The sequence below is a fragment of the Ochotona curzoniae genome, unplaced genomic scaffold, assembly GCF_017591425.1.
Source record: "Ochotona curzoniae isolate NIBS_2020 unplaced genomic scaffold, NIBS_Ocur_1.0 contig_3819, whole genome shotgun sequence".
Taxonomy (NCBI): Eukaryota; Metazoa; Chordata; class Mammalia; order Lagomorpha; family Ochotonidae; genus Ochotona; species Ochotona curzoniae.
The window spans coordinates 8017444-8122250 of record NW_024466004.1 but is presented as its reverse complement, the minus strand read 5'-3'; the positions used below and the strand labels follow the sequence as shown (position 1 = coordinate 8122250).

Genomic DNA, 104807 nt, shown 5'->3' with positions numbered 1-104807 from the left:
TTATTGGAAAGTCAGATATACAGAGAGGAGGAAAGACAGAGAGGAAGATCTTCCGTCCGATGATTCACTCCCCAAGTGAGCACAACGGCCGATGCTGTGCCAATCCGAAGCCCGGATCCAGGAACTTCTTCTGGGCATCCCACACGCGGGTGCAGGGTCCCAAGGCTTTGGGCCATCCTCGACTGCTTTCCCAGGCCACAAGCAGGGAGCTGGATGGGAAGTGGAGCTGCCAGGATTAGAACCGGCACCCATATGGGATCCCGGGGTGTTCAAGGCGAGGACTTGAACCACTAGGCCACGCTGCTGGGCCCCAGGCATGACTTCTTTCTGCAGTGTCAGAAAGTTCGGATTGTGGGGCTACTCATACACACTCTTCTGAATATGCTCAAAACAAATGGGTTGGGCCCAGTGTGACAGTGTAATGGTTAAGGTCCTCACCTTGAATGTGCCAGGATCCCATATGGGTGCCGGTTCTAATCTCAGCAGCACCACTTCCCATCCAGCTCCCTGCTTGTGGCTTGGGAAAGCAGTCGAGGACAGCCCAAAGCCTTGGGACCCTGCACCCGAGTGGGAGACCTAGAGGAGGTTCCTGGCTCCTGGCTTCAGATCGGCACAGCACCAGCCGTTGTGGCCACTTGAATCATCAGATGGAAGATGTTCCTCTCTGTCTCTCCTCTCTGTACATCTGCCTTTCAAATAAAATAAATAAATCTTAAAAAAAAAAAAAAGTAAATGGGTAAATTACATGGAATGTGAGTCATATCACAACAGAACCCTCAGAACAAAAAGTATACAGCTGAGGAACTAAGCTTTTTCCTGCATTGCCTGTGGATCCGTGCTAGAGCAGCAGCTGCTTGAAGACCTGGGGCAGCTAATACTTTTTATTATTGCTTTTATTTGAGATAGAGACAGGGAAACAGAGACCTTTCACCCACCAGTTTATTTCCCAAATGAGCATAAACAGCCAGGGTAGTCAGGCTGCATCCAGGTTTCCCCTATTGGTGGCATGGACCCAAACACTTGTGCCATCTTCCACTGCTTTTCTGGGTGTATTAGCAGGGAGTAGCCAAGTCTCTCAACTGCACTTACACAGGCTGCCAGTGACTCCACACACTGGCCCTGGCCAGCGCCATCTCAAGGTGGACATTGATGATTTATTGTAGCCACCATCATTGGAACCCCTTTGCATGCTTGGGAAACTTCACACCACAAATTCGGAGGGAAGAAATGGTCCCCCTCCCACAATGCACAGAACAAGTGCTTGCTCCCCCAGCACACCCTTGCAGTGACCAAGGCAAAGCAGGGAGGACCCCTCCCGGGTCCACACTGCGATGTTTCTCCCTGCTCGGGCTTTGCCCTCCACTCCTTCAGCGCTTCCTCAGCCTTGTCAGCGGCGCTGAGGGCAATAGCTGGGAACTGCTTCTTCTGGCCAGCACTTGTTGACCCTGAGGATCCTGTGGCAAAAGGTACCTACCTCTCCCAGCCATATACATCCCCAAGTTTCATAAAAAAAAAAAAAGCGCAGTGATTAGGGAAAATATATATATATATACATATAAATGGTCACAAAACTTAATGAAGTGGCTCCTACATGAAGTCTCAGTCCTGGGAGCCCTGAACAGACTCCACTACATCTCTTCTGAACTGGAACCATTGGCAAAGACAGGGCCCAGGCTGAAGGAGTGGACCCAAGCTGGCGGACAGCTGTAGTGCCACGTCCTGGGGGCAGCCCTGGGGCAGACCGAGCATCCTCAGGACTTCTCTGTGTAGTTCTTTCAAGGGCAGCACTGGCCCTTGCTGGGAGCTTTGGCCATGCCTGTAGGACAGCTCCGGGCTACTCCTTGCTCACAGGGAGACGCCTCCTGTCCTTGCCCGCGTTCCGCCGCCGCTTGCGACTCAAGAAGCTGTCTAGTTTCTTGCTGCGCTTCAGCTCCTGGAATTTCTCAGCCAGGGCCAACTGGCGCTGCTCAGCTATGGACAGAGAGGGTGCGAGTGAGCTGGTGAGTCACGGGTGCCCCCTCTCACCCTTCGCCCTGGCCATCAGGCTAGCATTCAGTAGCTGCTGGGGCTCAGCAGTAACTGTGGCCAAGAGTCCAAGCGAATTTTTAGATGATCCCAGTCACACTCAACCCAATCACGCAGCAAGGGGAAAGCAGAGAGGTGGGGGTGGGGAAGGGTGATGTGTGACAGAGATAAAGCCATAACTCTTTGCCACAATCTAAGGGAACCACCCAGCTTTCAAATAACGCCTCCCTGTTATTTGTCCTGGAGTAGGAGGCACCTGCTGCACCTCCTGTGGAAGCTGAGGGCCTACTCACATCTCTTCAGGAAGTAGGGCCGGTGGCCCTGCTGGGCCTGCACCCGCCGCTCCTGCTTCTGGGCCAGGCGCAGCTCCTGTTGCCGCTTCCGCTCCTGCTGAGCCATTTCCTGCTGTTCCTGAGAACCCCAGGAGCCAACAGGTGACCAGGTGATCCCAACACACACACCCTCACCCGCCCCCAAGCCGGCTTTCACTGGCGGCCCTGCTTCACTGTAGGCCGCTTACCATCCGCTGAAGCAGCTGCCGCAGCTTCTCATGCTCCTCCCCAGAACGGTGCTTCTTCAACTGCTTTCTCACGAGCTGCACATGGGAAGAGCAACACAACAGAGAGCATGCTGGGGTGCCAGCCAGGACCTCACGCCCAGCAGAACTGCAAGAGACTCCAAGTCACTCAGAGACGACTACCACCCTTTCTGTGATCAGGAAACTACCGCAAGGAGAAAGCATCGTTTGCTGGGGGGCATGCAGTTAGTGAACTGCTGGGCCAGGATCTGAGTAGTCATACAAACCAAGTTAAAGAGAGCTCAATCTGCCCATGACCTTGCTTCCTGCTCCACTGTGCCTTGCGCTCTAAGCTGCACCCCACCACCCCATCCCTAGAAGCCCAGGGATCAGCATCCCAATACACACCTCTTTCTCCTTAGTTCGGATGTCATTCAAGAACTCATACGTCTTGTCAAACACCTCGGGATTATATTCTCCTGAGAGATCATCAAAGCGAGGATCCCGGGCAACCTTTGGGGAGCAGAGTGACAATTTCAACCAGGCAGTTGAGTTTCTCTTCCCTGAGCAATGACTTTCTGCCCCTACCTCACCTTTTTGCTGACCGGTACAACTTGACGTAGAAACGGCACCCGGACCTTGGCCGACATTTCCAGGGGTCTACAGAGAAAAGTAAAGGATAGTTCAAGGGAATTCCAGACTTGGGCCAAGGATGTGCAGCTGTCCCTCCCCTCAAAGGAAGCAGCCACCTACTCAAGGCCCCAGGTCTCCCGCCAGCTGCTAGGACGGCCCCAATGCTCACTTGTGCTTATCAGCAACACACGCATTTTGGACACGTGGTCTGGAGTCCTGCTTCTTAGTGCCAGCTGTAGCAACCAACTGCTTGTATGCCTTGGTCCCCACTTGGCTCTGTAATTCCAACAGCTCCTCGAATGACATGTTAGACATATCTGTGGGATGTGACAGGGGAGGACACAGCCTGGCTCAGCAACTTGTGCTACAGGAAAGATGCCAGAGGACCGTTCACTACTTGAAGGCCCCAGCAGTGAGACTGTGTGGGTGCTACACTGCCACCTGATGCCCTAACTGTTCTGCTCCCCGGAGCTTCAGCTGGCCAAGAAAGCAATACACTTGAGCTCAGAAGCACCTCAAGCCATCGTCTCTTTTTCTCACCTCTTGATGTCTTTATTTGAAAGGCAGACAGGGAAAGAGAGATCATCCATCTGCTGGTTGGCATCCAGTCCTAACAGCTGGGGGGGCTAGGCCAGGCAGAAGCCAGGTGGCAAGAAGTCCATCCAGGCTTTCCACTAAGGTAGCAGGGACCAAAAGACCTGAGCCACCATCTGTTGCTTCTAACAGGAAGCTGGATCCGAAATTGGGTCAGCCAGGCACCTGGATGAGGCTGTCCCAAGCAGTAGCCTAAGCTGTTTTGCCACAATGCTTGTCCCTTTTATTGGCATTTGGCGAGCGAACCAGTCAGAGACCTCTCTTGATCTATTTTTTTTTAATACAGATTTAATTTCATTGGAAAGGAAGATTTATGTGCTCGCTTCGGCAGCACATATACTAAAATTGGAAAGGAAGATTTACAGAGAGAATGAGAAACAGAAAGATCTTCTGTCTGTTGGCTCACTCCCCCAATGGCTGCAATGGCTGAAGCTGAGCTGATCTGAAAACAGGAGCCAGGAGCTTCTTCCAATTCTCCCACATGGGTACAGGAAACCAAGGACCCAGGCCATCCTCTGCTGCTTTCCCAGGTTATAAGCAGGGAGCTGGAGGGGAAGTGGAGCTGCCAAGACATGAACTGGAACTCATACGAGGTTTTGTCACTAAAAGGTGGAAGATCAGCCTATGGAGCCACCACGCCATAAACCTTAAGATTTATTTATTTGAAAGGCAGAGTTATCGAAAAAGAAGACCCAGAAAGATCTGTTGGTTCACTCCTCAGAAGTAAATGGCCACAACAGAGCCAGGTGACACCAGGCTCTTCATCTGGGTCTCACATGTGTGGTAGGAACCCAAACACTTAACTCATCTTCTACTGTTTTTCTCAGGTCATTAGCAGAGAGCTGGATTAGAAATAGGAGCAGCTAGGACACAAACAGCTGTTCTTAGTATATGCCAGTGTTGCAGGCAGCAGCTTTATCCACTATACCACAATGCCAACAACTCCCCCCCACCCCCCGCTTAAGATTTAGTTATTTGGATTAGAAAGATCAGATTTACAGAGAAGGAGAGACAGAAAGATCTTCCATCTGCTGCTGTACTCCCCAGATGGCTAGGACAGCTAGAGCTGAGCTGAGCTGAAGTCATGAGCTTCTTCTGTGTCCCCCACATAGGTGCAGGGTCCTTGACTGCTTTCCCAGGCCACAAGCAGGAAGGCAGATGGGAAGTGGAACAGCTGGGACATGAACCAGCACCCATGTGGAATCCTGGCACTCGTAAAGTGAAGATTTAACCACTAAACCATCACACCAGCCCCAACCCCCCTTTTTAAACAACAACAACAACAGCAACAACATTTACTTATTTATATAAAAGGCAGAGTTACAGATCTCCCATTTGCTGTTTACTCCACGAGTAAGCCAAAGCCAAGAGCCTGGGATTTCATTAGGCTCTCCTATATGGGTGGCAGGGCCCAAGCACGAGAACCATCCTCCACTGCTTTCCAGGTGCACTGACAAGGAAGTGGATCCAAAGTGTCTGGTATATCAGCACAATAGTGATTTAACCCTCCATGCCAACACTCTGGCCTCAGTAAACATTATTATTATTACTCAAACTTATTTTACTTGTAAGAGTTACAGAGGGAAGGCCCAGTGTGATGGCTCAATTAGGTAATCCGCGCCTTGCAAAGCACCAGGGTCCCATATGGGTGCTGATTCGTATCCTGGCTGCTCTACCTCCATTCCAGCTCCCCAGCTTACGACCTGGGAAAACAGCAGAGGATGGCCCTATGCCCCCACATGGGAGACTTGGAAGCTCCAGGTTCCTGGTTTCGGATTGATTCAGCGCCAGCTGCTGTGGCCACCTGGGGAGTGAACCAGTAGTTGGAAGACCTTTCTCTGTAGATCTGCCTTTCCAATAAAAAATAAATAAATCTTACAAAAAAAAAAAAAAGAGAGAGAGATCTTGCATCCACTGGTTTTTCCCCAAACGGCTGCAAAAGCCAGAGCTAGATGGGAAGTGGAGTAGCAGGGATTGGATCCAGTGTCTACATGGGATGTCTGCGCAGCAGGTGGACAATTAGAGTGCTATGCCATTGCGCTAGCCCTAGTAGGTAGCTCTTAAAACTTTAAAAAGAAAAAATCCCAGCAATTCCACTTGGGATCCAGCTGCCTGCAAATGAAGGAAAGGCAACATATGACAGATCAAGAGCTTGTGTGAGAGATCCAGATCAAAGTCCTGGCTCCTGGCTTTAGCCTGGCCCAGTCCCAGCTGCTGAAGGTACTGGGGGAAATCAGTGCATGGAAGATTTCTCGTATTCTGCCTTTCCAGGAGATGAGAAGAATTACTTTTTATTCATTTTTCTAAAAAAATATTTGAGAGATGAAAAGAGACAATTCCTATTGGCTGGTTCATTCCCCCAAATGTTGCCAACAGGAGCCAGTGTCATGGCACAGCGTGTTAGGCAATCACATACCGAGTGGGCACAGGCCAAAGCCAGGAGATGGGAACTCAATTCAGATCTCCCTTGTGGTGGCAAGTACCTGAGGACCTGAGCCTCCGTGTGGGGCAGCCAGCTGGACTGCCCCAGGTGTTGACCACCAGGACCAACGCCCACCGCTAACCTGCTTTAAAGCAGATCTCCAGGGATACTCCACCTCAGTCTCTCCTGGGCTCACCCCTCTCAAAGGTTTCCTCCTCATTCCAGCCTAAGGTAAGTAAAAGCAAATTTGATCTTACCACTCCCACAAATCAGCTGTCCATTGTGCCAACCCCACAACGGATTCCAGAAGCCAACCATCCAAGCAGATGCCTTCCAGCCTGCAGACGACCCAGGCCGCTGGGACGTTTCTCATCGACTAACTAAGCCTCCTCTGCAGGCGGTCCCGCCTCGGTTCCCGGCGTCTGCCGCTCGCGGCTCGCCTTCCTCGGCCCCCTGCTACCCCTGCTCTTCACAGCGCTGACACCTTCAAACACCACCAAGTCCCGACTGAGTACTCAGCACTCGGCTGAACGTGAGCTCCCTCCCCCTACACCACCACCGCTGCCTCCCCAGGATTCCGGCAGCAATCCCCGGCCCTCACCCCTCGGCAGGTTGGGAGTCGCGGCCCCAGACTCCCCGTCATCCCGGGAACGACGAGGACGCCGGGCGCCAGGACCAGATTCCGCCATCCTTTCCGTGTTCTCCCGGAAGGAACTGCGTCATTTCCGCTCGGGGCGGCTCCCGCCCCTCCGCTTCCGGTGACGGCTTCCAGCAGGTGACAAGCAAAAAAAAAAAGCTGGCGCAGCGGGGCGCCGGGAGCGCGTCCCAAGGAGAACCTACTCCGGGGACAGCTCTGCGACCTTCTACCCGAGTCGCTCGGCGCTGGACTCCGCGCCCAGAAGCAGGGGCCAGGTCTTGTGGCCTTTGGTTTCGTGATGGTTCTTCGCTGCGAAGCCAGATCCTCAGGGCGCCTCCCCCCAACACAAACACCACACCGCACCCACGTTTGGAGACTTTAATTCCTTCTTATAAAATCTGAGCAGGCTTGGCTTCTGGGGATGGCGACAGCTCAGAAAGGGTGGGATTATCTTCTGGTCCCCGCCTCCCGGGTCAGGGAGAAGGAGGTTTCATGCCAACAGCTGCGACTCCTCTCAGTTCCCAGCCAATGCTCATGGCTCAAGCAGGGGGACAAGAGGGGACATGAGGCTGGGAGCAAGGGACGGGGAGCTCCTGTGGCTGCCGCTGCTCACTTCTCCCTATGTGCCTGTTCCCTTCCTTTCCCAGCAGATCCTGGCTGGCCGGGGGTGGGGGCAGAGCTGGAGCCCAGGAGCCATCAGAGGTGGACGGGGACAGAGCACCAAGGGGAAGGGGCCCTTGGCCCAAGAGGGTCGGACGGCAGACCTGACCCTCCCCCTACAACTCCCCACTAAATTCACAGCACAGAATACACCTCTAGTCCAACGACTCCAGGTGGAGTTATACTGAGTCCAGGGTCTGAAGGGGCAGGCAGGTGCAAGACAAGGGGGGCAGGGTAGACGAAAGACGACAACAGCAGGCTCGGGAGGCGCGGGGGGGGGGGGGGGGGGGGGGGGGGGGTGGCAGAAACTTGCTCCTAGCCGTGGGAGGAGACGATGGGGCGGCTGATATTGCTGTTGGTGGTCATGGCATTCAGCTCCCACCTGGAAGGCCAACAATGACAAACAGAAGGTACAGAAGGGGGAGCCCTTGCCCCCAAGCTACAAACACACCAGTCCCTCCAACTTCCTAAAGCTGAAGCACCTCTTCATTTGGCCCTAATAGGTTGAACAATCAGACCCCACCCACCACCAAATCCAATAGCAGCCACCTCAGCACCTTTCAGCTCGTGCACATTTGTTTGTATCCATTGCACTATCCATTGAGTACAAGCACGTGCGACCCGTGGTCCCAGATTACCCTCAACACGAATACCTATTTGGGCTGTCAGATCTCCTCTTTTGAAAGCCAGGCCCTCCTGTTCCCATGCCTTTCCCTCACCCACCCCACCCTACAAAATCTCAAGACTGACCAAGGTCCTCTTTGTGCTAAGACCCTAGGCAGTCTCCTTGGCATCAAGGGCTTGCACAGTACCACACTGGACAGCCGGGGGTCCCCCAGTTCATCCTTGTACTCTCCCCACTAGGTAGACAGACTCTTCAGCAACTTGAAAGCTACAGAGCACTTGATACAATGAGAGGGAAGTGTCTTAGAGTGACTTCTATATAAGGTAACTTTGGGTGATTGACTTGAATCTGGGAGCGGAATTCAGAGTAGTCAGGACCCTCCTGAACTCTGGAGCTAATGTTAGCTAGGGGTTCCCAAACTTGGTGGTTTGGCAGCTGGTTCTCCCCGTGCCAACAAAACAACTGTGTAGTTGAGATCTGAGTGGGCATTTCACCTGCTTCCACTGTCACCAGCACAACAGTGTCCATGCCTGTGATGCTCCCTCCCCCTCAGCCAAGCCCTTTCCCAACACTTCCTATACCTGATATCATGGGGCAAACAGGACTGGTCCAGGTTATACTGAATCACGGCCAGTTTACACAGGGTCTTCAGACTCGGGCCTTTAGGAGAAGAATGGGAAGACAGAGATGGTCGGAAGTGGACAGAGGAATCCAGTCCTGGGTAGCGTCACCACCCGATAACAGGAGCATTTCAAAACCAACTGTACTTACTAAAGTCCAAAATGTGTAGGTCCGAATGATCTATGAGGTCAAATTCATCCCCCAGGCCTTCCTCAGGAGATGGACTGTGGGGGATCGAGACAGACAATGGTAGGAGGACCCTCCTGCTTACATTCTTCCTGCTTGGCATTAGTTCAACTTGGGCCCTGCCCTGAGCCCTCCCCTTTCTCATCCTAACCTGGTACCCCCAAAGAGGACAATCTTGTCACCAACGATGCAGCAGCATTGGCGTCGGCGGGGACATGGACCTTTCCCCTTCGGCTCGATCTTTTTCCAAGTAAAGGACACTGAAGAGAAATTTATATCCAGATTCAACACCTGCCCAACCTAGATACCCTCTCCGGTCCCCAACCTCTCACCCCTCACCTCTTCAGGGCTGTCCTCTTCGACCCCTCCCCAGAGGGAGTGCCAAAAGTCTTACCAGGGTTGAATTTCCAGAGGTCATGGAAGTGCCGGTTCAGCCTCGCATTATAGCCACCAAAGATGTACAACTCCCCGTTGTAGCCAACTGGAAGTAGGAAGGAGGTGAGTGGGAGGAGGGCAGGTTAGGGCAGGGCAGGACAGGGCAGCTCCCTGGAGAAGGAACTGGAGACACTCACAGGCTGAGTGGCTCCGGCGGCCCTCGGGCAGCACTGGGGTGGGAGGACAGTCCAGCCAGGCCTCGGTTCTGGTATCAAAGACGCGTATACGGTTGCAGTAAATCTCATTGTTAGAATGGAATGGCCCGAAACGGTCGGCCCGGCCACCGAAGACATACATGTTCTTGTCCAGCATCGTGGCTGAGTGGAAGTCCCTCCAGCGTGCGGGGTTGCCCTGGCAAGAACACAGGAATGGGACAGGGGTTAACACAGGGAGCACGAAGGACCTGTTGGCAGCTTTCAACCACGTATCTGACAGGGGAGAGGGTAGCGAGGGGCAGACCTTCGTACAGATGAGCGTCCATGTCATGGTGCTGGTATCCAGCTTGTGAATGTCATTGGAAAAGCAATCTGCCTGTGTGGGAAGAGAAAGGGGCCGATGGTCCCACTTGGGTTTTCCATCCCACTCCTCTGGACCCCCAGTCAAACCTGCAAACCAGCCAAAGCCTCCCATTCCACCACACACCCTAAATTTCCCCATCCCATTTCTCACTCAGATCCCCTCTGCTTTCTTCCCAGACATACCAGCTGCTCGTAGCCTCCAAAGATATACATGATCTTGTCCAAGACACAAGCCGAATGTCCATCTCGAGCCCCGGGGACTGTGCCCGACACACGGGGTGTGGACCACTTGTGAGTATCTGAAAGAGGCAAGAGAAGGGCAGCAGCCCCTCCAATGTGTCCCCCTCAAGCCCCAGAGGACCCCAGCCACCAGTCCCACCCTGCCACGCATACTCACTGACGTCAAAGGCGTAGAGAACATTGCAGGCCCCTTCGGTGTCATTCCGCCCGCCCCAAAGGAAGACTGTGTCATCGATGAGGACGGTAGAGTGTCCATATCGCATGTAGGGGACCACGGGAGCCTGCCCACGGACAGCAGGCCTCACAGGTGGCAGCTTTGTCCAACGCAAGGATACTGTTGGGCACAGCTATGCTTAGACATGGGCATCCCCCTCACATTGTCCATTTTGTCCTCCGCCAAAAAAAAAAAAAAAAGCCAGCTACGCCTCCCTAAAATCCCCTTGGTCACAGAGACCACGTATCCAAGCCTTGTCCAGCCATCCAATGCCCTCCCAGAGGTGGGCACCAGGGGAGGTGCGAGCCTCGGGCTTACCTGCATTGAAAATGTGCACGTCTATCTGCCGCAGCGTCTCGTAGTCCTCGCCAGAACAGTAACCCCCGAAGGAGTACACGCGGTGCCCGACAGCCACTGCGGCATGGTTCACCCTGCGGGGCCCGCCCTCCAGGTGCACTGTCCACCGTAACATCCCCTGGGCCACTGCTCACAGCAACATGCCCCCCCGGCACGGCCTGTCGCCTCTGCTACCTGCACACAAAAGCGGGACAAGCGACCCTCAGGGGAGGCCTCTTCTCCCTGGCTCACTGTGGCTCTGCCCAGGACTAGCCCTTGCCTCCCAAGGGTCACCTCAGGGGGAGGGGAAGAAAAAGGAGGGGCAGGGGACCTCCCACACCACCCACCGCTCCGCAGGGGACACTGCTCACACAGCTCAGGTGGCTGGCCTAGGGCCCAGAGGAGCTGCTGAGGCCAGGGAACCAGGCCTAGTTCACTGTTCTTCAACAGCCAACTTCAACCTAACTGTGGGCTTGGCATCTGCTCCTCCCGCTGGCTGCCCCCCAACTCCTGTAGGCGCTGCCTGGTACCCTGGCTTGGCACGAGCTCTGAGCCCCTTTCCCAGGCAGGGCGTGTTGCCCCCCGGCTCCGCTCTGCTTACGGTAGCCACCTCTCTAAGAATTCCTGTGTTATTCAAGATGGGGAAAGGGAGATCTCAAAAAATACTCCCAGCTATTAATAGCTCAGCTGGCCCCAGACGGGTTCATTGAAAGCTGGCACTGACACTTTAAAGCAGAAAAGCTTTTAGGCTTTTCGAGTGCAACAGTGCCCTGACCAACCCAGGACAGCTACCCCCCAAAACCTCCAGAGCTCTTATGAGACAGGCTGAGCTGCTGTCCCTGGGGTCGCTCAGGACACCCCCCTCAACCTCAGGCATGCAGAGTTCCTCTGACAGTTTGGGCCTGGGATGCTGCCAAGACTGGGAACTTAAGCCAGGATGGTATTATGTTTGCTGAGGATTGGGGGCTGAGAGCAGGGAGGAGGCTTTTTTTTTTTCTTGCCACGTCCCCAAACCCATGATCGTGTGGTTCAGAATACCCCATTTCCAGCAGCTGGCCCCTCACATGGCTCCTTGAAAGGAGGTTGGGCTTGGGGATTGGGGTGGGGAGAGAAAGCCCCATAGCTTTCCAACCTAGTTGATCACGGGTGCATTGGAGGGCTCTTTTCGGGCAAGTCCCTTGCTGGCAGGCACCTGCTGAAGTTTGGGTGGATCATCTGCTCCCTGTTCAAGAATTCCTGGCAGAGGGAAGAGCCAGGCCAAAGCTCAGGCACAAAAAAAGCTACCATAAGGGAGGCTCCTTGCAGGGTAGGGAAATAACTTCCAGCTGGCGTAACAATCATCTCCCCCACCGCACCCCCTGGCCCCCTTCCCACCACCTCCCCCAATCCCACATCCCACACTTTCAATCAACAGCCCCATCCATTGGAGAGCTACCCTCAATTCATGACTCCACTCTCCCACCAAAATATCTTGGAGTTGGGCTGGTATGGATGAAAAGCATTCTCCTACCCTTGTGGCCTCCACTCCCCTCTTTCGGTAGATAAAACACCGCACAGAAGAAGCCAGCAGCTCCAGCCAGAGGAGCACTCAGGCCCTAGGGTGAGCAAGCCCGGGTCTTGGGGGGGCGGTGGGGTGGAGAGCGCTCCTTCCAGCTCAGGGCTGCCATGCTTCCATGGTGGAGCTCATCTGACCACCTCGATGCGGCCACGTCCTCATCTCGGGGTTTTGGTCAATTTTCACTCCCCGTTTCTGGCTCTGCTTCATCTCCGGAAGGCTTGGCCATTTTCTCCTTTTTCCTTCTCCCACAATTCCACGCTGTTCCCGACCGCCCTCCCCTCTATCCATCTCCATTCAAGGAAGACAAGCGAATATTCCTTGAGCCCTCTAAGCTAGCTGCGGATGCTCCTCTCTGCACAGCACTGCCTCGCTCTCCCGACCTGCATCCCCCGGCCCCCAAGCCCAATTATGTTCAGCTACCCCTATGTTCTTTTCACGTCCCAGTCTTCCTTCCAAGGTTTCTCCAGCCACCAGGTCTCTCCCACGTCTCTTCCCCACCATCCTCCCCGAGGCCTTCTTCCTCCCCCCATTAACTCTCTCCTTTCCCATCATCCCCCTAAATCCCTCCCCACCCCCATCTTATCACTTTCAGACCCCTCCCCCACGACAACCAGCCCCAGACATGAGCGTCCTCAGCCCCCCTAATTCTTCTCTGTGCCTCAATCCATCTCAGGCTACCTGCCAGGCCGGGCCGGGGCGGGGCCGCGGGTCCTCGCGCTGCCTGCAGCCTAGAACCCGTTGCGCGCCAACCGACGCCTCAGTCTCCAACGAGATAAACACACAGTCAGGCTCGGTCCTTCCGGCGGCCAGCTGGGCGCGCACGTGCAGTTGGAGCCAAGCTCCCGAGGCCTTCCGGGACTCGTAGTCCACACGTTCCTGGAGGGATCCGGGAGAGTTGAGGAGCGGGCAGGAGCCCGAGAAGAGATCTTGCGCATGTGCCGGAGTGTGTCAAGCCGTAGGGGCTACCTGGGAAATGCAGTCCTTTGTTGTCTGGTCAAGGGCTGGCGGAGGCGGGGCGAGGGGGTGGACTCCTGTCCGTCACGAGCGCAGGGCGGGGCTCGAGGGCCAGGCGCTCTCCCCACGGTCCTGCCCGGCCGGAAGTGAAGGCGCGGGTTTGGCCGAGGGCTCCTGAGAGGGTGAGGCGCGCGGAAACACCTGCGCCGAGAGTTGGTGGGGCGGGTGGGGGACGCCGCGGTTTGGGTGGTTCGAGGGAAGCCCCTTGGGGCTGAACAGGCTTTTAGCCGAGCGGTACACAGGGGAACACCTGGGAAACGGGAGAAGGGGGCGGGTACGTGTTGCGGGGTGGTGGTGGTGGGAAGCCCGACGTCCCAAGGTTTCCAGGGAGCGAGATGGGCGGGTGGCGGGTATGTCAGGACGCTGTGTATTTTGAGAGCGGGCAGGGCAGGTGGTGGAGCGCAGTTTGTGATGAGAGCTGGGGCAACTGAGAGGCCGCAGGCAGAGAGGGAGGATATGAGGGAGGGAGAGAGGTGACGTGGGGGAGAGATAGATATGGTGGACGCGAAAGGAAACCCCAGGTAGCTGCGTGGGAGCGAGGAGCGAGGGTGGGCCTGGTTTTATGCAGTCCCTCCTATCCGGCTTCCCTGTTGTTCGCAGCCCCTGCCCGTATGGCAGCAGTAGTCCTAGGGGCAGACACCATGGGCCCCGAGCGTATCTTCCCCAATCAGACTGAGGACCTGGGACCGCATCAGGGCCCCACAGAAGGCACCGGGGACTGGAGCAGTGAGCCCGAGGAAGAGCAGGAGGAGGCTGGGGCAGGCCCAGCCGACTACTCCTACCAGCCCCTGAACCAAGATCCAGAACAAGAGGAGGTGGAGCTGGCGCCGGTGGGAGACACCGAGGACACAGTTGCTGACATCCAGGACCGCATCCAGGTATGGCTGGCCAGGGACTGTTCCCGAGGCCGCCAAGGCTGGAACCCCCGAAAGGTTGGGGGCACAGCTGGTTTTTCCTCTCTCCTGACTGTGCAGGCTCTGGGCCTTCATTTGCCAGACCCCCCATTAGAGAGTGAGGATGAAGAGGAGGAGGGAGCCACAGCGCTGGGCAACCATAGCTCCATTCCCATGGACCCAGGTAAGATATCCTTTCATCCTTGAAGCATGATAAAGCAGACTGGTCCAATCTAGGGTAGGGAGGTTCCAGAGGAACACTTATTTCTAAAAGAGGAGACTTCATCTGGAAGATCCGTGCAGATTTCAGAATGCAGGTGAGATGTTGGCCTGATAGACCCAAGTGTGTGGGCAGGCGTACTGGGCAGTAACCACAACGAAGAGCAGAGCCCATCTGCCCGAGGGAGCTCTGGGTTAATTTTAGGAATGGGAAGGGGTGCTGCCCCCTAATTGGCCCCTGGCTGTCCTCTCAGAACACGTGGAGCTGGTGAAGAGGACAATGGCTGCCGTGAGCCTGCCTGCGCCCGGGGTTCCTGCGTGGGCTCAGGAGATCTCTGATGCCCAGTGGGAAGACATGGTCCAAAAAGCTCTCCAGGCCCGGCAGGCATCCCCTGCCTGGAAGTGAAGGCCGCCGCGAGAGGCACATATTCCACGTTCCAAGCTGGAGCCAGTGATGGGACTGAACACATCCTCTTTCTCCTTCGCCTCCCTCTCCACATCAGCGCAGATGAGACTTCTCAGAGACCCACTTTATTCAATGCTGTACATATGGGGATGTTGGCCCAAGCCCCACCGACCTTGGCCTGTAGTACTCTGTGGAGAATAAAGCACCCTATGTACACAGCCAGAACCCACACTGCCTTGGCCCTGGAGCCTGGGCCCGGCCCTCCTCTGGCCCCAGCCCCTCCGAGAGCACCTGCCCTGCATCAGCACGAACAAGGAAATAAATAGGTGTTGGGGAGCCTTGCGGGGGGCACTGCTCCCTGCTTCTTCCTGTCTAGCTTTGGGAACCTGGTGCACAGGAGAGCAGTCAGTCCCAGGGTGGTCCCTTCCATGTTTGTGATCCCTGGGCTGCTGCTCACCCGGAGGGTGCAGGGTAGGATGTTGGTCCATCCGGGCTCTCAAATTCATTTTCTCTTGGCCTCCCTTGTCAGGGTCAGGCAGGGGATGAGAGGACATAATAACACCACCTCATTAGCCTGTGTACTGGTGGGGCTGGGGGCTTCTTTGTGCTGCTGCTGCTGCTGAGGGTTAGCTCCCCCCCAGCTACTCCAGGGGCTGACGGAGTTGGACATGACTTTGGTGAGAATCATCTCCTGCAGCTCCCTAGAAGCCTCTGTAGTTGGGAGTGGGGAAGAGATAGCTGGAGTTCCAGTGGGGATGGAGGGATGAGGAGGAGCATATGTGTTCCTAGATATGTCTCAGAGCAGCTTGGATAGCTGTGGGGTAGGAGCAGGAGGGGGCACGGCATCCCCAGTTGTCTGAGCGACAGCGGCAGCGCTCAGCCAGTCTGAACTAGCCACGGGGAGACGCAGACACATTCTGGGGACAGGAGGGAGTACGCTGCATGTCCCTGCTTCAAGTGCCTACTTCCTTCTCTCAGATAGCTAGAGAGGTGCTGCCGGGCCCCAGGTCAGCCAGTGGGGAGTGAAAGGTGGAGGGCCAAAGCAGCGTCCCAGGGCTGGGTGGCATGATGAGGGGGGTCAGAGTGCCTCCTGGCTGGCAGTTAGGAACTCCTCTGCCCGCTTGTGTGCCTCCAGCGCCTTGATGGTATACACATCCTGCGGCAGCTCCGACTTCCTCCGGAGCAGCACTTTGTCCTTCTTGATGTCCTTGAGCATCTGTGTGTGGGCAGGGAGGAGGCAGGGCATGGTGACCAGTCCCACTGCTTCCGTTTCGTCAGCCCCCTCCCCAACCACTTATTTGGGAAGCAGAGTAACAGTAAGGGGAGGACATCTTCCATCCAGATGGCTGCACTGGCTGGGGCTGGACTAGGCTGAAGCCAGGAGCTCTGAATTCTCTAGGACTTTCCCATGTGTGTGGGTGGTTTAACCTGGTACCCACTGCGCCCGCCCTGCCTCCCCAAATTGCCCAACGCCAGTCCAGGGTCTTCTACCTGCACGGCCTCGGTCTCCACCGTCCTCTTGAGAAGCTGGATGTCCTCTGCCGTGGGGGTCTCCGTCTCCATGGAGTACACAGGGGGCAGTGGCGGAGGAGCTCGGAACATGGGATACTGCGAGGGAGAGGAGGCAGACAGGCAGTGAGAGGTGCCCCTCAGGTGCCTGCTTCTCCAGCTGCAGTTGGGGCCCTCACTGCTCCATGGGTGGAAAGGCCTCACCTGGGGATTAAGCCGGGCTAGTTCCTCGATCTTCTGCCACATTTCCTCTCTTTCCTTCATTCGGAACCGACCCCTGAAGGAGCACAAGAAGGTTGGAGTTGGACTTGAAAGCGGCAGAGGAGTGGCGGTGGAAGGGGAAAACAAATGCCAGGGCAGGGGGCACTCACTTCTGCTTTTCTGCCTTGTATTGTTGTGTGCAGTCATCAAACAGCTTCTGATTCATTTCCATAAACAACTTCAGGGCATTGTAGATGAGGCCATGGATTGTCCTGCCACCAGGGACAAAGATGGGATACAGGAACCACAGCCTGTCCTTGGTCTCCACCCAAATGGCTGTCTCCTAAGTGTTTCTGCTCTTTTTTTTTTTTTTTCCATTTAGTAAATGTTGCCACTTCACAAACCCCTGACCAATGGAAGCAGCTAGCTCTGGTTTACCCTGTGACTTGAAACACCTGTCTACCCTACACAACAACTTGGCCTCACAGGGTGAAGTCAGAGAACCCCCATTCTGCCGTTTGGTGTCCTGGCCACAGCTCATTTCAAGTACCATCAGTAATGCAGTGGACATCAGTCCTGCTTGCTGGGTCCCCAGGAGGGACACATGCCACGCTAGTTTGTTTTTTTTTGGTTTTTTTTTGTTTGTTTGTTTTTATCTTTAGAGGTTTCAAAACCAGCCCACTGCCCCCTACCCTGTCCCATGCCAGTGTCTTACTTGTTCCAATGGCTCTTGGAATTCCTGTAGAGTGCAGGGAACATGATGGGGAGGACTCGGGCAGCATTATCACTGATGAGGCTCATGATGTACTCATTGTTCCAGTAATAGAGGGCACGCTCTGCCACCTGGTGGGCAGAAGTGGAACTCAAGTGTGGCTGCTGTGGGCCGTGCCTTGCCACGTTCTGGGAAGCAGTGCTTGGGCCAGGATGGGTTGGGAGGGCTTACCTGGAAGTGGGGGCTAGAGACACATTTGGCAAGCTGGCGGAAAAGAGGCTCCATCACTTTACTGAATTCCGAAGGCTCGATGACATCCAGGATCTCCTCTAGCTCATTCAGGAACATCACTTCCTTGGGGCTGTGAGTCTTGGGCCAAAACTTGAGGAGTCCCACAATCACCTGTGAGAAGAGGTGCTCAGCCATGTCAACATCCTGGCCAGCCAGCCCTTCTGCCTTCCCTTCACTTCTGCTGGTGGACACAGCAAGGGTGACTTGAGCTAACTGCTCCTGTGGCTCTGCCTTAGAGTTATTTCCTGGGGGTACACAGGGCCCCCCCCGCACCCCCCCCCGGCCCTTTATGACACCTGTCAGGTTGGAGGCCTGCTGTGAGCAGACTAGCAAGGAATGCTTAGGACCCCCGGGGCCTAGACAAGGAGTTACCGGCTCAGTCAGACTGCTCTCCTTCTCCAAGAATTGTACCACACAGTATGCCAGCTGCAAAAGGCATAAGGAAAGAGGTCAGGTGCAAGCCTCAGAGGGGTCAATGACAGAAACAAGATCCCAGCCCAGAAAGGGAGCAGGCTAAAGAGAATTAGCCCCTTGCTCGCTGTGCCACCCTGCACCACCACCACCGTCTTTTTTTTCCCCCTAATGTCCCAGGTGAGGAGCTCACCTGAGGGTGGTAGACACTCAGGGACTTGACCTTGTGGAGGGGCAGCAGGACACGGATGAGGAACATCTTGTGCTCTTCCTTCAGGGGCAGGGCAAAGCCATTGATGATGCTGCAAGACAGGAGATTGGTAAGGCCCCTAGTTCAGGGTGCCGTCTGCATCTCCCCTAGGCTGCCCTGCCATTTACCTGCCCAGGATCTCCAAGAGCTCAGCAATCCCGTTGTGATGCTCCGTCTCATAGATGAACCTGAAGAAAGAGCTCCCTTGAGAGGTGCCCCATGTCGGGCTGCTGGCCCTCCATCCCCGGGTCCTGCAATATCACCCCACTACAGCACGGGCAAGCTCTTCTCCCGAGTTGAACACCTGTGCTCACCTGTAGAAGATGTGGTTGATCTGTCTACGGATGTAAGCCCGGAGACCCAAAAACTTGCCGTAGATGCGATGCAAGATGGTCTTGAGGAAGTCCCGCTCTCGAGGATCCTCACTGTCAAACAGGTCTAGGAGCTGAGAGGGAGAGGGCAAAAGGACAGCAATGGAGGCAGTAGCCAGGGAGGCTGGCTGCTGGGATGACGGGGTTCTTGGGGAAAGGAAATGGGAACATGTCCCTGGAAAACAGGATGTTTACTATCCAGTGGTAGTGAGGTCCATATACTCACTCCACTGGGAAGACTGGTGCTTTTTGTTCAATCTCTTAAAGAGCAGGTTTCTTAAGCCTCCCCACTGCCACCCCTCCTAGTGGTATTGCATCAACATAGCATGGGCATTGGGGCCTGAAGCAGCTGTGACTCAGGGCTGGGCTCCAGCAAGGTGTGAGGGTAAGAGAATGGGGCAGCGGGGCGGGGCGGACTTCCAGGGACTCACAGCAAGGACAAACTTCTGGTCGATGTACTTCTTGGCTATATTTGGCTGGAAATCAGGTGATTCGAGGAAGCGAAGGAAGAATTCATACACAAGCTGCAGAGACAGAACAGCAACCCCCTGAGCAGGAGTTCCCCCAGGGGGGTACTGCCCTTGCTGCAGGGCTTCGGGGTGCCCCGTGCCCCAAGCTGGGCCCCTCACTCCCATATGGTACCTGGAGGTGTGGCCAGGCAGCTTCCAGAGTGGGCTCATCTTCCTCCGGGTCGAATTCGGCCCCTGTGGGATTCGAGGAAGGTGGCAGCGTCCTGAAGAGGTTCACTGAAAACTGAAGCCGGGAAGGGGGGCAGGAGGAAGCCAGGTGAGAGCTCCACCCTCCATCAGGGTCTCAGGGGTACGCTCCCCACCTCTGGGCTATTCCCTGGCACCCACCATGGTGACAGCCTCAGGGTAGATGGCCTCAGTGACCACGTCACGGCTGTGAGTGATGTATTCCACCATCTCATTGAGACCTGCCCGCTTCACCTCCTTGAACTTGAGGTCGCTGAGTGGGTCTGACACGAAGTCGAAGAGGACACAGCACTGGCGTAGCTTCTGGATAAACAGCTCCTCCCGCTCCTGGGTGGGCGAATCTGAGGGACCAACCCCCAGTCAGCTTCTGCTCCCTGGAACTTCCCTACCATGCCCAACTAACCTCCCAGGCCTTTCCTTTACTCCAGCATGCTACCTGGCAGCCATGGGCCCACTTTCTCTAGCACTATCTCCCCCATGTATCTCCAGGACCTCTGTGCCACTGATGCCCAGCCGCCCTGTAGGCCCAGGCCACCCTCCGGTACCTTTGAGGGCTGGAAGCTTCTGCAGCTCCCGGTTCTTGCTGAGGTTGAAGCGGGAGGAGCTCTGCCGTCGCTCCTTCTTCACAATCTGGGGTCCCCCTGAGTACTTGATCTTGCTGAGTTGTGTCGGGGGTGGTGTGCTGTTGCTGGGGCGCTTGTTGGAGGATGGCGGCTGCGACTGAGGTTGGGGCTGTGGCTGTGGCTGCGCCTGGGCCTAGTCACAGAGGGACTCTGTCTGAGTGCACTCCCCAGAACATGCCTCCCACCAAGGAGGAGGGGGTCTGGGCCACCCCAGCCTCTCTACATCCGCCTCCTGTGCTGAAGGAGGTAAGGCCAAGGTCATCCTAGGAAGGAGGTAGTCTGCCACTGCCTGAGAATAGGCAGTCCTGAGCAGGCCAGGCTGACCAATGGGTCAACAGCAGCAGAAGTTAGGGAAGTGAGAGCCTTCCCAGGGCAGTGGTGGGGTTACAGGCACAGATGGAGAAGAAGTCAAGGAACCTTCTGAGTTAGTGACACATTGGCATCCGACTGGATCTGGGAGGCTGCAGGGTACACGAGGCATACACAGCTCAAAGTTCATTAAGCCCTGTCCCTGAGACAGCAGAAGCTGGGACCTCCTTCAACCACATTGCAAAATAAGAAACACCCATGTGTCTCAATAATTTGCCAGAAATTCAGTGGAGTCAAAATTCCATATCTTAAAATAGGTTTGTGCACAAATAAGTTATTCTTTATTAAAAAAAAAAAAAAGTTGAAAAGCACAGAGAAACAAAGAGAAAGAATCTTCCATCTGTTGGTTTGTTCTCCAAATACTACAATAGCCAGAGCTGGGCCAGGTTGTGAAGCCAGGAACCTGGAACTCCAGCCAAGTCTCCTACATGGGTGGCTGGACCATCTTCCCCTGCTTTCCCAAGTGCATCAGCAGGAAGTCAGATTGGAACTGAAGCAACTGGAACACCCCCAGTGGTGCGCATATGGGAGTGAACCAATGGATGGGAGCTCTTGGTCCCTCTTTCTACTTCTATTTTTTGTTAGTTTTTTCTTTCTACTTCCCAAATAAATAAATGTATATTAATGAACATTTTGTAATATAAGTGATCACAAATGGTTCAACTGTGAAAAAATGTTTATATTGTTATAGTAACTTACCCAAAGTTGAGAAGATGAGGAAATACCTATATGAAGATATAAGAATGCTGAGACTATAATTTTCCACAGTAGAAAGTCAAAAGCATCTAAATTTAAAAAAAAGAGAGAAAAGAAAAGGCCCAAGACCCGGTGTGATAGCATAGCGGCTCAAGTCCTTGCTTCTCATGCACTGGGATCCCATACGGATACCGGTTGTAGTCCTGGTGGCCCCACTTCCCATCCAGCTCCCTGCTTGTGGCCTGGGAAAGCAGTCAAGGATGGCCCAAGGCCTTGGGACCCTGCACCCGTGTGGGAGACCTGGAAGAGGCTCCGGGTTCCTGGCTTCAGATCAGCTTCAGCCATTGAGGCCACTTGGGGACTATATTATCGCACAGAGGATCTTCTTCTCTGTATAGCTGCCTTTCCAATAAAAATAAAATTTAAAAAAAAAAAAAGTGTATTTTAAAGAAAGAAGCAGTGGGAGACTCTGGATAAGTCCAAGGTGGCCCTGGGAGGAGCGAGCTCAGAGTTGGGATGCTAAGAGAGCAGGCTGGGCCAGGGGCTGCACCCAGGGCCCTCACAAGCCCTTTTGACTTTCTGACTGATAAACACAGCAGCATGTTGAAAAAAAAATTAAAGCAAAACCACATGTTGATGGAAAACTGCTTCCTATGCTAAGTCACAAAAGGACAATACCAAACTATATGCAAAACAAGTTCACCCACAGCAAAACACAGGCACAAACCACAAGACCTGGGTTCAGAAAAGGCACATGAGCAAGCCACCTTGGAGCTCCCTGCAGTGAAACTGCAAATGCCTCCTCACCCCCACCCAAATATCTAAATTTCCTACCAGCTGACATTTCTTTTATAATGGGAGAAATAAATACACTCAACTTTTTTCTTCTTTTCAATAACTGCTTGAATGCCAGAGTGACAGAGAGACAGATCCTCCACCCACTGGTCCACTCCCCAGTTGTCTACAACAGCTATGGCTGGGAAAGGGTGAAAACAGGAGCTAGCATGTTGGGCAGCAGCTCCAACCAGCACAAGCTGGAATGGGGGCAGACCAGACCAGGCAAGGCTACAGCACCCAGCAGCAAATGCCAAGGATGAGATGGGCCATGCCAGACTGGGCCACCAGCACATGAGAGACCAGGGCAGGGGGACGAGACTGGTAGTGGAGATGTGGAGACTCCACTGCTAGGCCACCACTAACGCTGGCAAGCATGAGAGCTGGAATTGGGGGCAGACCAGGTTAGGCAAGGCTATAACACCTGTTGGCCCACGTGTGAAACGGGTTAGGGAGAGAGCCAGGCTGGGGTAGTTGATTGTATCCACAGGTTCAGGCATGAGCCAGAATAAGAGCAGGTGGGTTGGACTTTGCCACAGCATCAGCTGGCAAGTGCTAGGACTGGGGGCAAGTCCTGTCAAGCTAGACTGCAGAATCACCTGGAGAGTGTAAGATTGGGGGAGGGGACTAAATCCAGTGGGGAGGTTGTAGTTCCTCTATGATGGGCTGCAGCTCCAACTGGTGAGCAAGGGAACTGGGATTGGAGGTGGGCCTGACTGGACAGGTGGTGGCACCTGTAAGCATGAGCGTGTGCTGGAGGATGGAGTCGGTTGGGTTGAGTCAGGCTACAATGCCTAATGATGTATATGAGACCTGAATGGGATGCGAGGCAGACCAGTCTACTGTACATGCTGGCAGGCACAGGAACCAGAGCTGGGGACCAGTATAGTGCAGATTATTGGGGGTCGCACTGACTGGGCTGCAGCTCCAGCTGTGGTACGTGAAGGCCAAGCATGTGTTGAGCAGGGGTGGGCTGGGCCGCAGCACCCATTGGTTTGCTGAGGATGGAAGGCACAACAAATTGATCAACTACCCTAATAAGGATTGAGAGCAAATTTCTGGGCCAATGGAGACTCGGAGGTGAACTATGACAACCAATCAACATCGAAAGGATTTCCCCATCCTTGGAGCAGCGGTATCAGCATCCTCTCAGAACTATGGAAAACACATGAACAAAACCTTCAGAGAATGCTCCATAATGGGGAACCTGGGATGACACCGGAGAGCAGTTCCCCACCCCCAGTAATATGGCAGTTGGGAGGCTGGGTGTGGTTTCTCTTTTTGTATTGCTCCCCCTCACCCATATGCGGGAAGAAGAAAATGTGTAAACAAAAAGTCTCACCCACTATCTCCTGATCCTTGACCCTTCCCACCCCGATCAACTATGTAAATATCATCAATTATAAAATTTAAAAAAATTTTTTTTAAAAAAGGAGCCAGGAATTCCATCCTGGTGTCCCACTTCTGGTAGCTGTCACTTGCTGCGTTTTCAGGTGCGTTACCAAGAAAATGGATCAGAGGCCAGGTAGCTGGCACTCTGAATGGGCACTCGGGGAGGAGTGCAGCTGTCTCAGGCAGTGGTTTCACTTGCTGTACACAATGCCCACCCCAAAGCAGCTAATTTTAAAAAGTTATTTCTGGATGTCAGAGCTCCCTACTGGGAGAGAGGACAGAGACTGTGCCACAGCCCAGCTCTTGCCCAAATCACAGACTGCCACAGGACCAGGAGAGTGAGGCTAGGTCCTCTAGTGGGAACCCCAACATCACAGGACAAGCCGACCCTCCTGTCTGCCTAACTGCTGCCAAGCCCCCTTCAGCTTTTTTTTTTAAGATTTATTTATTTATTGCAAAGTCAGATATACAGAGAGGAGGAGAGACAGAGAGAAATATCTTCTGTCCGATGATTCACCAAGTGACCACAATGGCCAGTGCTATGCCGATCCAAAGCCAGGAGCCAGGAACTTCCTCCAGATCTCCCACGAGGGTGCAGGGTCCCAAGGCTTTGGGCTGTCCCCGACTGCTTTCCCAGGCCACAAGCAGGAAGCTGGATGGGAAGTGGGGCTGTTGGGATTAGAACCAGTGCCCATATGGGATCCCAGCATGTTCAAGGCAAGAACTTTAGCTGCTAGGCCACTGCGCTGGGTCCCCTCCAACTCTTAACAGAAGAATGGGAGTTTGAAATCCTCTGGCTGGGGGGAAGGAAGGACAGATATGTCCTGCTTTGCATACACTGAACTTTTCAAAGAAACAGTTCTGTGGAGCCCATGGCCCACCTAGGGCTGAGAGACTGGGACAAGAACATGGGGTCCAGCCCACACAGGCGCCTGTGGATTTAGCATGGCTCGTTGTCACCAGGGCCTTCTTGCTGCCTGAAATCACTGACCCCATACATGGACATGACAGGCAGAATGCAAGAGAGAGAGCGAGAGCAATGTCACACACCACCAAGGGGATCTTAGTACTAAGCACCCTAGGCGCTGACATCTCTCTTCCTACACACAGGTGAGTCCCACCTCGGGACTGAGGAGAAAGGGGTGCATGCAAGCTCAACACCCCATCTGCAGTACCTTCCTCCCACCCCCGAGTCTGTTACCCTGCCTTAGAAACAACCATGGAGCTTAGGGCTCCTGTGTCAGGCTGCTTGGGCTCAGAGCTGGCCTGGCCATTTAGTAACTGAGCAACCTACAAAACCTCTGCTAGCTCATCTGTAAAATGGGATGTCAACAATACCAAACTGCCAGAACAGTAATAAGGACTGAACTGACTGATACATAACACAAGACAAGCATTTAAGGGGCCAGCATTGCGACAGGTTAAGCCGCTATATGTGGCACTAGCATTACATATCAGAGCATGGTTCAAATCCCAGCTGATCCACTTCAAATCTCGCTCCCTGTTACTTGTGCCTGGGAAGGCAGCGGAAGATGGCCAAAGACTTGGGCCCCTAATGCTAATGTAGGAGACACCTGGATGGAGTTTCAGGCTTCTGGCTTTGGTCTTGTCCTGTCAGGCCATCATCTGGCAAATGAACAGCAGAATATTCTCTCTCTGTTTCGCAGCCTTTTCTGCCTTTTAAATAAAAGTCTTGGACTGGCAAGGTGGCTTAAGCCTCTGCCTGTGGCACCAGCATCCCATATGGACTCTGGTTTGAGTCCTGGCAGTTTCTGATCCAGTTTCATAATAATAGCTTGGGAAAGGGCCCAGCGCCATGGCATAGTGATTAAGGTCCTTGCCTTGCCCGCACCGGGATCCCATACGAGTGCCGGTTCTAATCTCGGCAGCCCCACTTTCCATCCAGTTCCCTGCCTGTGGCCTGGGGAAGAAGTTGAGGATGGCCCAAAGCTTTGGGACCCTGCACCCGCGTGGGAGACCCGGAAGAGGCTCCTGGCTTCGGATTGGCTCAGCTCCAGCTGTTGCGGCCACGTGGGGAGTGAATCATCGGAAGGAAGATCTTCATCTATGTCTCTCCTCTCTGTATATATGCCTTTCCAATAGAAATAAAATGATGGCTCAAGTGTTTGGTCCCCTGTACCTGTGTGGGAGACCTAAAAGAAGCTCCTGGCTCCCGACTATGGATCAGCCCCGCCCTGGCCTTTGCAGCCACTTGGGGAATGAGCCAAAGGATGGAAGAGGTCTTGTTGCTCTCTGTTTTTTCTTCTATCTCTGTAACTCTGACTTTCAAATAAAAATACATAAATCTTTTTTTTAAATAAACAAGTCTTAATGAAAAAATTTTATGAGATCTAATATTTCTATACCTTGATTTTAGGAATACAGTCTAGAAATTCTATGCTATCACATCTCAAGTGTTTCCTTTTTAACTTTTTTGTTTAAGATTTATTTATTCTGAAAGAGTTACAGAGAAGAAAAGGAGAAAGAGATCGTCCATCTGCTGGTTCACTCACCAGATGGTCACACTGGCCAACCATGGGCTAGGCTGAAGTAAGCAGCCAAGAGCTTTATCCAGGTCTTCCATGTGGGTGGCAGGGGTTAAAACACTTGGGCTCTCCTCCACTGGTTTTCCCACCCCATTAGCAGGTGTTGAATTGAAAGTGGAACAGCTGGATACAAACCAGTGCCCATAGGGGTTACCAGGGTTACCGCAGATAGTTTTACTCATGTGCCAAACCTCTTTTACTTTTTTTAAAATATTGTTTTTAATATATTCACCTGAGTCACATATAGACAGGTAGAGATGTCTTACACTGGCTGATTTACTTTCCAAACACCTGCCTCATCCTGAGGGGCATCCACAGGAAGGAGCATTCTCCTCAGAAAGGGAAGAGCATGGGCTCAATATTCTCTGCTAGCAAGGAAGGGGTTGGACTAACGTAGTGGTTTCCGAATCATTCTCCAAGCAAGGTACTGGGGTACACACAGTTGCATGGCTTTAAAAACCACACTAGGGCCCCGCGCGGTGGCTTAGCAGCTAAAGTCCTCTCCTTGAACACACCAGGATCCCATATAGGTGCCGGTACTAATCCCAGTGGCCCCGCTTCCCATCCAGCTCCTTGCTTGTGGTCTGGGGAAGAAGTTGAGGATGGCCAAAGCCTTGAGACCCTACACCCATATGAGAGACTCGGAAGAAGTCCCTGGCTCCTGGCTTCAGATCAATGCAGCTCTGACCGTTGTGGCCACCTGAGGAGTGAATCATCAGACAGAAGATCTCTCTCTCTCTCTCTTTCCTCCTATCTGTATATCTGCCTTTCCAATAAAAAAAAATTAATAAATCTTTTAAACAACACCGGATCTTAGCCAAACGGCTGAGAAGTGATGTGGCTTTAAAAACTAACCAACTGGGCTCAGCGCCATGGCCTAGCATCTAAAGTCCTCACCTTCAACACGCCGGGATCCCATATGGGCGCTGGTTCTAATCCCTGCAGCTCTACTTCCCATCCACTTCCCTGCTTGTGGCCTGGGAAAGCAGTCAAGGATGGCCCCAAGCCTTGGGACCCTGCACCCGTATGGGAGACCCAGAAAGAAGTTCCTGGCTCCTGCCTTCGGACTGGCACAGCACCAGCTGTTGTGGCCACATGGGGAGTGAATCATCAGACAGAAGGTCTTCTCTATCTCTCCTCCTCTCTATATATCTGACTTTGTAATAAAAAAATAAATAAAATCTTTTTTAAAAAAAGAACTAACCAACCAATGTTCAAAAAGCCATGTAACAGGGTCTAGTGCTGTGCAGTAGGTTAAGTTCAAGTCCTGGCTGCTGTTTCTGACCTAGCTCCCTGCTCATGCACCTAGGAAGGCAGCAGAAGACGGCCCACGTGCTTGTGCCCCTGCACTCACATGGGAGACCTGGATAGAGCTCCTGGCTCCGACTTCGGTGGCTTGGCCCAGACCTGGCTATTGTCATAGCTATTGCTATATGACCCGGGCATATAGGCAGAGAACCAGCAGATGGAAGTTATTTCTTTCTGTCACTCACAAAAACTTCAGCCGCTAACTTTTCCACTCACCTTGGTAGGAGGTAAGAGGCAAATAAATTCCCTGGACAATGTTCTGTAGCCATCTCAGCAGTGGCAGACATGGACTAAATACAATCTGGCCATGTACTCTCCTCCACTCCCTACTCTGTCCTGCCCAGTCGCCCTTCTCCATTCATCTGAAATCCCAACAGGATCCGCACTCTGAGAAGCCCTCCTGGATTCAGGCATCAGTGACTGGGTGACATTCAGAACACATGTGCTCTGCTTATTCTCAGGAGAGCCCGGAAACAAGCCTGCTCTGAACTAAGCCATTCCTAACTAACCCATATTCAAATATGCAGAGAGAAACAGAAGCACTACAGAAAATGTAAGATGAAACATATGGGCAGGAGGGAACAAAGATTAATGTTGCATCTTTTGCACAATGAAATAAGTGGCCTACTAAATAAAGATCATTGTACTTTAAGATTTTTGAAATCACTAGGCATTCTCTCCCAGAGTGACATGTGAAATTCTATCTAGCCATGCTAAAGTCTTTCCTTCTTTTACTTACTCACTAAGCACCAGGTTAGACAATGAAGTCTAAAAGGTGACAAAGGATGGGTGTTTGGCCTAGTGGTTAAGATGTTGGTTAAGATGTCTACATTCCAGGCCCGGCGAGTGGTTAAGTCCTCGCCTTGCACGCCCGGGATCCCATATGGGCGCCGGTTCTAATCCTAGCAGCCCCGCTTCCCTTCCAGCTCCCTGCCTGTGGCCTGGGAAAGCAGTCGAGGACGGCCCAAAGCTTTGGGACCCTGCACCCGCGTGGGAGACCAGGAAGAGGCTCCTGGCTTCGGATCGGCATAGTATCAGCCGTTGCGCTCACTTGGGGAGTGAATCATCGGACGGAAGATCTTCCTCTCTGTCTCTCCTCTCTGTATATCCGCCTTTCCAATAAAAAAATAATAAAAATAAATCTTTAAAAGATGTCTACATTCCATGCTTCCATACCTGAGTTCAGAACCCTGCTCTAGTTCCTAACACCCACCAGCTTCTAGCTAACGCAGACCCTGGGAAGCAGCAGGGAATGGCTCAACTGATTGGTCCCTGTCAACCATATAGAGAGCCTCCAGATGAAGTCCTGGCTTTGTTAGCATTTGAGAAATGAACCAGTAAGAGGAGATCCCTGTCTGTCTGTATTGGTGCCTCTCAAATAAAATAAAATGTGATTAAGACATTATGTCCAAACTCACAGTCCATCGGGCAGGGACAGACAAAAAAGCAGCTAACAGGGCTCGGAGTGGTAGCCTATATGGGATCCCAGTGTGTTTAAGGCCTTACATACACTGGGATCCCATATAGGTACCAGTTCTAATCCCAGTGGCCCCACTTCCCTTCCAGCTCCCTGCTTGTGTGCTAGGAAAGCAGTTGAGGATGGCCCAAAGCTTTGAGACCCTGCACCCTTATGGGAGACCCGGAAGAAGCTCTGGGCTCCTAGCTTTGGATTGGCACAGCTACAGTTATTGCAGCTGCTTGGGAAGTGAATCAACAGAAGGACGATCTTACTCTCTGTATACCTGACTTTGTGATAAAAATAAAATAAATCTTAATTTTTTAAAAAGATTTATTTTTATTATTTTCTTATTGGAAAGGCGGATATACAGAGAGGAGAGACAGAGAGGAAGATCTTCCGTCTGATGATTCACTCCCCAAGTGAGCGCAACGGCCAATACTATGCCTATCCGAAGCCAAGAGCCTCTTCCGGGTCTCCCACGCGGGTGCAGGTTCCCAAAGCTTTGGGCCGTCCTCGACTGCTTTCCCGGGCCACAGGCAGGGAGCTGGAAGGGAAGCGGGGCTGCTGGGATTAGAACCGGCGCCCATATGGGATCCCGGGCGTGCAAGGCGAGGACCTTAACCACTGTGCCACCACGCCGGGCCCATAAATCTTAAATTTTTTTAAAAAAGCAGCTAAAAGTAAGGGGAAATGCAAGGAGAGATAGGGGTATGTGGTGGGTCACAAAGGATTACGGAAACACAGAAGACTGAGCTGCAAATCCTGCCTAGAAAAAATTAAGGAAAATACTTCTTTTTTTATTACTTATTATTTTAAAGATTTATTTTTTAATTGGAAAGGCAGATGTAGAGAGACAGAGAGACAGAGAGGAAGAAATTCCGTCTGATGATTCACTCCCCAAGTGACCATAACGGCTGGTGCTGCGCTGATCCGAAGAAAGGAGCCAGGAACCTCTTCCGGGTCTCCCACGAGGGTGCAGGGTCCCAAGGCTTTGGGCCGTCCTCAACTTCTTCCCCAGGCCACAAGCAGGGAGCTGGATGGGAAGTGGAGCTGCCGGGATTAGAAGTGGCGCTCATATGGGATCCCGGCGCATTCAAGGCGAGTACCTTAACCATTACGCTATCGCACCAGGCCTAATTTATTTACTTTTATTACAAAGTCAGATATACAGAGAGGAGGTGAGACAGAGAGGAAGATCTTCCGTCTGATGATTCACTCTCTAAATGACCAACACTGCACCAATCCAAAACCAGGAGCCAGGAACCTCCTCCAGGTCTCCCATATGGGTCCAGGGTCCCGAGGCCATATGGGCCATCCTTGACTGCTTTCCCAGGCCACAAGCAGGGAGGTGGATGGGAAGTGGAGTTGCCAGGATTAGAACCGGTGTCCATTTGGGATCCTGACGCATTCAAGGTGAGGACTTTAGCTACTAGGCCATCGCGCCGGGCCCGGAATATATTTCTAAAGAGGGGACTTTTTTGATTTGATTCTTAGAGGAGAAACCGACATTAAGAGGGAAACAAAGCGAGAGAAAGGAGAGGTATAAAGTACTCCAGGCCAATAGCCACATTTCTGATTCATAAAAGGCCTGTTGAGTGAGAAGATGGTAAGTTCAGTGGGACAAGAAGCTAAGGTAGGTACAAGAAGAGTAAGATGAGGTGGCTTAGAAGGGCAGAAGGTACCACACCAAGTTTAGGTGTTAACTGACAAGCAGCGAGATGCCAAGATGTGGTTTCTATTATTTTTAATGTATTTTTTATTTAAAAAACAGATCATAGAGATCTTGCATCCACTGGTTCACACCCCAGAGAAACAGCTGGGACCAGGTCAGGCTGAAGCCAGTGGAACTCAGACAAGGCCTGCTATGGGGATGGCAGGGCCCCAGGCACTCGAGTCACAGTCACCTGTGGCTTCTCAGGATGCAACATTAGCAGGAAACTGGAATCAAGATCTGGAACCAGAACGTGAACCTGGGCACTCCTATCACAGGATGTGGGAGTCTCAAGCCAAGTCCTCCCCACTGCACCACACGTTCACCCCGCCAACGGTAGAAGACTGAGAAGTCCAAGAAGATTTTTAGGTTCTGAACTCTGGCCTTAGGGAGGGCCTGCTAAAGTGGGGGAGATTGGGATTAACTTCTCTGAGTGCCTTTGCTCCCAACGCTTGGGATGGGGCACAGCTCTAGGAGTTCATGGCATTAAAGGATTTGCTCAGACAGACTGGAAAGACTGACCTGTGCAGTCAGGTCACCGTGTGTCTCACCTGCTCTCCCAAAGCATCCCTCCACTCTGCAACTATCTTCTAGAATGTGAGAGCCAGTGCATCCCATCCCCATGGCTGTAAGAGAGGCTCAGGGTTGCATTCCAGTTCTGTCACTCACTGGCTGAGGAAAAGCTCAATTTTCCATCTCTGAGGCTCAGTTTCTTCTGTGAAATGGGGAAGACAATAATAGAACATCCCCGGGGAAGAGCTGTGAAGGTTAACTGAGCCACACCGTGGCATGCAGAGTCCTTCGGGCGCTGCCTGGGCTGGGATGCAGTGTACGGGGTTCAACAGGGCCCACCCCCTCAAAATTCACATCCACTGACAGTCTGTGAATGCGTCCTTGGGCCCAGCGCTGTGTTACAGTGAGTAAAGCCACTACCTCTAGAACCGGCATCCCGCAGTCCCGACTGCTCTGTTTGAAATCCAACTCCCTGCTAATGCACCTGGGAAAGCAGCAGAGCATGATCCAAGTTTTAGGGTTCAGCTTGGCCTAACTTCAGTCATTGAAGCCATTTTCAGAGTGAATCAGCAGAGGGAAGATCTTTATCTCTTTGTCTCTCCCTCCCTCTCTCTGTCTTTCAAACATATAAATGAATAAATCTTTTTTCAAAAAAGTTTTGTTTATTTTTATTGGAGAGGCAGATATACAGAGAGACAGAGAGGAAGATCTTCCATCCACTGTTTCACTCCCCAAGTAGCTGCAATGAAGCTGAGCCAATTCTAAGCCAATTCTAAGCCAGGAGCCAGAAGCCTCCTCCTGAACTCTCACATGGGTACAGGATCCTAAAGCTTTAGGCCATCCTCAATTGCTTTCCCAGGCCACAAGCAGGGAGCTGACTGGGAAGTGGGCTGGCAGGGCACAAACCAGCACCCATATGGGATCCCAGTGCATGCAAGGTGAGGACTTTAGCCACTAAGCTACTTCGCCAGGCCCAAATGAATAAACCCTTTAAAAGAAAAAGTGACCTTCTTTGGAAACATGGCTTTGCAGATGTAACCAAACCAAAATGAGGTCACACTGGATTAGGGGGAGCCCTAAATCCATTTACCACAGATGTCCTTATAACAGGGAAGTTTGGACGAGGACAAGGCCACAGTAGAGAAGCCATGTGATGACAGAGGTGGAGCCTGGGTTGGTGTAGCCACAAGCCACGGCGCACTAAGGGCTGCGAGAGCCACCAGAAGCCGGGAGTGGAGTCAGATTGTTCCTGGGAACCTGCGAAGGGCCAGCACCTCAACTATGTTGAGAGGACAGACTTCTGCCGTGCCACGCTGCTCAGCTCGGGATGTGGCAGTGCTGCCCCAGCAAAGGCTGCACACGGAATGAACTTGGCTGAGAGCACACCAAAGCCTAGACTCAAAAAAGCCAAAGGGAAGGACTGGTGCCAAGCAGCTTTAGAAGTCTTAGTAGGCGGAGCCCTGGTGCTTCCAGCACGCCTGCCGACCCTGATGTGGGTATGATGCCAGGTCAGAGAGAGCAAATCCTGTGGCTGTCTCAGCCCCGTGAGCCCTGGGTGGTGTTTTAGGACACAGCCCGGGGTAAACTCAACATGCTCCCTTCCCCATCAGATCTGTCTAGAAATCACAGTGAAGAAATTATAGCATTTGGCCTCAGCATACTCCATTCATTCATTAACTCATGTGAAAGGTGCAGGAACACATTCAGAGACATACAGCCAGCCAGCCAGACAGACAGTAGTCTCCAATGCACTGATTCACTCCCCACATGCTAACAGCCAGGCAGGCCAATCCAAAGCCAGGAGCCAAGAACTGTGTGGGACACCCACATGGGTGGCAGGGTCCCAAACACTTGCAGCCATCGTTTGCTGCATCCCAAGTGCATGTGAGCAGGAACGGGCCATCTGAGCCAGGACTGGAACCCTGGCACATCGTCATGGGCTATGGGCATCCAGAGCAACAGCTAAACCACTGCACCCCAACACCCACTCAGCATACTTCTTAATCTGTTCTCACCTCAAATTTCCTCTCTATGAAATACAACAGTTCTAGACACTGAAGTCCCTACCAGATTTAATTTAAAGTTGGTTCAGTTGTTTATTCACTCATCCACTTATATCCTCATTCATGCATTCAAATGCTGGGTGCTGGGGTTAGTGTGGTGGCATAGCATGCTAGTCCTCCACCTGTGACACAAGCACAAATGGATGCCTCCAGTTCAAGTCTCAGCTGCTCAACTTCCAACCCAGTTCCCTGCTCACGACCTGGGAAAGCCGCAGAAGATGGCCCAGAGCCTTGGGACCCTGTATCCACATTGGAGATACAAAGGAAGCTCCTGGCTCCCAGTTATGCATAAGCCCAGCTTCAAGTAAAATAAATACATCTTCCAGTGCTGGGTGTCCCCAGCTGTGCCAGGCTCTTCAACAACAGGTGTGTCCATGGCACCCTCTGGTGTACATGAAGACTGGGCCTGTGGCGGGCTGGGCTAGACTGGGCTGGACCACAACACCATCGGTTCATGTGAGAGATCGAGCTGGGGGTTGAGCTAACCAGGCAGCCACATCCATCAATATGTGCCTTGGCTGGTGCAAATGATAGAATAAACCTGACCCTACGCTGACTAGCACATGCAAAAGTCAAGTCTGAGGTCAGCCCATGCAAGGTTCCTTGGCAGACTCCCCAACTATATGGCTGAACTCAAACTTGGGCCACAGGGAAAAATCTCAGGATGTGGTCCAACCTTAGAGTGCATGTATCAGGACCAGGTGCTGCTGTCTGTGCAGTGGACAGTGTGCCCAGATGCACATGGGGGACATGACAGCCTGTTCATCTAGGCCAACAGGGGACGTCAACAGCAGAGGACGTCAGTGGATGGAAAGTAGGGTAGGTTGGACCATGCTCATGGCCCAGCTTTGCAGCATGTTCCTGGGCCTGAAGATGCACTGAGCTAGGCTTGGTCAGCTAACAGACCTTGGAAAGATTTTCTCAACCTTGCTGCAATGAAGTAAATTACATCTCAAAACTATCAAAACCACTAAAGTAACACCCTTGGTACACTCTTCCCCACATCAGGATCTCTAAGGTATTAGCAAAGGACTGTCCCCTATCCCCAAGTGCCAATGTAGTTTGTCAGCAAGGAGTGGCCCCCTCCCCTTCACCCACTGTGGACTAGGAAAAAGAAAACTGAAAGATATGTCCTACCCACCTTCTTCCATACCTCCACCCTCCCTTCCCTAATCCGAGACCCTTATGGGCATACATCCTTCCCAACTATGTAAACAACAATAAAAATAAACAAAACAGGAGCCTCACAGAACTTCCATATTTACAAGCAGTTGACTCGTTAGTTGTGGTTAAGTGTTTCCCCCGCCCTGGTCACCAGGAGGGCAATTCACAAGAACCCTAACCCCAGCCAGGGGATGTGGGTAAATGGCTGAAGAATGCAGTTTTCAGGAGCTGACATGCAATCTGGCACTGCGGTGCAGCACACAAAGCCACTACTTGTGACCTTGGCATCCAATGTGGGTGCTGGTTTGAGTCTGAGCTGCTCCATTTCTGATCCAGCTATTGTGACTGGGAAAGTAGTGGAAGATGACCCAAGTGCTTGTGCCTTTGTATCCATGTGGGAGACCCAGATGGAGTCTGGCTCCTAGCTATTGTGGTCATTTGGAGACTGAACCAGCAGATGGAAGATTTGTCTCTATCTAGCTTTCCCTCTCTCTGTGTAACTTTGTATTTCAGCTAAATAAATAAATATTAAGGAAAAAAAAGACGGCAGGAGAAAGACCGTTCATCATCCAAAGCGTCCCCGAGAGCGCTGGCCAGGTCCAGGGATGTACCCTGGACCCACTCTGCTCCCTCTGCTCTCTGCTGACAGACCGTTTATTGCTTTATAACCCGAGACTGCTGAGCTGCACTGACCTCTGTTCGGGGCTCTCCAGACATGCTCCTACTCCATGGGGCATCCAGCCCTGTCTAACTCCAAGACATCAGCCACTCCCAACCCCTGCTTCACCTGTCACCCCACTGGGGACCTGGGGACCTTCCCCCAGGCCCCCTGACTGCTCCACACTCAAAGTCACTAGACACAGAAAAGCCTTGTGCTGGACTCCGGGCATCTTCTCTGGTACATACCAGGCAGAGGGAATGCTCTCAGGATACAGAGATTCCCGTTCCCTCCCGTCTCAGTGACTTTTGGCCCCTTGGGATCAGCCCACTGGACACCAGGAGGCCACTGCCTCTGGCGCCCATTCCTCCGTTCCTTACCTCCTCGGCGTTCTCGCTGCCACCATCCTTGCCCGAGGTGCTGGGCTTGGCGGTGCCTTTGGCAATCTTAGGGGGCTCCTGAAGACAGAAGATGGGAGAGGGTGAGCGGATGCTGGAGTGGGGAAAGGAGAGGTTGGTCTAGACCACTCAAGTCTATGTTATGATTATCCTCTATCCAACCAACTCCATCAGTTACTCTTCAAGTAAGTGACCTGGGGCCCGGCGCAGTGGCGCAGTAGTTAAGGTCCTCGCCTTGCACGCCCGGGATCCCATATGGGCGCCGGTTCTAATCCCAGCAGCCCCACTTCCCATCCAGCTCCCTGCCTGTGGCCCGGGAAAGCAGTCGAGGATAGCCCAAAGCTTTGGGACCCTGCACCCGTGTGGGATACCCGGAGGAAGAGGCTCCTGGCTTCGGACCGGCATAGCATCGGCCGCTGCACTCACTTGGGGAGTGAATCATCGGACGGAAGATCCTCCTCTCTGTCTCTCCTCTCTGTATATCTGCCTTTCCAATAAAAATAAAATAAATCTTTAAAAAAAAGTATGTGACCTGGCATCTGGTCCTGGGTTGGGAGAGGGGCAGCCACAGGAGGCAGCTCTCAGTTCCTCTAAGGAGGTGAGCTCCCACTTGGGAAGTCCTCCCTGAGCCCTGTAACCTAAGCATGCCCTCATTCTTTGATCTGCCAACACACCAGGGCGCTACATGCATGAGTTAGACCTGGGATGCCTTCTAGTGAGCTAAGAACCAAGGCAAGGAGGCTCAGGGAGCGAAATGTGCAGTGGGCTCCTGGATGAGGGGGTCAGAGAGGGGGCTTTCCCGGACAGATGGAGAAGCATTTTCTGGACATGGCAAATGGCACCACCCAGCACAAAGTTGTTGCTGCTGCTGTTTCCTCAGCAGAGTCCAGAGGTGCTAACAGGTATTGGGAATGTCAAGAGCACCTGCTTGGCAGCTCTGGGAACAGGAATAGGGCACAGCCCTGAAGGGTTGCAAGGAGCTAGCGTGCATCTGAAGTCTCCCATGGGGGAGCCTGGCAGCTGGCTCCAGTGTCTCTTCCTATGCTTTCAGGCCAAAAAAAGCAATTGCGTCAGGACGGGAAGGGGAAAGTGCAAGAGAAACTCGGGAGTTTGGGGCTGACTGCAGGCTCAACATAGATCATCCACATGCGGCAGCAGTGGCAGTCACCACAGCCTGTAAGAACTCCCAGCCAATGGACAGGATGGCATGGCCCTCCCCAGGCCATCCTAGAGGGCTTGGATCTGCACTTGGGAGGGAACAAATCCTAGTCGTCATCTTTTTTTTTTTTTTAAGATTTACTTTATTTTTATTGGAAAGTCAGATATACAGAGAGGAGGAGAGACAGAGAGGAAGATCTTCCATCTATTGATTCATTCCCCAAGCATCCTCAACGGCCACAATCTGAAGCCAGGAGCCCAGAGCCTCCTCTGGGTCTTCCATGTAAGTGCAGGGTCCCAAGGCTTTGGGCCATCCTTGATTACTTTCCCAGACCACAAGTAAGGCCTCTAAGATTAGAATTGGCACCCATATGGGATCCTGGCGCATGCAAGGCAAGGACTTTAGCCGCCAGGCTGCCGCACTGGGCCCAAATCCTAGTCTTACAGGAAAACTCCATCCACACTGGGAGCAGAGTAGAAAGCCAAGTCGTTCCCGCCACCTCACACACATACCCAAACAACAGCTGCAGGAACTGGGATAGCTAACAAAGAGAGGGAGGAGTCCTTTGTGGTGGGAGCTACACCAATAAAACCCAGGGCTGCCAAAGGTGCACCCAGGGCCGGCACGGGCAATAAGCTGAAATCTCTGGAAGATGAGCTGAGGCTCCCAACTAGGTAGAAGAACCTGCTGTCCAGGGAAGCTCAAAGTGCCCAGGGGTCTAGCCTGGAAGTCACTCCCACTCTGAGACTCTGCAATGCCACCATCGCCAAACGTCTAGAGCAAGAAGTGCTCCAGTCAAGCGATTGTGACTATGGGGGCAAAAAGAATCCAGGGAGCAGAGAGCTCTGTGTGGGCTGCAGTGGGGAAGGCAAGGAGGAGGCTGGGTGCGCAGGAGCTCCCCGCAGCACACAAGGCTTGGAGGACAGAAGCTGCTTCTCTGGGCTCAGCGCTCTCTCACTGCCTGCTGGCCACACTGGCTTCGTCAGTAGCCCCAGGTGTGAGGTGGACAGAAAAAGAAGGCGGGGGAAAGGGGAGCAGCAGGCAGACGGGACACACAGCTGCACACACTATGGACACGGACTCCTCCACCCCCCCACCGCCCCCGTGGTTGAGGTTGCTCCCTTTTCCCAATAGGTCTCCTCACTCTAGCTCATCGACAGCTGCCTGGGTCTCCCGTGCGCCCCTCCGCCCACCCTGTGGCACTCGGCACAGTGCCTCAGACGTCTCTTCCAGGAAGGGTGCCTGAGACACAGCCCGCTGCTGGGTGTGTGGGTGTGAGTGGGCCTGGGGAAGCGCGCTCCTGTGAAACAGGTGAACTGCACACGCGCCAGACCCACCCAGCAACCCTGCGCAGTTCCACGATACCCAGCTTTGCGGCCAGCCCTGTGTTTCAGGCCCAACTCCTGTAAGCTGGGCCATTGCCGGCCAGATAACTAGCCTGTGTGACCTCAGTTTCCCCTAGCTGGGAAAGGATGCCATCACAGTGCCCATTCCTGGGATATGAATGTTGGCCAGTGTCAATACTACTGTTATGAACACAAGAAAGAAAAGTGGGAGGGAGCAGGGGCGTGCCTGTGTAGGAAATACACAAGATAAGCCCAGAGCCAGAATAGGAGAGAACGGGAAGAATAGAAAACCCAGCACCTGTCCACTAAGCACCTACAATGGTGACATCAAACCAACATGAGGTTCAGGGGATGGAAAGTTAACTTCCACTGCAGACATGGCCAGAAGCTTCTAAATGGTTTACAGAGTATTTTACAAACCCCAGAGGAGGGACTAGAGCTCACTCCTAGAGGAGGGCTCAGGGGACAGGAGGGGACAGGAGGGCTCAGGAGGGGCACCAGCAGATAACAGGAAGGAGAACAGGTGAAAGCCACCCCTCTATCCATCTGCATTCGCTCTGTGCCCCCACAGCATCCAGGCAAACCTCAGGCACACTGTCACCCCACTTCCGTCATCCCTGCCCCCTCGACCCAGAAATGGCTGACTGACCGCTGAAACAGATATCTACAGGGAAGTGGGGTGCTCCCATCCTTCCAACACCCCCGTCACACCTGTGGTCCCAGCAACCTTGAGACTTTCTCTCCTCAGTCTCCTAGTTGGGCCAAGGCTTCCTGCTAACAGGCATCATGTGGCCCATCAGACTAGAAACCACAGATGGCTGGGGACCTCCTGAGCCTGTGTGTGCCCCATCCATCCACAGCTCAAGTGTCCCACCCCCTTGGCAAGCCCACACCCCTGAGGACAGAGCTTGTGCAGGGGGCATGCAACCCTGTCCCACTCATATCCCCAGGAGGCACCAGAACCAAAGCTGCCTGGCAAACACCTAGCAGCCCCGAGAGGAAGAGTTGGATTGAGAAGGCCAGAGGCTGGCAAATGAGAGCAATACACCTCTGGGCTCATGAAAACAGGGACCAGAACCCCAGGCCAGCATCAACCTCCCCTACACACACACAGACATCCACCACCACCAGGGGCCAGCCCCAGGAGAGCAAGAAGCTGGGGGAGGTTGGAACTGGTATCCTAGCATCCTCCGTGTGAGTGTGTACCTCCAAGGAACCACACCTCTGAATCAGACCTCCAGGGTAGGGGAAACCGGGATGGCAAGGAACGGCTTAACTCAGAGCCCCAGCCTGCAGAAGGAGGAGAAACAATCTGACAGGGAGGCCACACTCCCAATGTGAAGACAGCAGGCCCAGAAAGGGCTGGAAGCCAGCAAGAGTGCCCAAAAAAGGGGGGGAAATGCAAAGATTTTCTGAGGATTAGGAAAAAAATGGGAGTGCTGGACGCTGGGAGCCTATGACGCCTGTCCGGAGGGTTTGGGACACAAGAGGTTTTCAGGTTTGATGCGTTCAAGGTGCTCACTGGGCCTCCAGTAGGCTGTATGTGACCTTGGACAAGTCTCTTCCCCCTGGCTGGGGCTTCAGTCCCCTCCTCTGTCCCACAAAGGGTTGCACAGCCGGAGCTGGGGGGAGGGGAGGAAAGGGGGGCGCCCTACCAGCACCAGCGTTCTGAGGTTCCAGCGACAGAAGCACAGGCTCAGCCCAGGCTTACAAGTTTGTGCGCGGAGCACAAGCTAGAGGGAGGGGTGCAGGCCAGCGACGGGGAAAGGGGTGTGGGGAGGGGGACAGGGAAAGCTGCCCTCTTGTAGGTCAGGGGGCTTGGCGCGCAGGGAGAAGGGGTGGTAGGTAGGGGAGTGTGGAGAGCCCAGGGAAGGGGGCTGCGCAGGGCGGGGGGGAGGGGGCAGTTCTGGAAGGAGGTGCTGTCTCTGCTGGGAGGAGAGGGGGAAGCTGTCCCAAATCCGCGGGGGGAATTGGGGCGGGGAGGGGGAGTCCTGGAGGAGGGGGAGCGCAGGGGAGTGACCAACGAGTAGGGCCGATTTGGAGGGGGTGGGAGGAGCGAGGAAGGGAGGCTGGGAGGTGTACGTCGTGGGGGGAATCTGTCGGGATAAGGTGAAGGGGGCTGGGGAGAGCTGTCCCAGCTGCGGCGTAGGCTGGGGGTGCTGCCAGCCGCCAAGGCGGAGGGCTGGCTCCGGGAGTCCTGCGGAGGCCGGACGGGAGGGTCAGTGCTGGGCTGTCCCGGGCCTGCCTCAGGCCCCTCCCCAGAGCTCCGCGCAGGCCCCGAGGCGGAGGCGCGAGGACCAGGGCCAGGCTCACCTTCTCCTTCTTCAGTTTATAGGGCATCTCGGCCCGTGCGGACCCAGCCCGGCTCCTGCGGCCCCGCTCCGGCTCCGGCTTTGCTCGGCCGCACTCGGCCCGCTCGGCGTCTCTCCGCCACCGCCTGCGCGCTGCGCCCGGGTCGAGCAGTCTCCGAGCCTCCAATTGGCCCGAACTCTTAGAAACCTGCCTGACAACCAGGCGCCGCCTCCTCCGATTGGCCATTGGAGCCAAGCGGCTTCCTTTTTTTCTCATTGGAAAGAAATAGTACAAACCGCCAGGGTTCGGCTCCTACCATTGGTTGGCGAAAGAAGTCCCGCCCTAAAGTGGGTTGAGCTTAGGCGGAGGAGGCGGGGTTAAAGGGAGACCCAAGCCTGGATGGGACTGCGCTCCGGCGTCTGGCGTGCGTCGGGCCTCGGCCATTCCCCGCGGCCCTGGGCGCTGTGTCCTGCACTTGCACCGGGGTCCTCATGCACGCCCCGACGCTGCCACGCCGTCCCGTTGGAGAAGCCTGGCAGGGTTGGGACGTGGGTGAAATGAGAATCCCTGATTAGGTAGAGGGTCTCCTTTTCTAACTGCCAGTGCCCTGGGTTGGGGAGCCGGATGGATCTCAATATTGGAAGAGCAGTCATTGTTGAATGGCTCCGGACTGGCGCTTGGGACTCATCCCTTTCCCCAGGGAGTTTTCAGTAGGATGAGCTTCACGCATTAAGATGCAAGGGAATCACCTATGCAAACCTGGAGGGGGCCTGGAGGAATGGATTAGAAGGGACCCATTGCTTGGCCTGTCACCACAGGAAAAAAACTGGAGAAAGTTCTTCAGGACTAAGTCCATGGTCACCTAGTGGGTTAAGCCCAAACTTCCAAACTCGAGCATGCTGTGTTGGAAGCCTGGCTCGCTGCTCTGCTTCCATCTCCAGCTCGTTGCTAACACACCTGAGACAGCAGCAGAGGATGGCCCAAGAATTTAAGCCTCTGATATGCCACATAGGCGACCCAGGGGGAGTTCCAGGCTCCTTGGTTTCAGCCTGGCCCAGCCCTGGCTGTTGCCACATCTGTTGGGAGTGAACCAATAGATAGAAGATTTTCTCTGTGTGTGTCTCCCCTTGCCATTCTGCTTTTCAAATAATCATTAAAAAAAAAAAAAACAGCAATGATAACAGCAGTCACGGGAATGTGTAGAGCCACAGGCTCTGGTGACTCACTGGATCACAGTGGACTGGTAGCAGGGAGGAAGAAGTGGAGGGCGGCTGCCAGAGGATGTTGGTGGAAAACTCACGTCACAATGGACGAGGGAGGTGAAAAGGCCGTGTTCGACTCCAGAGCAAGATGGCTCAAAATCCAGCAGCAGTCACTGTGATCCTTGAGTTAGAAGGCCACAGGATATCTTTCCCAAGCAGGTTTCAAAGGAGTGGAAGTTTATGGTGAGCTGAAGAGTGAACAGGCCGTGAGGCAGCGAAGGCAGCAGATGTGGGATGCTGGCTGCCTTGCCGAGGCAGCATTTGGCCTCAGTGCTTTATGCCAGTTGCAAGGTAGCACGAGGCGCACTGCATAGCAACCAGTATTTGCTGGGCACACACAGCCTGGGAGGGAAGGATATGAATTTGTGGATCAAAGTATTCCGTGTCTGTGTCATGGTTGGTCCTGGCAGGCTGTCAGCTGGATTTACCCATGGCACCAGGCCTCTACGAGAGCCACAGTCCTGAGGCCTGGAGCTCACCTGCATCAGCACTGCTGAGAAACTCAAGTCAACAGCCAGAGCCTGGATTCAAATTCAGGCATTCCCTCCCAGGAGGTGGGATGTGGCTATCCTAACTGCCAGGCTAAATGCCCACACCCTGAGTGGGATCTTTCATCTATGTGCAGCCAGGTACCCAGTGTCTTCTTAAATGTGCTTGGAAACATAAGGACTGGGGACAGTCCTGGGTTAAACCTCCACTTTGGAAGCTGACATCCCAGATTTGAGGCTGTTCCTATTCCAATCCAACCACTTGATGATTGCCTGGGAAAGCAGTGGATGATGACTGAGGTACATGGGGCCCTGCCGCCCATGAAGGAAACCTTAATGGGATCTCAGGCTCCTGACTTCAGCTGGCTACACCTTATAAATGAGCTATTTGAGAAGTTATTCAGTGGATGGAAGATCTCTCTCTCTCTCTCTCTTTCTCTCTCTCTCTCTGCCCCTTTTTAAGGTTTATTTTATCAGAAAGTCGGATATACAGAGAAGGAGAGACATAGAGAGAGGAAGATTTTCCATCTGCTGATTCACTCCGCAAGTGGCTGCAATGGCTGGAGCTAAGCTGATCTGAGGTCAGGAACCAGGAACTTCCTCTGGGTCTCCCAGCAGATTCAGGGTCCCAAGGCTTTGGGCCATCCTTAACTGTTTTCCCAGGCCACAAGCAGGGAGCTGGATGGGATTAGAACCAGCATTCATATGGGATCCCAGTACGTGGAAGGCAAGAACTTTAGCCACCAGGTTACCACGCCGAACTGGATGAAAAATCTTTTTCCATTTTCCATCTCTGTCACTCTGCCTTTGAAAAAAATAGATAAACATTTTTAAAAGGAAAATCAGTTGAGGAATGGGAAAGTTTTCAGATTTAAGATTGAAGGCACCTCCATGAACATTTTAAAAAAATTTGGTCCTCTCTCTCCTTAGATAAATGGACTTTATAATATATACATAAAACATCTACTTTTCAGGTATTTGACTTTCAGATTTTCAGGAATGCATAATATGCAAAATAGAAGGCAGTCCCAGGATGCTTAGTGGTGAAGAGAGCAGACAGCTGGGCAGTAGGGCAGTAGCTGGGACAGATCAGCGCCATGCAACCCAGCCCATGGATTCCAAGTGAAAACGAATGTCCATCCCTGGTCATGCGGCCTGTCTCTTGCAGTGTCTCCTACAGAGAGCAGTGGAGGTGTGGGTAAGGATGGAGTCAGAACCAGCCCAGGTGAGACACTGCTGTTGGAAAGCCTGGAAACAGTCCCTCCTGCCTGCTCTGCAGCATCGCCCTCTCTAAAATGAATGAATGGGTTGGGGTCGGCACAGTGGTGTTGCAGGCTGATCCTCTGTGTGCAGAGCCCTTATGAACAGTGCCCCTATGTGCACTGTTCAAGTTTTGGCTGCTCCACTTTTTTTTTTAAAGATTTATTTTTATTATTTTTTTATTGGAAAGGCAGATATACAGAGAGGAGAGACAGAGAGGAAGATCTTTCGTCCGATGATTCACTCCCCAAGTGAGCACACGGGCCGATGCTATGCCGATCCGAAGCCAGGAGCCTCTTCCGGGTCTCCCATGCGGGTGCAGGGTCCCAAAGCTTTGGGCCGTCCTCGACTGCTTTCCCGGGCCACAGGCAGGGAGCTGGAAGGGAAGCGGGGCTGCCAGGATTAGAACTGGCACCCATATGGGATCCCAGGCGTGCAAGGCGAGGACCTTAACCACTGCGCCACTGCGCTGGGCCCGGCTGCTCCACTTTGATCTAGCTCCCTGTTTATGGCCTGGGAAAGCAGCAGCCATCTGTGGACTGGACTAATAGATGGAGGATCTCTCTCTGTTTTTCTCCTCTGTCTGTAACTCTGTCTTCCCAATAATAAATATGTATATTATATATATGTATATACATATATACACTTTTAAAAGAGTGAATAGGTCTGCAAGGGTGGGTGTGGGAGGGCAGCTGGGTCAAGAAAGCAGACAGCTGCTTTATCTTGGAGTTTGGAAGGAGTTACACGCCCAGGATAATGGAGCAGGACAAGAAGCCTTGGAACGTGGGTTTTGTGTAGGATGTGCTAGAACAGGTGTGGCAGCGCCAAGCACTGCCGGGCTACATGATTCACAGGGAATTCTGCCAGCAACCACCACAGACTTACAAGCAGGCCTGAAACATTTTTGTAACTCGACCACTCCCTTCTGCAACCTCTCTTCCCACCGCAGTCTCCAAACTCATTCCACGCACTGCTCCCCAGGACTGGGCCCGCTGTCCATTGATCAATTAAACTGTTAAGTATACGCTACAGGATCTGGGACTGGGCGGACGCTACTTCCTCAAAAGGCCAAGGCCAACCGTGGTAAACGCAGGTTGACAGGGCGCATGCGTAAAGCCCGCGCAACCGCAGTGGTCGCGGTCACTGCCATCGAGCCACGGTCCTGATCTACCCGGGGCGGGTCTCGGATGGGGCGGGGCTCGGTGCATCCGTCGCCACGCCCATCTCTCCACCCACCCTCTTCACTTCCCGGAACGGAAGTGGAAACGCCCCGTTGTCTAGTTCGCATACTGCGGAAGCTGCGCTCCTTCCAGCTCCTCCTCCTCTTGGGTCTCCTGTCACCATGGCGCTGGCTGTCCTGCAAGTGCTGGATCCCTTCCCGACCGAGACCCCTCCCTTGTCTGTGCTGCTCCCGCCCGGGGGCCCGTGGCCTGCGGCGGGACTGGGCTTGGTGCTGGCCCTGCGGCCTGCCGGGGAGAGCCCTGCGGGGCCGGCTCTGCTTGTGGCAGCCCTGGACGGGCCGGACGCGGAGACCGAGGCGCGGGGCCCTGGGCCCCCGCTGCTGCTGGTTAGCCGCGCGCTGCTCCGGCTCCTGGCCGTGGGCTCCGGGACGCGGGTGCGGGCTCGGCCCGTGCGGCGGCCTCCAGCACTGAGCTGGGCACTGCTTGGCACTTCGCCGGAGCCCGGGTTGGCAACGCGAGTCGGGGGGCCGCTGTTGGTGAGGCGCGGAGAGATCCTGCCAGTGCCCGGGCCTCGGGTCCTGGAGACGCGGCCGGCGCTTCAAGGGCTGCTGGGCCCCGGGACGCGTCTGACGGTGACCGAGCTCCGCGGGCGGGCCAGGCTGGGCTCGGACACCGGGGACGGCAGCCGGCTCCCACCCGCGCCCTTGGTGTCCTCCTTCGCCGTTTCCAGGACGGCACGACTACTCCAGGGAGTTCCAGGAGGGACTGGAGAGGCCCTGGCGGTGAGCCGGAGCTGCCTGCGCGGCCTGGGTCTCTTCCAGGGCGAGTGGGTGTGGGTGGCCCGGGCCGGACAGCCACTGGCCGCGTCCCAGCCGCACCTGGCCACGGTGCAGGTCCTTGATCCTCGCTGGGACCTGTCGGAGAGGCTGGGACCAGGCTCTGGCCAGGAGAGAGAGCCTCTTGCCCATGGCCTGGCGCTGGTGCCTGCCACTTTGGCCTTTAATCTCGGCTGTGACCCCCTGGAAGTGGGAGAACTGAGCATTCAGGTATGCAGCAGGATGGAGGCCGTCTTTATGGAGCGGGCAGGAGTCCTGGGCTGCTCTGCTCCTGTCTTCACCTAATGTCTGTTAACCTTTATGTCGTTTCTCTTATCAAAATCCCATAAGGCTCTGTAGTGTGCAGGAACCCACCCTGTCAGATCTGTTGGGGTGACGGGTGAGGTGCCACATCAAGTTGGGGAAGGGGGCCTGTGCCCTGATCTACCCTGCCTTTCCAGCTGTTTGCTGACAGCCTGTGCAGGATTGTACTGGAGTGTGGCCAGGAGGAGGGAGGAGTGCTTATCCTGACTTTGAACAACCTGCTGATTCTTCTAGACTCACCTGTTACAGTCCTGCCTGCCTGTTCTTTCAAAACCCTATGAAACATTCTACCTTTGTCACAAAACCTTGCGTAATCTCATCACACACAAATGCAGCACAACGTCTTCCGATAGCATTTTGTCCTTTGCTTAGGGCATTCATTGGATTCTGTCCTGTTAGGATTACATCATCTATCTATGCTGCAATCATGGATGGGCCCAGCATCCCTGATCTGAAATTCCAAACGGGAGTGTTTTGGGTTTTGGATTTCAGATTTTCAAATCAGGGATACTGATCCCGCCAAGTCTATGCAATATTCCAAAATCAAAATATATATATATATATATATATATATATAATCTGAACAACTGTAGTGCCAAGTATTTCAAATAAAGGTTACTTACCTATCTTATAGATTAGTTCTTAAACAAAAAGGCTCTGTTATGTGATGCCTAGCATTTAATAAAGTATTTGCTTTCTGTGTTTACTTCAATATCGCAGCTTCATTTGATGTTTAATAAGTAATATGGTTTAATGTAGGGTCAATGATCAATTAGTTACTTAATGGTAACTGAATAGTCTGGTTTAGGGTCTAGGCCAGAGTGAGAAAAGGGGGTGGCATCTCTTTTGGGCCCGTTCAGTGGGCAGCTGTGTCGTCTCAGGTCTTACCTCCTGCAAGCCTGGTGGTTATGAAGGTTAGAGGATGGAGATCTCTCGGTTGCTAAGAGACTGGCGCAGCCTATTTCCTTAGGAGGAGGTTGAAAGGTGGCACTTGTCTGTCTCGCAGAGGTACCTGGAAGGCACCGCGGCCCCTGAAGACAAAGGAAGCTGCTCGCTGCTTCGCAGACCCCCGTTCGCCAGAGAGTTACACATCGAGATTGTGTCCTCTCCCCACTACAGCGCTAGCGGGAATTATGACCGTGCTCTTTACCGGCACTTTGAGACACCCAGGTTAGCTGCCCCACTCCGCCAGTGGCTAAAAGCATCTCAAGTCTTCAGCACTCTTCCGTCCCATGCCTTAGAGGCAGGTGTTCCAGAGCCAGATTTTGGGGGTGAGCATCGCGCTGTAGCAGGTTCAGCTGCTAGTAAAGATGCCTGCATCCCAAATCAGAGTGCCTGGTTCCAGTCCCTGCTTTAGGGATATCTCCACAGCCAGTGGAGGCATTGGAGACCCTGGTTCCAGTCTCAGCTTTAGGGATATCCCCACAGAGAGTGGGGGCATTGGAGACCCTGGTTCTAGTTCCAGCTTTAGGGTGCCCCCCACACCCAGTGGGGGGCATTAGGAATGCCTAGTTCCGGTCCTTGCTTTAGGGATGCACCCCCCACATCCAATGAGAGGGCATTGGAATGCTTGGATTCAGTCCTGGCTCCTCCACTTCGAGCTAGGTTCACTTCTTAGAAGGCAACAGAAAATGGCTCAAGTGTTTGGGTCCTGGCCACCCATGAAGGAGACCCAGATGGAGTCTGGGCTCTTAGCTTTAGCCTGGCCCAACTCCAGCTGTTGGAGGCATGTGGAGTATAAGCAAAGTGAATGGAAGCTCTTTCTCTTTGTGTGTGTCTCACCTTCTTTTTCTGTTTTCTCTGCCTTTTGGTTGAATAGATCTTTAGATAAATATATAAATACACCTAAAGAAGGGGCATGCATTATAGGGCAGCAAGTTAAACTGCCCTACATCCCATGCCAGGATGTCAGTTCAGGTCCTGGCTGCCTCATTTCTGACCCAACTTTCTGCTAATGTGCCTGGGCAGGCAACTGATGATGGCCTAAGTACTTGGGCCCCAGTCACCCACATGGGAGAACCGGATGGAGTTCCAGGCTGCTAGCTTTGGCCTGGACCAGGCCTGGCTGTTGCAGACATTGAGGAAGTGGGCCAGTAAGTGGAAAATCTGTCTGCCTTCCAAATAACGTTTTAAAAATACTACATTTGGGACAGTCTTGTAGCTAGAATCCTTGCAGCCTATCAGGCAAACAACCTGAAGAGAAATCCAAAGCATGCAATGAGTGTGTACATTCTGAATGGAGAAACTTCTTTGAACAAGGAGAGCTCCAGAGCCAGCCAGGACGCCTCTGTGACCTCTCGGGTCTCCCCACTGCAACTGCCAGCACCTTCTAGATCTTGCTCGGAAAGCGGCTTGGGTTCCCAGGGTGTGGAGTACATGGGAGATAGTCTGTATGCTGGGGAGGGGCATGGGGAAATGTCAGACCCCTGCCATGAGCTGACTGGGACCACTGCTGTGTTGCAGGGTGGTCCAGGAAGGGGATATCCTGTGTGTGCCGACAGTTGGGCAAACAGAGGTCCTGGAAGGAAATGCAGAGAAACTGCCAAGGTATGCAGCTGCCTCCTATCTTTAGGGCTGGGGTTTGTCATCTGGGTGTAGGAATTTTCTAATCCCTTCTCCCCACATCGTGTGAAGGAGAATCCTTTGTGGCTGTCATGCACTTTTTTTTCCCTGGAGAATAGCTCCATCCATCCCTTCTTCACATTCCTGAACAGGTGCATGATTAGAGAAACCCACTGGCATTGGGAGATGTTTTATCCGCAGACTGACTGATGGGCTACAGTGGAATTTCTTCCTTTCTATCATAAACCATGGCGTTTGGACCAAACTTTCCCATCAACCTAAAAGGGCACACAGGTGGTTTGTGCTCTTGGATGGCATGTGTGCACTCTGGCCATCCTGTCTCAGCCTGAAACAGCACAGCGGGGTCGCTGCTGTGCAAAAGAGGCCTGCTCTTTCCCATCCATCTCCACCAAGGGTGACAAATGGCGTTACTGAGCCAAGAACAAGGGGTCCAGCTTTTCTCTTCCCCTTGGCTCTGGTCACAGAGGCTCCATGCCACATGGCGAGGTGAAGAGCCAAGATGGCAGTGAGGAGATGTAAAGGGAGGAAAAGGTGGAACCCGGACCACAGGGTAGACCTAGTTTGGGCTGATTTCCTGAAATGATGTGCTAAAAGGAGATCACAGCTGAGAAATGCTGTAAGAGCTGTCATGCCCCAGGCCGCGGGCCTCACCAGCCCAGAGTCCCCTACCAGGAGACGCCTTATCAGGAGCACATAACTCTCTTTGGACCCTAGCCAATGCTGGGTTCTGCCCACACAGCCTGGTGGTGCCCTGTAGAACCCCACTAAGGTTTCATGATTCACCTCCTACAAGTGTCCCAGGCCACAGCTGGGGGCCGTTGGAAAATGCACTTCTGGGTCACTTCCATCCTCTGTCTCCTATTGCAAATTTAGCAAACACCTGTGAGCCAGCTCTCGCTAGGAAAGTTGGATAGAATGCCCACCCTTTGTGCACGCACAAGCGTTTGACAAGACAGGCCAGCAAGCTAGTTCTATCCAAGGGCTTCTGCCACCCCAACCCTACAGACTCCTGGCTCCCCACTCCCCCAGCCCCAGGTGCTGAGCACACACATGATTCCCCTCACAGGTTCTGAGGTGGGTAGGATTGCAGTGAGTAGGCAGGTGGGCCCAAGAGCGGATACCAGTGCTTTGGTTTCCCTGGGTTTGGTTAGTATGTTCCTGTGCTCCTTGGAAGGGAATTCCCTTGCTGGGATAGCCCTTTAGTATATTTTCTGTGCCCCACTTCCCAGAAAGAGGCCACGCGGGAGCCAGCCCCACCACTGTCCATCTGGCTCCCTGGAACACACTCTAGCATCCTCCATGCTGTCCAGATAGCTTTCTGAGCTCTGTCCCTTCTGCTCACCCAGAGCAGGGGGAAGGTGGTGTGAATCCAACAGCCATCTGCTGCTGGGGGTGGCCTCTCCCCACTCCTCCTCCATGCTGACCCTCATCATAGCCCTTCGGAGAGCAGTGAGCATCTAGGGCTGGCTTGTAGGCTCTGATTGTGCTTGTCCAGACCACAGTCCCTGCTCCCTGGCATGTGGGTGTTTCATAACACTTGCTCGCCGCACTCTCCCGCCTCACCCTGAGGCACCCCCACTTTGGCGCCCTGTCTGGACCCAATATTGACCAGCTGGCTCTGCCATCGCCTTGCCATCTGTAGATTAAAGAGGGTGAGGAACTCACCAGGTCTTTGGAAATGAAATGAGTCGGTGTCACCTGTCACCCATCCTCTTCCTCGAGAGAAGGTAGCATACTGCTCACTTTGAGCGACTACACTACGCTATCAGATCTAGGGCAACAGGTGCAAATACCTCTTCAAGGCCCATCAGATCACCTTTCTCCCATCAAAGGCAAAAGTGGGAAGGTGAGTCTCTAAGAAGATAAATTCACACACCATAACATTCATATTTTCAATTCAGTGGTTTTAGTTACACGCACAAGGTTGTGCACCTGACACTGCTGTCTGGTTCTAGACTCTTTGTTGCCCCCAGGGAAACCCTGAGCCCATTTTCACTCACTCCGTAGTCCTCTCTCAGGTGAAGTCTATAGGTTAACTCCAACGTGCAGCCAGGAAAAAGAATCCAAATGCACAGTAAAAGTTATTATGACGGCCTGCCATCAGATTTTGTGGATTAAATGAGAGCCCAGGCACCCTTCCTTCCCTCCCTCTTGTGGCTTGGGGGAGGTGGGGTTGAGAGGGGTGAATTGAGTGTGTTCAGGGGGTCTTCATAAAGGAAAAATGATTGAATCCAAACTTTCAGTTTCACTTGCCCATGCATTTAGTCCCCTCATGGTTGAGGGAGAGACTGCACGTGCAGTCACTGGAAATAACTTGACATGTTCCCTTGCTTAAGGTGGCAGTGGTTTCTCTTGCTGTGGGCTGGCAGACCGCAGGGCTGGAGAAACACGACCCCAGGCCTCTCTGAGGGTTGTCATGAAGTGGGGGAGAGAGGAAAGGGAAGGCTTGACTCCTGTCCTGCATATGTGTGAGGTGCAACCTGGGCAGGGTCAGGGCAGGAGAAGATCCTGTGGTGGGGGGCACCTGTACTTCCTGCTGGGCCTCAGGCCTTGGGGCGCTTATGTGCTGGAGAAAGTCTTTTGGGGGTAATTTGAGGTTCAACCAGGCCTCTTTCCTGCAGGTGGCCGGAGCTATTTTTTAAAGTAAAGAAGACGGTTGGCGAGGTTGTGGAGGGGCCAGCCAGTGCCTACTTGGCTGACACCACCCATACTTCTCTGTACATGGTGAGGTGCTAGGGGCCCTGGGCAGGGGATGTGAGGGGCCAATGTGAGATCCAGCAGCTTCCTCCTGCCTCTCCCAGGTGGGTTCTACCCTGAGCCCTGTCCCCAGGCCCCACTCAGCGACAGCTCTGTGGAGTTCTTTGTCTCCTCCTGGCCTAGAGGGCCTGGTGGCTGAGCTGTGCGCCACACTCAAGCCACGCCTGCAGCCGGGGTGAGTAACAGGGTGAGTGAGGCCACAGTCCCTGGTCAGACAGCCTGGACTCCAAGTTCTTAAAGCTCTAGGGGTAGGCATGGGAATGGGAGGACATTCCACAGGCTCACAGGTGCAGCCCAGGTCACTGGGCTTGATCCTGAGGTAACCTCCCTCCTGCAGGGTCGACTATCAAGAAAGAAGTGCCCGCAAGGGCAGCCTCTCTGGGGCTCCCTTTCCCCTGTGCAGCCTGCCCTTCACCTACACCCCTGTGGCCCTAAAGGCCACTGGTGGCCCACGTGTAGACCCACCCTGCATGGTATGCTGCAGGCACAGGGATGGCACACGGGCTCAGCCCCGCCCCACACTGCATGCTGTGGGCAATGTGGGAGCCCCGGCCTCCCTGTAGGGGACAGCCCCGGGCTTGGGGGCAGGGAAGCCCACGAGTCACACGCCATCTGCTTTCTACCATTCCAGGGTTCCCGTGTGGGTGGGGACTTGAAATCGGGGCAGGATGGAGGCACCAGTGCCTGTTCTGTGGTTTCAGGGGGTCCTTGCTGACAGGAACCAGCTGCATCCTCCTACGGGGCCCCCCGGGCAGTGGCAAGACCACCGTGGTCAGTGCTGCCTGTGGTCGCCTTGGGCTCCACTTAATGAAGGTGAGGTACCCTGAAGAGTAGAGACCCGTGCCCCCCCAGCCCAGCTCTTCCATGTGTCTGCTCCTCTTTCACTCTCCCATGGCCTTCTAGGAGCCCTGACACATCGCCCTGGTGGGCTGCGGGTCAGGCATGCTCAGAGGGAGGAGGAGCTGAGAGGTCTGGTTAGACAACCCCAGGGCCTGAGTAGGGTTGAGAAAAGGGGTGACCTGGCCAGTGTGGTGCCTCCGTCGTCCAGGCCTTCCTTCCAGGGGCAGCAACTTTTGACTCCCTGCCACACCTCCCACCTCTTGCTCACGGACCCTGGGCGGCCCCTCACCAGGTGCCCTGCTCCAGCCTCTGCGCAGACAGCAGCGGGGCTACAGAGACAAAACTGCAGGCCGTCTTCTCGTGGGCCCGCCGCTGCCGACCCGTGGTGCTGCTGCTCACAGCCCTGGACTTACTGGGCCGGGACCAGGACGGCCTGGGAGAGGACACGCGGGTGGTCGCAGCCCTGCGTCGCCTCCTCCTGGATGAGGCCCCCCTTGACAGGTATGCACACAGGACTGGTTCCCCACCACCCTGCGCTGTCCTCAGCAGCCCTGAGCCCAAAGGAGGGCTCGAGGGGCATGTGGAGGGGGAAGAAGGTTGAAAAGTTAACCGCCTAAGCCTTAGCAAGGTCCCGTTGCCCGGGGTCATCCCTCAACCTCAGGTGGTCTCCCTGCTCCATCCTGTCCCTGCCACCATCTCTGCCCTGTGGTAGGGCACCTGCTCAGCTTCAGTGCCCACCCCTCTGCCCGCAGCTGCCCTCCTCTCCTGGTACTGGCCACCACGAGCCGGGCCCAGGACCTGCCCACTGATGTGGAGACAGCATTTCCGCACGAGCTGGAGATGCCTGTGCTGTCGGAGGGGCAGCGACTCAGCATCCTGCAGGCCCTTACCGCCCGCCTCCCCCTGGGCCAAGAGGTGAACTTGGCACAGCTGGCACGGCGGTGTGCAGTGAGTATCAAGACGAGGCCCATGCCTCCCTGCCTGGGAAACCCTAGGACCTAGTCACAGAAGGAGGCCAGTTCTGCTGCCTCTAGGTGACGTTGGGAAATTCCAGGCCTCTGAGGGGACCTATCCCCCAGGGTGTCTCCTGACTGCCACACCCTGCTTATACATCCTCTCCTTCTCTAGGGCTTCGTGGCAGGGGACCTCTGTGCCCTTGTGGCCCACAGTAGCCGGGCAGCCTGCTCCAGGATTAGGAACTTGGGGTAAGGGGGTTTGTGTTCAGGATGGAGGGGGAAAGGAGCAGGAGGGGTGGGGATGGGGAGGACCTTACGAACAAGGCTCCCCTTGCAGTTTGCCAGGAGGCCTGAGCGAGGAGGATGAAGAGGAGCTGTGTGCCGCTGGCTTTCCCATCGTGGCAGAGGACTTTGGCCAGGCGCTGGAGCAGCTGCAGGCAGCTCACTCCCAGGCCGTGGGAGCCCCCAAGGTGCAGGCTCCGGGCAACAGGAGTGGGATGGGGCAGGAGAGCTGCCTACCCCAGCCTATGCCAGATGCCTTCTCTCTGCCCATCCATCACCCAGATCCCCTCAGTGTCCTGGCATGATGTGGGTGGGCTGCAGGAGGTGAAGAGAGAGATCCTAGAAACCATTCAGCTCCCCCTGGAGCACCCTGAGCTGCTGAGTCTGGGCCTGAGGCGCTCGGGCCTTCTGCTCCATGGGCCCCCTGGAACAGGCAAGACCCTCCTGGCCAAGGCAGTCGCCACTGAGTGCAGCCTCACCTTCCTCAGGTGAGGGAGATAATGGGGTTGGGGAGGGCAGCCTGAGAAGTCAGCTGTGTGTGTGTGTGCGCGCACACGCATGCATCTAAAGCATCTCTCCTGCCTCCCAATCTCCCTCAGCGTGAAGGGGCCAGAGCTGATCAACATGTACGTGGGCCAGAGTGAGGAGAATGTGCGGGAAGGTGAGAGAGGCAGAGGGTGGGGAGGCAGGGGTCCCAGGTCTCCCTTCTGCCAGACCCAGCCAGCTCTTCATCTCTCAGCTGCAAGCGCCCGCACCCTGAGCTGCCTTCCTCCCCTCTTCCCCTCTCTCCCCAGTGTTTGCCAGAGCCAGGGCGGCAGCCCCATGCATCATCTTCTTCGATGAGTTGGATTCCTTGGCCCCAAATCGGGGCCAAAGTGGAGACTCTGGAGGAGTGATGGACAGGTGTGTGTGGTGGGGGGCTGCTGAGCAAGAGGGGTTTGGGGGTCCTGGGTGGAGGCAAAGAGAATGTTCTGTCCTTCCCATGGTTCTGAGGTGGCCTTACAGGGCAGGTGCTGGGTGTGAGCTGCAGGAGGGTTGGGGCCCAAGAGCAGGTGACAGTACTGACAGAGGGCCTCCACTGAACAGTCTGCCAGGAGAGACCCCTGCAGGTGGGGTGAACCGAGGACCATGCCCCACTGTAGTTTCCCTCTCTGCTCTCCAGGGTGGTCTCACAGCTCTTGGCTGAGCTGGACGGGCTCCACAGCACTGGGGATGTGTTTGTGATCGGGGCCACCAACAGACCAGACCTCCTGGATCCTGCTCTTCTGCGGCCTGGCAGGTAGGCACCCTGGCCCGCTGGCCTCCACCAGGCCTGCCCCTCACCCCTGCTGCATGTCTGCTTTATTCTTGCTGGCCAGGTGCCCACTCGTACCTCAGATGCACCTACCCTCTCCCTCCCTGTCTCCCTAAGATTTGACAAGCTGGTGTTTGTGGGTGCCAGCGAGGACCGGGCCTCCCAGCTGCGCATTCTGAGTGCCATCACACGCAAGTATGCCCCCGTTGACAGGACACTCCCAAAAGGGGCTTGAGCCTGGGAGTGGCGGTCAGGGCTGGGTTGAGAGGAGGGAGGTGAGGTCCCATCTCCTCCCAACCCCAACCCTGACAGATTCAAGCTGGAGCCCTCAGTGAGCCTGGTGGACGTGCTGGACTGCTGCCCGGCCCAGCTCACAGGGGCAGATCTCTACTCACTCTGCTCTGACGCCATGACGAGTGCCCTTAGACGCAGAGTTCATGAACTGGAAGAAGGTGAGCCCTTTGCCACCCCAGAATCAACCCAAAAAAACTAGCAAGAGCCAGTCCCAGTGCTGCATTTCAGCAGACGGCACATCGGGGCACTCTGAGTGGGAAGGGACCACGCCTAGTGGACTGGTCCTGCTGCCCTGGGGAGTCCGGGGCCTCAGCCTCAGTCTGCCCTTAGCTGACATGGAGATCCCGACCTTCCTTCCCTTGCTGCCACCCTCCTCCCCCTTCCTCAGGGCTGGAGCTGGCCAGCTCGCCGCTGGTGCTCACCATGGATGACCTGCTGCAGGCCGCCGCCCAGCTGCAGCCCTCAGTCAGCGAGCAGGAGCTGCTGAGGTACAAGCGCATCCAGCACAAGTTTGCTGCCTGCTAGGGAGCTCCCTGCCACAGTGGCCGCAGGTAGCCCCCCTGCAGACTGCTGCCACTGCCCCTCCCGAACGCCACCTCCCTGCAGGAGACACAGCCCTGGGTGACTGGCAGGCCCAGCAAGAGCTCACCTGGGTATTTTTTTTGCCTCCAGGCCAGCTGCTCAGGAGGGCTGGCATATGCCTGGTTCTGGGGATTGGGAACCTGAAAGTGGCTGAAAATAAAGTGTATGCTGCCCCCTGCTGGTGTTGTGGCATAACTGGCTCGTGTGAAGAGCAAGATTGTAGGCAGTGGGTGTGTGAGGGAGGACCATATAAACGCGAAGCTTGCAGGAATGGTCAAGGCACGGACTGTATTGCTTGCCCTTCCATTGGCCTGAACCTATGTTCTACACACCCTCTGCTGTAGCCAGCCCCTCCCCACACAGCCCCTCTCCCCTGGTGTCCGCAGCAGTTGGAAGGGCCGGGTATGGAGCTGCTGGGTCCGAGTGTGCATGGGGCCATGGGAGCGGTGGCTGCTCTCAGCCCGTCTTTTTGAGCACGTGGATGAAGTAGCAGGGGACGTAGGCCTGGCCTGGCTCGTAGGGCTTGAAGTCTCCCAGGACGCTGTGCTGGCACTTGCCCTCGAAAGCTGCTCGGAGCAGCTCCGTGAAGGGTGCCAGGCAGTGCGGGTAGTAGGAGAGCCGGAACTTACTGCAACAGAGCCCGGGCCAACCCCTGAGGGCTGCTGGCCTCAGCCACCGCACCATCCAGGCCCCCCCAAGCACAGTGGCTTCCCGTCTACCTCAGGCCTGGAACACCATCCTGGCTAGCCGCCGGCACCTGCACCGTGTAGTCCAGGGTCACCATGTGGGCCTTATTGTTCACCATCAGCACCGATGTCGTGACATCCTTGGTCAGGTCACTCTGCAGGCAGGGAACGGTGCATGCAGCAGGCTGTGTGAGCCTCTGTCATCTCCCGTGGGACCCTGGAGTCCAGGCCCACACTCCTCACAGGGCAGGGGGAGGAGACCCCCACCTTGTAATAGATGTTCTTCCCAGGGGGTGCGCAGCCCGTGCTGAGGATGTGGTCGTAGTTGCGGTGGTCGATGACCAGCAGGCCCCCGCAGCGTACCATGCTCGCGATGTTCCTCAGTGCCAGCCGGTGCTCGCTCTGGTCCCCTGAGCTCCAGGCAGAGGCAGAGGCTTGGTCTGCTTGGGGGACCCCTGGCCACCCCCCACCCCGTCTCTCTCTTCCACAGCCTGCCATCTTTCTCCTCCCCAGGGACACCAGCACTGGGGCAGAGACAAGCAGAAACAAGAGTGGGCTGGCCAGGGAGGTGGGGAGTAGGGGAGGACTGGAAAGGGGTGGAGTAAGAGGCGTGGCTCTGCCCGCCCACCCACAAGGCCACTCCTCTCACCTTTGCAGTCTGGCAGGTGGGCAAAACTGTTCCCAAGGCAAATGACAGCATCAAACCCGCCCCCTGCTGGCCGGGGCACGTCTTTGTCCAGCGTCAACCAGTTGGCTTCTTCTATGACTAGGGGGCATAGCAAGGGACCATTTTCAGGGTAACCTCAGGGTGCCAGTGACACCTCCCCACCCCCTCCACCACCACCACCAAGTGCAGTCTTGCATGTCTTCATTAAAAAAAAAAAATTTGTATTTGAAAGGCAGAGAGAGACAGAACACTTGCCTCTGCTGGTCCACTCCCCCGTGGCTGCAATGGCCAAGGCAGGGCTAGGTCACAGCCGGGAGACCAGAGCTGCTTCTGAGTCTCCCACATGGGCACAAGCGCCCAAGCATTTGGACCGTCCCTCCCAAGTGCATTAGCGGGGAGCTGGACTAGAAGTAGAACAGCTGGGACTCTAAAAGGTGCCAATACAGGATGCTGATGCTGCAGGCAGCAACTTCTACTGCACCAGTCTTAGTTTCCTCTTCAAGACACCCACAAGGACTCCCATCTAGTTAGGAAGAGGGGATCATCGTGGGCTTGGAGGGTGAGGAGGGCGCGGTGGCTGGGAGGCAGGGCTACCCGTATTTGTGTGTTATCTGCAGGGAGGGCCAGAGCGCTGTAAACACAGTTTATCTAGCTCCTCCCCTTAGATACCCAGGCCTCCCTTCTCAGGCACAGGACATTTTTGCTGTCACCTTGAGGAAAACAGAACAGCCCATCCCTCTCCCCCAGAATCCAGGGCCAGGTGGACAGTGTCTCCCGCGCGGCCCTGCATACCCCATTTGTCGAAGGCAGGTTCATGCCGCCGGTTCCAGCGCTCTTTGAGTGCATACTTCAGCATCTTGTCGCTGGCGTCCACGCTGGTCACGCTGAAGCCTTCTTCCACCAGCATGATGGAATCCACCCTGGATAGTGTCGGGAGATGGGGAGCAGTCAGGAGTCCGGCAGCCCCCACCTCCCTCCTGTTTCAACTCCCGCAGCTGCTCCCACCCTCCCAGGGCCTTCTCGCGGTCCTCAGGTGACCTGGCACACTGCCTCTCATTACCAGGCGGCGCCACTTAGCACGCCTCTGCAGAGCCTGGCAAGCCACGACCGCAAACTGCCTGAATCCTCCCCGCGACCCTGGGGGCAGCGCTGGAGAAAACGGGCTGGCAGATGGGAGCTCCTAGTGGGTGAAGGAACTTGAGCTCCAGGACTGTGCGCACTGTGGCTTAGCCGAGAGGAGGGACCCTCCCTAACCAACCCTGGGGTTACGTCTCCTCCCGCTGGGCGGGGGCCTCCTTCCCCAGGGGTGAGTCAGGATTAGCACCACTTACCCATGCTTTTTTTTTCTCTCTCTCTATCTCTTTCCCTGTGTTGCGGGAGCGGGGGAGGGGCGGGGGGGGACGGAAGGGGGAGGTGGGGGTGGGCGGGTAGTGAGAGTTTGGAAAACAGCAGCAGCTAGAGCTTGGCACGTGCGCGCGCTGAGCAAATGTTAACGCTACCCAAGGCCAGGGTAAGGAGGGGCCTGGCCCCAAAGCCCAGCTGTCGAGTCTGGGCCAGTCTCCGGCACCCACACCCTAGCTCTCCCAGTCGACACTAGCCATGCCCCTGCCGCCCCAGCGGCGCCTCCCAGCCCTGGCCTGCCTGGTCCCTGTCGGCGCCCCCTGCGCCCCAATGTGTTTTGTTGGCCACGACCCCTCGGTCCTCCCGCGACCCGCTGGGGGCTCACCCGGTGCCGCAGGCCACGTCCAGCACCCGCTGGCAGCCGTGCTGGCGGAGCAGCCCGAGCAGCCACGCCTTGTACTCGGCCGTGCGGCTGCGGGTGTCCCCTATGTAGAGCTGCCACACGCGCGCCGCTTCGCCATCCGCGTACTGGTCCGGGAGCCCTTCGGCCGCCACCCCCAGGGAGCGGGTCCGGTACACGCTGTCCACCATCCTGGCCGGCTCCTGGCCTCGCAACCACGGTGTCGGCACTTATAGCCCGGCCGCTGCTCGCGGCCCGGCCGCCTCACCTGGCCAATGGCAGGTGAGCGCGCGGACACGCCCTCCTGGACTCGGCACCGCGCCGAGGCCGCCGGGGCTCCGGCGGGGGTGGGGTGGGGGAAGGCGCTGCCACCTCGCAGTTCCGGATGCGGCCCTTCAGACAATGCCACATGCAGGAAATAGACCCTCTTACCCTTCCTGGCTTCTGCCCACTTGTCCTGGGTCTCCAGGAGGGTTTCCAATGAGGTTTGGGAGAAGGAGACGACGACATGGGCCACCCCACCCGCACGCCTCCTTTCTCAGATTGGGGAAGAATAGGGAAGAAAACCTGGAACCTCATCTAGAGCTGAGCCCCGCCCCCGCCCCGGCTAGCGGGGTACTTGGACCAAAGGGCGAGGACATGGGGTGGACAGGGATGTCCAGCGATGGGGCTGGTCTCTTTACCAAGGTCAGGGGCAGAGCCCAGGCTGCAGGTAGGGTCCCAGCCCACCTGAAGCGCATGTGCGGTTGTGCTATAGGGAGCACCTCCGGATCTTCCCTGAGCCCCCGAAAGCTGAATGGGGTCTTCCTTTCCAACTTCCCAGCCGGTTGCACACTAAGACCATGCGCTTTCCAGCCACCTGCTCCAGCAGGAGAGAGCAGACCGGTGTCAGGGGTGAGCATGCTTGATGCCCTAATTCCTGTAAGGGGCGGGAAGGGACCCGCGTCGCCCACAGCGAGGATTCACAAGAGCAGAGTGCACAGTGAAGCTTGTTTAAGATGCTCTACCAGGGAGCAGGGGGAAGGGCAGCGCTACAGGACGGCTGTAACTGACAGCAGCTTGGGACACTCTCAAATGCCTGAATTCAAGCCCCAGCTCTGCTTCTTACACCAGCTTCCTGACAGCACAGCCCCGAAGAGGCAGATGGGGACCACGCGGGAGATGCGGTTGGTCACAGTTCCAGGCTTCAGGCTGCAGTCTGACCCAGCCCTGACTGTTGCGGAGATTTGGGAAGTAAATCAGCAGACGGGATCTATCTTTCTCTGCCTGTATATCTCTCTCCAATTCAAATAAAACAGTTTTGGCGATTTGATTTATTTACTGTATGCCCATCCTTCCCCCCACCCAGAGCAGCACGGTTTCCAAACTCCTCTCCCAGGACAAGATCCTGAGCCAGATGGGTTCAGGGAAGTGCAGCCCAGCTTAGACCAAGGCATCAACGCCCCTCCCACCTGCTCTGCTTCTCTGGTGTCAGAAATCTAGCCACATTCCAGGTGCACTGGCTTGGCTTGCTAAACCTCCACAACCAAGAACTGGGATCCCACATGGGCACTGGTTTGTGTCCCAGCTGCTCCACTTCCCATCCAGATCCCTGCCTGTGACCGGGGAAAGCAGCAGAAGATGGACTAAAGAACTGGATCTTGCACCTGCATGGGAGGCCTGAAAGAGGCTCCTAGCTCCTGGTTTCAGATCAACTCAGTTCCAGCCATTACAGCCAACTGGGGAGTGACCCAGTGCATGGAAGAACTTTCTCTCTCTCTTCTCTATAAAAAAAAAGCTGCCTTTCCAATAAAAATAAATATCTTAAAAAAATAAAAAATCCAGTCATGGAATCCATGACAGAGGAGTCTCTTTTCCCCAACCGTTTTGTCCATGGAGTTTCTCAGCTGGAGGAGCCCCAGAGTGATGTCATCATGCTTAGCTTTTTATTTTCAGCGCAAACACTGCCTCAGTCATGCCTGTCCACGTCCAGGGAAGGAAGCCGGGTCTGTACCCTCACCCTGCCCTCAGGGGGTTGGCAGTAAGCTTTTGACAGGGCACTGTACTGGGGAGTTTCTGCTAATCCAGAGTCGTTCTTCTGTCAGAATATGCTGGAGGAAGGGAGGGCCTTTATCTAGCAGATAAAACATGGTTTAGGACACCCATATTCCAAATCAGACCTCACAGGTTCAGTTCCCAGCCATAGCAGAGCCTGGAGAACACATGGTGGTTAATGGCTGGAGTGAATGGGGCCCTGCCACTGCAGGATTGAATTGCTGGCTCCGTGCCCCAACCCCCACTCAGGTTGGCTTGCCCCAAGATGCTGTTAGGATGCCCACATCTCAAATCTGGGCACTGGGGTTTCAGTCTTGGCCCCATGCCAATTCTAGCAGGCAATGGCTCAAGCATTTGGGTCCTTCCCCAACCACATTCTGCCAGGATCTCCAGCCCTAGTGACTGGAAGCATTTGGGTGAAGCAAATGCTCTCTCTCTCTGCCTCTCAAAGGAATAAATAAGAATAAAATGTCAGTTTATTTTGGAGGAAAAAAATGTTAAGGGGTAGACACAGTGACACAGCAGGTGAAGTCACTGCTTAGGTCACAGGCTATATCAGAGTGGTACCTGCGGCCTAAATGGGACCACATTCAAGGAGAGGACTTTAGCCGCTAGGCCATCGCGCCAGGCCCAATGAAATAATCTCCACTGGGACCAAGTGGCATCCCATTTGGGCACCGGTTCTAATCCCAGCAGCCCTGCTTCCCATACAGCTCCCTGCTTGTGGCCTGGGAAAGCAGTGGAGGAAGGCCCAAATACTTGGAACCCTGCACCCGTGTGGGCGACCCAGAGGAAGCTCTAGGCTCCTGCCTTTGGATTGGCTTAGTTCTAGCTGCTGCGGCTGCTTGGGGAGTGAACCATCAGATGGAAGATCTTCCTCTCTCCTCCTCTCTATGTATTTGCCTTTCCAAAATAATAATAATAATAATAATAATAATAATAATAATAAATATAACTTAAAAACTTTGAAAAAAAGTTTATTTCCTTAAGGTAAAGGAGTGACTCAAGTGTAAGACTGGAGACAAGGCCAGACTACTTTAGTTACCATCTCACCGCGACCCCTACTTGCCGAACTTCCTTAGAACATTCTGGGTCTAATCAAACAAAGTAATACTATGCTGCTTATGGACCCCATACATATGCAAGCCCACCTCTGCCATTTCAAAGAAATGTGCTGACCCCTTGCACTGATCCATCAAAAAAGGTCATGAGGGGGCTCATACAAACTGTGGGTCAAGTTCTGGCTTCTCGATCTCCCATCCATTCGGGGAGTGATCCAGTGGAAGATCTCTCTCTCTTGCTACACCTTCTAAACAGAAATAATTTAAAAAACAGACATTTATTTGTATTGGACAGGCAAATTTCCAGAGAGGAGACAGAGAGAGAGAAAGATCTTCTGGTTTACCCCCCAAGTGGCCACATGGCCAGAGTTGAGCCAATCTGAAGCCAAGAGCTTCTTCCAGGTGTCCCACACAGACGCAGGGTCTCAAGGCTTTGGACTGTCCTTAACTGCTTTCCCAGGTCACAAAATGGAGCTGGAAGGGAAGTGGGGCTGCTGGGATATGAACCAGTGCCTATATGGGATCCTGGCACGTGTAAAGTAAGGACTTCAGCTGCTAGACTAACACACCGAAACCCCAAGATTTATTTTGATTAGGCAGATTTACAGAGAAGGAGGAACAAAGGTCCATTTCCCATGAACTTTAAAAAGAAATATTTATGGGGCTGTTAGAGTGACATACCTGGAAAAACCACTTGGGAGACACAAAGAACCTCCTAGCTCCTGGCTTTGGACTGGTCTAGCTCCGGCCATCAGAGAAGTGGAACAGAGAATGGAAGATGTTTCACTGTGTCTCCCTCTTTCTGTAACTCTGCCTATCAAATCAATAAATAGATGAATATTAAAAATAAATAAAAACGTAGTGAAAGAGAATCTGGGTGCTTGGATCGTGTCACCCGTGTGGGGGATGGAAGAAGCTCCTGGCTCTGGCCTGGCCTCATGCTAGACATGGCAGTTACTGGGAAGTCAGCTAGCAGACAGAAGATTCTTGTCGCTCTCCTTACTCTCTGTCTCTGCACCTCTGACTTTCAAATAAATATATAAATATCAAGTTTTTTTCATTTATTTGAAAGTGTGACAGAGAAACATCTTGAATTTGCTAGTTCACTCCTCAAATGGCCCCAATAGCTGCGGCTGAACCAGATGGAAGCCAGGAGCTCAGAAAATAGTTTCCCATGTGGGTGGCAGGGATCCAAACACTTGGGTCATTATCTGCTACTTTCCCAGGCCCATTTGCAAAGAGCTGGTCTGGAAGTAGAGTAGTTGGAAATTAATGATTGGTCTAGTGTGGGATGCCTGTGTTGCAGGCAATGCCTTAGTCCACTGTGCCACAAAGTTAGCCCCTCTTCCATGAATTTTCATCAATAGGTTGAAGAATATTGCTGCATTTTTGTGATTTTGATATTCTTGGTGTTTTCCTCTTTTTTTTTCTCTTAAAATTCATGTAAACAACATCAGTTCCTCATAAGGTTAGTTGTAAAGGTGACTACTCTTGGAAGTCTGAAATCTCCAAAGAGACACCTGGATCCTGTTCCTAGAAAAAGCTTCCGCTTCCTGAAACACCAGGAGGCAGACAGGGGATAGGGAGAGGTTTACGGGAAAGACAGCTCCCTTCGAGGCATGCTATGTTATTATTGTCTGCACTGAAGTGATATGATCAGAACCCCAAGCCTATGGATTGTAAATTCCTATCACATGCTTTCTGTTTTGTGTCACTGTAAGCCCCTTATCATGTATTTGCTCACTGCATATAGCTTTTGATTTTCCCATAAATACTTGCTATGAAAACCCCACACTTATTTGGTTCAAGGGCACTTCTTGCTCATGGCAAGAGGTTGACCCTGGACTGAAAATTAGTATCATTTCACTAGCCATGGACATAAAGTTAAAATCATTTCACTTGCCTTGGAGTTTTGCTTGAGTTCATTGAACCCCAACCAATTCCTGCCAAAAGAATATTAAAAAAAATTTATTGCGCCAGCAGCGTGGCTCAGTGAGTGAAGTCATCCATAGGAGTGCCAGCTGCAGCTCAGCTGCTCCACTCCCAATGCTCCTGGGAAAGCAATGGGATACGGCTGAAGTCCTTGGATCACTGCACCCACATGAGACCAGGAAGAAGCCTCTGGCTCCTGACTTTGGACTTGCCCAGCTCTGTGTGGACATTTGGGGAGTGAACCATCAGATGGAAGACCTATCATTCACCTTTCAAATAAAACTAAATATTTTTAAATTGATTTTTTTAAGATTTATTTACTTTTATTTGAAAGGTAGATGTTTACAGAGGGAAGGACAGAGAAGGTTGGCACTATGGCTCAACTGGCTAAACCTCTAGCTCCAAGTGCCAGCATCCTAAATGGGTTCTGGATATTGTCCCAGCTGCTCTACATCCCATCCAGCTCCCTGCTTGTGGCCTGGGAAGACAGAAGAGGATGGCCCAAAGCCTCGGGACCCTGTACCCATGTGTGAGACCTGGAAGAAGCTCTTGGCTCCTGCCTTCAGATTGGCTCAGCTTTGGCTGTTGGAGCCACTTGGGGAGTGAACCAGCAGATGTAAGATCTCTCCCTCATGCACTCCGTAAATCTGCCTTTCTGGTACAAGTAAATATTTTTAAAAAGAGAGAGATGTTTTCCACCCTCTGGTTCACTCCCCAATCGGCTGAAACAGCCGGAACTAAGCTGATCTGAAACCAGGAGCTTCCTCTGGGTCTTCCACACTGGCACAGGTTCCCAAGGCTTTGGGCCGTCCTCTGCTGCCTTCCCAGACCACAAGCAGAAAGTTGGATGGGAACCGGAGCAGCTGGGACACAAACTGGTGCCCATATGGGATGCTGATGCAGTGGGCAGATTAGCATACTAAGCTATCACACCAGCCCCGGCATCCTTTTATATTTGTTTACTTGGAAAGTAGGGAAAAGGAGAAACAGAGAGATCTTGGAATCTCTAATTGACACTTCAAATGACCTCCCCAGCTGTGGCTTGGCCCAGTGGAAGCAGGAACTCAGGACCTCATTTGGCTCTCCCATGTAGATGGCAGGAGCCTACGCCCAGGAGCATCACCCACTGCCTCCTGGCACACTTGGCAGGGAGTGAGAAGGAGCTGCGACTTGAACCAAGCGCTCGTTTATGGGATGCAGGTGTCTCAAGCAGAGGGGGAACCCACTGCACCACGATGCCTGGAACCCAGAGATTTTTTTTTGAAGAGTTGAGATCTGCACAAAGTTTCTGGACTTCTCTTTTTTTTCTTCTTCTTCTTTTTTTTTTTTTTTTTCAAGATTTATTTGTTTGATTGGAAAGGCAGATACACAGAAAGAGACAGAGAGGAAGATCTTCCATCTGATGATTCACTCCTCAAATGGCCATAGCAGCTAGAGCTGATCTGATCTGAAGCCAGGAGTCAGGAGACTCTTCCAGATTTCCCACATGGGTAAATGGTCCTAAGGCTTTGGGCCGTCCTCGACTGCTTCCTCAGGCCACAACCAGGGAGGTGGATGGGAATCAGGGCCGCTGGGATTAAAACTGGAACCATATGGGATCCCAGTGCATATAACATGAGGACTTGAGCCACTAGGCTATAGCATTAGGCCCAGTCCTAAATATTTTATAAATTAATCCTTGGCCCCAGTGATGTGGCCTAGTGGCTAAAGTCCTCACCTTGAACGCGCTGGGATCCCATATGGGCGCCGATTCTAATCCTGGAAGCTCCACTTCCCATCCAGATCCCTGCTTGTGGTCTGGGAAGGAGGTCGAGGACGGCCCAAAGCCTTGGGACCCTGCATCCTTGTGGGATACCCAGAGGAAGTTCCTGGATCCCGGCTTCAGATTGGCATAGTATCGGCAGTTGCGCTCACTTGGGGAGTGAATCATCGGATGGAGGATTTTTTCTCTGTCTCTCCTCCTCTCTGTATATCTGACTTTGTAATAAATAAACAAATCTTTAAAAAAAAAATTAATCCTTGAGCAGTGCATGGCTCAACAGGCTAATCCTTTGTGCTGTCAACCAGGAATGAAACCCAGGAACTCCAATACTAGACATGGCCAAACTGCTCACCTCAGAGCACCTTCCCCTAACATGAACAAAGATGTATGGACACACGACCTGGGTAAGTGAAAGTGAGGAACTTGCCTTCTGGAAGCTTTAAAATGTGCACAGAGCCCTTGCATAGCTACCTTTGAGCAATCTCTGGGTTTGCCATCTGGGTCTGTGTTGTTTTCAGCTGTTGAACTGGAACAAACTGGCCTGTGGTTCTCCAAGCTAGGGTGTCCTGGGTTCAGACAGTCCTGTCCCTGAAGGCATAACCTTTGCTTCCTGTGGCTTCCCTCACATCCTCTCTCTGTTTACAACACCAGGGGTTTCTCTCTGTGCAGGGTCTTCTGGATGGCCTCATTTTTCCAAATGAGAGATGCTTCTTAAGCACACAGACACCTGGGTTCCGTTCCATCCCAGCAGGTCCGGAGTGGGCCCACTAACTCTGTTCAACAAGCCTTCCAGGCTGGGCCTGGCATGATGCCCAACTGGCTAATCCTCCCCTCACAAGCACTGGGATCCCGTATGGGCACTGGTTCATGTCCCAGCTTCTCTACTTCTCTTCCAGCTCCATGCTTGTGCCCTGGGAAAGCAGAAGACGGTCCAAAGCCTTCGTAACCTGCATCCACATGGGAGACCTGGAAGAAGCTCCTTACCTCACCTTATAGATGGGAAGGGGTCTGGGCAAGCAGGAAGACTATCAAGTTAAGAATGGCTTGGATAAATGCCAACGCCAGAGGGAGAGAAGAACCTGGAAAGCCACATCCTGCCTTCTTGTCTTGCATAGTCTGTGGGACCAGAAGCTGCCTGCTGGGGTGGGCTGGGTGGAGAGCTAGTAAGTGTGCGGGCAGCCTGGCTCGGGGGTGGGAACGGGGGCAGAGAGGGGACCTGACATGCAGCAACTGGAGGTCAGAGAGCAAAGCGCAGTGTGCTTGCTTACAGGCCTGGGACTCGGCTGCGACTGAGCCGCTGAATCAACATGCTGGGAAGCTTTGCCTCATCCCACTTCTAAGATCAATCAATGAAGTTAGGGCACAGAGGTGAACCAGGACAGGAAGACACTTTAGGGGACTTGGAAAAGGATCACAGCAGCCTGACAGCCTAAGGCAGGCTACTCCAGCTCCCAGGCCATATCCACAGACCTCTGTGCTATGATCAGAAGTCTAGGATGGATTCCGTCTCAGCCTGAAATTTCATTGCCCCCTCTCTCTTTACCAAGGACATCAGCAGGAGCTGGGAGACGGGCTGACCACTTAAATGCCCTCCTCCTGTGGCTCTCAGCCTCACCAGCCAGAGGAAATCACACTGGCCACTTGGCTCCACTCTTCCCTGCCCCAAATGCCCCTAGCTGGGGGAGGGGAAGAAAAGCTGGGCCCCTCCGTCCCATGAGGAGCCTGGACCCCTGGGCCTCAGCAGCCAGGGGTGATGGGGTGCTGCCAGCGGCCCAGGTGAGAACGTGGCTGTGGAGTGGCCGCTGCTGCTTCCTAGCTTGCTTCTAAACATCGTGACAGTTGTGGTGTGGCTTAAGGCCAATAAGTCAAACTGGTTCAATAAGAACTGCGGGGCTGGAGGCAGGTGTTGGGGGAGGAGTCCTGGCAGCCATGGGTGGACAGGGCAGCTACAGGATAGGGGACTTGGCATCTGGAAAGCTGAGCTACACCACTCACTGGCAGGCCCTCAGCCACATCCCACGAGCCTGGTTCCCACAGCACCCACGTGTGCTCTGCAGTGATAGCACTGTGAGTGTCCACACCTGCTAGCCTGACCCCTCCCTCAGGACAGCCTGGGAGAGGCTGAGGCAACCTTCCCACTCCTCTCAGGAGGAACACAGTGTGACCAGCTGTCATTCTGAGACGTACATTCTGAGACATACGTGTGTGTGTGTGTTCTTTCCCTGGCACAACAGCCAGCAGGGAACAAAGAGATCAAGTGCGGTCATCAGGGAACAAAGTTCAAGACCAACAGGCAGGGCCCAGCGTGGTGGCCTAGCTGCTGAGGCCCTCACCTTGGACGCGCCGGGATCCCATATGGGCACTGGTTCTAATCCCGGCAGCCTCACTTCCCATCCAGCTCCCTGCTTGTGGCCTGGGAAGGAGGTCGAGGACGGCCCAAAGCCTTGGGAACCCTGTTCCCATGTGGGAGACCTGGAGGAAGTCCCGGGCTCCTGGCTTTGGATTGGCACAGCACCGGCCGCTGCGGTCACTTAGGGAGTGAATCATTGGATGGAAGATCTTCCTCTCAGTCTCCTCCTCTCTGTATATCTGGCTTTGCGGTAAAAATAAATAAATCTTAAAAACTAAACAAAAAAAGACCAACAGGCAGGACCAGTGGGAGGGAGGACAGGGCTGGGGTCAGTCAGGTAACCAGTAAACATTTTGCACAATTGAGAGGAAGGTCTTGGGGGAGTGCGGAGAGGGAATGGGGTGATCAGCCAGGGACCCAGGACACCAGCGAGTAGTGTGAGCAGGCAGCTGCGTGGGGAACTGAAGGAGAATGAGGACAGATGGCAGAGCCGCCTCCTGTGCCCACACCTCACCTGGGGCCACCCCTGCACTTGCTGTCTTCAGCTGGCAGGTTCAATGTCTGCCTGGCTACCCTGGCCCCCTCACTCCCATTCCCCTCGCCCGGGCTGGGAGGATGGGGAATGGCAGAGCCACAGGGGTCTCACAGACCTGAGGGCTGAAGAGGACTTAGACAACGCAAGCCAAAGGCCAAAAGGTTTTTACTCTGAGCCTCAGGAACAGGCCAGGCAGAACGCAAGGCATCCAGAGGCGGGGTGGGTGGAGGAGCTTGGGCTGTTGCAATTTTGCTTCCCTCTGGGGATGTAGCAGGGAGTGGAAGAAGCACAGGGGGACATGCCTTGCTCATGAATTCTGAGGGGGGGCTGTAGTCCTGGCAACCGGCAGATATTCTGCTCCTAAGGGCACAGTCCTCACGGTCCTGAGAGTGCACCGCCTGCCCGAAGCCTGCAAAAGGACAGGCTAGGTGCCGGGGAGAAGGTGGGCCTGGCTGACCACTGCTACGGGTTCTTGCCAGGATTCGTGTCCGTGCTCAGCAGGCGCTGCCTGCAGCTGGGCCATCTCCGTCTGCCTGCTGGCCAGAGCCACACCCCAGGCTGTCCCAGTGTCAAGGCCTGGATCTTGGAACAGGGGCTGTCGTGCTGGGCTTAGAGCTCATCCGGGGGACTGTGTGGAAGCGGGGAAGCCTTCTGAATGCCCTCTTCCTCCTCTGGGCTGGTGTCTCCCTCAAGGCTTCCCAGCTCCTTCCTCTGCTGGCTGCTGCTGCTCCTACTGCCCGTGGCTTTGGCCCTGCTGGTCTTCTTCTTGGTCTTCTTCCCTCCCAGGGCAGCCGTATCTCCCTTCTTGCCGGACCACTGCTCTGCCAGGCAACCTAAGGGACAAGCCACACCCTTAGCTTAGGTGCATGGGTCTAGGTGCTGGAGGGCAGTGGCAGTGCCTGCTGGGGAGCCTGTAGCTGCCTGCTCCCACTGGGGGCACCTGACTTGTGTTTATTGTGTCTTGGGGTCTGTGTGGTTTTCTTCACCCCTGGAGGTAGAGGGGTGCAGAGCACAGGCTAAATCCCCGCAGCCCACCTGCCCCGCCTCCGCCTCCCCACTCACTGGTGTCCTTGCCCTTGAGCACGTGGTTGGCGCAGAGGAATTCAGTCAGGTCCTCCTCCTGGTGGTTCCTGTACCAGTCCTCGATCACCTCCTCGAACTCCTCCACCAGTACGTCACACTGTCAAGTACAGCACTTCATCAGCTCAGCAGAGCCCTACCCTCCGCTGCCTGACACGCAGGTGGCAGCCCTCGCTTCTGGAACCAGAAGCCAAAGAGGGGCCAAGGGATTGGCTGAGGGCCCTCCATTCTGGAGGTGGGGAGGAGGCTCTTTCGATGCAGACCCAGCCCCAGCAGCCCCTCTGTGCACCGCAAGCGGCCCCTGAGGGCTAAAGGGGCTGTACCTGCTTCTTGAGGTCGGCCACCTCTGCGGAGGTCTCGTTCCACAGCTCATAGGGGATGTCCATCACCACCTTGACCCCTTTGTGCACGAGGTTGTGCAGTGTCTCAAAGGTCTCGGACATGCCCTGAAAGAGGTAAGCAGACTTGGCACGTGGGACCACCTCCTCTATGTCCTGCCCTCCCACCCTTGCCCAAGGTTATCTGCAGACCTGGCTCTCAGAGGTCAGGCCCCTTAAGAGCTCCTGTCCCTTCGCTCAGGGGCCAGTGTCACACCACCCCTGCACACATGCACACCCTTACGTGCCTGCCCCACACCTCACCCCTTCACAAGGACTGCTTGCTGCTGCCCGCAGGCCCCAGGGGACACTGTCTCCAGGAGAGAAGCTGGTCCTGGCTCCTTTCCTTCACTGCGTCTGGGCACTCACGCCCCTCTAGCCAGGCCCAACCCTCCTCTCCAGCCCTCCTTGATTTGTGTTGGTCTGGTAGGAAGGAGCACCTCCCAGGCAGGAAGGCCACTGGAGTCTATAAAAACAACTGCTGCCAACTACCTGTGTCCCACCTGAGACAACACCCTTTGCATTTCTCTCTAACCAGAGGGGATCCACACAGATGTGATGACACATCCACCGGCAGCCCTGTTCCCATGGAGGGGAAGCAGGTATGCACCACTCCCGCCGTCTGGCACCTTGCCCTCACCACTTTCTGATGCAACTCAACCATGGAAATAGGTTCAGTGTGGTTCATGAAGAACAGCTGCCCCTGCCTGACCACTGCGTTTGCAGCCCACCCAAGGCCAGACTCCCATCCACCCAAGGCCCTCTGAATGCAGAGTCAGACTGCTTGTCAGGGTCCTGCTATGGAAAACAATTTCACATACTTCTCATCATAGTGGACATGGACTTACCACCAGAGTGTACAAATTCACAGACTGTAAAGATGAATCTATGACTTGTGGTGCCTGAGATAACATCCTTACATTTGCAACCAATCTCCTGTGCTAGGAGGGAACTTGGGCGGAAAAAGGTGGGCGGCAACTATTTTCCCAGGCACTGGACAACGAAGACATTATGTAAAGACAAGGAAAGATGGGACCGGCCATCGGCAGCTGGCTCTCCAGGGAGAGCAGGCACAAAGGCTTCCTGCTCGGGCTCTGGGAGGGGCGGTGCAGGCATGGAAGTGGGGATACTGGGGGACAGTCATAGCCTACTGACATCCACCCTACAGCTCCCTGTTCTGCATAGTCTGGACCTGGCACAGTTCTCTTGGCTCTAATATCTCAGATTCCCACAGGGAGCTGGGAGCATTTCTGCCAGGGACTCCTGGAACAGAGGTGGGAGCCTAATGGGCAAGTCCAGACCTCCCCCCTTCCAGTGTCCAAAAGCTGCCAAGCGCCCTGGAAAAGCGGGGCCACGTGGTACCAGTGGCCAACCAAGAATGGGAAGTGGCGAGGAGGGTGGCTTGAGGAGCACAATCTCCTGCATCACATTCATATGCAGTGTGTAAACACACACACACACAAACACACACACCCATGCAGGCTGGCCTGGAGGGGCTGAGGGGCAAGCACAAACCCAACCTTGGCAAACCGGTTGCTGCCACTCCTCTCCTTGTGCAGGCTATAGTCCAGGAGCCTCTTGCAAATGGTCTCCGTGACTTCGATTAACCGTAAGTCCCTGCCGAGACAGCAGCACCAGAGGAACTGAGCGCCCTTCTCCCAGCCTGGCGTGGGGTGCGGGGTGGCGTGGGGATTTAGCAGTGGTCCCTCCAGCCCTGCCGCCCAACAAGTGCACAGCTCACCAGCGGGGAGTCAGAGCTGGCAGGAGGATAGGTCATCTGGTCTGGGGGCTCTGAAATGCTGGAACACAGACCAGAGAGACAACACTGTGATAATTCTAAGGGAAAGACTGTTTATAAAGCTAAATGATTCAGTACTAAGAGGGTTTTTTTTTTTTTTAAATAAAGTAAAATGTGTTAAGATTTGATGATCAAAGAGAATTTCATTTTGGAAGGACGAAAGTTCTTTTGCCTTTCTTTTTAATAGGTATGCCCAAGTAAAGGAGACGCTGGTAAGGTTGTTACCACTACTTCACAGAACAGCCCCAGCCCACCGCCTCCCTGAGCCTGGGGAGGGCGGTGATGGGCCCCGCAGGATGCAGGATTCAGGATTCAGAGAGATCACGCAACAGTAGCGCGCAGAAGAAGAAGGTAAACCAGGGCAAATGTGGGTTGCGGGTCTTGGCTACAGGCGATTCCCTGTGGTGAGCCTGTCTGGGTGGCTGGGAGGTGGGCATTCCACACTGCCCGAGCCTCCAGGGGACCTGTTCACTTACGACTTGGTGTACTTGACGCCGGAAGCCTTGCGGTCCAGGATGCCGTAGCCAGTGTCAATGACCTCCTTGGTCTTGCCGGTCTCCTCAAAGGCTGACTTCAGCTCCACGGCGACATATTTACACACTGGAAGAGGGAGAGCAGCAGAGGCTGCTGGGTGCATGCGAGCCCACCCACAAGTGGACACCCTCTCAGGCGGGACTCAAGGGTAGGGAGGGGCTGCGGACCAGATTAACAAAAGCCATTCATTACAGGAAACTGGCTCCAGGGCCCTGGGCCCCACCTCCAACTCTGGCCTCATTCCACAGGTTTCTTTTGGCTGCTGCTCACCTCCTCATTTTACTTCTAACAATCTCATGTGAGATGTGGGAACAGTGCCATGATGCAGCAGACTAATCTTCCACCTGCAGCATTAGCATCCCACATGGGTGCCATCTTAATCCTGCTGCTCCACTTCTGACCCAGCTTCCTGTTGATGGCTTGGGAAAGCAGTGGAGGATGGCTTAAGTCCTTGGACCCTGCCACCCATATGGGAGGAAGCTCCTGGCTTCAGCTTGGCCCAGCCTTGTGACAGGCATCTAAGCAACGAACCAAGAGCTGGAAGATCTCTCTAGCTCTCTGCCTTTCAAACAAAAAAAGAACTTTAAAAAATTTCACACATTCAGAAAAGCTGAAAGAGTACAAAGAATTAACTATATACTCTCTACTTGTATTTAACAATTGTCAATGACTTTCTATAATCTTTCTCCAATATATATCACACAATGCCAAAAATACAGTAGTAGATCTCAAAAATATATATTGTTTTTGCTACATTATTTTGAAAGTAAGTTAAGTTGTAACTCTAACCTTCCACCCCTAAACATGTCATTACCTGAGAACATGGACTTTCTAATAACCAGAATTCCACACTGAAGAATTAAACAATAACCCCAACAGCATCCAATAGGCCATATCTAAATTTCCCTCACTGTCCTGATGTGGCTTTTATGCTTGTTTTGTCACTTAATTTCAAGTGTGTTCCAACCCCTGCTCACTATCCCTACCAACTCGGTCTGCTGTACCTGCTCCTGGCTTTACTGTTCCCACACACACTCATCTTTTCCTCCTCCCTTCCTTAGCTCTGAGGCAACTCTTGAACCAAGAGCACTGCCTGGGAAAACAAAAATGAAACAAGGGCTTGTTCTTGCAGATGCAGAGAGAGTGGCAAACACACAACTATCACAGCAAAAATGAAGTGCCCGTGGCCCTAGGAAAGTGGCTAACACTTCTGGGGGTGTCTCTGTCCCTTCTCCCAACCTCACATTAAAAGCCTCCTCCCAGGGCTGGCACTGTGGTACAGCATGTTAAGCCACTGCCTGCGACACAGGCATCCCAAGAGAGTGCCAGCTGAAGTCCAGCTGCTGTTTTCAATCCAGCTTCTGGCTGCCAACGTATCTGGGAAAAAAGTGGAAGATGCCCAAGCACTTGGAACACTGCCACCCACATGGGAGACCCAGTTCCATGTTCCTTATTTCTGCCTGGCCCAGTCCCAACCCCCGACAGTCATTTTTGGGAATGAACCAATAGATGGAAGCTCTTGCTCTCTCTTTAACTCTGCTTTTCAAATAAAGAAATATTAAAAATAAAAAACACCTCCACAGGATAGTGTCCTGGGTTAATTTCCCCTGCTGTATTCTGAGTGGCAGAGAGACAGAGCAAACTCACATCCTTGTGTTCAGTGCCCAGAAGCTCACAATGGCCAAAACTGGACTGGGCTCAGTCAAAGTTAGGATGTAAGAACTTAATCAGGTCTCTCCTGCAGGTGGCACATCTGGCACAAGCACCATCACAGCTCTTTCCAAGGTCTGCTCTGGCTGGCAGCTAGCTTGGGAGGGCATGAGGGCCTCTGCAGGAGCCATGCCTTCCAAAGTCCTTCACCTATTTCTAGTCTTCCTGACCTGAGCAAGAGCCGTCAAAATGGCAGCACACACTGGACTTGGATTGATTCTCCAATCCAAGATTACCTGGCTACTTCACAAAGTGGCACAGGTGAAGCACCCAGACAGCTGCAGAGAACCTGAGTTGGATTCCTACCAGCTTAGCCTAGCTTGCCACCCATGCAGCCCCTGGGAGGCAACAAGTGACAGCTCAAGTACTTGAGTCCCTGCCAACCGTGTGGGAGACCCAGCTTGAGATCCTTGGGGAGGGCCCGGCGCGGTGGTGCAAGTGGTTAAGGTCCTCGCCTAGCACGCCCGGGATCCCATATGGGCGCCGGTTCTAATCCCGGCAGCCCGCTTCCCATCCAGCTCCCTGCCTGTGGCCCCAGAAAGCAGTCGAGGATGGCCCCAAAGCTTTGGGACCCTGCACCCGCGTGGGAGACCCGGAAGAGGCTCCTGGCTTCGGATCGGCATAGTATCGGCCGTTGCGCTCACTTGGGGAGTGAATCATCGGATGGAAGATCTTCCTCTCTGTCTCTCCGCCTTTCCAATGAAAAAAAATAAAAAAAAAAAAAAAAAAAAAAGAGATCCTTGGGAAGTTCCATAGGTAGGAGTTCTTTCTGTCCAACTCTCTAATAGCATCTTTTTTTTGCGGGGAAAAGGTTTAGTATATTTGTGGGATATCAGAAAAAAACAAAAAGTTCAGTGTATTTATTTGCCAAGTCAGAGAACTTAAAGTACAGGTGGCAGGATGGGTAGGGATTCTTCTATCAGTAGGTATATACCTCAGATGGCCACAATGACCAGGGCTGGGCCAGGTCAAAGCCAGTAGCTTCATCTGGGTTTCCCACATGGATAGCAGGGACCAAATACCTGGAAACCTTTTGCTGCCTTTTCCAGGCTTTTAACAAAGAGGTAGATTGGAAATGGAGCAGCCAGAAGATGAACTGGTGCCCATATGAGACGCTGGCATCACAGGCAACTGCTTCATCCACTATGTCAACCCTAAACAGTATTTTTTTTAAATTTTTTAAAGATTTATTTATTTTTATTGGAAAGGCAGTTATACAGAGAATAGGAGAGACAGCAAAGAAGATCTTCCATCCAATGATTCACTCCCCAAGTGACCGCAACGGCGGTGCTGTCCTGATCCAAAGCCAGGAGCCAGAAAGCTCCTCCAGGTCTCCCACGTGGGTGCAGGGTTCCAAGACTTTGGGCCAACTTTGATTGCTTTCCCAGGCCACAAGCAGGGAGCTGGATGGGAAGTGAGGCTGCCGGGATTAGAACTGGCACCCACATGGGATCCCAGCATGTTCAAGGTGAGGACTTTAGCTGCTATGCTATTGTGCCAGACCTGTAATTTTTTTTTTTTAACTAACCAGTAATGATCCCACCATGATGACCAAGTCGTTAAATCCTCGCCTTGCACGCACCTGGATCCTAGGTGGGTGCCAGTTCATGTTCCTGCTGTTCTACTTCGCATCCATCCAGCTCCCTGTTTGTGGCCTGGGAAAGCAGTTGAGGATGGCCTAAAGCCTTGGGACCCTGCACCTGCGTGAAGGCCAGAAGAAACTCCTGGCTTCAGATCAGCTCAGTTCTGGCCGTTACGGCAACTTGGAAATGAACCAGCAAACATACCTTCCTCTCTGTTATCTCTGTCTCTCTAAATCTTTCCAATAAAAATAAGTAAATCTTAAAAAAAAAAAAGGTAAGTAGTAAAAAGGAATTAAAAGATAAGCTCATCTTGGTGTAAAAATTTTAAAATCCAAAATTTTTTTTAGAATATGCACTGCCCAAAGCCTTTTTTTAAAAGTTTATTTAAAAGGATTATTTATTTTAATTGCAGAGGCAGATTTATGGAAAGGAGATACAGAGAGAAAAATCTTCTGTCCATTGGTTCACTCCCCAAGAAGCCACAACAGCCAGAGCTGAGCTGATCTGAAGCCACGCGCGAGGAACTTCTTCCAGGTCTCCCAGGCAGGTGCAGGGTTCCAAGGCATTGAGCCATCCTTGACTGCTTTCCCAGGCTACAAGCAGGAAGCCAGATGGGAAGTAGAACAGCGAGGAAATGAACTGGCACCCATATGGGATCCCGGTGCGTTCAAGGCAAGGACTTGACACTAGGCTACTGTGCCAGGCACTAAAAAGTTCCTTTATTGAAAAGACAGAATAGCATGACACAAGATATTATTCTTTCATTTGCTGGTTCATATCTATTGCCTGCTGGACCAGTATGAGGCTGGGATACAAAAGGAACTCCATCTGGTCCTCTCACATGATTGGGGGTCCCAAGTACTTGAGCTGCTTCCTGGAGTACCCATTAGTAGGAAGGTAGATTGGAAGCAGGGTAGATGGGACTGAATTTTGGGCACTCCAATACAGAATGCTGGTGACCCAAGCAGTGCTGCAAAGCCTCCACCCCCATGAACTTCCTGATGGCCCCTGTATGTGGTGGGTGCTGGGTAAATATTGTGGACAGAGATTGTGTGTGGCTGAACGGACTCTGACCTGCTGTCGTCAGCACTGCTGCCAACAGAGTTCGGTCAAACACTCATTTACTGCAAACAACAATAAAAGAACACGTGTCTTAGGGGCTTGCTTGGTGAAATGCTGCAACATACACACTGACTGTTGTGGAACACACCCACACACTCTCAGAGCACGCAATGGACACACACTGCCCGGCACTCCGGCCAGGGTCACCCGGGCTCCCTCCCCTCTGCCGTCCTGCACAAACTCGCCGTTTTTCTGGCTCCCTCTGCCTCCCACGCCCTCACCATGTAACAGTATTCCAGCCGTGGGGAAGGTGGGCATCTAAAGCATTTCCTCTCAGGCACATTAGTCAGAACCTTCCACCCTGGGATCCTACCCAGAATCAGACTGGGAGGAGACTCACAGACACCAGGCCTCACCACCGCCTACCCACTCTTCCTCTGGGCAGGTGCTGCTTTCTGGGTGCAGAGGCCTGCCTAGCGCAGACTCCAGAGCCAGGGAACAGACTCTGCATTTTGACAAGTTGTAACAGCAGCAAACACAGCGTTAGGAGAGGCCTGAGGGTCAGAGCTTATTAAGCCAGCCTGTGATGGAACAATTCCTAAGATCCCACCATCTCCGCTGTGCTATGAAGTCTGGGAAGGCCGCCTGCGGAAAACCAAAGAGAGCTTCTGAGGCTAGGGACGCTCAAGCACAAAAGAGCAGGGGCTCTTTGGGAATCACAAAGAGAAAACCCAGTGAAGAGGAAGCGAAACCCTCAAAGGGCCATCGAGAACTGGAAGCAAGGAGAAAGCAAAGCAGCCTACTTTCCCTCCTGCTGCCAGTCCAGAGGCAGGCGGGAAGCCCTAAGGGGTCCCTGCCAGCAGGGCCAGCTTAACTCTGCAGCCTCTTTAATCTCTCAAATGGAAGGATTAGGTGGCCCAGGCCTGTCCCCCACATTTCAGCACCGAGGGATTTGTTGGCTCTGAATTCCAGGGGAGCCAACTTCTTGGGGGAGGGGTAGCTTTAGACCTCTGAGAAGAGAGCTGAAAAAGTACGGAAGGAGCCGAGGTCGGCCCCCTCACAGCGCCCAACACTGAGAAGCCCCCTTGTCTTCCTCAGAAGCCCCTGGTGTCTGTGGGGCAGAGGGGAGGGAGGAAGGGGGGGGCGGACTCTCTCTTCCCTATATCCCTAAAATCTTCCTCGGGCCCTAAGCCCTGCCAACCCTCCGCCCCAACACACTTATCGTAACGCGGCCTCTGAAGCCTCACACGTTGGCTTCCTATTGACCATCTGATCACACTCACGATAAACACATTTTTACAGCGGCCCTTACCAGCTATGGGGTGAATAAATACTTGGGCAAAAGTCCCATCGTGAAGCAGCTGTTGGGGGAAGGGGCGGCAACTCCACGGAGGAGGCTGCAGGTGCAGGTTGGGCACGCGGGGGAGGGGGCATCCCAGACCCTCCTCTCCTCCCTCCCCCACGCCAGTCCTAGGGACCCTTTCGGTTCCCCAACCTGTCTTCCGTTTCTGGGCCTTGCAGGCCTGGGTCCCTGCGGTTTCCTCCGCGCGAGGCCCCTCTTTCTGCACCTGCCTCCCCTCTCTCCACACAGCCCTCCCGCACCTGTCACCCCCTGCCTGGTGGGCCGCCAACCTCCACCACACGGCCTCTGCTCTCCCGCGTTCCCTCTGGCCACCCCGCACCCGCCGGCGCCCAGCACAGGCGTCAAGCCACGCGCACCGAGGAAGGTTCTACGAACCCGGAGCCCCGGGAACCTTCCATCCCGCGACCCCGCCCCTCGCGCCCACCCCTCCGGGCAGGAAACGCCCCGCGGGCCCCGCCCCCTCACCTTCGCATTTGCTGGGCAGGCGGACCCAGTCCGACTCCTCGGCCCTGGCGTGGCTCGGCCTCAGCTCTGGGCTCGGCGGCAGCACCAGCAGCAGCAGCAAGAGCAAGGGCAGAGGCAGAAGCCAGCGGGCCGCGGCGGGTTCAGGCAACGACTCCATGGTCCGGCCGGACCCGACCCGCAGCGGACCGCCGGGCGCTTCCTCTTGCGGCGCGCGCGCGCCAGCAGCGCTTCCCGCGAGCCGCTTCCGGGACCGCTGCCCACGTGCCTCCGCGTAACCACGGCAACAGCGAGCCCCCGGCCTCCCGGCGGACCGGGCCCGCGGACCACGCAGCCAATGGGCGTCCTCGCGCCTCGGCCACTAGCGAATGCAAGCACAGGGGTTTTTTTTCGAGCTCGGCCAATAAGGCAGTGGAGGGTGGCCTCCGCGACCTATAGCAGCATCTTCTCACATCGCGGTGCTGGGAGAGAAGCCCAGGGCTGGACACGCTGGTCCTGGCGTAGGCTTGGACTGCCACCCCCGCCGCTTTCTCACCTCCTCGGATGTCACTTCCCTCCTGGGGTCGTCAGGCCGCCAGCCCTGATGGAGCACCTGTTTTTATGTTTAATAGATGTTGTCACTCCCGTCAGACCCCTGGGGTTGACAGCCCGACGACTCCATCCCCAAGCCTTCAAGGGCCTAGTGTCTCCGGGGACCCTGCGTTTGTCTGAGGGAGAACTGAAACGAACTATTTCCTCTCTCGGTTTCTATTTTTATTTCTTTTATTTCTTTTTTTGAAAGAGGAAGGGCAACAGCAGATGCCTACAACAGGCCAGGCCTAAGCTGGGAGTAACTCCGTCTCGGTCTTTCAGCAAGGACCCAAGCACTTGAACCATTGTCTGCTGCCTTCCAGGCTGGAAGCCTAGTTGTGGGGTGGGGGCTGGGACCTAGGCTGTGGTTGTCCTAAGCAGGGACTTCAGCTCAAACCCCACTCCCAATGCTGTCCCCATTGAGTTTCCATTTGTGTGATTACAAAGAACTTCCTGATTGCTGTGGCAGATTTTCCTGTTCAGGAAGGTTAGAAAGGTTAAATGAAAGCTAATTGGGGCAGATTGTGAAATGTTCAGGCACTCTTTTGCTTTTTAGTATGCAATCTCAGTCCCTTCTAACTGCCCTCAGATCTATTTCAGTGGTACTTGGGCTCAATAAAGCGAGAGTGAAGCTAAGAGCAGTTGTAGTCCCCCCTCCGTGCCCAGCAACAGCACCCAGTGAAACTCCCATCTACTGTTGGGCTGGCACTGTGGCTCTGCAGGCTAATCCTCCACCTTGTGGCACCAGCATCCCACATGAGCACCAACACAGGTCCTTGCTGCTCCATTCTCCATCCAGTTCCCTGCTTGTGGCCTGGGAAAACAGTGGAGGATGGCCTGCAGCCTTGGGACCCTGCATCCTCGTGAGAGACCCAGAAGAAAATCCTGGCTTCTGGCTTTGAATCATTCTAGCCCTTGCTGTTGCATTCATTTGGAGAGTGAACCAGCAGGTGGACAATAGCTCTCTCTGTAACTCTGTCTTTCAAATAAATCAATGAAAAGAGGGACTCTGGATCTCTGGTCTACTTTACACAGACACATACAGACCAAGGCTGCTTCTTGAGTTTGTCTGCAAATTGTGGTGGTGGTTATTGTTGTTCTTGTTGCTGTTACCCAGTACTTCTATTGGGAGAGAGAACACCAAGAAGCCACCTGCTGGAAAGCTTGTGGACAGCAGATCTCAGAGCGAGGTTCTGAGAAGAAAGATCTAGAAGCTTGAGCTCCATGGCCAGGCTGAGTGTGGACCGTTCCCAGCCCGTGTTGCTGGACCAGGGCCTGGTCTTCAGAGGGGGCCTCTTGGCCCAAATCTGTATATTTCCAGGCAGAACCGTGGGACAGATGGACTGGATAGCGTCGCCGGTTGGTGCCTATTTTGGAGAGCACTGCGTGGGGGAAAATCCATGCGACAGCGGGCTACCAGGGCCACCAGGTAGATGAGGATGTCACTGAGTTCCTCTTCCAGGGCTGCCAGGTCATGGGTGGGCCATGTTTGGGGGCCAGGTTCCTCATCGGCTTCCACTGAAAGAGCTCTGCCAGCTCCCCAACTTCCCCAACCAGGGCCAGGAGGAGGTTCCGAGGCTGATGGATTTGCTCCCAGTCTGGTTCAGCAGAGAAGGCAGCATGCAGGCACCGGACGTCCTTGAGCATGGACTCTGCGGAACGTGCTGGTATCGGCAGCGACGGCAGGGGCAGCAGCAGCACCCGCACCCTCCCGCCCCGGTACCCGCCAGCAGTGGGCTTGCTGCCCACCACCCCGTGGACGCCGGGACCAGATCGAAGGTCCCCGCGTCCCACTCAGAGCCCGCCTCCGGAGGCCCACTGTAAATTGCGTTTTTGGCCATAAAGCCCTGTTAGGTGGTGTTTGTGTGCCTTTATGAAGACACAGATCTTTGGCTCATCATTTTCTGACCCCAGGTGCCTCCTCCAGACAGCATAAGGTAGTAAGGTAGTGTGGCTCGGCAGGGACTGTGGTGTGTGGGAGCACGCAGAGTGCAGGGTCACCACTCCCTGACATCCCTCCGCGTCCTTGGGGTGTCCTCTAGGTCCCACAGAACTAAAGAAGCTCCTAGTCCTCAGTGTGCCTCGGCCCAGGGTCCTCCTGGGAAACATTAAGTAAGTCACGGTGAAGATTGAGAAGCATGGGCAGGACGGGGTGAGGGATACTGGGGTCAGATGGAGAGAGCCGTGGAAGCAGTGAGTGTGCCTAAAGTGTGGGAATCCGCCCAAAAAAAGAGGTCGGAGGATTGCCCCCCAGGCTGAAGAAGAGATAAGTTGAGGACACAATCTTTGTGGGGCCACAAGCTGAGCCATTGCAGAGGTGTGTTGAGGCAAGGATACTCAGCCCCTGGAGGAAAGAGAGCTAAGTGGTGCCACTGGCCCAGTGTGTCCCTGTGGAATCAAGGGCACACCTGTACCCACAGCAGAGGACCCCGAGCTTTCTTGAGGCGATGGCTTGAGAAGACCCCTTGGGCAAAACTGAACTTCTGTTGGCACTGGGCAAATGGCTGGTATCCCAGGCTTCTGTCCACATGTGTGGAAGCCCCTGTTCCATCAGTGTGAGACTTCTCCATAGGAGCACAGACAGAACACCAAACGGCAGAGCTTTTTACTACCTGGCATGTTGCTGATGCTCAATGAATAGTTGTACAATGAATAATGAGCCTTAATTAATACCATGGAAGTCTGGAATTTATCACTGGTGCTCTTAGCATTGGACACGATCCTGTTTCCCCCAGGAGTGCTGGCCCCATTCACTTATGTCGAGTCTCTACAAGACTTCTCCCTAGGCCCAGTGCCCTTCCTCCAGGTTCCTGGGCTCCCTGCCCTGTCTTCTCCCAGATCTTGGGCCTTGTCCAGTGAGTGCCAGGCTGTGCAGGCAGGGAAAAGGAGGGAGGTGGGACAGCATTCCCCTAACCTCCAGCTCAAGGTTGCACCTCCCAGTTCTTCACTCTGGCAATAGCTCTTCCTCCAGGGAGCCTTTCCAGATTTCTGCTTTGTTGAAATCTGCCCAATTTCTTCTTCCCAAGACAGAAATGAGTTTAAATGTTCCTCATTGTCTTGCAGTCACTTAAGTTCTTATTTATTCAGGCTCAGCTATCTGCCTGTGAGATGCCCCAGGGTCTGGAGTACATCAACATCCTGGAAGGGGCATTGGGTGATGGAAGAGACTGTGAGTTTGAGGGTGGAGGTTTTGGGGCGGGACCATACAGGCAGATCTCAAGCGTCAGACCCAGGCTATGTTGGCTGGGAACGTGCCTTCCTGCAGCCGTGGGTGACTCCAGCTGGCATCCTGGGGCTGGGTGCCCGGGTGGCACCTGCAGGAGGAGTGAGTGGGGGGCTAGCGGGGCACCCAGCGGCCGCACGTCAAGAGTGTATCCAGCAACAGCAGTTTGAAGAGCAGCAGGCGCAGTGCCCCCAGCCACAAGGCCTGCTCAGCCGTCCCTGAGAACAAATTGAGTGTCTCAGGAGCCCAGAAAGCTCTCCCAGGAATAGGGCATAAGGGGTGGGTGTGGGAAGTGGTGGACTCTGTGGCTGCCCGTGGGGTACCCCACCCCTCCTTTCAGGCTCTCAGATATGTAGACCACCAGCCAGGGGCTCCCCAAGGAGCAGTACAAGGACCTCAATGTTAGCTGCCACCTGTGCATTGGTCAGAGAATCAGCCTCATCTTATGAGAGTGGGTATGGCACATGGTGTTGCAGCCTGGCCAGGCAGCCTTCTCTGGGTCACACCTGAGTGTCCTTCACTCTGGGCCCCAGTTCACATTCCCAGCCTTTCTTCCCAGCCCAGCCCACTCCTTGGAGTACTTACCTCTAAGAGGCTCCTGAAGGCAGCTCCTGGTCCGGGCAGCTTCACCTGCCAGGCAAGAAGGGACTAAGTCCTTGCGGTAGACAAGGCTTGCCTGCTGCATCCCAAACCCCCAAGTCCCAGTGCTTCCCCCACCCTCTGGGACCATAGGAAGTGCTACCAGGATGACAAATGAGCCAGCAGATAACAAATGAGCTTGCTTCCTACAGGTCCTCTGAGGGGGTCCAGAGCCCCTCACTCTCTCTGCTGTGCCCTGATCTGAAGCCCCAATTTGGAGTGGGAGGGGTTGAGGCTGTGTCAGCCAATACTTCTCTGCAAGAACAGACACTCATTGGAGGGCAGGACATTCGGTCACTAAGCATGTTATTTGAGAAGATGGGAAGACAGAGGGGACCCAGAAAGAGGAAGTACGTCATCTGGTCCTGATAGCACTGGCCAACTTTGACACATGACTGAACATCTCAGTAGCTGCTCCATAAGGCAATAACTAGAAGTGTCACATAGCGCCTGGCAGAGGTTAAATACTTAGGGAGTCATAGCATGTTATTATTGAATTGTGATTTGGTCTTTGTAGGGTGATATAGATACAGGGTGTTGTGTGTGAGTGCATGTGTATGTACCAGCCCTAGGAGGGAGGAGGCATGCCACAGGACCTGGTGTTGAATTTGATATTTTGGAGGCTGAGGCTGTCCTGCCCTGGGTCCAAGCATTGCCTTGACCCAGATGGCATGCACTTGAACATCCTTCATGGCTGGGTGGCCTTTCACTTCTCCCACCATGTCCTAGGTGGAAAGGGACAGGGAGCACCCATGAGAACCCCATCCCTTCCCAGGCCTACCTGACAGCTGTAGGGGTGGTGTGCTCCGGCTGTGGCCCCCAGCCCCAGGCCCCGTGTGGCAGACCAAGGGTTCCCAGGCTGCCAGCTCCTCTGAGGCCAGGGAAATCTGGGCTACACTAGTCCAGGTGCCATCTGTGGCGAGGGACGGGCCGTAGGTGAAGGCATCCAGGGCACTGCCATTGCCCGCTGAGAACCAGATGGGGCTGGCGATGTCAGGGGGTGCGGCATCCAGGACCAGGCAGACCACCAGCGTCTGCTGCTTCCCATCCACCAGCAGCGTGATGGGCGGGGCCAGTGATGGGAAGGGCACATGGCCCACACCTGTGAGATAGCACAGATGGACGATAGGTGCTGGACCGACGTAGCCATTTCCCTCCAGACGAGGGTTGTGTGTTTATATCTTTCCATGCATCTCTCTACCATCACACTCCAGCCACCTGTCATACCCACACATCTGTCGCCACTCCTACCCTTCATTTCTCCATTCTCTGTACATGTATTCATCTTCTATTTTTACTTGAAAGTCAGGGTTAAGGAGAGAGGAGAAACAGAGAAAAAGATCTTTCATCTGCCAGTTACACTCTCAAAATGGCCACCAATGCTGGAGCTGGGTGATTCTGAAGCCAGGAGCTAGGAGTCTCATCTAGGTCTCCCATGCGGTACAGGGTCCCAAGGACTTGGGCCATCCTCTGCTGCTTTCTCAGGCCATAAGCAGAGAGTTGGATAGGAAGTGGAGCTGGGACATGAATCAGTGCCCATATGAGACGCTGGCACTACAGGAAAAGGCTTAATCTACTATGCCCTGACACCGCAAGCCCTCTTCTTCTTTTTTTTTTTTTCTACATCCCACCTATGTTTGTCCACACTTCCATTTGTTGACCCTGCCACCCATGTGGGAGAGCCAGCCTGGAGTTCGTGGCTCCTGGCTTCAACCTGATCCAGCCTTGGTTGTTGTAGGCACTCTGCCTTTGAAGTAAATACATGACTTTAAATTCCCTCACAAACAAATTCACACCAGGAAATGGGAAGGGAGCCCACTGATGAGGGGAGCTGGAAGTGGCATTCAGGCCCCCTGAATCCTGCCGGAATAGAGCTCTGGGGACAGGAAGGACAGGATGAACAGGACGGGAGCTCACAGCCCATGCTCCTTCCCTTCATGCCATGTACCACAGCCCCGGCTGCCCTAGCCCCTATCATCTATGGATGCCCAGACAGGTTGCTCTTTCTTCCTAATACTGTTAGAGGGACAGCCCTCCCTCCCAGTGCTGTGGACCACAGCCTGAGGGGTTGAAGCCCGTGGTCTGGAAGTGGAGTATGGAACATAGGGCCAAGGGTGCTTCTGGTGAGGCCCCGCCCACTCAGGGGGCTCTAAGCCTACATGCATGGCATGCACATCCAGGGGGCCAGAGCGAGGGGCAAGGGCTTAAGCAGAGGCAAAGAGGGTGCTCACCTGTGGGCAGAGCTGGACACCCAAGGGCCAGGAGAAGCAGCAACCATGGCCCAGCCATGGCCCACCTGCAAGGAGACAGGCCCCAGCTGCAGAGCTGAAATGTGGGAGCTGGGTGAGGAGCAGGCAGCCGCAACACAACCTCCCAGGCCACAGGCCCAGCTGCAGCTCAGCTGCTGTGCCCTGAGCCGTTCCCTGGGCATGGGGGCTCCTCCCACAATCCCTCCCTCAGGCCCCCAAACCCAATCCTTTCTCATGGGTCAGAAAACTCAGATGCTACTCCAACCAGGAGTTAGGTACCCACCTCCTGGCTGCCTCCCTACAAAGCTGTTTCCCAGCCCCTGACTTCTAGGAGGGTAACTCCCACCGACAGGACACACAGAGCATCTGGACATATGCCAGGGGATTGACACACTGCACTTGGCCTGACCCACCCAGCTCCAGTGAGGTCCATTTAATAGGTAGGGCAACAACTGAGGCTTGCAGAGGCAGAGAGACCTGCCAAAGTCCTAGGGCTGGCAGGTGGCAGAAGCAAGGAATAAAGAAGCTTTCTATCATAGACCTAGAAGTGCCTGGGACACTTTTGTCATCTTGTTATAGACTTACCAAAAAAAAAAAAAAAGAAAAGAAAAAGGGCCTGGTACGATGGCTCAGTGACTAAAATCCTCACCTTGCAAGAGCTAGGATCCCATATGGGCACTGATTCATGTCCCAGCAATTCCATTTCCCATCCAGCTCCCAGCATGTGGTCTGGGAAAGTAGGCCCAAGGTGGGAAAAGTTTCCATGTGGGAAACCCGAAAGAGGCTCCTGGCTCCTAGTTTTGGATTGGCTCAGGTCTAGCTGTTGTGGTCACTTGGGCAGTAAACCAGTGGATTCAAGATATTTCTTTCTTCCCTCTGTGAAATCTGCCTTTCCAATAAAGATAAATAAGTCTTTTAAAAAGTGAAAAAGAAAAACAAAACAAAATAGTAAAAAGGTTTAAAAAAATGTCATTTTCTGTGACTCCAGTATATTTTAGCTGAGGCTGGCATTTGGACCAGAGTTTTGGGTTTTTTGTTTTTGTTTTTGTTTTTTTAAGATTTATTTTATTTTTATTGGAAAGGCAGATATACAGAGAATAGGAGAGACAGCAAAGAAGATCTTCCGTCCAATGATTCACTCCCCAAGCGAGCACAATGGCCGGTGCTGTGCCGATCCAAAGCTGGGAGTCAGGAGATTCTTCCAGGTCTCCTACACGGCTGCAGGGTCCCAAGGCTTTGGGCCATCCTTGATATTGCTTTCCCAGGCCACAAGCAGGGAGCTGTATGGGAAGTGGAGCTGCCGGGATTAGAACCGGCGCCCATATGGGATCCCGGTGCATTCAAGGTGAGGGCTTTAGCCGCTAGGGCACTATGCCAAGAGGACCTGAGTTTTTACTTGTAAACATATACAATGAAAAAATCACAAGACAGGTCTCACATGACAAAGATTTGTGAACAAAGACATATTAAAAAAATTTTTTTTTAAATTTATTTGAAAGGCCAAGTTACAGGGAGTGAGAGACACAGAGAGAGTTCTTTGGTTTGCTGGTTTACATTCCCAATAACTACAATAGTCAGGGCTGGGCCTGGCCAAAGGCAGGAGCCTGGAGCTGCTTCTGAGTAACCCAAACACTTGGGCCTTTCTCCTTTGCACTGGCAGAAAGCTGGATTAGTAGTGGAGCAGGGCCCTACCATTGGTTTACTGCTAACCCAAATGTTTTCTGCCAGAAAATGTGCTTCTTAAATATTTTATTTAAAAAGCAAGATGTTGGGCCTGGCAAGATAGCTTAATGGCTAAAGTCCTTGCCTTGGATGCATCAGGACCCCATGTGAGTACTGGTTCATATGCCAGCTGCTCTACTTCATATCCAGCTCGCTGTGGTCGGGGGAAGCAGTGGAGGACGGCCTAAAGCCTGGGGACCCTGTGCCTACGTAGGAGACCTGAAAGAAGCTCTGGCCTCCTGTCTTCGGATTGGCTCAGCTCCAGCTGTTGCGGTCACTTGGGGAATGAACCAGTGGACAGAAGATCTTCCTCTCTGTTTCTCCTTCTCTCTATAGATCTGCCTTTCCAATAGAAATAAATAATTTTTTTGAAAGAAATAGAGCAGCTGACTATATGAGCCAGCACTCAAATGATATCCTGATGCATGCAAGGCAAGGACTTTAGCCACTAGGCTACCGTGCCAGGCCCATAAATAAATAAATTTTTTTTAAAAGATTTATTTTTATTATTTTTTTATTGGAAAGGTGGATATACAGAGAGGAGAGACAGAGAGGAAGATCTTCTGTCCAATGATTCACTCTCCAAGTGAGCGCAACGGCCGATACTATGCTGATCCGAAGCCAGGAGCCTCTCCCAGGTCTCCCACGCGGGTGCAGGGTCCCAAAGCTTTGGGCCGTCCTCGACTGCTTTCTCAGGCCACAGGCAGAGAGCTGGAAGGGAAGCGGGGCTGCTGGGATTAGAACCGGCGCCCATATGGGATCCCGGGCGTGCAAGACGAGGACCTTAACCACTTGGGCCACCGCGCCGGACCCAAATTTTTAAAAAAAATAAATAAAAAGCAAGAAGTTGCAGGGACCAGCAGTTGTGAGAAATCTGCAGACTGATATAAGGGAATCCTGTATTAATGTCTTAACAGTTCCACTTTTTAAAAAAGATTTATTTATTTTTACTGGAAAGGCAGAATTATAGTGAATGAAGGAAAGACAGAGAAAGAGAGAGATGTTTCATCTTTTGGGTCACTTCCCAAAGAGCTAAGAGCTTCTTCCTGTTCTCCCATGTGGGTGCAGGGGCCCAAGGACTTGGGCTATCCTATGCTGCTTTCCCAGATTCCCACATTAGCAGGGAGCTGGATCAGAAGTGAGCTATCCAGACTTGAAGAGTTCCCATATGAGATGCAGGTGCCCATGTGGGATGCAGGCGGCGCAGGCAGAAGCTTAGCCTGCCCCAGCTGTTCCACTTCTAATCCAGCTCCCTGCTAATGTGCATGCGGAAGGCAGAGGAGGAGGATCCGAGCATCTGGTCCCCTGCCACGGAGACCTAGATGGACTTGCCGTTTCCTGACATTGGCCTGGCCCAGCCTCAGCTGTCTTGGTTCTTTGCGGAGTGAACCAGCAGCTGGAGAAGCTCTCAGTCTCTCCTTCTGCTTGTCAAATAAATGAATCTTCAGAATAAAACAAAAGAAAAAAAACAACGCACAAACAAAAAACAAAGCAGCAAGACATTGGAAATCATTCATCTGCACAATGCTAAGAAAAAGGTTAAATGGATAAAGATATGCTGTGTGCGTAATAATGGATATTACACAGCAGCTTTTGAAATCCTGTGTTCAAAGACATTTAATGACCTGGGATGTAAAGTAGGAGTGTGGTTAGAACTTGGTTTGTCAAACAAGAACAGCGGGGTGTTAATCTTGGCCACATCGTTTAGTAGCTACATGCCTTCCAGCAAATTACTTCCATCATCCTCAATTTCCTCATCTGTAAATGGAGAAGATGGTTCCTCAAAAGGGCCTGTGCTAAGCAGGATGATTTACAAGAAAGATTTTGCATCATTCTTTGCACATAGTGATAAGTCAATAAAAGTTATCTTTTGATATATATGCACTCTGTTAAGCAAACAGCATACAGAAAGCACACACCCAATTTTGAACAAAAATTGTAAATATTCGTGAAAGAGTGAAGACCAAATGTTAACCATGGTTATCTCTGCATTTTAGAATTTGTGATAGTTATTTATTTATTTTTAGCTTCTTTTTAAAATAGAGGATATATCTTTTCTTCCCCCAATGTTTATTTTTATTTTTTTGGTAGAATTTTTTAATATATATATATTTTATTAATTACATTGCATTGTATGACACAGTTTCATAGGCTCTGGGAATCCCCCAACCCCTCTCCGTGCCCTCCCCCCGTGGTGGATTCTTCCACCTGGTTGCTGTATTGCGTTTCAAATTCAGTCAAGATTCTCTCATTGCAAGAGTATACCAAGCATAGAGTCCAGCATCTTAATGTCCAGGTAAATTCAACAGTTTCTTGGGGAGACCATCTCTGGTCTGAAGGAAGAGCTGGCAGAATATCATCCTGATCAATTTAAAGCCACAATATAAATCCAATGGCAATTTACAACATTATGGAATTAATTGACATGGTATTGAGTAACCAATATGTTAAAAAAAAATGCAAGTTCTTAACCGCATTCTGTGACTACTTCATTGACATTTCAATTTTAATTTATACACAGAACTGGCTGCTATACACCTTAAAATGGCTATAGGGTACTATTCAGCTGTCTCATGTCTATTTTCATTTTAGTATTTAGCAGTTTATAGTGTTGAATTTTGTTGAACTTGGCAGATTTTAAGTAAGGTATGTGTGAGTTCATGCTGACCATTTCCTGTCTGGTTCTAAGCTTTCCTTGTTGTTCTCTGCCTATCTACTCTAATTTGTGTGTGTGTGTATGTTTGGAGGGGTGCTCTGGAGCAGCCCTGATGGTCATTGCAAGAGAGGGTGGGGATCCAGTGTTGGAACTAAGTAAGGACCAGAGAAAGCTCCTCTCCCTAGTCCTGTAGGAAGTTTACTGTTCTGTTTCTGCGGACCTCTCAGGGTTTCTGGCTGTTGTTCCTATGACCTTGGATCCTGCGAGGAAGGATCCGGGCTTCTCCCATCCCGTGTGGTAGATCCAAAAGGGGGTGGATGACCTCAAGAGTTCTTGGCCTCTGAAGGCACTCCAGTTCCCCGTGGTCTCATTGGCAGTTGGAATGTAGTCCTTGGTGCCCGTACTGATAGTCCTTGATAGTCCGGGAGTCTCCAGGGTTGGGATACCAGCCTCCTCCTGTCCCCCTGCTTCACTCTGGGGTTCCCCCCTGCTCTGTGCACATGACCTTCTATTAATATGTTGTCAGGATCACTCTTGATTTCCCCTGTATGTCTTTGTAGTTTTACTATTATCTAATGCTGTTTTGAATCTGTTGTCTGTAAGTTACCTGCCTTGTTCCTGATAGGTTACACTACACGGCTTCCTCACACATTCTAAGCAAATGAAAGATTTCTCTGCTCTCCCGCCCCATTTCCTAGTAGCACAGGGTTTTGAAAGTTTATTAGGTTTTACAACTTTTTGATGTAGATCATGAGCAGTCTGACTCACATTGATTGCTCACAATATCTTATTGCATGAGATACAGGCTGTTTGGGGTTGAAATAATATTAGAGTTTACAAGTACTGTTTTTTGGATTGAGATAATTTCATGTTAAATTAAGGCAAACATGTGTTATCTAACCTTTTGGGATTGGCTCATTTCCCTTAGCATAATGGCTACAAAGGGCTACTTGCTTTCTTTCTTTTCTTTCTTTCCTTCTTTCTTTTTTTTAATAGCTGAGTAGTAGTCCATGGAGTAAATGAACCATAGCTTTCTTCTCCAGTTTTATGCTGATGGACATTTTGGTTGCTTTCAAGCTTTTGCAATTATTGATTCTACACATGACCAACAGTTTCACTGAGAATCCATCTTTCGTCTGGATGCAGGGATGCATGTTCCATTGTACCCCCACGTCTGTATATGACAAACCCTAGTGCTCCATCACTCTACATTACCATAAGTGAGAGGCCATGAAACGAGGTCAACAACCAGTATGAGTTAGGATCTCCAATGTTTATTTTTATTATTTTTTAAAGATTTATTTTTATTATTTTTTCATTGGAAAGGCGGATATACAGAGAGGAGAGACAGAGAGGAAGATCTTCCGTCCGATGCCGGGCCCGCCCCAATGTTTATTTTTATCTGCTTGAAAATCAGAGAGAAATAGGGAAGAGAGATACTCTGTCTGCTGGTTCACTCTTCAAATGCCTGTTACAGCTGAGCTTGAACCAGGCTGAAGCCAGGAGCCTGGAGCTCCATCTAGTCCCTCACAGGTGGCAGGGCAATAAACCAGGACAATAAACACTATTAAAAAACAAAAGCTAGGGCAGCATTGTAGCACAGTAGTTACAGTCTCTCTGCTTTTCAAATAATAATAATCATTATGAATATAGTATAGCTTATTTAATCATCACCTTATTGTTAGACATTTCAGGCAATGGATAGCTTTGTTAATAAGGCTATTTCTAAACTTATAATTGTTTCCTTACAGTTTTGATCTTAAAAATCTTTGTCTTTTTTTTGGGGGGGGGCTTGTTTGCTATTAAACTTTCAAACAGCATTTGTCTGTTTGTCTGTTTGTGATTGGCTTATTTCAGTTAGGGTCCCCACGTTTCACACCTGTTGTCAAAATTCCCTTCCTTTTTTGAGCAGAGAGACGTGTCTGAACAATACTTTTTCCCCTGCAAAGTGCTCACCAGCTATTTCAGAGTTATAGTTGAAGCAAATTTTTCCCAACCTCACTATGTCCTTTTATTTCAGATGCGTATCTTTTTTTTTTTTCATAGACAGGTTTATTTCTTCCTGGCTCCTCAACTTCTTTCTTCTGATGCCAGCCTCACCCCTTTCCGGCTCGCCAATTACTTTAATAATCCTGTTGCAGGCCCGTCGGGAGGGAAGCCGGCCGAGGCAGGGCTGCCTGGAGGCGGCGGGCTCCGCGCGTTCCCAGGCACAGCCAGCGCCCAGGTGCACGCCCCGGTTCCTGCCCGGCGGGGGAAGGGCGGCAGGTGTCCCAACGACTTCCCTGCCCTGCAGCTGGGGGCTGTGTTGGCGCAGGCACCTCGGTTACCACAAGACAGTAGGGGGAAAAGGGCTCTTGGCCTCCTTCGAGTCAGAACTTTCCCAGGAACAGGAAGGTCGAAAACTCCAGAACCAGCCTCAGTCTTGGCTCCGGTCCACTCAGTGCGCTCCCACCTCGCGCCCCGGGGCCACCCTGGCCGCCACGCGCTGGAAGCTTTCTTAGCTGGCTTTTCCCACCACCCCCTTCTCCCGTGAGCCTGGGGAGTCTGCGACCCCGCCTTAGCAGTGGATGGTGTCCAAAATATGCCTTTCGGGGCGCAGAGGATGCCCCTGGCACTGGATCCCAGAGCTGCTCACCTGGGACTGATTCTGCCACTTGCTGCCTCTTTGCTGAGCCCGCAGCAGGTATTACCAACCTGAGGCTCAGAGGTCTGAAGTTGCAAGCGTGCAATCCGGAGCTAAATGCAAGGACATCCTTCTTTTTTTCCTCCTCCCCTCCCTCCATCCGTTCTGCCTTCCTTTCTTCCTTGTTTTCCTTTGTCTCTCTTAGAGAGGTAGGGAGATATAGTAGGACAGACCTATCACTCTCCAAATGCCTGCACTTGGGACAGGGCTATGCTGAAGTCAAGCCAAAGCCAGGAGCCCAGAACTCAATTCTTGGCTTTCACCGTAAGTGGCAGCGGCCCAGGGACTTGAGCCATCGTGCTAGCAGGGAGTTGGAATGAAAGCAGAGCCTGTCCAGTCACCCTGATGAGGGATGTGGGCTCCCCAAGTGATGGTTACCCACTGTCCCAAACGCCTGCCTCAGGGCTGTCTCTTCCCATAGTTCTTTGTGTGAGGCTGCAGGGGACAATGCAAAGACTACCCGAGTGGCCCGCAGCAGGTGCTCACCATGCATTGCTCCTTACCCTGGCTTTGCACCCCTTGCCAAGGTGAACTGAGGTGAACCACTCAGAATGTGAAAAAGGAAATGAGCAAAAAGTAGCAATACATCCTGAAGAAGATTGCGGTTATTAACAAATACCTACGGTAAGTCACACATAGCCAAAATGAGGAAAAAGAATAGGAGCCAGGGCCCGGCGGCGTGGCCTAGCGGCAAAATTCCTTGCCTTAAACACGCTGGGATCCTATATGGGCGCTGGTCCTAATCCCAGCAGCTCTGCTTCCCACCCAAGCACTTGAGCCATCACGCGTCACCTCCCAGGGTGAGCACTAGCAGGAAGCTGGAATGGGACGCAGAGCCAGGATTCAAACCTGGACACCCTGATATGGAATGTGGGTATCTCAACCACAGCATCAAGCCCCTATCCCTCCACAAACTTTATTTTTTATTTAATGTATTTTAATAGCAAACTTACAGGAACAGCACGGAAGACATGTTCTACATGTACTTGCATGTAGGACAACTCAGAAAAGTATAGTGAATGGATGGAATCTACTACCGTATGGTAAAAATGCTACAAACACCATTTAGTTGCAGTCAATAAGAAATTTACTTGTTTTAAAAAAAAATCCGGGCCCGGCGCGGTGGCGCAGTGGTTAAGGTCCTTGCCTTGAACGCCCGGGATCCCATGTGGGCGCCGGTTCTAATCCCGGCAGCCTCGCTTCCCATCCAGCTCCCTGCCTGTGGCCTGGGAAAGCAGTTGAGGACGGCCCAAAGCTTTGGGACCCTGCACCCGCGTGGGAGACCCAGAAGAAGCTCCTGGCTTCGGATCGGCATAGCATTGGCTGTTGCGCTCACTTGGGGAGTGAATCATCGGACGGAAGATCTTCCTCTCTGTCTCTCCTCTCTGTATATCCGCCTTTCCAATAAAATAAAAATAAATCTTTAAAAAAAAAATCCAAATACTGGCATTGACCAGAAAAATTTAAAAGGTTTATTTATAATTGTTATAAAGTTGAACTGCTGAAACTTGTTCACTGAAATATTTTGACTTGCATTAATGCTTTACATCCCCGCATTTATATTAAAAATCCACGCACAAATGAAAATGGAAAAACTGTCAATACCTGATTTCTGTCCCCTAGTTTTCCACTTGCGATCATATACTTAGGTATCTTTTGACCCCATGGGAAACAAACAAAAAACAAAACAAAACAAAATAAAACAACCTAACGTTCAGAGCTACCAATATATCAGGTAAGAAGAGAAAAAAAAAATTGTTTTGAGAATGAAATGTTTCTCGTCATACTGGGTTCTTAAGCACGTTCTCCACGTATGCGGCATGCTAGCTGGATGTGTTTTGGCATAATTGTTACACGTTTGGCATGGATAGCACACAGGTTGGTGTCTTCAAAAAGGCCAACCAGATAGGTCTCACTTGCCTCCTGCAAAGCACCAACAGCTGCACTCTGGAAGCACAGCTCTGTTTTGAAATCCTGAGCAATTTCTCGCACCAGACGTTGGAAGGGGAGTTTGTGAATCAGAAGCTCAGTGGACTTCTGAGAACGTCTAATTTCACAGAGCGCCGCAGTACCAGGTCTGTGACGGTGAGGTTTCTTCACCCTTCCAGTAAAGGGCGCACTCTTGCGAGCGGCTTTTGTAGCTGGTTGTTTTCTGGGTGCTTTGCCACCAGTCGATTTGCGGGCAGTCTGCTTTGTACGAACCATGGTGCAAGTACTTCCTTACTCACCTACCCGCTTTTCCTCCGGTTGGAGCTCGGCGAGGGAGAGGCGGTGCTGGCACTGCGAGCAATGTAGACGCGGCGGTGATTGTGAACACAACCAAACTTTCTGATTCTAAAGGACACTGCACCCTTGCAGAGAGTAGCACCCCAGCTCTTGCACCTTGCAGGGAGGGTGCAGGGTCCCAACTGGGCACCTACTGGGGCCCCACCTCCCTGCTATACTAGGCAGCTGCCTCAGGGTGCTGGGTAAGAATAAAGCCAGTGAGTTCCCTGGCTGTGAGCCAATTGGACTTCTCCCCCGCCCTCAGCCTCATAATGCCTGGCTGGAGAGTCTGTGGAGAGAAAGCCATTCCCTAATACAGGGAGGGCTCAGTCTCAACCAGGTGACAACAGTGCCCACTCAGGGCCCTGGCTTCAGGCTGTTAAGGAGGTTGGGCCCTCAGCACTGGCCATGCGTACATATAGAGCCATTGAACAAGCCACAGAAGCTGCGTGGGGGAAGTCACAGGGCCAGTGCCTTGTCCTCTGGCTCTGCCATGGCCAGTGAGTCCACAGTCTGTCAGCATCGCCAAGGAACAAGTGCTTCAACGGCAGCCTCTCCAGGCCCTGTAAAACCTGAAGCTCAGTAGAACTGCAAGGTTGCTCGTGGCTAACCCAGCATTCTCATCTCCCCGAGCCATCTGATTTCTTCCTCTACGGTGTGCCAGGGAGCCTCTGGCATTTTAAGCTTATTAACTGATCTTAAATGAGGCTGCCATGAAGTCCAGGGCTTAATTAGCAAGGCCAGCAGATTCGGAATGCCTTATCCAGGCGTTCGAGCCAATACGTTAAATCTCAGCCCCCTGAATGAGACTTCCTGGGCCAAGGGTTTGGCTGAGCAGGGCCTCATTCTCCGCCCTTCTGGGTGCAGTTCGCTTAAAATCCACTCCCACACATGTTGCCACCAGGCCTGCCAAGGCTGCCTGGCAGGGCCTTCTGCTTCTCCATGCTCCACCCTGGCTCCTCTAGGGCCTGGAGTCAGGGTGGAGGGATGGAGCCCAGGAGGGTTCTGAGGCTGAGGTCCTGGGATAAGGGAGTGGCGGGAGAGGAAGTATAGTAACAGATTTCCAAGTGAACACTTTGAACTTGTCTCCCGGAAGTCCCCATGCAAGTTCAGGCTCCCATCTCTCACCCATCAAGGCTGGTCCCTTAGTGCAGGAAGTCTCTGTGAAGACTGAGCACTTCAGGCAGCACTGGAACCTGCTAGCCCTCACGGGGACACCCAAGGAGGCCAAGGGCAGCGGCTGTTCAGCCACTCTCCCAGTCCTCACTGCCCCCACCCAGCAGGTTCCGGTAGAAGCCACACAGCCTCGAGGGTTCACCACGGTCACTTCCACTCACCTCTCCCCGCTCCCCCTGGACCTCCCCAGAGGACAGCCTTGTGCTCCTGGAATTTAGCATCGATTTGATCTCCATACCCTGTGCAGGCTGCTCGGGTAACCTACTCTCACACAGGTGAACAAGTGTAGGGAGCAGACCATGCAGATACTTGGAGGACACATTGAGGAGGATTTCATACAGATTCAATCTAGGGGCTGAAGGCATGGTTCAACAAGCTAATCCTCTACCCTGTGGTGCCAGCATCCGATTGGGTGCCAGTTTGTGTTCCTGCTGTTTCATTTCAAATCCAGCTCTCTGCTTGCAGCCTGGGAAAGCAGTGGAGGATGGCCCAAAACCTTGGGACCCTGTACCCATGTAGGAATCAGAAAAGACTCCTGGTTCCTGGCTTCCAGCTTCAGATCAGCTCAGTTTTGGCCATTGCAGCCACTTGGGGAGTGAATCAGCGGACAGAAGATCCTTCTCTGTGTCTCTCATTCTCTCTGTAAATCTGTCCTTCCAAATAAATACATAACTCTTAAATTTTTAAAACTGCTAGCCCTCCTCCCTGGGCCAACAGGGCAGCCCTTGCTCTGTCTGTTCTACACTCCACATCCCCTCCCCACCCCACTGGCCAAACCTAGAGGCCAAGAGGGCAATGCAACCTGGGAGGCATCTGTAGGCTGGGTGAAAGACGGGCAGAGACGGCCTGGGGGAACTGGCTGGGAAAGCTGTTCCGCAGTGCCCAGCTACATTCTTATCTTGAGCCCAGTCCATTTTACACCCGCACCCCCTCACTTCACAGATAGGAAACCTAGAGTGGAGATCAGCCAAGCGGTTTGCACCCAAGGCCCACAGCCTGTAAACGCTGGAGGGGAGGATTAGGACTCCTACACTCGGCCTGGCTCCCAGTGTCAGCCTTGGGCCAGCCCGGTATGCTCAGAAGGTGACTCCAGAGGCCGCTGTTCTGGTGTAGTGGGTTAAGCTGCCACTTGCAAGGCTGGGATCCCACAGCAGAGTGCTGGTTTGAATCCCGGCTACCCATTCTTCTTCTACGATGTATTTATTTACTTGAAAGGCACAGTTAAAGAAAGAGAACGGGTAAGGTCCAGAGAACTCTCATTCCCCTGGGGCACGCTCCCATGTGGGTCACAGGGGCCTAGCTGAGGGCACAGAGATGGCAGGATCCCTAACTCCCACGCTCAGCCTTCCCCTCTGACTGTGCTGTGCTGGGGACAGAACAGAGGACCAGGAAGACAGCGACGATGACACTGCTGCAGCGCCCCTGGCAGAAACACGCACAGCCACGCTCCCCGATTGCGAGCAGGACGGGGGTGGGACACCTGGGCTGACTGACTCCTGCAAAGGCTGCTTTCTCCTTGTCCTTGGCTGGCAGGAGAGAAGGCAACAATGCAACAGCGCGGTAGCCCAGGCCAAAGTTCTCCCTTGGCATGTGCCAGGATCCCATATGGACACTGGTTCTAGACCCAGTCGTTCCACTTTCCATCCTGGGAAAGCAGTCGAGGACATCTCAAAGCCAGGCTCCTGGCTTCGGATCTGGATTGGCTCACGCTTCGGTTGCTGTGGCTGCTGAGGGAGTGTGAAGCAGCAGACAGAAGATCTTTCTCTCTCTCTCTCCTTCTCTCTGTGTGTTTGCCTTTCCAATGAAAATCAATCGGTCTTTATGGAGTCACAGTGTGTCACCATGTCACCCTCCTACCACTCAGTAAGACTCACAACCAAGGGGCTCCACTGGGCTTTGTGTGCTGAGCTTTATTAGGATCCCACACAGGTGTGCTGGAGGAGTCCAGCTATTCTCCCAGTTCCTATTTGTTGCATCCCGTGGCTGGTCCCGCCAGCATGACCCCCTGGCCAATGGGTGCTGCACAGCAGTGTTCATCTCCAAATTTGATTTACGTGAGAGGCACAGAGGCAGGAAGGGATATGGAAAAACCAAGAGGGCTGGCCTTTTGTGCACTTCCCGAGTGCTCACCATGGCCAGGTTGGGTTGGGTGGGAACTGGTCCCCCGTGGGGGTGGGGGTGGCAGGGACCCAGGGACTTGCGTCATCCAGGGCGTGCATGAGCGGGGAAGGTGGGCACTCCCACACGGAAGGCAAGCACCTCAGTACAGTAAGTGGCTGCTGTCTGCATTTATTTTTTTTACATTTCTAGGAGAGTCCCCTGGCCCTGTTTGTTTTTTATGACAACGGCAGTGGTATCAGGCTCAGGCCAGTCAGTTTTGAACGCTCTTTCACTTTGGCCTGGGTCTCTAGGATTAGCTGTAGAGCACAGTTTTGAGAACAATTCTGGCGTTGCATCTTCCTTAGTGTATCACAGCAGGGGACAAAACGATGCCAGTTGGATCTGTCCATCCTAATTAAGCTTATTTGGCGCGCGGGGGTGTGTGGGGGGGGCGTTCAACAGGCCAGGCAGGCTTTCAGCTACGGAAGCCAGGAGATGGCTGGCGCCCACTGACACAGCAGCCAGAGCAGCTGCAGTTCAGCCAACCAGCCTTCAGCCTCTGCCCTCCCCTCCGAGAGCCCCGGAATGGGGCTAGTGGCCGTGATGGCCGGTGTCACGCGCAGCAGGTTCGGCCCTGACCTAGCCTTCACATTTTAGCAGCCCATGCCTGTTTTCTAAAGCACCTTCCCCGACCGGGGGGGACTCCGGGCTGGGCCCACTTGTGTCCGCTGCAGCAGCGTTTCTGCACGAGGTCGGCCTCTAACGCTCCAGCTTCTGGATTTGGTGTGGTCTGCGGACCTCCCTTCATCTCCTCTCACGGTGGTTGCGTCCACTTCGCCGGAAGTGCTCGCCGCTCCGCCTTCCCGTCAGGCTTCCCGGCACAACATGGAGCTGCGTCCCGACGTGGGGCGTCCCGGTGTTGCCCGTCTCGGCGGAGCCGCTGCACCTGCAGGGTCAGCCTCGGCCTCGGTGACCCTGGCGGAGCTCGTGCAGCTGGTGCAGCGGGGCCAGGCGCTCCCGGGCGTGCAGCAGCTGCACATCACGGCGACCCTCGGCGAGCCCACGGCGTCCGAGCTCCCGCGCAAGCCCAAGCCCTGGGAGGCGGCGGGCCCCACTGCACCCCGCGGCGCCGGGGAGAGCAGCGGCCCGGCAGAGGCGCCATCTCCGGGGTCCTGAGGTTCGTGGACTTGGCGGCCGAGACCTGGAGCCTGCCCGTGCCCGGCGAGCCTCTGGGTGCTGGCCGGCCACTCGCCCTGGCCCGGAAGCATCAACGCGTCCTGTTCTGTGAACTGCACCCTTCCACGATGTCCTTGGTGTAACGTTAACGAGGCTTAGGCTGTCGCCGGATGGGGCCCGGTGAGAGCAGGACTTCTCTTGTGGCTGTTAGGGACAGCGAATCTGGGATCTGCTTTGTCCTACAAAATCTACAAGACAGCTTGTGTGTAAGCCGTTACCAGCAACATCTCAGGGCACCCTAATATACTGTGAGAAACCCCCCCCCCCTTGTTTTTCCTAGAAATACACAGAATAACACTTGTTATGGGTGGCATATTATTCAACCACACAATTTTAATGAAAACCTTATTTACAATTACCAGGTTTACTGTTTTGCATAATTCTCTTAATAACCAGACAGTACATGGTGCTTGTTTGTTGGAACCACTGTTTCCGTATCTGTTGTTTCAAAAATGGCTGCAATGGCTGGAGCCCAGAACTCCACAGCTGGGCCTCCGCAGCGGCCTTCCCAGGCACCGCAGCACCACTCATCGGCAGCACCTTAAGCCAGAAGGCTGTGCCAGCCTGCTCCCCTGTTTGGTAAGGCAGAGCTGAGAAACGGGCCCAGGACTTCCTCCCCAGTGCTCTCTTGCGCCAACTCCCTAACACATCATTTTGAAGCAATCAGATTTCACAACGCTGTACAGGAGGGTAACATCTTCTGGCAGGTTAACGCTGCAGCCAAGCAGGTAATTAATGACCTCATCCTGGCACATGTGAATGCATTGTTTCACAGCTGTTTCACAGCTATATCTGAGAGCTCCGAGAGCCAGAGTGAAAGCAAAGCCAATGGGAAGGCCAAGGAAGCAGCAAGTCTGCGCGCACAAGCCCGCCGCTCAGGCCCGGACACTGGGGGAGGCGCTCTCCCTCTCGCAGCTCCCAGGATGAACTTCCCCACAGACCCTGCTGTTGGTCTTTTCCATCACTAACAGCAGGACAAATAGTAATACAATGTGCAAAGAAAAGATCCAATTAGACTATTTACTTGTGGCAACTTCACACCAAGAAAATGGCCCGTTCAGTCCTGTTTGGGATCAGAATATCTAGTAACAGGGGAACCAGGAAATTCAACTCGCAGGCCCGAGGGGTGAAATGGTGGGAGTGCCAGAATCAGCCGGCACAGAACAGGACTCCATCTGCCACTGTGCTGGCTGGAAACCCCAGGACAGGAGCTGGGCCCCGGAGGGCGCTTTCCTGCATGGCACAAGCTCTTCCACAGGAGGCGGCAGCCAGTGGGAAACGGTGGGGCTTCTTGGAACTAGGAGGGGTGAGGTGTGAGCCGTGAGCAGACTGCCCTGTGAAGCTTTCCTTTCAGCTTCTGATGAGGTAAACCATCTTCCCTGAAGATACTTGATCCCAAGCACCACATTTTCAGTGTGCTTTCACATCATCTGAGGGCAAAAGACTGTATTACTACAGGAGAAACAACAGTAATAAAAACAATTTCAGAGTTCAGAAAAAGTTTTTGGAAAAAAATTTTAAATAAGATTAATTCTCCAACAACAACAAAATATTAGGGCTTCACAAAGAGAGTTCATATCTGCTGGTTGTGGTTTGTGCTGGCCAGGCCCCCATGGGAGTGACAAGGGCCCACTGGAGCCACCACCTGCTGCCAGCCCTATGGAGCTCATGTTAGCAGGAAGCTGGAGCCAGAGCCAGGTATGGAAACCCACATGTGGGATGCAGGCATCCTGTCAGGCAACAGGAAACCTGAAACCTTTTATTTATTTATATATTTTAAAAGATACACTTATTTATTAAAAAGATTTATTCATTTTTATTACAAAATCAGATACAAAGAGAGGAGGAAAAACAGAGAGGAAGAGCTTCTGTCCGCTGATTTACTCCTCAAGTGGCCGCAACGGCTGGAGCTGAGCCAATCCAAAGCCAGCAGCCTCTTCCAGGTCTCCCACATGCGTGCAGGATCCAAGGCTTTGGGCTGTCCTGGGATGCATTTCCAGGCCACAAGCGGGGAGCTGGATGGGAAGTGGGGCCGCTGGGATTAGAACTGGCACCCATATGGGATCCTGGCAGTATGTGGAATGCAAGGACTTTAACTGCTACGCTATTGTGCCAGGCCCAAAGATTTATTTATTTTTATTGCAAAGTCAGATATACAAAGAGGAAGATGTTTCATCCGACGAGTCATTCTCCAAGTGACCGAAACAGCTGGTGCTATGCCGATCCGAAGCCAGGAGCTAGGAACTTCCTCCAGGTCTCCCACGCAGGTGCAGGTTCCCAAGGCTTTGGGCTGTCCTCAACTGCTTTTCCAAGCCACAAGCAGGGAGCTGGATGGGAACCGGTGCCCATATGGGATCCCAATGCATTCAAGGTGAGGACTTTAGCTGCTAGGCCACCATGCCAGGTCCTTTTATTATTATTTTTTGAGATTAAAAAAATTTTTATTAGAAAGATATACAGAGAGGAGAGACAGACAGGAAGATCTTCCGTCTGATGATTTACTCCTTACATGGCTGCAAGGGCCAGAGCTGTCAATCTGAAACCAGGAGCCCGGAGCCTCTTCCAGGTCTCCCACTGGGTGCAGGGTCGCAAGGCTTTGGGCTGTCCTTGACTGCTTTCTCCGGCCACAAGCCCGGAATTTGATGGGAAGCAGGGCCACTGGGATTAGAACCAGTGCCCATACAGGGTCCCAGTGTGTGCAAGTTGAGAGCTTCAGCCGCTAGGCTACCACACTGGGCTTTTGCACTTTATTTTTTACTTCATTAAAAAAAAAAGTTCCAAACACGGTAACAGAAAGAGGAGAGACAGAGATCTTCCATCTGCTGCTTCAATCCCCAATGGTTCCTACAGTCAGGGCTGGCCCACACTGAAGCCAGGAGCCTAGAGCTTTATCTGGGTGTCTCACAAGGGTATAGGGGCCCAACCAATTGGACTGTCTTCCACTGCCTTCCCAGGGACATCAGCAGAAAGCTGGATTGGAAGTAGAGCAGCTGGCACTCAAACCAAAGCCAATGTGGGATGTTGTACCAGGCAGAGGCCTAACCTTTTATACCACAACCCAGCCCTGTTTTTAAAAAATCATACTTTTTATCCATTTCCAGGTAAATGATAAAATGGAATTCTTTTCGTCACTTCACATTTTTTAGCCTGTCAAGACTCAGGATGCACACAGACTCCTGGCCTGATCAGATATTCACTGTTCTAAGTAGGTATTTATTCGTGCAATCAGCCTCCCCTTTCCACCCAGTCAAGGCTTTTCTCAAATATGAGTAAATACAAAAACTACTAAGTGGCAAGAAGCCAGCCCGAGGGCAGCCCTGGGCCCGCCTCACCTGGGTCTAGTTCAGCTGGCGGATGAGCTGATTGATGCGCTCGCCCCGGTAGCCAGGTGAGCCCATCTCCTTGAGGAAGCCCGCTCTGTTCTTGGTAGCATGGCGGGCCACGGACAGCTGGAAGGGGCGCAGGAACCTCGCGATGTGCTGGAAATGCTCACCAGGGAAGGCAATTTCATGAATGAGGTCTTCCAAGCAAATGACACCGAATTTCCCTAAAAAGCACAAGGGCACAGACTCCGCTATTCACCCATCCTTCATCTGACAGAGCCGAGAAGCTCCGCTGGCCAGAGCTGGGGCCTGCGACAGGTTCCCACGGCCCAGGGACCCCAGGTCTGCCAGCCAGGCCCGAGTCCCCTGCTGCTGCCCTCACCCAGGTGCTCCTCAATCATCGTGTTGTCCGTCAGAGGGACGGTCTTGTTGTTGACCCTGGCTTGCCCACGTTTTAAGATGAGTTCCCGGACGGACTTCAGGTTTGGAAATCTATGGGAGGCAGAATGAAATAGTGTGTTAGCCACTGCGCTACTATGGTCAGCCATGCTATGTTAAGAGGACACAAACTGCAAGACAGTGGCCATTCCTGCTGCCCAGCTGGGAAAAGACCAGAAACTTCCCCTTTCACCCCATGTTCCAGTACGGATGCTTGGGAATAAACTTGCAAGGGAAGGAAAGGAGTGGCCCAGACTATAGCATTCAGCAGGTGGCAAAAACAAACTAAAAACCAAAAAGAGACTGCATCGTGGCTGCGGTCTGGGCCCCAGCCCTGGGAATGGTCTACTCAAGCTTGCAGAAACAAAGCCCACGCTCTCACTGCATTGGAACACCTGAGAAGTGCTCCTCATATAAAGCGTGGCTCCAGCTCGGCTTCCAGACATTAGAGCCAATCTCCTGGCCACCTGAGCCTCAGTGCAGAGTGGACGTGCCTGGCTGTGCTATGTGGGACCATCACCAGAGTCACTGAATCCCTGTCCCGGGGTTCTTGATCTCTGAGGGCTGTGGTCGAGAGCCCCACTCACCCCCAGGTCACGTAAGGCTCCACTATCCGCAGCACTCGCAGGTTTGCGGGTGTGACTCTGACAAAGACGCCGCTGAACATTTTCTTCAGGCGAAGCCGTGCAATGGTCTGCTGCACCAGCGAACTCACCCCATTGATCCTGAAACAAACAGCAAAGACAAGAGAAGTCAGGCTCCCTCAGCCTGATGTCCAAGGGCCGTCATGGCTCTCCAGAACACAGCTTGAAGAGCTCAGCTTGGGGGTCAATGCTGAGGGGTACTTGATCAAGCTGTCACCTGCAGCAAGTCAGATTCCAGTACCAGTCGCTCCACTTCCAATCCAGCTACCCACTCAGCCGCTTGGGAGAGCAGGACAGGATGGCCCAGGTATGAGACCTGATGGGAGTCTCAGACTCCCAGCTTCAGCCTGGCCCAGCTGCTGTGCCCATCTGGGGAGGGAATACCTGGTAGAAAAGGTCTGTTTCACAAGAGGCAGTGCAAACAGATCATCTCCCTGCGATGCTGGCAGTGTCTGGGCTGCTATGGGAACAGACATGTTGGAGAGGGTTGCGTAGGGCTAAGCAAGCTGGACTTGCTTCTGAGGGTGCTACTGGAGAATGTATGGCAAAGACATGACTAGGCTTCTTGCTGATAGTCACCGAGGACAGTGGGATGGCAGGGGAACCCAGTCAGGAGGCTCGCAGCTACAGCTCCCACAGGTGTACAGGAAGGCTGAGTGGGCAGGATTGGGCTGGACTCCAACACCCACTGGTTTGCACAGAGGACAGGGCTGGAGACAGAATTAACCCAGCAACTGCTGAACTATCAAAGCCACTTAAGCAGGACCCTCGGAGCATGCTCCACATGGGAGACCTTGGGATAGTTGGGAGTCTGGGTGTGGCTTCTCCCCTTGTCTCCACCACTTTCCCCAGATACAGAAAGGAAAAAAAGAGAATGTGGAAACAATGGTCTCAACCATTTTCCTCTAGCCCTTGACCCTTTGCACCCTAATCAACTATGTAAGACTCATCTAAAAATAAATAAATAAAAAAGAAGCCTCCTGGGCCCAGTGTGGTAGCCTGGCAGCTAAAATATTTGCCTTGCATGCGCCAGGATCCCATATGAGTGCCGGCTCTAATCCTGGGAGCCCTGCTTTCCATCCATCTCCTTGCTTGTGGCCTGGGAAAGCAGTCAATACAGCCCAAATCTTTGGGACCCTGCTCCCACGTGGGAGACCCTGAAGAAGCCCCTGGCTTTGGATTAGCTCAGCTCTGGCTGTTGCGGCCACTTGGGGAGTGAACAATGGACGGAAGATCTTCCTTTGTGTCTCTCCTCCTCTCTGCATATCTGACTTTCCAATAAATAAAATAAATCTTAAAAAAAAAAAAAAAAAAAAAAGCCTTCTGGCAGAGGCCAAGAATTTCTAAGCAGAGATTAGAGGGCTGTGAGGGTGAGCCTGGGGACCAAAAGTGTGGAAAAGCTGTGTCTCCACAGCCCTGTTTATGCTCCTCCCTCCTGACTGCCCCGAGTTCCTAGAAAAGCAGCCCCCACCCACCGGCACACTTCAGCTTTCTGCAGCCATGCCTGAAGTTCTGACCCTGGTGAGAGGTCCTTTCAGGTCTTCTAGGCCCACATCCAAGTTCCTGCTTTAGAAAGTATGTCTTCAAATACCCCACCCTCAAGTTCCTGTGCTCCACTAATTTCAAAGTCAATCAGGTGGGGCTAGTGTCATGGCTCAACTGGCTAATACAGCTAATACTCCATCTGCAAGCATGTATCCCATATGGGCACTGGTTCATGTCCCAGCTGCTCCACTTCCCTTCCAGCTCCCTGCTTGTGCCCTGGGTAAGCAGCAGAGGATGGCCTAAAGCCTTGGGACCCCGCACCCAGGCAAGAGACCTGGAGGAGGTTCCAGGTTCCTAGCTTTGCATCAGCTCCACTGTGGCTGTTGAAGCCATTTGGGGCGGGGTTTGGGGGTGAGGTGATGAGCCAGGTAAATCTACCTTTCCAAAACAAACAAGCAAACAAAAAGAAATAAGTCTATTAGCAGGGCCAGCATTCTGTATGGGCACCAGTTTAAGTCCCTGCTAATGGCCTGGGAAAGCAGCAGAGGATGGACCAAGTGCTTGGGCACCAGGACCTATGTGGGAGACGCAGAAGAAGCTCCTGGCTTCAGCCTGGCCCAGCCCCAGTCATCGAGGCCATCTGAGGAGTGAGTCAGCAGATGGGACACCTCTCTCTGTGCCCTGCCCAGCGTCAGTCTTCCTAAGCTTGCAGACATAACTGTGCATCGCACACAGCCTTGAATTCCCAGGCACGACTTGTCCTAGAGGGTCAGGGCCTAGTGTCTCATCTTCCTGGATGGGAGGCCTAACGCTGAGTCAACAGTTTGCTTTGGCTTCAGGGAACCCACAGAGAAACCAGGGCCTTACTTCTGGAGACGGATAACGAAGGCCAAGGAATGCTTGTCCGGCATTTCCAAGGCGTGGGGTTTCACGTTCAGCCGTCTGAGCCGCACTGAGTCCCGCCGCTGCCGCCAAGCATCGTACACGAAGCACTCCAG

At 53.4% G+C, this 104807-nt stretch overlaps 10 protein-coding genes across 23 annotated transcripts in view; 3 read left to right on the top strand and 7 right to left on the bottom strand.

Annotated features, from left to right (window-relative positions):
• Window positions 1–925: 925 nt before the first annotated feature.
• Window positions 926–6991, bottom strand: RRP36 (ribosomal RNA processing 36). Its single transcript, XM_040983409.1, has 7 exons — window positions 6793–6991; window positions 3345–3492; window positions 3136–3202; window positions 2951–3055; window positions 2546–2620; window positions 2319–2436; window positions 926–1971 (listed from the first exon to the last, which is right to left on the bottom strand). Exons 1-7 carry the CDS (start codon window positions 6878–6880, stop codon window positions 1835–1837), a joined length of 738 nt encoding a protein of 245 aa, XP_040839343.1. The 5' UTR covers window positions 6881–6991; the 3' UTR covers window positions 926–1834.
• Window positions 6992–7192: 201 nt separating this feature from the next.
• Window positions 7193–13127, bottom strand: KLHDC3 (kelch domain containing 3). 2 transcript variants are annotated; one of them, XM_040983407.1, is made up of 11 exons: window positions 12900–13127; window positions 10646–10858; window positions 10271–10447; window positions 10057–10172; window positions 9815–9886; window positions 9493–9706; window positions 9315–9401; window positions 9072–9180; window positions 8885–8958; window positions 8695–8773; window positions 7193–7870 (listed from the first exon to the last, which is right to left on the bottom strand). In XM_040983407.1, the coding sequence occupies exons 2-11, from the start codon at window positions 10797–10799 to the stop codon at window positions 7804–7806; spliced, it is 1149 nt and encodes a 382-aa protein (XP_040839341.1). In that variant the 5' UTR covers window positions 10800–10858; window positions 12900–13127; the 3' UTR covers window positions 7193–7803. The 2 variants fall into 2 exon arrangements, with proteins under 2 accessions (XP_040839341.1, XP_040839342.1); XM_040983408.1 differs by lacking the exon at window positions 12900–13127 and adding an exon at window positions 11796–11997.
• A 127-nt stretch (window positions 13128–13254) lies between these two features.
• Window positions 13255–14971, top strand: MEA1 (male-enhanced antigen 1). Of its 2 annotated transcripts, none has more exons than XM_040983410.1 (4): window positions 13255–13357; window positions 13836–14113; window positions 14210–14312; window positions 14602–14971. In XM_040983410.1, exons 2-4 carry the CDS (start codon window positions 13847–13849, stop codon window positions 14751–14753), a joined length of 522 nt encoding a protein of 173 aa, XP_040839344.1. In that variant the 5' UTR covers window positions 13255–13357; window positions 13836–13846; the 3' UTR covers window positions 14754–14971. The 2 variants fall into 2 exon arrangements, with proteins under 2 accessions (XP_040839344.1, XP_040839345.1); XM_040983411.1 differs by lacking the exon at window positions 13255–13357 and adding an exon at window positions 13382–13469.
• Window positions 14863–39942, bottom strand: PPP2R5D (protein phosphatase 2 regulatory subunit B'delta). 6 transcript variants are annotated; one of them, XM_040983402.1, is made up of 17 exons: window positions 39767–39874; window positions 36792–36794; window positions 34931–35008; window positions 19760–19952; window positions 19356–19555; window positions 19141–19251; window positions 18930–19022; window positions 18442–18572; window positions 18256–18315; window positions 18071–18179; window positions 17839–17892; window positions 17407–17577; window positions 17179–17306; window positions 16634–16735; window positions 16467–16539; window positions 16245–16361; window positions 14863–15969 (listed from the first exon to the last, which is right to left on the bottom strand). In XM_040983402.1, the coding sequence occupies exons 1-17, from the start codon at window positions 39791–39793 to the stop codon at window positions 15832–15834; spliced, it is 1788 nt and encodes a 595-aa protein (XP_040839336.1). In that variant the 5' UTR covers window positions 39794–39874; the 3' UTR covers window positions 14863–15831. The 6 variants fall into 6 exon arrangements, with proteins under 6 accessions (XP_040839336.1, XP_040839335.1, XP_040839334.1 ...); XM_040983401.1 differs by lacking the exon at window positions 36792–36794 and having other exon boundaries at window positions 39767–39942; XM_040983400.1 differs by lacking the exon at window positions 36792–36794 and having other exon boundaries at window positions 19760–19970; window positions 39767–39901.
• A 4123-nt stretch (window positions 39943–44065) lies between these two features.
• PEX6 (peroxisomal biogenesis factor 6) lies at window positions 44066–54841 on the top strand. 2 transcript variants are annotated; one of them, XM_040983393.1, is made up of 17 exons: window positions 44066–44718; window positions 46082–46245; window positions 47539–47622; window positions 50280–50382; window positions 50460–50590; window positions 51117–51228; window positions 51548–51756; window positions 52008–52203; window positions 52384–52460; window positions 52549–52681; window positions 52776–52981; window positions 53093–53154; window positions 53288–53396; window positions 53656–53772; window positions 53905–53982; window positions 54100–54239; window positions 54470–54841. In XM_040983393.1, the coding sequence occupies exons 1-17, from the start codon at window positions 44098–44100 to the stop codon at window positions 54604–54606; spliced, it is 2679 nt and encodes an 892-aa protein (XP_040839327.1). In that variant the 5' UTR covers window positions 44066–44097; the 3' UTR covers window positions 54607–54841. The 2 variants fall into 2 exon arrangements, with proteins under 2 accessions (XP_040839327.1, XP_040839326.1); XM_040983392.1 differs by having other exon boundaries at window positions 44066–44982.
• An 87-nt stretch (window positions 54842–54928) lies between these two features.
• On the bottom strand, window positions 54929–58007 carry GNMT (glycine N-methyltransferase). 3 transcript variants are annotated; one of them, XM_040983397.1, is made up of 6 exons: window positions 57743–58007; window positions 56809–56936; window positions 55999–56115; window positions 55617–55759; window positions 55383–55504; window positions 54929–55291 (listed from the first exon to the last, which is right to left on the bottom strand). In XM_040983397.1, exons 1-6 carry the CDS (start codon window positions 57946–57948, stop codon window positions 55120–55122), a joined length of 888 nt encoding a protein of 295 aa, XP_040839331.1. In that variant the 5' UTR covers window positions 57949–58007; the 3' UTR covers window positions 54929–55119. The 3 variants fall into 3 exon arrangements, with proteins under 3 accessions (XP_040839331.1, XP_040839332.1, XP_040839333.1); XM_040983398.1 differs by having other exon boundaries at window positions 55617–55703; window positions 56000–56115; XM_040983399.1 differs by having other exon boundaries at window positions 55617–55653; window positions 56001–56115.
• A 9572-nt stretch (window positions 58008–67579) lies between these two features.
• On the bottom strand, window positions 67580–77631 carry CNPY3 (canopy FGF signaling regulator 3). Of its 2 annotated transcripts, XM_040983394.1 has the most exons (7): window positions 77404–77631; window positions 71163–71286; window positions 70630–70687; window positions 70409–70543; window positions 68835–68957; window positions 68494–68611; window positions 67580–68264 (listed from the first exon to the last, which is right to left on the bottom strand). In XM_040983394.1, exons 1-7 carry the CDS (start codon window positions 77558–77560, stop codon window positions 68041–68043), a joined length of 939 nt encoding a protein of 312 aa, XP_040839328.1. In that variant the 5' UTR covers window positions 77561–77631; the 3' UTR covers window positions 67580–68040. The 2 variants fall into 2 exon arrangements, with proteins under 2 accessions (XP_040839328.1, XP_040839329.1); XM_040983395.1 differs by lacking the exon at window positions 70630–70687 and having other exon boundaries at window positions 70409–70505; window positions 77404–77626.
• Window positions 77632–81307: 3676 nt separating this feature from the next.
• PTCRA (pre T cell antigen receptor alpha) lies at window positions 81308–84121 on the bottom strand. The gene is made up of 4 exons (XM_040983075.1): window positions 84064–84121; window positions 82614–82934; window positions 81779–81823; window positions 81308–81411 (listed from the first exon to the last, which is right to left on the bottom strand). Exons 1-4 carry the CDS (start codon window positions 84119–84121, stop codon window positions 81308–81310), a joined length of 528 nt encoding a protein of 175 aa, XP_040839009.1.
• A 13355-nt stretch (window positions 84122–97476) lies between these two features.
• Window positions 97477–98195, top strand: CUNH6orf226 (chromosome unknown C6orf226 homolog). The gene has a single exon (XM_040983391.1). It carries the CDS (start codon window positions 97569–97571, stop codon window positions 97857–97859), a length of 291 nt encoding a protein of 96 aa, XP_040839325.1. The 5' UTR covers window positions 97477–97568; the 3' UTR covers window positions 97860–98195.
• Window positions 98196–98925: 730 nt separating this feature from the next.
• RPL7L1 (ribosomal protein L7 like 1) overlaps window positions 98926–104807 on the bottom strand; it is an 8007-nt gene continuing 2125 nt past the window's right edge. The window contains exons 3-7 of one of the 3 annotated variants that reach the window (XM_040983388.1): window positions 104677–104807; window positions 102268–102405; window positions 101625–101734; window positions 101252–101466; window positions 98926–99349 (exon numbers count right to left, since the gene is read on the bottom strand). The exon at window positions 104677–104807 is cut by the window's right edge and continues 30 nt beyond it. In XM_040983388.1, the coding sequence (XP_040839322.1) occupies window positions 101258–101466; window positions 101625–101734; window positions 102268–102405; window positions 104677–104807 (588 nt within the window). In that variant the 3' untranslated portion in view covers window positions 98926–99349; window positions 101252–101257. Of the gene's footprint in view, window positions 99350–99947; window positions 99986–100286; window positions 100327–101251; window positions 101467–101624; window positions 101735–102267; window positions 102406–104676 lie in introns of those variants that run through there. The other 2 variants (XM_040983389.1, XM_040983390.1) reach the window with 2 other exon arrangements.

Excerpts from the sequence above, each read along its gene's own strand:
- RRP36 (XM_040983409.1), bottom strand. The coding sequence starts at position 6,880 with ATGGCGGAATCTGGTCCTGGCGCCCGGCGTCCTCGTCGTTCCCGGGAT. Across the intron at positions 2,621-2,950 it reads TCCGAACTAAGGAGAAAGAG|CTCGTGAGAAAGCAGTTGAA; the intron begins GTGTGTATTGGG and ends TCCCATGTGCAG. Across the intron at positions 1,972-2,318 it reads GCCCTACTTCCTGAAGAGAT|CTGAGCAGCGCCAGTTGGCC; the intron begins GTGAGTAGGCCC and ends CTCTGTCCATAG.
- KLHDC3 (XM_040983407.1), bottom strand. The coding sequence starts at position 10,799 with ATGTTACGGTGGACAGTGCACCTGGAGGGCGGGCCCCGCAGGGTGAAC. Across the intron at positions 9,887-10,056 it reads TTGGAGGCTACGAGCAGCTG|GCAGATTGCTTTTCCAATGA; the intron begins GTATGTCTGGGA and ends CTTCCCACACAG. Across the intron at positions 9,402-9,492 it reads CCGCCGGAGCCACTCAGCCT|TTGGCTACAACGGGGAGTTG; the intron begins GTGAGTGTCTCC and ends TCCTACTTCCAG.
- MEA1 (XM_040983410.1), top strand. The coding sequence starts at position 13,847 with ATGGCAGCAGTAGTCCTAGGGGCAGACACCATGGGCCCCGAGCGTATC. Across the intron at positions 14,114-14,209 it reads ACATCCAGGACCGCATCCAG|GCTCTGGGCCTTCATTTGCC; the intron begins GTATGGCTGGCC and ends CTGACTGTGCAG. Across the intron at positions 14,313-14,601 it reads CTCCATTCCCATGGACCCAG|AACACGTGGAGCTGGTGAAG; the intron begins GTAAGATATCCT and ends CTGTCCTCTCAG.
- PPP2R5D (XM_040983400.1), bottom strand. The coding sequence starts at position 39,793 with ATGCCCTATAAACTGAAGAAGGAGAAG. Across the intron at positions 35,009-39,766 it reads ATAAACTGAAGAAGGAGAAG|GAGCCCCCTAAGATTGCCAA; the intron begins GTGAGCCTGGCC and ends TTCTGTCTTCAG. Across the intron at positions 16,736-17,178 it reads TCCAAGAGCCATTGGAACAA|GACAATCCATGGCCTCATCT; the intron begins GTAAGACACTGG and ends CCCTGGTGGCAG.
- PEX6 (XM_040983392.1), top strand. The coding sequence starts at position 44,098 with ATGGCGCTGGCTGTCCTGCAAGTGCTGGATCCCTTCCCGACCGAGACC. Across the intron at positions 44,983-46,081 it reads TGGGAGAACTGAGCATTCAG|AGGTACCTGGAAGGCACCGC; the intron begins GTATGCAGCAGG and ends TCTGTCTCGCAG. Across the intron at positions 53,983-54,099 it reads CTGAGTGCCATCACACGCAA|ATTCAAGCTGGAGCCCTCAG; the intron begins GTATGCCCCCGT and ends CAACCCTGACAG.
- GNMT (XM_040983397.1), bottom strand. The coding sequence starts at position 57,948 with ATGGTGGACAGCGTGTACCGGACCCGCTCCCTGGGGGTGGCGGCCGAA. Across the intron at positions 56,116-56,808 it reads ACCTGCCTTCGACAAATGGG|TCATAGAAGAAGCCAACTGG; the intron begins GTATGCAGGGCC and ends TATGCCCCCTAG. Across the intron at positions 55,760-55,998 it reads CCACCTGCCAGACTGCAAAG|GGGACCAGAGCGAGCACCGG; the intron begins GTGAGAGGAGTG and ends CCTGGAGCTCAG.
- CNPY3 (XM_040983394.1), bottom strand. The coding sequence starts at position 77,560 with ATGGAGTCGTTGCCTGAACCCGCCGCGGCCCGCTGGCTTCTGCCTCTG. Across the intron at positions 70,688-71,162 it reads GGCGTCAAGTACACCAAGTC|CATTTCAGAGCCCCCAGACC; the intron begins GTAAGTGAACAG and ends TCTGTGTTCCAG. Across the intron at positions 68,958-70,408 it reads GCAGCAACCGGTTTGCCAAG|GGCATGTCCGAGACCTTTGA; the intron begins GTTGGGTTTGTG and ends TACCTCTTTCAG.
- PTCRA (XM_040983075.1), bottom strand. The coding sequence starts at position 84,121 with ATGGCTGGGCCATGGTTGCTGCTTCTCCTGGCCCTTGGGTGTCCAGCT. Across the intron at positions 81,824-82,613 it reads ACCACCCCTACAGCTGTCAG|GTGAAGCTGCCCGGACCAGG; the intron begins GTAGGCCTGGGA and ends CTTGCCTGGCAG. Across the intron at positions 81,412-81,778 it reads CCTTCAGGAGCCTCTTAGAG|GGACGGCTGAGCAGGCCTTG; the intron begins GTAAGTACTCCA and ends ATTTGTTCTCAG.
- CUNH6orf226 (XM_040983391.1), top strand. The coding sequence starts at position 97,569 with ATGGAGCTGCGTCCCGACGTGGGGCGTCCCGGTGTTGCCCGTCTCGGC.